At 36.5% G+C, this 138,111-nt stretch overlaps 7 protein-coding genes and 1 long non-coding RNA gene across 19 annotated transcripts; 4 read left to right on the plus strand and 4 right to left on the minus strand.

Moving 5' to 3' along the window:
- Positions 1-1,819: 1,819 nt before the first annotated feature.
- On the minus strand, positions 1,820-22,554 carry LOC109055728 (FK506-binding protein 15-like). 4 transcript variants are annotated; one of them, XM_042730249.1, is made up of 30 exons: positions 22,324-22,553; positions 20,129-20,235; positions 18,292-18,370; positions 17,979-18,048; positions 17,830-17,904; positions 17,660-17,758; positions 17,426-17,575; positions 16,349-16,417; positions 16,116-16,259; positions 15,810-15,937; positions 15,662-15,710; positions 15,152-15,277; positions 14,912-15,002; positions 14,627-14,703; positions 13,053-13,095; positions 12,796-12,905; positions 12,620-12,718; positions 12,295-12,389; positions 12,034-12,136; positions 10,172-10,204; positions 9,679-9,850; positions 8,575-8,711; positions 8,324-8,479; positions 8,015-8,167; positions 6,977-7,069; positions 6,484-6,594; positions 5,696-5,803; positions 4,956-5,584; positions 3,123-3,249; positions 1,820-2,372 (listed from the first exon to the last, which is right to left on the minus strand). In XM_042730249.1, exons 1-30 carry the CDS (start codon positions 22,371-22,373, stop codon positions 2,292-2,294), a joined length of 3,564 nt encoding a protein of 1,187 aa, XP_042586183.1. In that variant the 5' UTR covers positions 22,374-22,553; the 3' UTR covers positions 1,820-2,291. The 4 variants fall into 4 exon arrangements, with proteins under 4 accessions (XP_042586183.1, XP_042586182.1, XP_042586184.1 ...); XM_042730248.1 differs by having other exon boundaries at positions 14,879-15,002; XM_042730250.1 differs by lacking the exon at positions 10,172-10,204 and having other exon boundaries at positions 14,879-15,002.
- Positions 22,555-22,929: 375 nt separating this feature from the next.
- On the plus strand, positions 22,930-27,554 carry LOC109055719. Of its 4 annotated transcripts, none has more exons than XM_042730253.1 (9): positions 22,930-23,065; positions 23,185-23,331; positions 24,362-24,504; positions 24,631-24,790; positions 24,884-24,944; positions 25,023-25,135; positions 25,694-25,781; positions 26,659-26,818; positions 27,250-27,554. In XM_042730253.1, the coding sequence occupies exons 2-9, from the start codon at positions 23,327-23,329 to the stop codon at positions 27,378-27,380; spliced, it is 861 nt and encodes a 286-aa protein (XP_042586187.1). In that variant the 5' UTR covers positions 22,930-23,065; positions 23,185-23,326; the 3' UTR covers positions 27,381-27,554. The 4 variants fall into 4 exon arrangements, with proteins under 4 accessions (XP_042586187.1, XP_018928453.1, XP_042586190.1 ...); XM_019072908.2 differs by having other exon boundaries at positions 25,694-25,769; XM_042730254.1 differs by having other exon boundaries at positions 22,937-23,065; positions 23,199-23,331.
- A 13,259-nt stretch (positions 27,555-40,813) lies between these two features.
- On the plus strand, positions 40,814-46,432 carry LOC109094569 (CCN family member 1-like). The gene is made up of 5 exons (XM_042730257.1): positions 40,814-41,109; positions 42,291-42,504; positions 44,368-44,703; positions 45,111-45,310; positions 45,473-46,432. Exons 1-5 carry the CDS (start codon positions 41,029-41,031, stop codon positions 45,776-45,778), a joined length of 1,137 nt encoding a protein of 378 aa, XP_042586191.1. The 5' UTR covers positions 40,814-41,028; the 3' UTR covers positions 45,779-46,432.
- A 4,015-nt stretch (positions 46,433-50,447) lies between these two features.
- LOC109094568 (LIM domain transcription factor LMO4.1-like) lies at positions 50,448-55,277 on the plus strand. Its single transcript, XM_042730258.1, has 5 exons — positions 50,448-50,725; positions 51,896-52,118; positions 53,584-53,680; positions 54,378-54,527; positions 54,658-55,277. Exons 2-5 carry the CDS (start codon positions 51,904-51,906, stop codon positions 54,664-54,666), a joined length of 471 nt encoding a protein of 156 aa, XP_042586192.1. The 5' UTR covers positions 50,448-50,725; positions 51,896-51,903; the 3' UTR covers positions 54,667-55,277.
- A 12,595-nt stretch (positions 55,278-67,872) lies between these two features.
- LOC122138283 lies at positions 67,873-87,134 on the minus strand. The gene is made up of 2 exons (XR_006155469.1): positions 86,770-87,134; positions 67,873-68,503 (listed from the first exon to the last, which is right to left on the minus strand). It is a non-coding gene; the product is annotated as an uncharacterized LOC122138283 (long non-coding RNA).
- Positions 87,135-88,856: 1,722 nt separating this feature from the next.
- Positions 88,857-93,221, plus strand: LOC109052594 (apoptosis regulator Bcl-2-like). 4 transcript variants are annotated; one of them, XM_042730262.1, is made up of 5 exons: positions 88,859-89,062; positions 89,200-89,278; positions 90,482-90,559; positions 90,634-91,104; positions 92,793-93,221. In XM_042730262.1, exons 4-5 carry the CDS (start codon positions 90,637-90,639, stop codon positions 92,919-92,921), a joined length of 597 nt encoding a protein of 198 aa, XP_042586196.1. In that variant the 5' UTR covers positions 88,859-89,062; positions 89,200-89,278; positions 90,482-90,559; positions 90,634-90,636; the 3' UTR covers positions 92,922-93,221. The 4 variants fall into 4 exon arrangements, with proteins under 4 accessions (XP_042586197.1, XP_042586196.1, XP_042586195.1 ...); XM_042730261.1 differs by lacking the exon at positions 89,200-89,278; XM_042730260.1 differs by having other exon boundaries at positions 88,860-89,062; positions 90,482-91,104.
- An 839-nt stretch (positions 93,222-94,060) lies between these two features.
- Positions 94,061-97,112, minus strand: LOC109052593 (tubulin beta-1 chain-like). Its single transcript, XM_042730259.1, has 4 exons — positions 96,960-97,112; positions 95,964-96,072; positions 95,732-95,842; positions 94,061-95,275 (listed from the first exon to the last, which is right to left on the minus strand). The coding sequence occupies exons 1-4, from the start codon at positions 97,014-97,016 to the stop codon at positions 94,215-94,217; spliced, it is 1,338 nt and encodes a 445-aa protein (XP_042586193.1). The 5' UTR covers positions 97,017-97,112; the 3' UTR covers positions 94,061-94,214.
- Positions 97,113-107,739: 10,627 nt separating this feature from the next.
- LOC109055737 (fibroblast growth factor 17) lies at positions 107,740-113,728 on the minus strand. Of its 3 annotated transcripts, none has more exons than XM_042730265.1 (5): positions 112,921-113,728; positions 112,446-112,482; positions 111,722-111,869; positions 111,112-111,218; positions 107,740-108,384 (listed from the first exon to the last, which is right to left on the minus strand). In XM_042730265.1, the coding sequence occupies exons 1-5, from the start codon at positions 112,950-112,952 to the stop codon at positions 108,094-108,096; spliced, it is 615 nt and encodes a 204-aa protein (XP_042586199.1). In that variant the 5' UTR covers positions 112,953-113,728; the 3' UTR covers positions 107,740-108,093. The 3 variants fall into 3 exon arrangements, with proteins under 3 accessions (XP_042586199.1, XP_042586198.1, XP_042586200.1); XM_042730264.1 differs by having other exon boundaries at positions 111,722-111,902; positions 112,921-113,727; XM_042730266.1 differs by having other exon boundaries at positions 111,722-111,866; positions 112,921-113,726.
- Between the last annotated feature and the right edge of the window lie 24,383 nt (positions 113,729-138,111).

The raw sequence follows: 138,111 nt of genomic DNA on the forward strand, positions 1-138,111 counted from the left end.
GGAAATATTAAGACGCTAACTGAAGCAGTGTCTTTTATGACATCCGTTGGGAGCTCAGGAACACAAACACCTCCACAGGACTGCATCCTTGTTTCAGTTTGCTTTGTCCTGATGATCTAGTGAGCCTTACGCAAATGTTTTGTTGACCTCCAAGTTTATTTATGCTCTTTTAGTGACGTCACACACACTAACATATCACATCTGCAGAAACGACATTAAAGCAAAGGGTTTTATAAACTACTGAGTATCTTCGGTAAAAAAAAAAAGATCACTCAATCCTCTCTAAATAAACACCAGTCATTAATGACAACCATACAACTATAATTAATTTCCTATTCTGATTGGTTGACAACATGACACACAGTAAAAACAAATAAAAGAAATTGGTTGACAATACGATGGGCCGTTCACACAGAAAACGGTATTTAAAAATGTGAGACACAGGATAGTGGAATAAAAGAATGCAAGTTTTTTTGAAAGACAAACTTCTTATAACCTGAGCATCGTGTATTCAAAATTTTTTTCCTCAGAATTCGAAGTTTACACCTCGTCAGTTTGTCTCACTATTCTGTTTATATCTCACAATCCTGACATTTTTCTCTCAGAATTCTAAGTTTACACCTCGCGAGTTTGTATATACAGAGTTCTGGCATGAAACTCTAGATGGCGCAGTCTGATCGGTCTAACTCAGTCTGACCTAATGACATCATTCTCACATGGCACAGCTGATTGGTTCTCTCCTGTATCAGTAGCCAATGAGCTAGCTGCTCAGCATTCAAATATATGACTAGGGCTTACCGTAGCAGTTGTAGCTTGCTTCAGAAACCCCCAACCTTCCCCAGCTCCACCTGTATAGATCTGCTACAAGGTAATTCATGTATGCTATATGGGGGTTATTTCATGTATGTTAAATTTGCAGCAGCAATATTTCTTACATGCTCACAGCAGCATGTTGTGGATGTACTGGCAGTAGCAAGTACTGGTGCCACAGCAGCGTAGCAGATCTATTTCGCCAAGACCAAATACATTAACGTTGTCATGTACATTACCATGCCAATCCCTCTGAGAGTTGTCATGACAGAACTCTATTCTTAGTTTATATCTTACAGTTTTGAATTATTTCCTCAGAATTCTGAGTTAACAGTCTCACAAGTTTATATCTTACAATTCTAGATTTTCTTTTAAGAATTGAGAAAGACAATTGTGAGACAGAAAATCAGAATTGCAAGAAAAAAAATGATAAAAGCAGTGATTAGGATGTTTCTCTCTCATGGTGGAAACAAGCTTCTATACTATACAGAACTAGTTTTAACTTGAGCGTTGTGAATGTAGAATGCCGTGTCATTTGCCGTGTGTCTTTACACAGGAGCACGACCGTTAAACATGTCCATCTAGCACATATTTACATAAATAAATATGGAAAAGCAGCACAATGGAATGCAAAAACGTGTTCTTTGTGAATGGCTTGATAGGCTTGTTTTGTATGCAAACAATTGTACAGTTTCATATCAGGGAAGAAAGGAAGCGGTTAAATTAGCAAAATCCCCCTTCAGCTTGTGTTTTATGAATGAGACACGTTACAGGTGGTGAAGGTGATAAAGGCCGAATGACTGACGACAGGCTGCTGAATTATTAATAGTTAATGCACACGTTGTGTATTAATTAATTCAATGGTATGTTCTTCCTTACTGTAACCCATAGCACTACTTACCTTTATTGATGTATCTGACTGGCAACTTTCTATCATGTCCCATTGTTTATTATAGTTTTCCCTCTTTTAGAGTATGACCTGATAAAGAAATCAGTCAAACACTAAAGAAACCGTGACAGCCACTCTCTCATTTCTTTATTAATATGCAACTAATTGCTGTTAGTATAATGTATAAATATTAAGAACAGTGACAGCAAGCTGAATTACGCATCAAAACTCTGTTAAAGATGGGAACATTATATCATAAATTAAGATTTTAAAAAAATCAACCGTTTTTATGTCAGTATTTGTAGATTTAAAGATGATTTTTTTTTTTTTTTTGTACGTGCAGTAAATCAGTTTATGAGCAGCAGTCGATCCATACTGCCAGAGAGATTTCATTCAAATGCTTTTTAAAGGTTTTGGGCAGGAAGTTACTCGCTGTTCCCAGAACAATGTTTCAAGAAACATCCCAACCCACTAATTAAAGTCCATGTCCACGGCGGCCCGGCACACAAACATCATTTCCTCCTGTCTGGCGTTGTTGCCGGCAGTCGTCTGACGTCAGGCACTGGTTTTTTAACACTGGAGGAGGTTCACATCAGCCCAGCCAGTCCAGGTCATCAGCATCATCACTGTCATCACCAAAAAGAGGGGCGGGAGGGGGACGTCCTTTCAGACTCTGAGGAGATTCACACAACAGCATCCGTCAGTTCACTGTTCATTTTAGTTCCTGAACAAAAACACCATATATGGCATATACTGGCTAGTAATCTCTGCCATTGATTTACTATCTTTGGTCAAACAGAGTCCTGCCCCCAAACTCACACTATTGGTTATAGTTTTGTGCATGTTTTCATAACATTATCACACAATGACAATTCAATTACAATTACATAGTACTACAATGGATGCACTGAATTTTCATTATGGAATCAATGCATCACAATGCACTTAAAATTTTAGAATATAACTTATTACAATATATTGTATTTATTATTTAATTTATGACAACTTCCATGTGATAATAGTCAGAAAGGAACCATGATTTACAGAAGAAGAGTTTTTTTCCTAGTATTACAGATCTGTCTGGAGTCACAGCGTGTTCATGGCGGGCATCAAACCAACAACCTTCTGGTAACCAACTCTAAACCACTACACCGCATTCATTCACACTGTATTAAGCAGCATACTGGGGAACTGTCGATATTAGAAGACAATCTAGATCTTTAATGACACATAGTTAATGATCATTAATTAGGTTAATTACACATTTTCAAAACTATTTTGTCTACAAAGGACATTTCCAGTTTTAAATGACAATCTAATAGTTTGTGAGAATGAAGAGCAGAAGTGCAGCAGATGGATGTGGAGTGTGTGTGTGTGTGTGTGTGTGTGTGTGTGTGTGTGAGAGAGAGAGAGCCGTGCTCACCAGCTCTTCCTCCTCCTCTTCATCGGCGGCTGCGGGTGTGTGTGCGGGTGCGGATGGGGGCTGGGAAGGGGTGGGACTCTGGAAAAATGTTTCCTCTCCATTTTCCTCTTCTACCCTCTCAGACAGACTGAGAGAATAGCAGGATGAGCACAGATGAGACGAGAGACAGAGAGAAACAGGACAGAGCGTCTGGGTGACACACATGCTCACAGTGAAGGTTAAAGCGGGGATTGTGTTAGTTGATATTCTTAAGTTAAATGACAGTGTTAAACAGTAATATGAAGATTTCTGAGGTTTACCATCAATCCAAAAAATGATAGAATTAGATAAACTAGTGCTGGGACGTCAACAAACAAATTCAATTACTCGCAAGACTACTTGCTGTGTAATGTCTAATTATTGACTGTTTCCTGTTTGTGCTGCCATGTGCTTTTGTGGGAATGATGATCCATTACATTACATTACATAAATGTAAGGCCTATTTTACTGTGAAATGAAAATGCAGGCTTCATTTACTCATCTTCATTTTAATCTAATACAGTTTGACCTCCTGTCTTCTGTGAAACACAAAAAGGAGATATTCTGAAGAATGTTCCAGCTGCTCTTTCACACAATGATCATGAGTAAAAACATGACAAATAATATACCATAAAAGTGGTTCATAGGATGTGTGCACTATTTATCAAGTCTTCTTTAGTCATGCAAAAGCAAGTTATTCACAACATTTTTCCACCATCAAGGCCCTTAGGTCTTCAGAAGACTTTGATTAAAGCATAAAAAGTCAAATGAAGAACCTTTATGGAGCTTTTCTGTCCTGCTTGAAGCCTCACTTGGTCACTCTATGGCCCTATCATACACCCGGTGCAAAGAGGCGCAAGGCGCAGCGCAAGTGTTTTTGCTAGTTTCAGCCTGACGCACTTCTCATTTTCCCATTCTGCGCCAGATTGTTTAAATAGCAAATGTATTTGCGCCCATGGGCATGCTGGTCTAAAAAAGAGGTGTGTTCAGGTGCATTGTTGGCGCATTGCTATTTTGAGGAACTGAAAATAGACTGTGCAATAGACCAACTCAAACCTAGTCTAAAGTCAATGGCACAATATTTTTTTTAGTTATTTAAAGAACGCGTTAGTAGAAAATGCGCCTCTGGGTGGGTGCTTTGCTTATTACACACAGGGACGCGCAGCAGCACACAAACATGCCAAATATTAAAAATTAAAGGAGTACGCTGTAAAAGAATATTATTGTGTAGGCTACATAAATATAAAACTGTCACAATGGATAGTCATTGCGTGTATCAGAATTAAGCTACCTATTTGCTCGCGCATGAGCAGATCCATTTGCTCTCTGGAGACGTGTTCAGTCTGTATGCCTTAAAATTCCGCCATTTAAATAGAGAATCCGCCACGGCGCGAGTTGGTTTATTTCAAAGTTTTGCCCCAAAACACACCCATTTCTCATTAAGAGAATAGGTACGACCCTTTTAGACCACGCGCCGGGACCGCAGACCGTCTTTCCCGTCGTTATACTAGCAAAAGTGGATTCGGAAATGCCCTAAGAGCACCTGCGCCGTGCACTTTAGACCATGCGCTTAGATCGTTAAAATAGGGCCCTATGCTTCATTGTATAGAAAAGAACAGCTTGAACACTTTGCGAAATATCTAGTTCAAGAGAAAAATTATTTTCTATTTGCTGGTTTCATATGGTTTCGAATTTATTTTTAACAATGTGAAGGTGAGTAAATACTGATTTTCATTTTTGGGTGAATCCTCTTTAAACAACCTGGAAAATGAATCTACTGTCATAATGATGTCATGTTAGCAGTTGAGAACGTACTTGGAGAGCAGTGCAGACGTATCGCTGGACTCGTCCTGGAGAGCTGGAGGAGGTGGTGGCGGGTTCTTGGGAGGTCCACCTAATGTCATGTGTGTGCTTTCTGGTTCATCTAAAGGCCCTGAAACACTCTCATCAATTACCTTCACTTCCTGTGTGGGACTAATGTCCTCGGGCAGCTCTGTGGTCACTTCCTGTTTGGATGTGACGTCCCTTTCTGTCTCTTCTTCCTGTTTATTCTCTGCGCCACTCTCACTGATCTCCTGATCTTGCACATTGCGTTCTGTAACTTCCACTTCCTTCTCTTCCACTACTTTCTCTTCACTCTTTTCTTCTACAACTTCCTGTTCACTCTTGTCTTGTCTTTCGAGTTCCTCTGTTTCTTCTTTCTTCTCCTTTGCTGGTGAAACATCTTTCTTCTCCACTTGCTGTGGTCCATCTTCATCCTGCCCTGCAGGATCTCTCTCTCTCTGCTCCTCCTCCTCTCTCTGGCCGTTTATATGCAGCTCACGTCTAGGCTGTGCGTCAGCCTCCCTCTCCTCCTCATTCTCCTCCTCTTCCTCCTCCTCCTCTTTTTCACTGTGTTCAGATGAAGATCTCTCCTTTTTTGTGAGCAGCTGCAGTGTGACATTCTGTGATTGGAGGAGAAAAACACACTTTGTGGCATGTTTTATTGGCAGAATGAAGTGTTTTCAGATTCTGAGCACAAAGTTCACATTGTGTTGGACAGAGATTTGCCAGACCTTGATAGTGCTGACCAGCACTCGGAGAACAGCACTTCCTGTGTAGGTCTCGCTCAGATCAAACTCCCCTCTGAGAGACTGAAACACTCCATTCATCACACGCTTCACCTGAAAATAAACACAGCTGCGCTTAGAAAGTGGGATCCATTCAGACTATGCTTACTATATAATGCAAATCAAAATTAAATGCTTTTAAAAAAAAATAGTAATTTCTTAAAAAATAAAAAAGGTTTACAAACCCCAAACTTTTGAATAGTAGTGTATACATAAATTAATAATAATAAAAAAATGAAAACAGAAATTAGGTCAATAGTACCAGTAATCAAAATTCATGCTACATTAAATTATATATAATATATATTATATATATATATATATATATATATATATATATATATATATATATATATTACATTTAATAAATTAACTGTCATACTTCCTTACTATTTTGTTCAACTCATTAACTTTATTATCCACAAAATGTATGTAAAGGTTATTAATATAAGCCATCAAATTAATGTACAGTATAATAACAGCAGCATTAAACATAAGGGAAAACAACATTAAAGATAATGATTCAAACCAGTTTAGAGAGGCATAGCTTGTCTGGGGGTGCCAATGGTAAAATTTACACTACACTTGGTAAATCTCTCCAAACTGAGAGGTCCTGATGCATCATATTGACACTGACAATACAGCATATACCTTCTTCTTCTTATTCCCAATTATAATTATACCTCATTAATTGGTTTGTTGGTGTAATACAGCTGGAGTGGTAGAAGTCTCACCTCTTCTGCAGTGTCTGTCTGCTGCTCCTCCATCAGTTTCCTCTCCAGCTCAGAAACCCGCGTCTCTCCCTGCTGCTTCAGCAACGCCGCTCTCTGCTCCAGCGCAGAGCACTGAAACACACGCAAGAACACAGTCAACATGTTACACAAGCCATACACAAGTCCTGAAGACACGGTGAAGTGCTTAGCCAATTATTTACATATTGTTTACACATTGTTATTATTTAGAAGTCATTTAGATTTAGAAGTCTTGAAAGTCTAGTTGGGCAAAACTAAATAATTACTATTTTTGGAACAAGAAAACTAACATTGCAAAACTAACAGACTAACATTGAAAGAATGAGAGAAATTCCATGAAAAAAAAACAAAAACGAATTTATTCCTTTAAATAAATTTCAGTGATTAAGCTTGAGGCACACTTTGGTAAATCAGGTATTTTTATGCTGCCTGGAAAATTAGAAACTGGTGAATCTGGTTTTTCTCAATGTTTCACCTTTTCTCTCAAGGCCTGTAGCTCTTCTCTCTGGTCCTGCTGCTGTAGTAAAAGCTGTTCCTCTGATTCACGGGACTGTTTGAGTGTATTAAACTATAGACAGGAGATCAAAAAATAATAATTGTTACAGTAGTCTGATTAGATATGTGATGGTCTGTTCTACCGATTAAGAAAAAGGCAAAATATGAATGAGTTTAAGAAGGCTTTTCTTACCAAAGTATAATAAACAAGTGTGGACTTTCTTGTGTATGTGTGTGTGTGTGTGTGTGTGTGTGTGATCGATAGCATATCCCTTCATCAATAAAAAAACACAACATCATTAAACAAAAAAAAAAAAAAAAAGCCTAAAAAAATGCGGTTTCCATGGATACTAATTTGATATGCTGAGATTAAAAATATTAGTACACAAAATAAGATTATTTTTCAAACAAAAAATAAGAATAACTTATAAATAAAACAAAAACAACTAAACAACAAAACAAAATAATCAAAATTTAAAAATTACAGAAGTTTCAGTTTTCAAAATGTATAATTTAACTTAGAATCTGCAAATGGGTGAAAAATATGTTGAAATACTCCATTTAATGTCAGCCTGAAGAACTATGTAATTTTAAAGTAGTTTAATGTAATTTATTTATTTTTTAATTTTTTCTGTTGTCGTTTGTTTGTAGTAAAACACCCACAGATGCAGCAGAAAACATCTGGCTCATGCATTTTCTTCTAACACTGAAATCAGGATAAGGCATAAACTAATGTCATACATGTGAAAACGGGCTGAGAAATGAAAAACTAGTTGCAACCTGCTCAGAGGAAGACCGGAATCATGTTTTGTGGTGTTTATTTGGCTGATTAAGCGATAATTCAAGACTTCACCTTACTAATGGCTGTCGAAAGCAAAAATGCCACAAAACACAGCATATTTTGTGAGAAGGCTTGATATGCTCAAGCAAAACAGCCACTACTTTTGGAATCAGCTCCCCAAAACGAGTAAGAAAGAAGTGTTGGATTTGATAGACACATGGTGTAGTGTGTGTGCACCTTGTCCTGCAGCTGTGTGAGTTTGAGCTGCAGTGCGTCTCTGTGCTCTGAGAGTTCAGTCATCTCTCTCCTCTGCTGTTCACGTGCCGCTGCCAGAGCCTGATCACACTTCACCTGCCACTCCTGCTCCAGATCAGCCTGCAGCTGAGACAGCTACACACACAGGCACAAAAGGCAAACTACTTACTTTAAAAACATTTATCGAGTGTCAACAGCTTTAAACACCTAGTTACTGTTAGGAACGGGTAAGGAAAATTGCCATGAATCCAGCATGGATCTGTTCTTGTCATCGTGTGTGAACACATTTACCTGTTCAGCTGTGGCTTGGTCGGTGCTCGTTCTGGCTTTACGTAATTGGCTCCTGAGGTTGTCTAACTCCTGCTGGCCTGCCCTCCTCACCTCTTCCAGTTCCTCATCGCAGCGCTGTCTCTCCAACTGCATCTTCCTCTTTCTCTCAGAGAGAGTCTGAATCACAGAGTTTAATGCACAAGAGGAGGATTCAGTTATTTGTTGTTTTACCCTCACACACATACACACAGACAGAAGTGTGAATTACTCACTCGTTCCAGACTGTCTTTCTCTGTTTTCAAGTCCTGCAGCTCTTCCTCCATGTTGTTGAGTTTGTGCTCCAGTTCCTTTCGTTTCTGTTTTTCCATCTTGTATTGACTCTGCACTCTGTCTGCTGTCTCCTTCAGCTCTGAAACACACAGATACAGATACTTGCATCAAGCCTTAACCAGGTGTTTTTCATGCAATGTTCCAGTCACTAATGTTTGACTAATTTTTCCTTACTGAAAGCAAAAATAGTTCCTAACAAAAAACTAAAAACTCAAACAAAAGATAAAACAAATTTTTTTTTAAAAAGGCCAAATAAACAGCAAAACAAAAGAAAAAAAAACAAGAATATTAACGAAATAAACAAAAAAACAAAATTCTAAACAAAATATACAATGAAAGAAAAACAAGAATATTAACAAAATAAACAAGAAAACAAAACAAACAATGTAACCAAAATATAAAACAAAAAAGAAAAACAAACAAACAAAAAAATTTACCAGAAAACAAAAAATAAAATCAAAAATTGATAAAAAAAAAAAACCATGTCCTGGTCATATTTAACCCCAAAATCAAAAAGAGAGGAGAATAAAAGCATATTTTAACTCTAGAAAATTAAACTGTTTTTTCATTATTTTAATGATAATTTTCATAACATTTTACCCACAAATTCATTATGCATCATGACAATACTTGTGATACCCCCTTTATTATTTTTTTCAAAATATTTTAATGCTGTTCAAAAAATATAGTAACACAATAATATTAAAAATATTGAGAATACTGAAAAAAAAAGGTAAAACATTTGCATTTATTATGGTAATAAGAATATGCTTAATTAAAAATAATGTAAAAATCTACACACAAATCATTATATTTTTTCTTTTATTTTTTAGTGAAATGTGACATGTACATGTTTATTGTGAATTTCACCCGCATATTTATTGTTTAATACATATTTTTGTGGATTTCGATTTTGGACAAAAGAGATTTCGCTGCAAGGAAACTAGAAACCAAGCGATGAACAGATCATCTCGCAGTGAATCTCTTCTTTCACTCAAGGTTAACAGATCAACATGGTTAGCTAGTTCTCACTCAGTGCTGCTCACCCAGTATCTGCGCCTCCAGTGTTGTGACGTGTGTGCTGCGCTGCTGACTGTCCTGCAGGGCCGAGTTGAGTTTGGTCTGCAGCACTGCGGCCTTCTGCTGCTGAGAGCTCAACTCCAGCTGCAGCTCCGACACGCGCGCCGTGGACGACGCCAGCTCCTCCGTCAAGCGTGCTTCCGGAGATACAGAGAGATGACATTAAACCTGCTTATCCTCCACTCATGTTACAACACAACTACTCAGATGAAATGATGATGGGACTGTGATGGAAAGAAAAAAGATACAAGGAAACAAAACCAGTGACAAGATGATACGTCAAATATGGTGGTAGAACTATCTATCTCTGCTGAGAGCTGATTGGTTAGTGAGTGGTGCCTGTTAAAACAAACAGTGAACAGAAAGAGAAATGGGAAATGCTTCACTGAAATAAATGATGGGTAACAGTGAGTGAAAACTATGAAGAAACGGATGAGGCGGGACAGCGCTTTTGCTCACCTGATCCCAACTCAATTCCTGTGGCAGTGCATGCTGGGAAAAGAGAGCAGTCACCACTAAAGGCTCTCAGCCAATCAGAGCAGAGATACGTGGCTTAACAGTAGAGCTATTTAAGAGTTTTTGCTGTGTCATGAACACCAGATTCTTCTGTAATGTTAAAGTGAGTGTGTAAAGAGAGTTTTTGTGGTAAAAACAGGAAGAAATGGGAAAAGATTCTTTTACATCTCTTTTAGAGAGACCATGATGGCTTTTACAAATGGTTGGGCCTTGTTTAGGTCAAAAACTAAAGCAGAATCACGCATATCGTTCACAAAAAAGTCTTAAAATTTGTTTTATTTTTTATTTATTTATATATATATATATACAATACAGGTCAAAAGTTTGGAAACATTACTATTTTTTAATGTTTTTGTAAGAAGTCTCTTCTGCTCATCAAGCCTGGCATTTATTTGGATCAAAAATACAGAAAAAAAACAGTAAATATTTGTGAAATATTATTACAACTTAAAATAATAGTTTTCTATTTGGAATATACTTTAAAAAAATTAATTTATTCCTGTGATGCAAAGCTGAATTTTCAGCATCATTACTCCAGCCTTCAGTGTCACATGTAACATCCAGTCTATCACATGATCATTTAGAAATCATTCTAATATTCTTATTTATTATGAGTGTTGGAAAACAGTTTTGCTGCTTTCTAATATATTTTGATGAATAAAAAGGTTAAAAGAACTGCATTTTTTCAAAATAATAAAAAAAATCTAATAATATATATTCTAATAATATATTTTCTTTACTATCACTTTTTATCAATTTAACACATCCTTGCTGAATAAAAGTATTGCTTTTATTTAAAAAATACTGACCCCAAATTACTGACCAGTAGTGTATATTGTTATTACAAAATATTTATATTTTAAAAACATAGCTTCTTTTTTTTTTTTACTTTTTATTACATCAAAGTATCCTAAAAAAAGTATCACATGTTCTGAAAAAATATTTAAGCAGCAGAACTGTTTCCAACTTTTGATAATGAATCATCATATTAGAATGATTTCTAAAGGATCATGTGATAATGATCCATAAAAATTCAACTTGCATCACAGAAATAAATGATAATTTAAAGTATAATAATTTAAAAACAATTATTTTAAATTGTAATAATATATCACAATATTGAATTTTTTTTCTGTATTTTTGATCAAATAAATGCAGGCTTGATGAGCAGAAGAAACTTCTTTCAAAAACATTAACAATAGTAATGTTTCCAAACTTTTGACCTGTACTGTATATATATTAAATCTAAAAAAACAACTATTTTACTAAATGTTTACTAAATATTTTTGTTCACAATTACTGACCTTCACAGTACACATACATATATTATATAAACAAAAACTTTTATTTTGGATGCGATTAATCGTTGCCCAGCGCTACTCATATCAGAACATTTCTTTCCTTTCAAACACTTATAAACCTGATGGTGTCAAAGTCCCAGTGCTATATATAGTCTGCCCATTATATTGCTTCGCCACTCCTTAAAAACGTAGAGTTTCTTGGATTTCGAGTTCAATTCTGCACTCCCAAATTCGCACAATCCTGGAGCGACCGAGTATCACACCATTATATTCACAACTCTATTGAAACACACTGGGAGTTGAGTTTCCTGTGCGCTTCACCTGAGGAGCACTAACTGTATGCCATGTGAAGATGCTGCCTAAGAAGAGCACTTCAGATCAGGCACCTGATGTAGTCATCAGCTCATGCAGGCAGTATAAAGCATGGCAGCTCACTGAATTTTGAAACAGAGCTGCTCTGGTGTTGTTGTGTGTGTGATGGATTGGGCTGTTAAATAGAGTTACCTTGTCTTGCTCTGCCTGCAGTATTCTGGCCTGATTCTGTTCGCTGCTGTTCTTCAGAGAGTCGTTTCTCTGCTCCATCCGCAGATTATTCTGCTCCACATACCTACACAAACACAAACACCCTCCAGTCACAATCTTCTTTGACATGATAGTCAAAACAGGGCAAGAAGTGACGGGGATAAGAGCAGGTAACAAGACAGAAAATACAAAACATAGAACGATACAAAAAAGTAAGAAGTCAAATATAAAGTGAATCCTGACCTCTGGTTCTGATTGATGAGCTCGCCGATCTTGCGGTTCTGCCCCTCAATGCGGGAGCTTTTCTCAAAAACCTCTTTCTTCAGACATTCATTCTCCTAAATGTAATGAAGTCACATGACAAAATATTTCAGCTTTTTTAAGTGTTTTATATTGATTGACCGATTGATTGAAAATTTATTTATTTTCACTTGACATTTTTATTAGCTTTCCATTAACTCAATCCGTCTGTAGTTCCATTAAAAACTGAAAAAAGTACTGAAAAATATGAATGAGGGTTTGATTGACCAATCACTGCTCACCTGCCAGTTCACTGCCAATTAATTACCTGAATGATTCTCTGAATGTTATGCATAATCATTGCGGTTTCCATGGATACATTCGATAAGCCCAACGAAACGCTGCCTTGCTTTTGTACGTCATCAATCTGCAAAAGAAGAGAGATTTCTCAAAAAGAATATAATGTTATACTTAGAAATATTAACTTTTAAATATTATACCAACCTTCGAAGACAAGTGGTCCAGTTTGTCTGCTACTTTACCAACAGCCAATCGGATTTCAGTGTTGTGTTGTCGAGCCTCTGTCATCAAGAAGGATGTGACATCAGTAGTTCCTAAAGAGACAGACAATCATTTACAATCCCAACCTTAAAACTTTCACATCTGCAGATGGTAAACTACAAATAAATGCAATATTTATGTCAAAGCAGGAAGATTTTGTAGGTTGTACAGATTTTGTAGCGCACAGCTATGATCTTTACCTTGGTAAGGCACAGTCTGTGTGGGGTACATCTGACTTACAGGCTGCAAAGAGGAAATCACAGTCAACTGACGTTTTATACATGATGTTAAAGGGATACTCCATCCCGAAATGAAAATTTGTCATTAATCACTTACCTCCATGTCGTTCCAAACCCGTAAAAGCTTTGTTCGTCTTCGGAACACAATTTAAGATATTTTGGATGAAAACCGTGAGGCTTGTGACTGTCCCATAGATGAGCAGCGGCTTGGCTGTGACTTTGTTTGAAACTATATTCATTGACGAAATAGAGCAAAATCAGACAATATTGTTAAAGTCAAAAACTGGGTTATATGAAGTGATGGGAACACTTTTTGTAAGTGAAGAAAACAAAAATAACGACTATGCTCTTCTGTATCATCCGCGCCACAAGGATGCGCTGTTTTCTTTCAAATCAAAGCTAAATACATGTAGAAAGAGCGCATCCTTGTGGCACGGATGATACAGAAGAGCATACGCAGCATACGGTGATATGGAGAGACACAGAGGAGACCGCTGACAAAGGAATTGTTGAATAAAGTTGTTATTTTTGTTTTCTTCGCTTACAAAAAGTGTTCCCGTCACTTCATATAACCCAGATTGCACGTCTGATGGCAGATGGAGTATTCTGACGATGACTTTCATACCTTTTCTGGACCTTGACACTGTTATTTATTTGGCAGTCTATGGGACAGTCTCATGACTCCAGGTTTTCATCCAAAATATCTTAAATTGTGTTCCGAAGCTGAACGGAGCTTTTACGGGTTTGGAACGACATGGGGGTAAGTAATTAATGACAAAATTTTCATTTTGGGGTGGAGTATCCCTTTAAGGGTTTGTTTAGGATAGGGTTGCACCAGCCGTTTGTACATTAGATGGTTGCACCATTTGTTCTCAAGGCAGAATGTGTAGCTATTAAGCACTTTACTAAAGTAATGCATAGGTGCATAATATTAAATTAAACTGCATTTAAAATTAATATAAAAAATAAATACTGAAAAAAAACCCATTACACTTTATTTTAACATGCATGCACTGTTTAAATCAAGTGTGTGTTGAAGAGCGGCTAACAATCATTTATTTACATGTTCTCTCTCTTAAAAAGCAGACGAGTGTAAAAAATTATCATATGTCTAAAGAATTGAAGTTCATGAGCTTACTGATGCAGAGTTACATTTCAAGTTTTACTGTACAATGCAAACAGACATATAGTACTGCACAAGTTGCAACTTTGTCCCTCTTTAGGTTGCAAATAAGCTAAGTTACACACAGCTGGTGCAACCGGCAGCAGATCACTAACTAACAGTAGGAGCAATAATAATGATCATCATCTACTCACCCTCAAGTTGTTCCAAACATGCATGAGTTTATTTCTTCTGTTGAACACAAAAGAAGTTATTTTGAAGAACGTCGGTAACCAAACAGTTTCTGGTCCCCATTGACTTAGACATATACTTAGAAGTCAACAGAAGAAAGAAACTCATACAGATTTGGATCAACTTGAGGGTGAGTAAATGATGACTGAATGAATTTTCACAGCACTAGTGAGTTAGCCACCTGAAAGGCATGTACTGCTCCAGGAATCATGGGCTGTGGATTGGCTGTTGCCATTGTAACCGGTAGAAGGGCCGAAGCTGGAATGAAGAGAGAATGAATACAATGTCACAAAACTAAAATGAACTGTATAACAGTATACAGCTGAGCATTTGTGCGCTGGCTTTGAAGGTCTATGCTAGATTTCATTACAAACAATGAGTATGTCTTATATATAAAAAAGTGCATTTTTTTACACTGTGTTACACTCCTGACCTTGATCAGAATATGATTTGATATAGGTGTTACCGTGCACTGAAGGTGGCGGGCAAGAGGAGATGTGCACAGGCTGTGGTGATGGTGCACTGCTATGTTCCTTGAGTCTGGACACACTCGGGTCCTACAGCAATAACAGGATCAGAGCGCATGAGGATTACACTGTGTATCTTTATTAAAGGACAAAAACATGGATTACAGTGGCAGATCTTTGTGCTGTGTCTGGTTAGGAGACACAGTTCTCAATGAATGTCTCACAAAAATAAACCTTGCCTCAAGTTCAGAGTCACTGGAGTCTGGCTGTGAGGGCGATGAGGCCGGGCCGGCCATGAAGGGCAGCATCGGCTGGCCCATTTTGGCCATGCGTGAAATCAGTTTAGCTTTAGTGGCGTCAGGATTCTGAAGGCATTGCAAAATATGTCAGAAAACACGCAGATATGGTTTATTATTAGTGAAGCATTGATATTACAATTCTAGTCTACTGATAAAGCGCCTATAATAAAAGCGCCTTTATATAAAAACGAAATATTATTATTATTATTATTATTATAAATAATACAAATTAATTTGGGCATCAAACATTATTATTAAAACTATGACAGATGAATATTCCTTCCTTACATTCCTGATATACTGTACACCCCTATTTGTTATGAATACATATGTTCTGCACTAACCACTAAGTGTATTTATTTTAGTATCTATTTACAATAAAAATCTGCATTAATAAAACAAAATGCTAAAAATGAATGTGTGGTTAAACTGAAAAGAGCCAAATCTTACACCGAGCTGTTCACTAAGGGAGTCTGATTTCGCTCGAAGAGGCGGTTCACTGTAAACAAAGAGGAAACAGCAAACCTCTGTCAAATATTATTAATAGGCTAAACAATAATCTCCAGTCAAGCTCCAACAGAAGGCCTGTAGGGCTCACCTGGGTTTGCTGGTTTGTGGGACAGTGCTGAGGGGCTGGTTGAGCTCGGAGGGGGTCAGACTCTCCACGCTGGGAGCAGGAGACGGAGCCGCCGAATCTCTTGAATTTCCATCCTTTGCAAACTTAACCTGAACATGCATCAAGAGAGAATACAGATGAACAGAGCAGGGCTGGATCCCAATTTGCAAATTCTACAACACTATAAACTGTCGAGGATGTAAAAGCACATACCTTTGAGTATGTATTAACATTATACAGTCAAACATGAGGGAGTAAACGGAAGCTCTTAATGTGAGGATGACGTACCCGACGAATCTCGGCTTCAAAGACTAGCGTGCTGTCCGGTGGGACGCGGTTGGCAACGCCCTGAGACCCGTACGCGAGACTGGGTGGAATCACCATGAGTCGCTTTCCGCCTTTACGCATATTTAACATCCCCTCCTCCCAACCCTGAGAGACGGACAGACAGAGAGACAGCTTTAGACTGCCATATGAGTGATAATGACACATGTAATCCAGCCCAGCTAACTTCCCCTCACCTTAATGACCTTCCCAGCCCCGAGCTTCAGTCTCAGCAGTTTGTCTTTATTCAGATTTGAGTCAAACATCTGGAGGAGAAGAAAAGAAAGAAAATATATATATATATATAAAAAGCTAGGTAGCAACAAATAAAACTATTTATCTACAGATTACTTCAAATAAAATAATTTATATTATTTCATAATGCTCATAAACTACAGTCCAAATGTTTTATTTTTTTTAATAAAAATTCATACTTTTATTATGCAAGGACACATTAAAGTGATCAAAGGTGACAGCAAATAATATTAAAAAAAAATAAAAAAAATTTGCAAATAAATAAAAACTTTTATCCACCAAAGAATCCTGAAAAAAATTGTTACGTTTTTAAACATTGATAATAATAATAATAAAAAATGTTTCTTGAGCTGCAATCATCATATTAGAATAACACTGAAGACTGGAGTAATGATGCTGAAAATTCAGCTTTGCATCACAGGAATAAATTACATTTTAAAATGTAATAAAATTAGGGCTGTCAAATGATTAATCACGATTAATCACATCCAAAATAAAAGTTTTGTTTACATAATATATGTATGTGTACAGGGTATATTTATTATGTATATATAAATACACACACACATAAATTATATATTTAGAAAATATTTACATGTATATACATTTATATATTTATATTCTTATATTTTATATTATATATAAATATATTTAATATGTAAACATAACATATTCTTCTTAAATATATACATGCATGTGTGTGTATTTATATATACATAATAAATATACACAGTATACACACATATATTATGTAAACAAAACTTTTATTTTGGATGTGATTAATCGTGATTAATCATTTGACAGCCCTAAATAAAATATAACAGTTATTTTAAATTGTAATAATATTTCACAAGAATTTTAATCAGAATTAAGCCATATTCTCATAATGTATGCATCATGCAAACACACTGACTTGCTTAGCGCATACTACATTTTGGATCATAATGGCATCTTATTTACTCAAAGCCATTTTGGACACTGTGCACACATAAATGTAGTTATAGACAAAACATCTTCACCTGTCCAATGGTGTGGTTTTGCAGTAGCCAGCCAGAGTAGGCCACTTCTAAAGAGTCTCCGTTCTCCACAGACTGACCCTCACCGAGAACAAGATCCTGGATCAGGACCGAGTCTAACGCACTGCTGCAGTTCACTTTGGCAAGACAAACCTGAAAACCGTAAGACATATAATGACAAACCATAAGAAGCTCCTCATGCAACACCACACGACGAAGAACCCATAAAATACAAACCTCTTTACAGAAGTCTGTAGCTGCTTTCTCAGATTCAAACATCAGCGACCAATTCTGTCTCTGGTCATCGTAAAACGTGCAGTAGTTACTGGGCTGGACCTGCATGTGAGAGAGACAGTTAGAAAACAAACAAGCGTGGTCTGATTTGAATTATGTGAAGAAGAGCTCACAGTGAGGATGAAGCCGCCGTGGATCCTGGCGGCCGTCACCTGCTTCTGTTGACTGACATACAGCAGGATCTTATACTGAAAAAGAGTGAAGACATGCAAATGTGTTAAGAAAGACTCATTCAAAAGAAGAAAAACGTGATCATTCTAACCTCTTTAGTTGAATGAGTTCCAAGGACCGCAGCTCCAAGCTTGCCTTGTTTCACATACTGTCCATTAACACTGCACAGAAAACACAGTGATCACTGCATACGTCTATTCATAACATCAGTCTGCAAACCGTACATTACCACAGACAACCAGGACTCAAGATAAACACTAGTAAATGGCACTTTGCTTTGGAAGACTTTTGAAGTAAAATGTGCAGCACTACAGATCTGTACATTTTTCATGCTTTATTCATTACACTAAAATTAAATAACAAATAATACACAGAATTAAAAAACGTTTCGTTTTCCAACTTACTATCTGTATGCATGTACTGCAGTAGCAAAGAGAACAGCGGGAGAGTTTGGAGGAGGTGCACCCTTTTGGGTTGGGGGTCCTGTAAAACAAAACAGGTCATAAAATCTGCATTAAAAAAGTATTATCGTACTTCATATTCATTATTTTTCCCTATGAGATCCTCTTATACTACACTAAAGGCATGAAAAAATGTATGCATTAAAATGATCAAAAGTAATTCTATTTTAAACAAATGCTGTTCCTTTGAACTTTCTATGAATCAAAGAATTCAGAAAAAAAATCTAAAGCAGCACAACTGTTTTCAATGATGATAATAATATGAAAAGTTTCTCGAGCCGCAAATCAGCATATTAGAATGATATCTGAAGGATCATGTGACACTGAAGACTGGAGTAATGATGCTGAAAATTCAGCTTTGATCACAGGAATAAATTACATTTTAAAATACATTTAAAAAAAAAAAATATCACTTTAATTTTAATAACATAAAACAATACTACATAATCCAAAAAAAAATTAAAAAAAACCTCATAAACAAAAAAACATTACAAAACTAAAACTAATCAACACAAAAATGTTTAGCCTAGGCTATATAAATATATAAATGAGATGTTTGAGTGCACTTTCACAGTTTTAGCAGATGCAGTTCATTCTTAGAATTAGGGGTGGCTCCGGTCAGGATTTTTGAGGCCGATCATCGATCACAGAAAGGAGTATCTGCCGATACCGATACCGATAAAGCCTTCTTTTTATCATTTATAACTATATATAGTGATACTCCAATCAGGATTTCTAGGAATTTATTCAGGGTCTGAATTAATTTTTTGAAAATGGGGGCAATTCCCCTCTTAGGTGACTCTTGTGAGAGGGGAAGCAGCACTGTGCTTTCACAGAAGAGTCCACTACTGATCCGTGGCTGTTTTCCACAAAGGCACAAACACAACATTTATCCATTATTTTGATTTCAAATCCAAACATTGTCACTGAAAATGCTTTTTCAGCATAGATTTTTTTTCTTTTTTACACAGTACAGTAATACAATCTTTAAAGATTTACTCCACCCACCAAAATGAAAATTTGGTCATTAAGCCTCCAGGTTTTCATCCAAAATATCTTAAATTGTGTTCTGAAGACGAACCAAGCTTTTACGGGTTTGGAACGACATGGGGGTAAGTGATTAATGACAAAATTTTCATTTTGGGATGGAGTATCCCTTTAAGGGACATGTTTAAACAATAAATATAAGCAACACACTATTCAATGCTTTTACTTTTGCATTTACTTCTAGATTTATATATTAATTTGCTCAAGCAAGTGACAAAACATTTAAACTTCTTTTCTTACATTATCACAAACTTACAACTGACAGAAATAGTTAGCTCTACTGCCTTTAAATATTTAAAACAATCAATACAACCAATCATAAAGAACATAAATAACTCCTCCACTATCTCCCTCCACCATATCCACCTTATTACCTAAAATATCTAAAACCCCCCAAACCCATCCAAAACAGACATAAAGCCATATGTGTGGCCTGTGAAACACTAAACTAACACATTCAGCGTGTGCAAAAGAAGAAAGCATTTTATTTCTCTTGGATCCTTGCAATTAAATATCAGTTTTTAGCTGTTGAACCTTTAGAAACCCCCTTTTGTATGGAAGGTTTTTGGTGCTGTGCTTGCAGATTTGCTGTTGTGTTAGATCTAGTTTGTAATTATAAATGCAGTTTTTATGCATATTCTAACTCCTCACCAATTTATTTTATTTAAAAAAATTAAAACCAAAAAAAAATGTAAGTGTCAGTTCACACTCGCAGGGGCTCCTGCAGTCTCACCTGAGTTGGCAGAGCTCTTGCGGGGCTGTTTGGGTGCTGTGTACTGGAAAGACTCGTTCCCCTGGCTTGCTGCCTGATCCAGTCCAAACAGAGAGGCTAACTTTGCTCTGGAATCACAAAAAAGCAGCAAGTAAGCCCACTATTACACTGCTCCACTTGTGTGAGATCACATGAGTCTCGCGCAATTCTCAAATTAAAGCTGATCTAATTTTGACTTTGAATGACTTTTTGATTAAACCTTAAACTGAGAACATCAGTGAACACCTGCAACAACATATAAAACCAAAACAAGTATGACTTCCACAATATCATCAGGAAGCTGTAACGCGTACGGCACTGACCCATGGATCTGTCTCCAGCTGTAGTCATTGTCCTGCTGTCCTGCCATGTTGAGCTGACCTGTTTCTGACCTGCTGCCTGAGCTGGAAGCTATGCAGCGATAACCAGTCAATCACTCCTCATGTTCATCTGAGCTTCATGCCACATTTCCAATTCCATGTAATATCAGATCTCTTTAGCAGCTCTGGCAGGGACTACAACCACACAGCAGCTCCGCGTGACTGTGGGCGCCCCTGCTCTGATCCGGGACGTGTAACTACCAGCATGTGAGCGGCATTAACACGCTGACTCCCCACCTCTCTACAATCCTTCTCAACAGCCTCATATTCCCCATTTACACATGTGGATGCCAGCGCAGAACTGAATTTATGGATATAACACCAGAGAGAAGAAATGTAGTGGCTCCAAAATTTAGTGACACTTAAAGAGGGGTCTGGGGACCCTTAGGGGGCCGCAAAAATGTGTTAGGGAGTCTGTGTAAATGTTTAGAGAAAAATGTAAAAACAATGGGTATTTTTGTATGTCATTTGAATAAAATAATTAAATAAATTATAACAGAATAGAAATGAGTAATAAAAATATACAAATAAATAAATAGATAGATAAAAATATATTAAAATAAGTAAATAAATAATACATTTAAATAATAAATAAATAAAATAGTACAGTACTACAAGTAGAAAAACAATGTCATAATGTAACGTAAAGCCTGACATCTGAAATAACAGCCACATTTTATTTATTTATTTATTTATTTTGAAAGTTGATTAGGCTTTTATGGCTTCTATGGTATGATGATACAGGCGAATATGGAGCTCATACTCAAGGAAGAAAAAACATCTGAGTTTTATTATTCCAAACTTATTTCAAAAATATGAAATATGGTGCAGTTGCCGATATTTATTTAGACAAAAAGAAAAATTAAATATTGATAGCCAGTAATGTAAATCTTAACAGTATAACAGACAACACAGTTTTGATTATTTAGAAGCTTGCGTATCAAATATGATACAGTAGGGCATCACACAAATCATATATAGAAACTAAATATAAATAACACTTAAAATGTCTGAATTACATAAATCAAAGCTAGTTCTGCAATTTTGTTGAGACTTTAATGCTATTTCATGTTTTAATGCATTTCATAATTAAAAATAACAGAATAGAAATGATTAATAAAAATATAAAAATAAAATAAATAGATAGATAAAAATATATTCAAATAAGTAAGTAAATAATACATTTAAATAATAAATAAATAAATATAAATAACAGTTAAAATGTCTGAAAGTCTTACATTACATAAATCAAAGCTAGTTCTGCAATTTCGTTGAGACTTTATGCCATTTCATGTTCGATAGTTTTTGGGGCCACTAGTAATTTTGGAGCTTTTAGTTTAGAAAGAAAATCTGTCTGGCATTAAAACACTTGATAGTCTGAGATGTTTTAGTGGAACTGATCACATCAACCCCCCAAACAAGAGATCTCTGAAGCAGAACTGTTAAAGATCAGGCATCACATGATCATGGACGTCACGAGAGAACATAACATTCAAGTGCTGAATGAACAACTCGATGATGTTCAACACATCAGACGACTCTCTCGTCTGTTCATGTAACGTTCTTTGCTGCAACTAAAGTTTCTTCAAGTTGATCTGTCAGCCGTAAATGTCCGTTATTATTAGCCAATGACACTTCTCTTCTCTCTGGCACCAACATTTGTTTTTTCTCCCCCAAACCGTCGCTTCATTTTAGTTTCGGTGTTACACATGTACCCAGACTTTATTTAAACAGTGAATGTGTTTCGTCTGATGACTTTCGGCTGGAAGATAGCGTGTGTGTCCGTCAGGAACTCACCCTCCAGCGGGAGACAGAAAGTCTCCGTCCTCGTCGTCTGCTGCAAACATGGCCCTGACTGATTTTCACACCGCGAGGCGAACCGAGGCGCCAGATTTACTTCTAGTCCAGATATGAAGTAATGATCGCCTGCATGCGGCGAGCGAATATTAACGTGTAATAATTCTCTCGAGACGCTTCCTGGTTCTGCTGGTGTCAGCTGACCCGCCACCTGACCGCACGCGCTTACGTCACTCGGCACGTCTACGCAAACTCGCGCGCGAGAAAACTGACGTGACATTCAGCCAAGTATGGTGACCCATACTCAGAATTCGTGCTCTGCATTAACCCCATCCGAAGTGCACACACACAGAGCAGTGAACACACACACACACTGTGAACCACACCCGGAGCAGTGGGCAGCCATTTTTATGCTGCGGCGCCCGGGGAGCAGTTGGGGGTTTCGATGCCTTGCTCAAGGTGCACCTAAGTCATGGTATTGAAGGTGAGAGAGAACTGTACATGCACTCCCCCCACCCACAATTCCTGCCGGCCCGAGACTCGAACTCACAACCCTTCGAGTGGATCAGACTCTCTAACCATAAACAGTGGATTTCCAATAAACAGAAGTAATTAAAAATCACATTTGTAAAATCTAAAATATGTTTTAATGTGCTTATAGTTATTGCACTGAGCTGTTTAGATTTATTAATAAAAGGAAAATAAGTTATTAAACAGTGGATTTCCTGTATTTATTCCTCGTGTAAGTTACTACGTACGTTTTACTTAAATTTTTCTTCTTAAAAACACATAACTAATTATTATTTATGTTATTATATTTCATATCATTTTGTTTGATTTTCATAACAAATACCATCGCAGCTTTGCATATTTAGCGCTTTCACAGTGGAAGTAGGACAGTGAAGTTCTGCTGCTGCTAAGCAACCAAACATTACACAAGCAAAGGCACGAGTTTGTGAACGCTTGCGAGGATGTAACGTTACTCTGATGTGTGCTTTTACAAATGAGGTAAGTCTATATAAATGTTATAGTGTATGTAAATGTTATAGTGTATATAAATGTATATAAGTGTTATAGTGCTATTACACCAAATGGACAAAACCAATCCAGTTCAAATAAAACGATAGCTAAGCGCTTTTCTTAAAGGAAATAAATTATTATCACAACAAAAGGACGTTAAAGGGTTGTTCTGTTTTTATTGTCACATTGTCATTTTATTTAGTAAATGAATAAAAGCCTGTTAGGTTATTTTGAACGGTTCTCACTAATAATATTTTATACGCTAGAATATTAACAGGCCAAAAAAGACTGTTTAAAGGAATATTTCACCCAAAAAAATAATAATTTGCTGAAGATTTACTCACCCTCAGGCCATCCAAGGTGTAGATGAGTTTGTTTCTTTATTGCAATATATTTGGGGAAATTAAGCATTTCATCACTGGCTCATCAGTGGATCCAATGCAGTGAATGGGTGCCGTCAGAGTTAGAGACAAAACAGCTGTTAAAAACATCATAATAATCCACACCACTCCAGTCCATCCAAGTCCTCTGTATGTTTTCTCCAGTGAAAGAGTTGTCTAGTCTGAATCCGGAGGGAAAGACGCACAGATCAGGCACTGTTTATGAGTGAAAACAGTAGTGAACATATGTGGATTTTTCTGTGGACTTTAATGTAAGAGACAAAAACAGATGGACGTTTTATATGTTAGATATTCATGTCTTTTCTCTTCACAAGACATTAACTGATGGACTGGAGTGGTGTGGATTATTATGACGTTTTTATCAACAGTTTGGACTCTCATTCTGATGGCACCCATTCACTGCAGAGGATCCATTGGTGAGCAAGTGATGTAGTGCTACGCTTCTCCAAATCCTTTACGATGAAGAAACAAACCCATCTTAGATGGCCTGAGGATAAGTTAAGTACTGTATGTTTTCATTTTTGGGTGAACTATTGCTTTAAGTCTTTCCACTCACAAGTCTGATCAGGTTCAGTGGAGTTCTTTGAAAACTCATCTGTTTTCCTTCTTTTTTTCAGGGACTTTGAGGCCAGTGTGGATGGAGCTCATTGTTTGAGGGTGCTGTGTTCGCACCCCTGCTGCTGGGACACCGAGCGCCGTTGCACCAGAGGAATCAAACACCACACTCCCGCACGCGTGAGGAAACACTCTCTCAAAAATGGTGTGTTTCCTTTCCAGATTTCTGGATATTGCATGATTTCTTTTGTGTCATCTACATCCAGTCCCTTTCTCATTTGATGTTTGTATAATGCCACATTGTTATTCTGGTCTCTTGTAATACGAGCAGAGGACTTTCCATCTCTGAGTATTGTCAATGTCTCTGAATGGGCTGGACGGGGGAGACCGGTTAAAGGAAGGCCACTGGACGGTGCAGACACAGACACAGAGGCGTCGTTGAATGATGTTTCTCTCAGCAAACAGACACAAGACACTCAGAAGATTAAGAGGTAAGTCTAATACATCACTGCATTAATACAAAAGTGATCAGAACTATTATTTTTCTATCGTGCTGCTCACAGTCTCTGGTTATTGTTTGGCAGGGCAAATCTTTCCTTCCCAGACATCATGTTGCCCAGCGATAAACCAAACAATCTGCTCAAGGTATGTAGAGGCTACACTTGACTTCCAAAATATCAGTAATCACATCTGAATTATATAAATCGTGACTTGTGACTGCAGTTAAATACAGTTGACATCAGTCCTTTGATGGGCCGCTCTGAGTTGCCACAGTGTCCTGTGGTTATGTGGATTCCCAACCCGCACCATGAGCCTCAGTGGCTCCGCCAAAACAAGTAGGCCTGGCCTTACAATAATTGCTTTCCATTGTAGCAACAAGGTTTTATAAATCATATAAGTAGCACTGCATATTATAGAATTTTTAAACCACCATTATGAATTATCAATCCCAAACATGTGATGACCATATGTCCTCTTTTTCCTGGACATGTCTTGGCCTGTCCGGGGTTTCTAAATTGCCTTAAATGGCTGGGTTTTGGCTTTGTTTTCCTATTGACGTTCTCTCTACAATCATCATGCATTAAATGTATGATAAAATTAAAGTGTTGTAAATGTGTACATACATTTTTTTTTTTTTACTGAAGTTATACAAAGCTTTGCAGGAATTGCGATGCTGGTGACCGTTAAAATGCGATATCGCAGTCTGTGAAAAGGGTCCATAGGAATACAAATTCAAAACCTGAATTAAAAAAGTCCTGACCAGGACATGTCTGGGAAAAATAGAATGTATGCCTGCTTGAAAATAAATTGCATGCTTGTTCATTAGTCACATGTACAGTGTTTTTTTTATACTTGAATTTAACTGATGTTTGGCATCTGCTTTTCACTACGAAGTCTAAATCTCCAAACATCACAATAAAAGAGTTAGTCTGCCTTCCATCTTGTCAAATGGCAAAGCCGTCCATAGCGGTGAGTGACCAGGCAAGGTTTCTGGTATAATTATGCAGCCATAATAATGTGAGAGCATCATAAGAGTTTAGAAAATAAAAGTAATTGGTAGATGCCAAAACTTTATATATATTTACAAAAAAAAAAAAAAAAATTTAATTTTTGGATATATTCAACTCCTTAATAATGAATAATAATGAACATAAATTTGTCTCTCTGTAAAATAATTACTTTTGTTTAAACTGACAGTCAAACCAAAAATTATCCAGACACCAGATTTTTGATATTTTTTGTTAATAGTGGGTGCAGGACGCTATAGTGCATTTATGTAAGTGAGGATAGCAAAATAAAGTAAACTGTGACATATTATACCCCAAATATGCTTTATACAGTGGACTACCAGTAAAATTAGGGACCAAAAATTATTCAGACACTTTGACCTGACCATGTTTTGCTTAAGTGTTTTTCTTTAATTGCTAATAATAATATCTTTACACAACACACACAAAAAAAAAAAAAATTAATTCTTAATAATTTGTCCAAAAAAATTAGTAATATAAAATTGTTCACTAAAATAAAACATCAATACAGCTATTCAACCGAATTCATTACATACCTTTCTATCAAAGTTCTCTGACATTATCGAGATGAATTTGTTCTAACATGGTTTAACTCTGAGTTCTTGTCATATTTTATTACCATTTTCGAAACTATAGCGAATAAACTGATAATGTGAGAAATGTTGAAGGTCTCTGAATAAATTTTAGTTTGACTGTAAGTGATTTATTTACAGTTTTTTTTTTTTTAATATTATTATAATTTTTTATTAATTATATGGAACTTTTAGTCTTTAAAAGCAGAAGTGTGTTTGTCCAGCATAATTCTGCTGTTTTTGATTGTTTATATTCAGGCCAACCAGAGGAAGAAGTGTAACGGTCATAAAAGGAGAGGGAAGAGAGGAATTAACTCTACACAAGAGGGCGCTGGCAGCCCACGGTGGGTGGGCATTGACTTTAATCCCATTCCCAAAACCACCCCACATCACCTCTGCCACAGCCTAGTATTCAAAGGTGAGCATACATGTGTTTTGGGATAAAGCTATGCTTTGCCTAACTGACACATATTACATGAAAGAATTTCTCAGTTATCAACTTAAAGGGATAGTTTACCCAAAAATGATGGATTGTACCTCATGTCGTTCCAAACCTGTGTGACTTTCTCTCTTCTGTGGAACACAAAAGAAGATATTTTAAAAACAGTTTTGGTCCCACTGACTATTTTTGTCCATATCAGACAATGAAAGTCAATGGGACACGAAACAATTTGGTTACAGACATTCTTCAAAATATCTTCTTTTGTGTTGAGCAGAAAGTCATACAGGTTTGGATGGACATGAGCGTGAGTATAACATTTCATATATAATATGATATAGCATATTATATTTCGTGTGTCTATTTCTTTCTTCCGTTTCTTTCTTTGTCTCCCACTCATCTGTCCACAGATAGTGGGTGGGGATCATTGGATCAAAAACTGCCAAGCCTAACCACACCACACCCAAACCCAAAGAGCAGTAGTGTCAGTCCAGCCTTGAGCCTGAGTTTAGGATCAATGCAATGCTGGAGAGGCCACTGAAACACACCTAAACAGATCTCACACTTACGCCACATTAAGAAGACAAAGGGTTTTAATCGTAAATGGAAAGTCTGTTCCATAAGTAGTTAGTCTTGTCCAATGATTCAGTGCATTTTGTCTTGAAAGTCTATTCCTGTTTTAAACATAGACAACAAATAAATAAAATGTAGCCTACATAGTTTGTTTTTCACTGCCTGAACAGTTAATTTATTCCGGAATGTGCATTATGATGATAAACAGCAGGTGGCAGAGCAGATCAGAGTGATTCACATCCTAACTGAACTGAACTTGAAGTGACTACATCAAATTTAATGGAGTTCAGTTGATACAGTATACGCTATATGCATAGAACTGCAGTCAACAATTATCAACAAATATGCACTATTGTTCAAATGTTTGTTATGGAAAACATTTTTATGTTTTAGAAAGAAATCAATACTTATGTACAACCAGAGAGTATTTAGTATGTAGTTAAAATCATGTTTTTCCCGTGACCAGTTTTGATCACTGCATTTTAGACTTTCAAAAAATAGGGCTTTGCCAACACAGATAGTTTATAATGTATAAAAACAGAGATTTAAAATACCTCTATAAAAATAGAAAACAGCTGTTTTAAAACAGTATCTATAATTTAAAATACTGCATTTTAAATACCATTTGTGACCCTGGACCACAAAACCAGTCTTAATTAAAGATTTTTAAAGACTAAAATTGAGATTAACATCATCTCAAAGCTGAAAAAATAACCTTTCCGTTGATGTATGGTTTGTTTGGATCAGACAATATTTGGCCGAGATACAACTATTTGAAAATCTGGAATCTGAGGGTCTAAATACTGAGAAAATCGCCTTTAAAGTTGTCCAAATGAAGTTCTTAGCAATGCATATTACAAATCAAAAATTACGTTTTGATATATTTACAGTAGGAAATTTTCAAAATATCTTCATTAAACATGATCTTTTCTTAATATCCTAATGCTTTTTGGCATAAAAGAAAAAATTATAATTTTTACCCATACATTGTTTTTGGCTATTTTTTGGCTATTGCTAAAAATATACCCCAGCGACTTAAGACCGGTTTTGTGCTCCAGGATCACATTTGTGAACAGAAGGAATTTTTTTTTATATAAATGCCTTTTTTATTTTTTTATTTTTTTTTTGCACCAACAAAAACTAAGGTTAAATCTGGATTAAATCATTCTGTTGCATGAAATTAAAAAATAAAAAATAAGCAGACTTGCATTTAAGCCATCATTCTGATCTTTTTAATATCTAGGTTTAATATAGATTAATTTTAATCCTGTTTCTCCTTTACGTTAAACTTTGTTTTAAATCTCAGTTAGAATTCACTTTTAACTTACATGTGAGGAGGTTTGAATAATAATAATAAAAATAATAATAAAAAAACACCTACAATTAAAATTAAACACAGATGAAGATTTTAATCACAAAAAAGAACTAAAACTAGATCAACCAATCTTTTATTATCTCTAGTTTGCATCATTTAATCCTTAATGGTGCAACCACATTTGTGTTTTCAAAATTGTGAATAGTAGTATATGAATAATAATAATAATCTACATCGTTGAAACATCTGCTACAGCATAATCAAGGGTTATGCTTTATTTCAATAATCCACTCTAGATATTCTATAAGTAACTTTGCAACTACATGTCAACTGTTAGGACCATCAAAATAAAGTGCCTACTACTCTTAATGGCTGCTAGTTGACATGTAGTTGCAAAGTTGCTTATAGTTAGTAAAATGTGGAATATCAAAATAAAGGTTTACAAAATAAAATGCTGTAATGCATTTGTTGCTTGCAATAAAAAAAAATTAATTAATCTGAATACATAACTACTTTTCACTAGCAACCAGTGGAAAAAGAAGCTTTCTGGGTTCATATGATGTCCATAGTTACTACATCTCCCGGCAGAGGTTAACAGGGCCATGCTAACAAGCCCAACCTTGACCCTTTGGTTTAAGCACACACACAGCTGTGGTGTCCACCCTGGGTCGGTTCTCACACCCAGCGTCTGTCTCTGTTCCAGGTAACCTCCCGTCTCACCGCACTCTCATGTCCACACACCCATCGCACTTGTTTTTCCATTAGCACAGAGACTTTGAACGAGTTTATGTAGGAGAGAATGGGTAAAAACACAGAGAGAGTAGGTCCTGTGCACTGGGATTTCCACAGCTGACGTCCAGGAGAGGATACGGTTTGTTTCTCACCACTCACAGATGCTGGGACACTATAAACATAACATCTGTGATGCGCCAGGTGTGACCCAAAAACTATACACTGAAAACAACTCTGGGTGACATGCCATATCCACCCAAATTAATAGGGCATTTACTGCATGGTTGGCATGAAATTTGTTTGTCATTGAGGTTCCTCCCAAGTGTGCAGGTGCTTCCTTTATCTGAATCATATATTTATTATGGCTGTGTTTGGAATGGAATATTAGTTATGATACTCAACATCTAATATAACATTAATAAATACTTTCAGACGAGAATGTTATGCACTAATAACATAGTAGTATGATCACATTAAATTCTACTATTTAAGAATTACGGCAGAAAGTTTGTTATTATGAGTTGAAATTGTAAATAAACATTATCTAATACACACCATTTGCTCCTTTTTAAAAACCCTGTATTATATTAGTGTTGAAATACCTTTGTCGGAAAGTGAAAAACAACAATTTCACAGTGAATCCATAGAATGGCAGTCAAAATCACTCAACTTGTAATAGAAATTGTCACATGATATTACTTCATTCATCACATGACCGCATCACAGTGTTTTATTCAGTTAGTGGCATCCAGTTGCATTTTAATTACATTTTGTATAAATGTCTTGACATTGTGCAGATCAATTAGATAATGAGTCAAGAAAAATAATGCCAAAATCATTTTTGATGATTCTGTTCATCACACTGGAAATTGGAAGGTCAAGTTGAACGCATTGCATTGTATACTGCAAAAATAGTAAGCGTTGTAGTACAATATGCTAGTCCAAATATAGCCTGTCTCCTAATTAAGTCAGGTGGTAAAGCGTGACTGGAACAAACACAACTCACAAAGACAAATTGAGCCGGTGCTGAATAGAACTGCAGTAAAGTGTTACACACACAACTGGTCTAGACACATCAGTGACTGCCATTGTTTGTTCTGAACAGATGCTCACAGCCATGGGACTGCCCACAATATCCTGACCTTCAAACACACACTTAAAAGAGAAATGTTATAAAATGACAATACCAGACAGATTTGTCCGGTTGCTTGGAAGAGGACCTGACAGCTGTGGTTATGTACAGTATAAAGCGTACTGCCATATTACCCTTTTTACCCTAATTCTGCAGTTCACTTTTTTTTTCCTGTATGCACGATATCCAGGTGACTATACTAGAGTAAATTTGCCATTTCCAATGTGATGAATACACCAGTGTCATGAACAATTGGGTTCTTCTGTTGAATCGACTCTACAGAGACAGGGAAGCTATTTATATATAAAATGCATAAAAAAAGTGTAAATTATAATTTGCATAGAGTGTAGACTAAACCCAAAGTATGCTCTATGGTATTTGTACAGTGCGTGGCATGAATTTCTTCATCAGCATAGTGCAAGTGTACCATATGCACGCTGTTGATATGCCAGCAGTATGCTTAACTAGTATAAGTACATGCAAAGCCAGATTTTTTTCTAACCAGACATACTCTGTCCGCCCAGCAAATAACTTACGGAGAGAAATGGTGCAGACAATGGACAAGGATGAAACATTTTAGTATGCATGTGTTTGTGCACACTATAAATGGAGTATACTTTGAAATACATATAGTTCGGCTACACATTTGCTAAAGTTGTGTCCCATACTTAGTTGTGTCCCACATTACACACTATACAATATGACTTATTCTATGCACTGTGTACTCAACTGCCTAGTGTGTAAATTATATAAGGTTATTTTGTCATCAAGTATCCTAATTAAAGCTGTGACAGTTGAGTGTTTATTGTGCAACTTTGCACATCCTGACATTAAAAGTGCACTTTTATTTTTATTTTGGAACACTCTAATCACACTATTTATACTTAAACTGCATAGAATAGTCATAAGTATGCGAATTGAGATGCATCATTTAAATAAAAAACATGAGTAGTCGTAATAGATTATAAAGTGGTTATATAGGATTTCTAATCAGGCACTGAATATAGTACCAATTAAAAGTTCTTTCAGCTAGTGCAATCATTTCCTTTTCTAAGCAATGTCAGTTTGAATGGGTGGTCTAAAAGCAATAGCAAACTTTTTATTTATTTTTTCTTTGTTTGTTTGACACATTTATTTGATCTGACTCCCAAAGTTAAAACCATTCTTACACAAAATTAAAAATTTAGACCATTTTTATTTCTAACTCTTTTGAAATAATTATCATTGCATACTGCATACTGTTTCACTTTAATAGGCAATATTCAGTATATACTGCGTTTCAGCACACTAGTGTTCCATTACAAATTCAAGTGAGGTGAAGCTCCTTCAATAAGCATTTTAAAATGTGAGTGTGTGTGTGTGTGTGTGTGTGTGTGTATGATTATATGTGTTGACCTAATCGCAGCAGGTTAGCTCTGACTTTGCGGAGGATAAAGGCGTCTTTTGATGGCCGGTGACTCAGGGAAAGTCTGAGAGCCTCCGCAGGCAAACAGATTTCATTCAGTTAAATTAGCGTAAGCACCAAGCCGTTTGAGCAAATAGATGATCTGATGGGTCAAGCAGGAACGTGAGTCATTAAAGTGAAACAAATAACCACTTGTGGGATTGCGGATTGTAAAAGTGCCATAGCGGTGATGTGAATCAGTTTCTTGCATTTCTTGCTCATTGCATGTTTTCTCCTGTAGTCATAATTATAAGCATGACCATTGCTAGGGCTAACTGGGGACATTGTACGTTTCCCACTATGGTCCTCTATGAGACAGACTACTCATTGGGCCTGGAGGGCGAAGGGGCCCACCCATAAAAATGTTGTCCCGGGCCCTGTGAATTGGGACAGTTTGATAAAGATATAAGGTCAACCTTCACAAGCAGGCTTTCAGCATATCCTGTGTGAGGATGTGTGCTGAGCAGTGTTTGTTTGCAGGTAGCTCTGGAACGCTCTGTGATAACATTTGTCCTCATGAAATCAACAGTCTGGGCTCTGTAAGAGAAACCGGCAGAGTGGTTTTCTTCGCTCCGCTCCTCCGCAAACAGCCAAGCCTGTGTGAGAGCATGTTGCCTCACAGACCCCGACACTTTACCCGCTTTGAAAACACTGTTTATCTTATTTTCTGTGTGCTCAGCACTGCATAAGAAGTCAGCTCAGATTCACCAGCAGAATGACGAATGGAGTGTACTTTCACCCAAAAATGAAAATTCTGTCATTAATTAATCACCTTCATGTCATTCCAAACCCGTAAGACCTTCGTTCATCTTCAGTCACATGTACTATTTTAATGATGTCCTTACTATATTCTGGGCCTTGAACTGGTCAGTTGCATTGCTGTCGATGCAGGGTCAGAAAGCTCTCCTCAAAAATTTCCTCAAAAATATCTTAATTTGTTTTCTGAAGATGAGTAAAGGTCATACAGGTTTGTAACTACATGAGGGTGAGTAGTTAATGTCAGGATTTTCAGTGGTGAATTATCCCTTTAAGCATTCGCGTCAAAACTGAAGTAAACTTTGATCTTAACAGTGCATGTACGAGTGATTTGACGTGTAAAATCATTATCGACAGTCCTATTGTTTAACCAATGTGGTTCAGATAATGAAGGTGTGAATTTGTTACTATGGTTTTGGGAAACAGTTGTGCCTAGTTGGTTAGTTTCTCCAATGACACATGGGGTGACATGACATGAGGTGTAGTCAAGAACACTTTAGCATATTTAAAAGTTAATTCAGGTGTCAAACACTAACTCATAGTCAAACACTGTTTGCCAATAGTCTGGCTCTGTGCTACCAGCTAACATAATGTTAATATTCATAGAGAAGGAGGGAATGGACCTCAGCTTGCCAATAAGATGCACTTTCATACTCATGAAGTGCTTTGCACACCTGTTCTGCTGGCTGAAAGAGTGGAGAGTTATTGTTTGGCATCAGCAGTGATGAAGTGGTGATCTCAGAGGAGCTTTCATCACTGCTATTAGATCGAGAGAGTCATGCATGTGCTTCATGCATCTGTTGAGCTAACACAAAGCCACATTCAAACTATGTATGATCATAAAGAACTATGTATATAGAACTGAGATTATTGAAATATTAGGATATTTGATACTTTCATTAAATCACACCTTTGGAATTATATTTTCATAATCTATTTAGAGATAAATGTTTGGTTATCATTCCAAGGAACAGTATGAAATCATCCTTCATGCTATGTTTGCACTGTGTTTTGACTTTTTAATCTTTCGCCACAGAGACTACAACTCTGTTCCGAAACCAAGTGTGCTGCCTTGCTGTCAAATGCCAAACAGACAGCTGCCTTCTTAGGGGCCGTTCATACAAGAGGATGCATACTTCAGTTCCACTAAAAGCTAAATGCAGGAATAGAACAGAATGCAGTCATCAAATGCATTTTTATTTGTTTTTTTTTACATCGTTTAATTAGACAGACTTTAAAAATGTGACAGAAAAGCTGCAAGACTTGAAAAACTGTGAGACTTTCTTTATGTAGATCATTTTACCTACATTTTTAACATAACAGTGAACATGTAGGCAAGAATGATGTGTGCTAAATTAGCATCGTGACTGGAATAGAACTAATCTTGAATGCAATGCAAGTTGCTTTGAAAATAAAATCTGCTAAATGAATAAATGTAACAGCCTAGCTGATTTCAGTAGTTTGCCATTAGCATGGTAAAATAGAAACAAAAGATACATTCCCACAACAAGCAATAGCTGTGTGACAATCCTTAAAAGGGATTGTCAAGACTGAATGTGTCAAAGCGGCTCAGCGAAGGTTGCCCTGTTTTAAAGCTTTCTTCAAATGCAGCCTCAAAACGTGTCCTTTGTTTCCCGGGTTATGAAGGATACAACAAATGGATTCATAGCAGTCCAGGATACGTCAAGATTTATTGCACATCATTGATGACAGGATTTTTTTGAGAGAAAATTTCGGATTACATATTTAAATGTAAGTATTAAGTTTCAATTTACTCAAATGTCTAACAAAACACGTTTAAACACACACACACACACACACACACACACACACACACACACACACACACACACACACACACACACACACACACTTTAAAGTGGTTCAAATGCTGACTTATATCTTACACAGATGTGATTTCATAGATTTAAATTTTTTTATTATATTCATAAATAGACCAAATTGGACAGGTTTACACAGGTTGTGAACCCTTTTTTGTTTTCATACAGTTGAATATCAATTTCAGAAAAGTCCATTACAAATATCACTTCCGCTCTTCAACAGTGGCTGGGTGACAAGATCAGTCCTCCGTCGGCAGGACTGTACCATTTAACAGCACTCTGTTCAACATTTGCAGACTTGAAGGTGTGGCGGATGCAGCCCCTGAATTGGGACAGCTAATTTTCTGTCCACAAAAGAGGCAACAAATTAATCACAGCTCCGCCTACTGTAGGCTTCAAAAACGTTTTTCAGAAACCTACAGGTGATGTCATGGACACTACGTCCATGTTTTTATACAGTCTATCTATGGTTTGTACACACAAAATCAGAAGGTAAAACTGTCACTTTTAAGTTGACGGTATACTTTCCTGTCCTGAATAAATTCTAATCATATATTTATTTTCGTCCTTTCTTATTGACTATCTTGGATAAATTTGTCACTAAGTTCATCAAAATGCATTCTGGCATTGCATTTTTCTTTATGAAAATCCACAATTTGGCTCAAATCAGGGAGTTGGAAATGTAATTTCTGTTGAGAGAGTGTCTTAAAATGCTGTCTCTGTAGCTCACTAGGGTTTGGGACTAAGCCTACATCTCTTATGATGCAGTATGCAGATGAACAATGGTCCTTGCAGTTTCAAAGTGCAGTGTGTTTTCTAACGTGTGTGATGACGCAGGAAGCCATGCTCTCAGGAGACCTTCAGGACGTCCTCATGAGGAATGTGCATGATCTTTGACCTGTATAGGGGGTGTCAGCTGCAGATTGAGGGCTCTGTGAAGCACAGCTGATTCCACACATCCTGACTATTGACACCAGCATGTGCAAGATGAAGACTTGAGCTGCCTCAGCTTAATAGATTCTCCATGTCTTTGGAAATTTTGAATAAGAACCTTTCAAAAGCTTTTCTAAGTGAGACTTTTTTGAGGTGAAGTTTTATAAAGCATTACTTAATTGTGTAAATGGTTCTTTTTAAGAGTTTATTAATGTGTCAGTGTTGCTATAATATCTTTTTCTGTAAACATATCCTCACACTCTGTTTTGCTTGTCCCGATGAGTCAGTCATTGAAGCACAAATTCCATTACAGTGCTGTGGAAAAAACAACCCTTCCATCATACACACTTCACACACCCAACGTCCTGCTGACTCACTGCACCCTCTTATCCATCTTTGGCATTATATGATCTTTACAAGCGCCCTGGTCTGAAAGCAGGTCATTGGACCGACATAGACAAACATATAAAGCATTTAATGATGTTTCTTTATTAAAAACTGTGGAAAACTGTTTTTTAATTGATACATACAATACATTTTGTGACATGCAAAAGTAGCATATGTGGGTGGATTTTTTTTATTATTATTATATTATCTAATATAATATTTTATATTATATTCTACAGTTGTTGTTTTTTAATATACTCACAAGATTTGAAGTACACTGCAAGTGCGAATTCAGTACAATTAAATACACTTCTGAGAGGTTCTCTTCAAAATAAAGGTTCTTCAGTGTTCTTGGGTTCATTAAAGAATCATTTTTACTGCATAGGGTTCTTGAGGTGACTATGTGGATCTTGTGGATTCTCAAAGATTATTCGTTTGGCTTCTGGTCTTTTTAAAGGATTAGTTCACTTTCAGAATAAAACTTTCTTGAAAATTTACTCACCCCCATGTCATCCAAGATGTTCATGTCTTTCTTTCTTCAGTCAAAGAAGTTAAGGTTTTTGAGGAAAACAGTCCAGGATTTTACTCTATATTGTGGACTTCAGTTGCAGCCAATGGGTTAAAGGTCTAAATTGCAGTTTCAATGCAGCTTCAAAGGGCTCTACACGATCCAGGCTGAGGAATAAGCGTATTATCTATCGAAAGGATTGGTCCTTTTCTAAACAAAAAATAAAAATTGATATAATTTTTCACCACAAATGCTCGTCTTGCACTGGCTCGACCTCACGCATTATGTAATCACGCACGCGTGATGCAGGCAGAAGTACCAACTCAGTGTTAACAAAGCGAACATGTAAAGAAAGTCAAATGCCCCTTACAAAAAAAAAAAAAAAAAAAGATTTTGAAGTTGGGGGAGAAAATGTGATGAGTTTTTCACCCTACTCTAACGTTTTGAACCAAAATACACAGAATTAACAATGCATCACTAGATAAGACCCTTATTCCTCGGCTGGGGTCGTGTAGAGCCCTTTGAAGCTGCATTGAAACTGCACTTTGGAACTTCAACCCATGGGTCACCATTGAAGTCCACTATATGGAGAAAATTCCTGGAATGTTTTCCTCAAAGACTTTAATTTCTTTTCGACTGAAGAAAGAAAGACATTATCATCTTAGATGACATGGGGGTGAGTAAATGATCAGGAATTTTTTATTCTGGAAGTGAACTAATCCTTTAATGCACTGGTATGTAGATGTTTTCTTAAGAACTTGACAATGAAGACAATGCCTTATTCGGTGTATATAACCTTGTCCACTTGACCTCTGCTTTGGAAATGTTTGTCTGGTCAAGTGACAATGGCCGGGATTGGGCCAGACTGTCTAAAAGCAAGTGTTCATAACACCCTCCCTCTCTCACCCTGGTTTTAATGACCTCTTCTCTCCCTCATCATTCAGAGTGAGAAGGCCAGTGCACATATCCTGCTTTTGTGGGACAGGAATCTCTGGAATTCTGGCCACCTCCTTCGCTTTCCCTTCTTCTTCTTCTTCTCTCCAGGTTGATATGTGGCTCTCCCAAATAGTGCAAGAATTACTACTGAGCCGACCCTCCTTCTTGTGATTCATATGTCTGGGTATTTGTGTAAAGGGCTGCATGTGAGGTGCATACCACACACACACATACACACAGATGCACACTCACACTGTCAGTGCTGAAATCCTCCTGCTCTGTAATGTCTTTATACATTCTCTCACACACTCATGTTTGGCTTCACTCCTCACTTGTCTGTCAAAGTTACTCGCTCACATTTCTCACCCTCTCATATGAGTCATTCCACAGTATCCAAACTCCCATGCACCACGCTGAGTTCAGGAGGAGATTTGTGTGTGTAATTTAATCAGTTTTAGTAACATCTGATGCAAAACACCTGTTCAGTGTTTCACTGCAAGGTGAAATTTTGCTTCCTTAAAAAAATAGTGGATAGACATTTAGATATTTTTTTTTTTTTACACTTTATCTATTTGCATCTGTAGATTTTAATTATAAAGCATATCTTTATCAGCTGTTTTCTCAAAATGAGTTTTTTCCCAGTAGCAATTACACATAACTTGTTATTTCTATCTATATTCTGATTTATATATATATATATATATATATATATATATATATATATATATATATATATATATATATGTATGTATGTATTTGTATATGTATATATGTATATATATATATATATATATACAGAGAAAGGTTTGTTCATATAACATTTGCCTGAATTATATAATATTTTCCCCCTAATAATGGTTATTTCTATTTCTATTTACAATATGGAGTGATAAAAAGAGATATCCACATCTATAAAGCCCTTTAAACTGTAATATGTCAAAAAAATCAAACAAAACTATTGAACCTGTCTTTATCCCATGTTCAGATTTCAGTTCTGGAAATATATGCAAATTAATGCATTTTTCAACATTACAATTTCTGAAAACTTATCTTGTCTTAATGTTCTGTGATTAATCAAACAGGGAAGTATGGTTTGTCTGTTAGTTTAAAATGTTACCTGTGGTGTCATTTTTAGTTAGTACTAAACATTTAAAATAATAATAATAATATTAATAATAATAATAACTTTCACTTTCACTTTTAATAATGTCAGTATTTGTCAGTATTTCTGGTATTCTTTAGATTTGATTGTCTGAGTGGCCTACATCTGAAATCGAATACATTCCTATTTTATAGTATGCAACAAAAAGTACGCCAAAAGAGTAGTATGTACGAATTCATAGTATTTGCAAAACAGTAGTAAAAAAGTACCCAGATGCATTCAGTGGACACAGTACATCCCTGCACCCGAAATCACATACTTTGCTACTATTTAGCATGGGAAAAACATTTAACTTAAAACACTGATTCATTTAGAAATAAAAAATACTGAATGAGTCATTGTATCATTCACTCAACCATTTCAATTAAAAACTGAGAATTTGTTCAGTAAGGAACACCATTACTGTGTTGCATGGCAATGTTGAAGTCTGCTTCTGCCTTGACTTTGTTTGGAAATATGTGAAGGAAACATTTCAGAGTAAAAATATAAGTAACTGGCCATTCTGTGTCCAAAATGTAAGTTTCTTAATATTAACTGTTGCATAAAAGCAATATCACTGTCTAAAGCTATATCAGCGCCATAATCTCAGGAGTGGTATTCAGCAGGGTTTTGCTGTTACTCTTGATTAAATATCACAGCCTCTCAGATTTATTGCATAAATCATCTAATCATTTATATGAAAATGCAATTACATCAAAAACTGCTGTGACAGTACAAAGGACAGAACTGAATCATTTATTAATTTGTGTTTATTGCATCATGATATATTGCGCATATTTACAGCTACTTTTATATTTGAAACTGATTTGATAGGTAACAGCCATAATTGTTAAAACGGCGTTTATGTATTTATGTATGGTAAACATAATAAAGATAAACATGCATACAAATAAAGGTTCCAAAAGGGGTGTCGTGCCATTCGGTTCTCCAAAGAAACTTTCAGTGAGCAGTTCTTAAAAGAACCATATTTTCTCTAGTGAAGAACATTTTAAAAATCTAAATAAAATGTATTTTGTGTAATGGAAAGGTTCTGTGGATGTTAAATGTTCTTAATGGAACCAGATGCCTTTAGTTTTAAAAGTGTACAATTCATATGGGTTGCTCAGATAATGTATTCTTCGGAAGAATCTAAAAGTTCATTTTGAAATCTTGACATATCTTGACAAATCTGAGCACAGTTTGAGACATTGTTAAGGTGTCTTCTTAATCTCTGTAGAACAAGTGAGGTTACTAGGATTTTTTTCTCGTTAGAAAAGACTGAAAAGCACAAAACTTAGTGCAAATCTTTGTTCTCTTTTTAATCTCATTTTTTTGGAGGCTATTCCTAACACTTTAGATTTTAAAAAAGCAAATACTGATTAAAATTTTAATCAAAATTTGAATCAGGTGTTAAATCATGTGTGTCATTTCAAGACAAATCAGCAGAAATGGTGCTGAAGTGACTGCCTGAAAGCTGTTACATGAGTTGTGTGTAAGCAGTCTCTGAAGGTCAGACACTGGAGATCTTACTCCCTTCCCGTGTTTCTCTTCCTGGGTTACATAACACAAACCTGTGGCCCAGTAGAGAGCTCTTCCTGCAACTGAATAGAAAACACTTTTCATGTTCTTACAAGATGACAATGAGAATGTTTCGATTTTCCTACAAAAACACGGGAACCTGTGGGAACGGCCTGAGTTTCCTAAATGTGGCCGCTGGTAGGAAACGGTTAGAGGAAGTGAGAAAGTGCAACAGGAAGCACTCGGTGTGCGAGGATAGTAGAAAGTGTTTGGCGTGTTTGCGTATGAGTGGGAAGTGTGTGTGAGAGCTGAGTTGTTTATGGGGATTTTCCTTTGCATCTGCATCAGGACTTCCCATCCAAACGGAAAACGGCTGGAGTTCCCTTCTCAATTGTTCCACTATTATGACAATGTTTTCATGCACTCCAGGGCGGCTTTCGTGACACACAACAAATGGCCAATTAAACCGTGTGGTCAGGTGAACACCCTGCTTGAGTGCAAATTTAGTGTGTCTCGGTGGTTTTGTTTCATATAACTGTCATAAGTAATCCACACTACTGAGATTGGCAGTCTCGTTGTGCAGTTTTGCATTCACACCCTGCTCCCTAGAGCTCCAGTAACACAAATCATAAGGGATCCCCTCATTATAAAGACACACTCCCACTGCTCCGATCCACGCTGATGTCAGAGACGAGCGCTCTCTCTCTCTCTCTCTCTCTCTCTCTCTCTCTCTCTCTCTCTATAAGGTGACCTGCCTCTTTGGAAATGCTCTGACAAGGCATCTGCATTTGAGTCTTGCTTTAGCTTTAGTTTAGTAACTAGTCTGACTGATGCACTTTGTAACTGGACTAGCTTTGGAACATTTGCCCACTGAGGTATTTGGAGTCATTTAGAATAGTGGATAAACCTGCTTTTGCACTGGGGATTTTTACTTGTTTTTTACATTGGGATTCATTTTTTGAAAAGTTTGGAAATGTGTTCTGGAAGGATTCAGAGGACTCTGGCTGCTTTTTGCACCATCTTGATGTTTGTTGTATGTTCAGCTGAAGGAGAGGTGAGTAGATCTGAGCCAGTGTGTTGCACACATGTAACTTAGACATTGCAGAAAAAACCTCTTCATGTTTGAAGGCTGTGCAGGACTACATTCTTCTCCTTCCTTACAAACATTCTATTGTTGTTGTACTCTGATACTTCCTAATGCTAATTTCTCTTTATTGAGCATAAAACATTTTGAAATAATGGAACCAGATGTTTGTTCAAGTCATCTGATTTGTTAATGAAGCAAACTGATATTTTCTTGACATATGAAGATAAAAAAATTTTTTTTAAACGTTTAAAAAAAAAAAAGTTAAAGATCAAAATACACTACTGTTCAAAACTTTTGTGTCAGAAAGGCAAGAAATTAATACTTTTATTCAGCAAGGATGCATTAAATTGATCCAACGTGACAGTAAAAGCATTTACGATGTTACAAAATGTTTCAATTTTAAATGAATGCTGTTCTTTTGAGTGTTCTATGTATCAGAGAATATTGAAAAAAATGTATCACAGTTTAAACAAAAATATTAAGCAGCATAACTGTTTTCATAAATGTTTCTAGAGCAGCACATCCACATATTAGAATGATTTCTGAAGGATCTGAAGACTGAAGTAATAATGATGAAAATTCAGCTTTACATCACAGAAATAAATTATATTTTTAAATATCTTAAAATAGAGACCAGTTATTTTAATTCATTTTTTATATATAATATTACTGTTTTCAGTGTATTTTTAAGCACTTAAATGCAGCCTTGGTGAGTATAAGAGACTTTTTTCGAAAACATTTATTAAAAAATATGTGTGAAATACATTTATTTTTAATGAGTTTTTATTTTTCATTTGAACATTTTACTTAAATATTGAAATTTTATAAACATGACCTTTTGACCATAGGCTGCATCAAGAATTTTTTTTGTTTATGAAGATCACATCAGGTAGAAATAGCTCCTAATGGTAACAACGGCACAGTTTATCTTACAGTGTATATTTATGATTCGATTCTACAGTCACATTTCAAACACAGACACCTAAGTGAGTGTATTATATAAACACAGCCGAACCCACTCATACAAACTTACAAAAACATTGGCCTCACAACTCCTACACTGTCATCTCAGTGAAAGCCTTTCATTTCTGACTGCTGGTCTTATGTAATGAAGCTGTGCACTCGTCTCTCATCTGCTGTTCCTGCAGGCGTCCAGAGGCTGTTCCCGTCCCTGCTCCTGCCCCCCGTCTCCACCCTCCTGTCCGCTCGGAGTGAGCTGGGTGCTGGATGAGTGCGGCTGCTGTAAGGTGTGCGCCCAACAGTTCAACCAGGACTGTGGCCCTGACCAACCCTGTGACCACATCAAGGGCCTGCGATGCCACCTAGGGGCCGAAGGGGACCCTCGGCGTGGTCTCTGCAGAGGTAAAAAAAAAACACACCGCTGAAACAGATCTGCTCTAACAATAATGAGTGTTAATAAGAGAACTTTTCTGTTGTCTAGGATTATATATATATATATATATATATATATATATATATATATATATATATATATATATATATATATATATATATATATATATATATATATATATACAAAAATACACACACCAGCTAAAAAAATTATTAGAACACCTGTCAGATCTGAAAATATTGACCTTTTTTGCCTCCAAAACATGATTTAATTTCATAATGTTCATGAAAAATGCAGTGGGTTGTTCTGAGCACAACAAATATCAGATGAAGTGAGTCATACTGTTTTTATCCACTTTTAACTTTAATATTTGGTATGTCCACCTTTTGCAGTAATTACAGCAGCACATCTCTCTGGCATAGTGTCAGTATATTTCCTGAGAACTTCAACACTAATATAATCCCATGACTTCTGCAACTCAAGCCAAAGGCTTTCCTTTGGATGTACAATTAGATCTGTCCAGTTTATTTTCCAACTCGCCCCAAATTTGCTCGATGGGGTTGAGGTCCAGACTTTGAGGAGGCCAGTCCATCATTTTCAATATTTCAGCAGATTCCTTCCGTCACAGGTAGTTCTGGCAATAGTTTTATGGGTATTGTAAAGGCCAATTCAACAAAAACAACTAAAACCTCTTAAATATGCTAAGTGTTCCTAGAATTTTGGCCACCACACTGTGTATGTTTAGTCTATACTTATACTTACTTGTATATACTTAGACTCTTAATTTACTTCTTCCTCTTTAGAAAGGATAAACTATAGGGCAACTTCTGCTCTATAATAGATGAATAAGAAATGATGTAATATGTGTTAAAATGCGGGAATTTCCACTGCAAACTGACCTAAGAATATAAAAAAATTGCAATCAATCAATAAATAAATAAATAAATAAATAAATAAATAAATAAATAGCAAAGATTCACAGGCTGACCATCATGTCAAAAAATTGTAGAGAAAAATGTTTCTAAAAATATACAAATATTTATAAATACATATTCTGTAGTTGTATTTGCCAGAGCTGCAGTTGAATTTTTTTTGAATGAATTTAACTTTTTTTTAATTTGAAGAATTTAAATTATGAAACAGTTTATTTATTTTTATTTATATAAACTTAAGTTAATTATCTGCCAACTAATGAGTAACTCTGTAATACATTTATTAGACATTATATAAAAATGTTATATAATATTATTAAATTACCATAATCAAATAAACTTTATAAATGTATAATATATTTATAAAATATGTTATAATCAGGGAATTTGACCTGTTTGGTAAATAAATAAATAAATAAATAAATAAATAAATAAATAAATAAATAAACAAAAGTAAAGAATCACTGTCCCCAATACGTATGCCATTACATTAATGCCAAACATTGTAGAGAAAAACCTTTCTAAAAATATGAATATATAATCTGTATATGGTTGCCAAACAGTAATTTATTTATTTATTTGTTTAAAATAAGATTAAATGTATTTATTTTTGTTAGTATGAATCCAAAGGACTTTTCAAGTTTTGCTCCAGAAATGGGTAACAATTTATTTGATGTGTTCTTGTTACATTTATTTGTATTTACTATAGTAATAAGAGTAATTAATGCCTAGGTACAAGAACTAACACTAAACCAAACCCTAATCCTATAAACTTAAATAGTAATATTACTTATTTGTGTTATTACACTGTAACAAGGACACAATCAAATAAAGTGTGACTCAGAAGTGATTCGATTATTTGTTAGATTTGTTATTTGTTAAATCTTTGGCTCTTGACGGAGTGACTGCAGACAGTCCTGATGTTTGTTGTGTGTCTCGCTGAGGCTCAGGGCCGTCCGTGTGAGTTTGCTGGTCGTGTGTATCAGCACGGAGAGGATTTCCAGCCCAGCTGTCAGCACCAGTGCAGCTGTATGGATGGTGTGGTGGGTTGTATGCCGCTGTGTCCACACAACATCCCTCTGCCCCGCAGACACTGCGCCAACCCGCGTCTGGAGACGCCGCCGGGACGCTGCTGTGAGGAGTGGCTGTGTGACGATGATAACAGCATCAGGGAAGACCCACCGGACCCCCGTCCCCATCACACCCCATCCAACCACATCAGCAAACTCATACAGAGCCCTAACAGCGTCCTGTCACGGAGGGGCTCCTTTCAAGGTATTCTTCTTTTATATTTGATATATTATATATTGTTATTTTAGTATCTATTATTGTTGTTATTAATATTTTAAATATGTTTTTATTTTTAGATTTTCTGTTTAATTTCAGCAAGTTTAAGTAACTTAGTTGTGTGTGTACAATGAAACTTTTTTATATGGGTTTTAAATGTGGGTTCTGTATTGTAGCAATTTTATGGAAGCTGTTTAAAGACTGTTAAGATGAACATTTATTTATAATCAGCTATTACATTAACTAGTCCATTTTTTTAAATATCATTTTAAATGAGACTTGCATGGGGTTGGGTTCTTTTGACTTAGACCAGTATGCAACTGCCTAGCAACCACCCAGAACACCCTAGCAACCACCATGGTGAAATGTGTTCTTCATTGCTTCTCATTCTGCAGAGTGGGTGTCCCTGTCGGTGTCTCGGGTTCCCTTCCCATCGTCCGAATGTTTCCCCCAGACCACTGACTGGTCCGGATGTTCTGCTTCCTGCGGGTTTGGCATCTCGAGTCGTGTGACCAATAATAATGCCCAGTGCAAGCTTGTTCGAGAGTCTCGCCTTTGCCAGATCAGAGAGTGTGACATCACTCCCGCTATGAAGGTGAGATGCTGCAGTGAAATGAATGGGTTAAAAGTAACTTTCCCCAACACTGGTTGCTTTTATGCAACAGTTCAATTAACAAGAAGTTATTATTGAGTAGCTTTTGTTTCAGCAAAGCTTATCACTCATATTAAAGATTTCTTGTTGCGTTTTATGTCATGAAAAGGAAAGACGTGCAGGCAAACGGTGAGGTCTCGGGAACCGGAGCAGATCGTGTTCGCCGGCTGCTCTACGGCTCGCCGCTACCGGCCTCGTACCTGTGGCTGGTGTGTGGACGGCAGGTGCTGTCAGCCGTCCTCATCCCGCACGGTGCGCCTGCGCTTCCGCTGCCCGGACGGCGAGAACATCACGCGTGACGTCATGTGGATCCAGCGCTGCCGCTGCAGCAAGAGCTTCTGCGGGGTTCAGGGAGAGCGATCCTCACCCACCATCAGCCTTCACAACGACATACACACCTTCTCTCACTGAACACACAACGCGCCATCACTCCATAATGGCTAAAACTCACTTTTCACTCTCAAAGGACGTTCCAAAAGAGTTTCCTGAACCATAGAATAGTAAACTGTACTAGACTGTATATAGTTTTTGCACTTTATGTGTTCCTCCTTTGCTTTGACCTACAGGCCCTGATTCTCATGAAAACATGTCCAGGTCACTTTTCTTGAGGATTTGTCAGAAGGCATTGTTAACTGTTGTTAGCCCATCTTTCTGCTTTTATTTATTCTGTTTATTGTATCTTGAAGGATTTATTTGGCATCAGATGAATGACTTCCTGTCACTCGATGGGTAAGAGAATGCACTAGTAATGAGGGCAGTGAGATTACCCGATTAAGGGATAAAATGAGTTTTTACTCATATATTAAGGTGTACAGATGTCTTTTGCAATTTTCATGAGTTAATGTGTGGAGGAGAGCAGGATGAGTGTGAGCGGATGGCTTGTGTACAGTGTACAGGCTTCACTATAGGTGGAGTGACTCTTTGAGACTGCTTCATTTTTCGGGGCATGCTTTAAATTCTAGAGGCTCTCTTGTATAGGAGTGAACGACTATTTGTATAGTTAAGATATAAAATATAAATGACTTTGTGATGAGTTTGTTACAAAAAATAAAACATTTTCACATGCTTGTTTGTGTTGTTTGCTCTCAAGAAAAACTTCTAAGGGGGCCGCAGGATGACTTACATTAAGTTAAATCGAATGAACTTAATTAAAATGTAAAAACAAAACATAAAATTACATCATTTTTAAAAATCGTTTTTTTTTATTAAAGAACATACTGAGCAAAGTCTGATGACAAACTTTGATGTTGACTTTTAGTTTTTATTACCAGCTAGACAGAGAGAAAGTCAAATGAAGACAGGAAAACAAATGAAATCTCGGACAGACCATATCATACCCCTTCAGGCCACATCTGCTCGTGTTAAACCCTCCAGAAACCATATCAAACCAGTTCAGGCCCAATTAGACTTCATAAAATCACTAAGAAATTGCTTATTTCTAGCATGTTTCCAACAGCATTTCTTAACAAGTGTTGTAGGCAATTTTACATGTTATTTTGTGTTATTAGCATGCATTCATGTGTTTTTACATCTACTTTTATTAGTGTAGTGATGCGTTGAACAGCGCACACAAGTCAAATCCGCATCACCTTGCTCTGAAACTTTCACCCTCGTGTGTAATTCATGATTGCGTGGACTCCTATTGAAATGACTGGAAAAAAAATTTTGTCTGTGAAAATTAGCCAAAAACATAAGTTGCATTAGCAAAATAAATACAATGGTTAAATTATGGTTAGTGTGGAAAAATTATGGTTAATTCATAGTAGGCTAATCAATTTTTTTTTTTTTTTTAGTTTTATTTGAAGTAAAACAAGTTTTTCAGTGAATCACAGCTTGAATTTCTTATACGGTTTCAGAAGACTTGCTTTTTTAAGTTTTTTTTTTTTTTCGTTGTTGTTTTGAAAAAATCAACAATGTAAACATTTTTTCATATTAACTCGTCTGGAGTAAATAAAAGCAGGACTTGCATTATTATTATTATAATTATTGGACTATTCCTTTAAACTTGTACTTTATGTATGCATCTGAGAGAAAGAGACAGAGAGAGAATGACTGTCAGATGAGGTCTCAGCACAATTTCTTGGCTCTGCAGTGCAAACATCACAGTCGGCTCTCAATTTCCACACTCTTCTCTGCCAATCTGTTCTTCCTCCACATATACATATAACACTTGATCAGCTCTTTATGCGGTTTAAAAGATCACTAAAACCCAAACCTCAACCACAGTAAGTCTGAAAATGTTTGCTTAATTAGAAGTCAGTATGTACTGTAATGAGGCAGCCACATCAGCCATGTATAATACACTTCAAGAAACATCAGTGGCCTATATCACTGCTCTTAAAAATTTAAAGTTGCCTTCAAGGATATGGACAACGGTTTTTGTTAAGTATATGTTATAAAATCAAAGTTGCTTGCCATTGCCAGGGACAAGTTAACGTCATCACTGATGTAAAATGTGCTCGTTTCTGAGATGTTTGCTCTATAAGGGCCTCAACTTGTTTGCCAAGTCGGAGTAATTGCAGTTCAGTTGTGTGCGGGCTGCCTTTGTAAACTTTAAGACGTGTCCCTTGACAACAACAATCACCCAACAAAAAGGTTTATGAGCTGTTTTATTTTATCTTTATGTTATATTTATTTTAGATAAACAACAACAGTGTCACCATTAATAAAAAAAACTATTTACATAATTGTTTAAAACATAAAAATGTTCATGGCAAAATATAGGACACACAAAACTTGGGCCAGTGTTGTTATTAATAACTAAAACTATTTATATAATTGTTTTTATTAATTGAAAAAAAAAAAGCTGCACTAAAATCGGAATATAAATATTACGTGAAAAACTCAAACTTAAAAAACTTGGGATAAAAATGTCTTGGCAGAGCTGCTGGATAAACAGGGCTAAATAAAATTATGCTGAAGAACTACAAATACTAAAAATTAAAGCTGGGAAAAATTAAAGCTAAATAGAAATGTTTAAAAAAGTAAGACACTTACTATAACTTAAATTAAAATAAAAACTGAAATTAAAAATAAAAGCTTATTCAAAAAAATTAAACATTTTATAAATGATAAATATAATCTATTACATATTATTTATATATTATAAATATAATAGTATATAAACAATGCTTTAAGAAAACATAGCTTGGGTACACAGTTAAATATGACATTTTTTGGTCGTTGAAATAACACAGGAGAATCTGTGGTCCATAACTTCTGCTCAATCCATTGGGAAGCTCCAGCTGCAGAGAGTGAGAGAGGATGATCCCGGTCTGCTGCAGGCTAGCGGCGGGATGTGAGGTTCAACACGGATCTGACAGAGGAACTGGAAGTATGTCCAAAACCAGAACAGAAGGCCACAGGGTTACAGGCTAGCACACATGCATTTGACTTTCACAACAATGAATAAAACCTGCACCTTCAGGTTAGTTTGCTACCATGTGCATATTGATACTTAAACAGGAAAAACACAATTAATATCATAACAAACTTGGATCCATTAAGGCTTGGTGGAGCAGTAGGAAGAAAAAAAAAATAGGAAAAAAGTTTAAAGTGCTGAAATAACATCTATAGTATCTACAGTCCTCGGTTCGTCTGCTTGAGATTACTCTACAACACTGACCTCTAGTGTTACCAACAAGAACCTAAGGTGGTTTATCAAGTGTCAATAAACAGTGTACTAAAGTGCCGATTTCACTGTAAAACACTCAGATTATTTGCCTCTATCTGTTTGTGATATCCGACTTTTTAATCATTCTTTTAAATCTTATTAGTGACTCGAAAACTGTTGAGTGAGCTGATGATGGTCAGGTCAGCTACTTTGAAAGCAGAAATATTACAAATAAAACATCCTGGAGACATAATATAATATAATATAATATAATATAATATAATATAATATAATATAATATAATATAATATAATATAATATAATATAACATAATATCATTATATTTGGGTTTAAATTACCTTATGTCTTTATGACCTGATTCCCGACGCAGGAAATTACAGTAAACACCCTTATTAATAAACACTCTTAGTAAAGATTCATCTCAGCGAACATCTAAGTTGCCCCTGGATTATTTAATGAGTATCATTATAGCTATATAATATTATTATAATATATTTGGCATATAATATTATGTTAAAACAATATTAATATTAATATATACTAAAACATTTTAATAAAACAATCTTAACTTTTTTAAAATGTAATTTTAAAACTTTTTTGTTTGTTTTTACCATAATGCATTTTAATTGAAGAACAAACAGTTTTATATATGTATTAGTTTTTTTTATAGCTATGTTAATATTATATTGTTATATAGGAGGACTTTGATTATAGTTTTGGGGTAAAAAAAAAAAAGTTTGAGAAACACTGTATTAAAATGTCCAGCATAAATGTCAAGGACCACGTGGTGACGTAACGCGTCTTGACGTAAAAGATTCCAGTAGCCCTTCACTGCAGAACACAAGATCCAGGGGGCGTGGTTAGGGGGTGGAGATTGGTAGGTTTAGGCATAGACATATAAATACCTATGTCTATGGTATATATGTATATATGGTATATATGTATTATGTCTATGGGTTTAGGGGTGGAGACGGGTAGATTTAAGGTGCATGTACGGTGGGAGGAGTTGGAGCTGGATCTAGCCACGCCCCCTGGATCTTGTGTTCTGCAGTGAGGACCATCTCAAAGAATCAATGGATTGGATTTTTAAACCGATTCTTGTAAACGACCAGTTCAAAAGAATCGTTTGCGTCTGCATTTTCAAAATGAGTTTTTCAACTTTACTTGCATGTGAGTTTGTCCTTAAGGAGAATAAACATGCGCACAATTTTAGTGTAACGTTTACTTAATTACAGTGAATTTTCATAAGGGTTACTCTTTATAAATACCCATGTTATCTGTTTTGTTTGCGAATGAACATTTATTTTCCGGTTTATATTTTTAGAAATAAATTTAATATGCACTATGTCTAATTTGCGTGATTTAATATTCGTGACGGACCAATATTTATTATATTGATTATGTTATAAGCCACGCCCTCTGATAATAAAAAGCCTCGCGCCGCCTCCGTCAGTCAGTGAGCCTCACTCGATGTTCGCCTGCTTGATGAAACCTCTCACGGATTAAAGTCCACACTCTCGAGGTCTTCTTTTGGAGCTCTGCACAATGCAGCGGACCCAGTAACTATTCACTGTCCAGCAAAGCGACGTTAATTCAATCGTGTCGCCGGTTACTGTGCAATGTGGGCGTGAAGTGGAGGACCGTCATAAGCGCGCGAGTCTCGAGGTGGATAACTTTAACTTTATACAGTGTAACAACTCACCGGAGTATCGAAGCTCTTCAAGGTGAGTAGCATTCTGTACAGACACATATGAGACATTCTGGCGGATTTGATCGGTATTTGACCTGTACATTCAAATGCGCAAAGTTTCAGTGTTTGAGCTGAGAATTTAAAGTTTAGAGTGCACTGTGGATTCATCAAGATATGTTCTGTATTGTGATGCTGCTTCTGTGCTAGATGCAATAGATGTTAAATATTCTTACAGGTTGGTTATTTAAGAAAGATTATAAAAAATAAAAGAAAATATATATGTTTAAAAGTGAATTTTATATACACAGAAAGCATATTAAATGCAATTAAAGTATCTATTTTAACGTTTCGAATAACATTTGTGAAACTAAAATTTCAAAATAGGGGTGAAAAAATGTTTCGTTATCATTAAGCGTAAAAAATTAAGCTAAATATAAAAATTAATACTAATATATATATATATACATAGAAAAAAATAAATATATATAGGAGAAAGTGATCATACTAAACCTAGTGTTTTAAAGGGTAAAGATTTAAGAATTACAGTTAATTAGTTTTTTTGGAGGCTGCACTGTTTGTCTTTTTAGTGATTGTTCTTTGCCTGAAAAGATTTTTTGGTATTGTATATTTATAGTGTATATTTTGGTAAAAAGATTTAAGTGGTATTGTAGTGGAAATCATATAAAAATAATAAATATTCAGTGTTAAATAGAGTTTATTCTGGACCTTGTCTGCTTGTTTTTTTATTGCTTGTTTACGGAAAATATGAACTGTTTTATCACAAGACCTCATATTGGTGTTTTAGATGCGTAGGATGTTAAATGAGACATTTTTTTTATATCCAGCTTTACTTAAATATTGAAAAATGTGATGAATCATAAACTTCTTATGCTGGCACCTTTACTTTATATATTTTGCATATCTCAATATTTACCAATATCTTTGAATCACTGTGTAGTTTAGGATGCACTTGATGACTTGTTTATTTAGTTGCACAGCCAACAAATATTCATTTATCTGAGGTACTGAGTTTAAGAATCACTGTTTTAAATGGGGAGAGCCGTGTCCTCTTCAGTGCACTGGGACTGCTGTACTGTTACATCTATTATAGAAAGAATTGTACGTCATATATAGTGTGTCATACATGATCATGCATGGTTAGATGAAGTTCACACAGCTGGTTTTCTCATTTGCCTCCTTGCAGCCGTAGCTATGGTGAACAGTCAGGTTACAGGCGGCACGTGCGCGTCCAGGTCGTGCGCAGGCTGTGGGGGTCACATCGCTGACCGTTTCCTGCTCTTCTCCATGGAGCGCTACTGGCACACGCGCTGCCTCAAGTGCTCGTGCTGTCAGGCTCAGCTGGGAGAGATCGGGACCACCTGCTACAGCAAAGGAGGCATGATCCTCTGCAGAACAGACTACATCAGGTCAGACGCACGCGCCAACACCAAAGAACCTGAGACATTGTGAGAAGTGTTACAGTAGATGTATTTGTATCAAATGATATTAAATGACCAAATTAATCGAGCATGAAAAGTAGCTTGTTTTAAAACAGTATTTCTGTATGACCCCTCTTAGCTCAGAGGTCATGACCTTCTCAACCACATCTAGCAATTTATCATATGAACATAATCTGTTGAACTGATCTTCAACTCGTTGTAGTAAAGCTCTTTAACTAATTTTAATCACTAAAATGGGAAGAATGTAAAAAATAACAATAAAAAAGTAGTCTAAACCCTGTTACTTTCATTTTTCCCCTTTACAAATAATAATAATTCCTAAAATTGTGTCACATCATTTGGACCTTTTCTAAAATATTGTATTGAGCATAACCTTTCCACCCTGTTACCCAAGTTTTTTTTTGTGAACAAACATGTTTTTGTTTTTTAATTTAGGATCAGTTAAATGTGATTTATAGGTTTATCAGTTACTACAAACCAGTATTTGGTCACAGACTAGCTATTCCTACTGAGTTATGGCTTGATTCAACTGAAATTTTCAACTCTGTTACTTGTAACCCTGCTACACTTTAGCAATTTTTTTTTTTAATTGATTGTATTATCTGCTAAAATTTTATGCATTTTAAGGTTTATAACTGCAAACACACAAAAAGCAAGATTTTAAATGTATTTTATTTTTATTTTATTTTAGTAACAGGGTGGAAAATATAGAAAACCACATATAAAATAATAAGAACATACAAACATTTTTGTATATTTCATTTGACCTCTTAATTTTTACTGCACTAATATAACTTCTACACGCTTAATTTCACTAATCAAGTGCTGTTTGGTGTCACTTACATATTTTAAGAAATCATTTAATTGCTCAATGATCCATATATTGTTCAGGTAGTCTACAAAACGTAGGAGTAAATTACAAATGGAAAAACCCATCTTACACTCTTAAAATACAATGCATGACATGAGTTAGATTTTAACAACTAGTAATGAGTGTGAAAAAAGCTTTTAACTCATAGAGCCATGTTTTTTCACCTCCACATTTAGTAGTGACCACATCCGAAATCTTAATTATTATAACAAAGACGCAAGTCGATAATGAGACTGTTTGAGGCAAGAGTCTCCACAGTCATTTGCAATTCAAATAGCCTAGCCAAAGTTGTCTGAAGCCGTAGTTGTCATGCTATGCTGACAAGCATTTTGTTCTTGTGTTGATTTGCATTGGACTCCTTTGCATCCACCGGGTGCTGATGATCTCTGCAGATGCATTCTCACACGCTCCCACAGAGAACATCAGAGACGCATCACACGGCATGATTTAATGCTAATCCTTTTGTGTCAACTCTGTTCATAGCTGTTCTCCTGCAGTAAAGCAAAACCAGGTTCTACAACATGTTTCTTCTACTTCATTTGTGTTTTCTGTGCTCTCCAGGTTGTTTGGGCACACGGGGGCTTGCAGTGCATGTGGTCAGTCCATTCCCGCCAGTGAAATGGTCATGCGGGCACAGGGCAATGTCTACCACCTCAAGGTTGGTTATGTGAAGCACAACTATGACAGCATTGTAAAAGTTCACCCAAAAATAAAAATAAAATAAAAAATACTCACCATCATGTCTTTCCAAACCTGTATGACTGACTTTCTTCTTGAAACACAAAAAGATGTTTTGAAGATTGTTTTTGTACATACAATAAAAATCAATTCAAAATGGCATTGGACACCTTTGAGTTTCATTTGTTTGGAAAAAGAGAGACATTTTCAAAACATCATCTTTATAGTCCACAGAAGAAAGAAAGTCATACAGGTTTGGACGACATTTTTTTTTTTGGCTGTGCTTCCCTTTAACTTGAGTGCTATATTTAATGGGTTTCTAAACAGCAGATGTTCATTAGAGCTGAATTAAACATGTGAATCGTTATTTATTTATGTCGTATTACAGTATGGTACATTTATTTCTCTGGGCCAAGCCTAGATATCTTACAGCTTCTCATAATAATGTTCTCCTAATGCTAACCTTGTTCAGTCTTGTTCTTTTACAATGAAACCGACCTTGGTTACATGAGGATTAACTCATTAAAAAATTATTTTAAGCACTGAGATGAGGCAGTTAGTTCAGGCTAACCCTGACTAGCAGCTCTGCATACTTTAATAAAACACATGGCTAATAATGCAGCACTTACAACATGCCGCAGGGTCAAATTTACTCGATTCTCTCTTTTCTGTTCCAGTGCTTCTCCTGTGCAACGTGCAGAAACCAGTTGGTCCCCGGTGACCGATTCCACTTTGTAAACGGCACCATATTTTGTGAACACGACCGGCCAGGAGCTGCACACCTTAATACTCACCTGCAGAGCAACCCAGTGCTACCAGACCAGAAAGTGAGTTTTACTCTTTATTTTATTCTTTAAGGTCATATTACAATGTGAGTTTGGTCTTTGTCTGCAGTCCATAACTAAAGTGTTTCCAAAGAGCATAAACATGCAGTTTAACCACTCTTGTGTCTTGTAGGTTTGCTGAAGGACTCCCCGTCGTCTTCGCCCCTTCCTATTCTCCTCTCTCTGTTTACCCTCCAGTGTCCTCCTCATCACAGCTCTTCACTGACATCCTCCAGACACTCCTCCTTTGATGCACTTATGTTTTTACAGACTTAAATGAAAAAGTGGGAGAATGAGTTTGGGCTGAGAGCGATGGAAGCATTTCTTTATATCTGACTTCATATCAAACTGTGGTGGATTCTGCAGTATCTCTCACTGTGGCTTTCTCGCCCCTGAAAACAGAAGTGACTTCTATTTTCTCACAGGATATCCTGCCTCTCTCACATCTAACCTCAGAGAGAAGGCTTCATCTGAAAGCAATGTATGCTTTTTCAAGTCAAGACGAAACTGCGTTCAAAACCCGTTTTTGACATGTATCCGATTTAAAAAGGATATTTGATCATGAACAAATGCATCAAGAATTGTTTGGAACTTGAAAAGTGGCTATTACATTAGAGAGACTGGTGATGGCAGCCGAAAAGGGTGAAAGTTATTACATTTTTATGACTTTTTTTTTTGTTTGAGATGATGTGCACTGATAAATCATGCACACTAAAGGTGCGGTCACAATGAATTTCAGCAGTTTTACTGTAATAAAAAAAAGTCTTTTGTCAGTACTGTAGCAGTGCATTAAGCACAGCTCACACTTGAATCACTTTCAAACCATTTCCAGTTGCGGTGAATTTGCGTGACTAATTCGAACATGAGCGCAGTCTGAGTAGAAATTTTTTTTCAAACTCATGCAAAATTGTATCCTATTGACCCTTCGCAAAGAGCTTGATTCACAGGCGATCTGACCAATCATAACGCAGAATCTACCATCTTGTCTGACAAACATATCAGACAGGGCTGCGTTTCCCAAAAGCATCGTAAGCTTAAGTACATTGGAGACCCATTGAAACCAATGGAGCTACAATCGCACCATGAGCATTTTCCCCTTAAACAACGCGGCCCAGGAGGTGGACTCAAATTTGAATAACGCTGTGTATTGACATCTTTCCGCGTTAATAAAATACGTTCTGATGTTCATTCATGTTTATTTCATGCTTTAAATAAATATGAAATGCCTCTTAAACTGTGGCAATACAGTGATCTCTCGCGACACATTAAAGAGACACAAAACCGTATTTAATGTTTTCATTTCTTTTTAAAAAATGACAAAATTTGAAAGCTGAGAGCTTGTTTCATACCAGAAGTAACCTGCTCTGTCTTTTCTGTCAGTGCAATGTCAGTTTTCTCTTTGTCTCTTGAGTGGGTCGGATATAGCAACAGTAACTAAGGTGGACAGGTTTTTCTGAAGGGTCAGTTGCCAAACAACTGGATTTCGCCCACAAATTTGCACCAAGAAGCAAATGTGACGCACTTTAACACCAGAAAAGTGCTTTTAAAAAGTAAATGGGGTCGGTTTTGATTTCATGTTGACTAACGTCACAAACAGAATATCTTCATACATCTTTAGGACATCGTTCAGGGTGTAGAACTGTAAATATGTTTTTATACCAGTACTCTCTGTAACGGTTGAATTATCTGCTCAACATGTGATGTCTATTTAAGGTGCAATTATCCAATAAATGGGAAATACAACAACCCAGCTGCCAAGAATGAATTTGTTGTCCCTTTTTACCATCCAGATTTCACTGTTCATTGTTTATTACTGTTTTTCTGCTAGTTATTAGCTTTGCTCTCAGCGGTGCAAACCTGATTACCCAAAGGGTTAGTATGAATAGGGCTCGAGCTCGGACCATTACAGAAGCAATTAAATGTGAGCGTGGAGTGTGTAAGTTCATTGTGAGTGCCGTATCTGTGCTGCTATTGCACTAGGGAGGCTGAACTCTGCTCTGATCCCGTGTTTGAATTTAATAAGGACTAATCTGCCGCCTAGTTAATTAAGAGGCAGTCGCTCCTTTCCGTTCGCTGCCTCAAAACAATCACACATGTTAAATGTTTACCATGTCGCAATTAAAGTACACAGCACAACTTTTTCACCCCCTTTCCCTTCCCACAACCTCCTGCCCTTGAGTAAGCCGCCTCTAAACTAGTGGGAAATTGCTCTTCTTTTAACTTTAGAGACAAGTAATTGACATTTCCACAATAATAAATAAATAAAAAAATATTTGTTTTAAGAGAAAACCTACTCTGCATTAATTTCTTGTTTTATATGCATTCATTTAATGTCTCATACATGTAATTCATAAGGACTTGTAGGAAAGATGCGAAGATACGTTCTTTAAATTAGCTCCAAAATGGCACCTTAATGCGCTTAGTTATAAAAAAGCATCCCTGATGTCGGTGTAGGTGCTGATACTGCATCAATTATTTATTTCACATTCGATTGAAAAGCATCAGGCAAATTCATTAACGTATGCAAATGATCACAATTGCAATTATCGTCATATCTTGATAAGTAAGGAAATCAAAACCTCGGCACAATTTGAATCCCACCGTGCCTCAACTTACACTCTGCATTCAAACCAATCAAGCTTCATCTGCATATTCCTAATTAACCACGCATATTCACATGCCAATTAGAGGGATAGAGGGGAGAAAAAAAGCCTCTTAGTCAACAGGCATTATCCTCTATCAGAAAAAGTTTGCAGGTGTATGAATTGCTATGCTGCTTCTGTCATGGAAAAAGTGTTTATACTCACTAATTAATCATATTAACACATGCAAATGAGTGTAATTGCCTGAGTTTCCATGCCTCCCGCTGTGAAAAAGTGGGAAAGAGAAGAGTGTGGATATTTTTACCAGCTAACAACTAAGAACATTTAGAAACGCTTTGTTTTCCTGTCACAATTTATCACACGTCCACTGTCTTCCATTTCGAAACATTCACTTATTCAGCCTTTTCACCATTTTCCGATGCTTCCTGTAATTTCGCCAAATACAGCATGCCCTCAAAATTTTTTTTTTTTTTATGGGGGGGTTCTAGGGCAACATTCTATCAACCAATAAGATTTTGAGGTTAGGGTTAGGGAATGAGGTAAGACGCTTTTTATATATCACATTTATATCATCAATATATTTCCCTTTCATTTTAGTTAAGGGTTTTGGATAGAGAACAAGTATTATAAACAATTGTACAGTAGGTTTAAAAAATTGCTTTAGGAACAACAAAGAGAATTTGAACAGGCATAATCATGTATAATAATAATCATCATTGCTGGGTAGTAACTGATTACATGTAATTTGGATTATGTAATCAGATCGCAAAAATTAAGTACTTGTAATTATATTATTTTACATTTTAAATACTTGCAATTAAACTACAGTTACGTTTTTGATTACATATTTTTTTAACACAACAGCATTACTCATAATTTATTGATCCTCCTTTTTCATCGTAATTTTTTATTTTTTTTTTTTAAAGTAGCCCACGACTTATATATTTTCTTTCTCTTTGTATTTTTATATCAATATGGTGTAAGCTTATATTATAAAAATCAATGTGATTAACGAGTTTGGTCAAAAGTGATCTAAAAGTAATAAAAAAATCTGATTACATTACCTAAAATGTGTAATGTAATGGATCACATTATGGGATTTCAGCTGCAACCATAGTATAGAAATGACAGGAAATTATGGTGCGTTCAAGTCCTCCTGGGAATTTCGTACGTACGAGGTGGGAAGTCGTGCTGATGACGTGAGGTGCGTTCAAGTCAGTTTCGTCGGAGCAAGATGGCGCTGTACCTTCTTTTAATGAATAGCAAGAAATTACAGCAAGGTTTAATAACTCTGCTTATAGAAAAATGCTAAACGGAGAGATAAAAAAAATGTTAAAAGCCATGTGCAATGTTGCGAATCAAACCATTTCTCGTCTAAAGGTGCACAAATGTTAGGATTTTTAGTTGTAATTCATTAACTTGCTGCTTATAACAAGATTAATGATGATCATGATAAATGACAGTTTATAGACTAGTAAACATTGAAATTCAATTAAAATTTACCGTCAACTACAGACATTGCATCCATTGATTCCCCCATGTTAATCACTGACACGCCCTCAACTCGTACAGATCGGGGCTTAAAGAAAATCCCGAGCTCCCCACTGGTATTTACGATATTGTGGTGGCGTTCATGTGCATTCAACTCGTAAATACGATCGATACGAGATGACTTGAACGCACCATTACACCATCTGCATGAGCATCATGACTCATTTTGTTAGCTTGTTTAGCCTTGTGCTATGCTAACATCTTGATACCATGCTAACTGCAAGAGTACCATGGCTCAAGCTGCGTTCTGATTCACAGACACCCTATACAATGTCCACTGCTCCCTATTCAGTGAGTAAGGGATATCTACTGAAGTTCACTTCAACTGACGGAATTTATTCAACCCTGTAACATCATCAAACACATGATGAAACTTGAGTCAAACCTGTTAGAGAAGTTTAAGTAGATATAATGACACAAAACTTCTGTATATTAATACATACATGATCTGTGTCTGAGTAATGTGTGGGTGTATAAAAGTGTTCCTGTGGCTCAGTGGTTGAGCATTGTGTTAGCAGCGCTAAAAGGTTATGGGTTCAATTCCCAGAGAACACACATGGTAAAAAAAATGTATAGCCTGAATGCACTGGAAGTCACTTTGGATAAAATCGTCTGCCAAATGCATAAATGTAAATGTAATACACCCATGTTTATTCATATAATGGTATTATTTTCTATAAAATGTCTTATTTGTGATGTTTGATGTGTTTTTGCTTATTTATCCATAATTGTGAAAGTTTCAATGTATCAATCACTTCTCTCACACACTTTTTACCCACGAACATTCGTGTGCGAAACACACCTAGTACTAATTAAACTCATTTATAATACTGGAACATTGACTTATTTCCCCATCCTTTCTTTTATTAAATACTGGAGTGATGTGCAATGAGTGGTTAAATTTGCATATCCATTTCCTGTGAAGTGATGTATCAGTGTTCCCTTATTCCCTATGCCCTTCATAGTGCCCTTTGAACTTAACAAACTGTACAGAGCATACTTTTGGAACAGATGTGAAGCAAGTTCTTTTTTAAATATAATACTTTAGCTATAGGCCTACGTGATTTTGGACTTATGTGAACATGTTAACCACAGTTCCAACAAATCTTATAGCATCCACTTTTTTAACCTTTTCTGCTTTAATCGATATTAATCTTTAATGACAGTGTATAGATGACAGGAATTATGTACAAACATAAAATGATATGGGCTCATATTCAAATTTCTGTCATAAACACATGTCAGAACATATATGCTAAATGCTAAGCCATGTCTTGGTCTCATGTACTTTTACTTTTCTCTTCTATTGGCTTTGTTGCCACTTTTATTGATAGTGATAGTAAAGGCTACACAGGACATTACATGAATATATCAGATTGTACACGCTAACCACTAACACACATCGCCAACAAATCTTAATATAGCATTAATTTTTTGACCCTTTCAACTGAATTTGTTATTAATAGTATGTAGAGGACAAGAAATGATGCAAAAATAGGAATTGATGTGAAAATTCACATCCACTGTATAAATAAGTACTGTAGGGATGACATACCATAGGCCAACCTGTATTTTAGCATCGCCCTGTTCCAATGACTAAAAATTTTTCCACTTGCTTTTGGATTTATTACAGAAAAGAAGCTCTGCAACCAACAACAGTTAGGGATCCTTACACATTTTGTTCATTATGTTAATCAAGAACATAACTTATGTGAGTTCTGAAGCCTCAATAACATAGTCAGAGGTAAAAATCTAAAGTTATTATGTATTAACGTGAGCTAAACTCACACCGCATGAGCCTCATAGCACAATGTTCAGCCATAGCCTTGCCAAACCTCAGCACATTCCCTTTTTTTGTCTTTCTGCCACTTCATTGATATTAAAGGGGTCATATGAGGATGCTAAAAAGAACATTATTTTGTGTTTTTGGTGTAATGCAATGTGTTTACGTGGTTTAAGGTTCAAAAAGCAAATTATTTTCCACATACTGTATATTATTGTTTCTCCTCTATGCCCCGCCTTCTGAAATGCGTTGTTTTTCACAAAGCTCATAGGTCTGAAAAGCGAAGTGTGCTCTGATTGGCCAGCTATCCAGTGCCTGTGATTGGCCAAATGCCTCAAGCGTGTGACGGCATGTTTATTTTTTAGGCGTTGCGTTGCATTGCGCCACGTAAACATAAAACCATGTCTGCATTTTTGTTCGGAGAAATGACAAACAACAAGCGCTACTCTACACCAGGGGTTCTCAACTCCAGTCCTCGCGTCCCCCAGCTCTGCTTATTTTGCATGTCTCTCTTTGTTAACACACTTAATATAGATAATCAGCTCGTTAGAAGTTAGCTCCGTGCATGAACTGTGTTCCCATTGACATGGTCCCTACACAGTGTTCATTACTCCCTACTCCCTGAGCAAGGGAAATCTGCTGAAGTTTACCTCACTTCGGAACATTCATTCACGGATTTGCCTCTTCACACACGGACAAGTTTGACATCTTATACCTCTTGTGACGAGTGGGACGGGGCCGAGAGCCGTGGGAACGGAGCGAGGCCGGTGGAGTGATTGGGAAATGAGCGACACCTGCTCCACTCACCGGTCTCGAGTCCCACGGAGGAGATTGGGAGGATACAAAAGAGGAGCGACGACAGTGAAGGACGAGAGAGGACCAGGCCTGGGATTCATTTTGTGTTTGGTTTTTGTTTGTGCGCGGCAGTCGCCCGTGAGGGGCTGTCGCGCTATTTTATGTTTATTTGGTTATTAAAGTTTTATTTGAATAATGGCCGGTTCCCGCCTCCTTCTTCCCGTGATTGTGAAGTTTTATATTGTTACACTGGTGCCGAAACCCGGGTTGAAGGAGGGACGCGCTGCCGAAGATCCCTCACCGCTGGGGTGAATCCGCGGGGCCATCGAGCAGGGCGTAGCAGTCTGGCACCGTGGACGCTTGAGGCGGTGGGCTGGAGTGAGTTGCCGGGGACGGACGAACTCGCTGCCATCCGCCGGAATGGGGAGGAGCAGGGAACGGGGGACTCCTGCCGGCTGCCCGAAAGCGGAGGAGCCGTCGCCGTCCACCGGGCAGCGGAGGAGTGTCGTGCCCTCCACCGAGGGCCATCCAGTGCCGCCGCCAGGCACCGCGGAAGAGTTCACCCAGCTGGTGGAGGGCCGAGCCTGTCTGGGAACCTGAATTTTTTTTCTTCTCCTCTCTCCCCTCTCTCGTCTCTGTCGCTCCTCATCCTTCCATCTCCTTTTCTCTCGCCTCGTCTGTCTGTCCTACCCCCAGGTTCCTGCAGCCACCGTGAGCGGTTCCCCCCGGCCTGCGAGGGGCGATGGGGGTATGTGACGAGTGGGGCGGGGCCGAGAGCCGTGGGAACGGAGCGAGGCCATTGGAGTGATTGGGAAATGAGCGACACCTGCTCCACTCACCAGTCTCGAGTCCCACGGAGGAGATTGGGAGGATACAAAAGAGGAGCGACAACAGTGAAGGACGAGAGAGGACCAGGCCTGGGATTTATTTTGTGTTTGGTTTTTGTTTGTGCGCGTCAGTTGACCGTGAGGGGCTGTCGCGCTGTTTTATCTTTATTTGGTTATTAAAGTTTTATTTGAGTGTTCACCGGTTCCCGTCTCCTTCTTCCCATGATTGTGAAGTTTTATATTGTTACACCTCTATAAATAAATACTATTTAAATTCACGTATCGCACACTTCAGTGCACTTTGAATGGAACATAAACGTTTGCGTCGAACTGGACTCTTGGCAGAAAATCCTGTGATGTCCACTTCGCAGGGCACTAACGTTCGAATAGAGCAAATGTCTGAAGCCATTAGAGAAACATACAAAATGTGCAGAGCAGGGGGCGCGAGGACTGGAATTGAGAACCGCTGCTCAAAACTCACGTTTGAATCATCAGTGGCAAATCCTTTACATATGTAAACCTACTTACAGACTGTGAGTCAGAAGCGCTGGCATTGTAGTGTTCTCTCCCAGGATCAGGAAACAGTACTCCATAAAATGCACTGCACACATCAGAATATTTGGGTTGAACTGTTCTGGAACAGTCCTGTAAATACAACTTAACCACTAATTTCTAGTTGTGTCCTCTTTTGGAAGGCCAAAGAAAGTATTTTTGCTTTCACAACGAAACACAGCGTCTTCACGACAAGGCACCGGCGGCAAAAGTGAGAATAAAAGTCACGCCTTCCTTCTTTGCATGAACATTTGGGCGGTGTTGTGCAAATCTTCCCACACTGTGACTTAGACGTGGGGGCATGTTTAAACGAGGCGTTTTAGGAGGGCGTGGACAAGTCTTAACTTTTATAAAGAATATCTCTTTGGATTTAAGACTTTAGTCTTTGCAACTTTACAGATCTTCTTTATGCACCAAGAGCTTGCAACACTCCAAAGAGAAAGGAAAACTTGAAATCGCATCATATGACCCCTTTAATAGTATAGACAGGACAGAAAATGAATCAGAAATGCAAACTGACATGAGCTGTAACTTACTCAAACTCTCGTCATTAGCCTCATAGCATTGTTGGAACATGCATGCTAACCGCTAAGCCTCACACTAGAGGTCTGCATGATTTTTATTATCTTTTAGTCCCCCTCCTTCTAAAAACAAGTTATATTTCTTTCTGCCCCTAACTTTTACATGTTGTCAGAGTCTCACAAGCTTTCTCGCTCTTCCTGCGCACACACGTTGGAACATGCATGCTAACCACTAGTATTTTGTTTTTGGCATGTCTATTGCTATTGCTAGTCAAAAGCAGGGAACAGGAATGGAGGTGAGCTGAACTCAAATGCACGCTGAACGCTAGGCCGTGGCTCTGGCAGATCCATCTCTCCGAGTCTCAAGGTTTTGACAAAACAACACTCACATCATCTCTGCTTTGTGATCCTACACGTAATATATCAACTCATTAGACTTTCATATCACAGGAGGGTGCGGTCGGTTGTCAGGAGCTCCCTCAGGTCTCCATCAGATCGCTTTCTAGAACATGTCTCCTCAATGTTAGCTAGTAATGAGCCACTTGTGCAGTGAATCACTAGGGCCTCTGCGACAGAGAGACAGACTTGACAACTGTGAACTTCCCAGAGCAGAGAATGTCAGAGAAGGAGAGAGGCAGGGTGAAAAAAAAGCAGGCTCCTCGCCCAATCAGAGCGCTTTGAATAATTAAGGCAATCGGCTTAATTAGCTCAATTACGTTAATTTGACCACGGAACATGGCCATATGGTGAAAGGAAACAAAAGAGGGGGGAACTAATTAAAAGTAAAATAATGAGGATTTTAATTAAGCTTTTCCCCAGACGTCACAGAGAGGGGATCTGGTGCAGGAGAGAGTAATTAAAGTAGTGTAGCGCTGGCAACATTTCTCTCTCTCTCTTTCTCTACTTCTCTTTCTCTCCCTCACTTTTTCACTCACTCTCTCTGAACTGTGAGGGCTCAATCGGTCTAATTAAATCTGTAAATAAATTAGCTACATGGAAGCCTGCTTGAGTTGACACCCCACCCCCAACACAAACACTCACCCACACGCCTCTCCTATCTTTATCTCCATAGCATGACTTGCGGCTGGGGCGGAGGTCTACAGTACCTCAGATTCGTTTCTGACTAAAATTGCTCTTGAAAGTTGTGGAAGCTTTGTGCGTTGTGTATTTTACGTGAAGAGCTCCCCTACCATTGTTCTCACCTCTTTAGTTTGCATCAAAATACCATTTACTACAGTAAAACTGGGGAAACTTGCTTTTAATGACTACTCTTGTCAAAAATCTAAATTGAAATGGCATTTTGAAAGAAATGCCATATTCATTTACTATGGTTTTACAGCATGACCTGTGGTATTTTGGAGTAAAGAAGGGTTAATATGGTACATTTACTGAGGATGTGATTACACAAGGAAATATATGCAAAAATATGCTTTTTCTTTTTCCTCATAACTATCTCAGCTTGTATTTCCTGCCCCTAATTTGCAGTCCAGTTTCACTGAGAAAACGTGCCTGTGGCAACATTTCTGCAAAATGATATTTTGCGAAACTTTCAAAGCGAATTGTCCAGTGAGTGGCTGCAAAAGCATGTTCAGTTTTATCTGAAACAGATGAACTTGAATGTTGCAATGTTTTATTACCTTGTTGATGTATGTATCGCAGTATTCGTAACTGAAACGTCCGGTTATTGGAACTCAAAGGTTACTGATAGTATTAACAAAAGCAAATGTGGGGTAAAAACACATTTGCTTGAAGCAACCATGCAGTTTTAGCTTGCTTCTGTAAGTCTTTAAACACTTCTATCCTAACTTGTGTTTCACAGGATTCGTACATTGAAAGTGCAATGCTGTATCAGGTGCGCTACCGAGAAAGTTTACCACATCAGAAAAACCATATATGGAGCTGGTTATGTGATACAAATGTGAAAATGTATTAACAAATCATGCACTATTGTAAAAAAATTTTGCGGTCATAACATAGTATTGTGCAAGGAAATGCATAAAAGTAAACCTTTATTAACCCATTTAAGCCCACCGGCAACTATAGTTGCTGCAGTTTATAGTTGTCATTTTCCTTTTGTAAGTATTTTCTAGATGTTATCCATGTTTTATTTCTCAATGACATGTAAGCAAACAACCAAATAAAGGATTTCAAGAAAAAAAATAAGGTATTCACTTCCTTCCTGTTACATGAGTCTGTTAAGTTCCTACCCCTACTTCCAGGAAGCATGGCGAAGACAAACCCTCCCAAAGAAATTTAATTTTCATATTACTAATAAGTATTTTTTGTTGACATATACAGTCATGGCCAAAAATATCAGCACCCTTGGTAAATATGATCAAAGAAGGCTGTGAAAATTAATCTGCATTGCTGCATTGTTAATCCTTTTGATCATTTATTTAACAAAATCACAAAAATCTAACCTTTCATTAGATAATAAGAATTTAAAATGGGGATAAATATCATTATGAAATAAATGTTTTTCTCAAATACACGTTGGACACAATTATTGGCATCCCTAGAAATTCTTATGAGTAAAATATCTCTGAAGTATATATTCCCATTCATATTCACAATTTTAACCACTCCAGGGTGATTATGAATATGAAATTATCCACCCATGGCTTCCTGTTTCACAGAAACATAAATAGTAGGGAAAACAAAACAAGCCTTTTGCTTTCATAATATCCCACGTAAAACATAACTTAACCCTTTAACTGACATCTCTACTGTACGGTAGACCTTAATTTGATAGGGAATAAATCTGTCAAAAGGAGGAGATAAGAGCGCAATCTTTCCACAGCTCTACTGCCCCTCTTCTGTGTCTGCTTTTGCCACGAGGGGTGGGAATTTCCAGTTTTCAAGTGACAGCAGCAGTTTACTAACTTCAGTCAATCACACAAAAGAAGGAATGGAAAGATAAAGAGCTAACACATGGGATTAATTGATACAGATGATCTTTTTCTCCCTTTTATGACATTATGTCTCGTAAAGGGCAAAATATTGAGGCCCCTTTATCCAGTTTTGATGCTTTTCATTCTAATTGGTCAAGGACCCTAATTCATTTTTATGACTAGTAGCTTATGATTCCACTGTAATGCTGAAATTCAGTCAAGTAATGAATTTACCTTTAATTTATTATATGAAATCACCTACTACAGTCATTGAATACTATGGGCCTAAAAAATGTGTAATTTTCTTTCAGGTATACCTACTTTATTATATAGATGTAATATTTTATTCATTCTATTTATTTTCATTTATTTAATTTCATTTAACTAACATACTTCTAAGAATGAAAATACCTGCATGTTCAATAATAAGTAAATAAATAAACAAACAAACAATCACGGGTGTAGCCTACACATGATAATTATTTAAATAATCATATATTTTAAAAAGAATATTATAATTTCATGAATATCAAGGACTTTTGTCAGGGTTAATCCATTTGACCTAATCAATATGTGCCTATTCATAGAATATGTGATATTTTACATATTTACATACAAAGTATAGTATGCAAATATGTTTTATGTGAATTTATAAAACTACATGTACCTTCACGGCAGTACTCCTTGTAGGCTACTTATACGAAAACTGCTTACATAAGGGAAAGTTCACCCAAAAATGGAAATTGTGCCCTCTTTGTGTCATCTTCAAGTTGCAAACTTACGAGTTTCTTTCTTCTGTTGAGTACAAAAGAAGATATTTTGCAGAATGTTGGTAACCAAACAGTTAAATGCGTAATTTTCTTTCAGGTAAATAAAATAAAGCCTGGGGAAAATAAATGCAGAACATGTTCACATAGGACACTATTAACATGACTATATGCATGAAACCATTCAGAAAAATTTGGGCACAAATGGGTTAATTCAAAATGTATCTGGTAAACGTGAAGTGAATCTATGTGGGGAAATCTTTCAGCTTTACGCAAAATTTCATATCCTAGAGATTCCTCTTGAAATGTCTGGATTTACTTTAAGTTTACTGCTCCTGTGTTGTTGTTTGGCTAATTTTCACACATAAGATCCAAGCATTTCAATGGAAATCCACAAGAACTGGATTTTTGCTTAATTATGAAAGATTTCCCCACAATTTTTTTTTGTAAATGATTATGTAGATTTGTCATATTGACCAAAGAAAGCTGACTGGTTTGAAAGCAACTTGAGTGAGATGTGCTTAATACATCACTGTGCTGTTGGCAATGTATTTTTGTGGCCTGCAGAATTTAACTAATGTGACCATATCTTAAGCCTTGAACCCATGACACACGAATATTGTATGATTGTCGAACATCTGCTTTTATATCTGTGAGCTCATTTGAACAAGTCATTTTCTTGCACAGGCACGACATCAGACGCAATACTAAGCCCTTTATACTACCCATGCTGCTCTGCTCATCAGTTTCTGTTCCTGTTAAAAGAGTCCAGCCGCAGGTCAACTCACCATGTCGGACTGAAGCGTCCCTTTAAGCGCTGATTTGCCTGTAATATCTCATTACACCAGACCTTGATCACGTCTTCACTTCTTCTGCGTGCCCCCAACCCCCAATCTTTTTTACGCACATTGATGGCACATTTTTAATTAGAAAATGCATTCAGACTGACAACAAAGTGATTTGCATATTAAATTAACAGCTACTTACATTCCATGGTGCCTGGCAGAGGAGCCAGTTACAAAGAGAGTGCGAAAAAATTGTGTACCCAGACTGCTATATAACAACTTTTTATGTACCTTTTATTTGCATGCATCCCCAAATATGAATTTAAATCCATAAACTGGTGTGATTTTTTTTGTAAGTATAGAGGGTAAAATACATATTTTCACAAATAGATGCAACTGATTCAATATTCAAGCATTCGAAATTGAAGGTACAATTGAAGAAAACTGAAATTTTAGCCCTTGGTTACATCCCTGATTTTATGTGAATGAAATCTGCAATGGAAATGTCCCTCCCTTCATCTATCTTCACACATCTTCCCAAGTTACAACACCTTATCTAGCCCAGTATTTTTATATCGCCCATATTTTTCTCCCACATCCCTCCTGATTCCAGATAGGACAGTTTACGGTGATAGTGGCAGTGTTGTGTCGGTTTGAGGGCCCAGAAGAGCCCTGTTCTCGTCTCGTTCCCCTCAGGGAAGCCAGATGCTGCTATTTGCCCCAGAGACTGCAATGTAACAGAGGACCCTGACTAAATAAAAAACATTAACAGCGACTACACGGCGAACAAAGATTGGCTGCTTCAAAGCGCTCCCCAGCATCACGTCTTGATTAGGATGTTGTTGATGCAGACTCTAGACTGTCAGGAGAGCTTGACACAGAGCGACATCCCCTACCCTCTCCCCTGTGAGGGAAGCAAACAAGAAAAATAATTAGACATGCTGGCATTAATAAACAATTATATATGGTCTATAAAAGCAGTAAGTCATTTAAGGGTGCTTTACAGTGATTTTACCACAAGTAAGGGGTGTTCTTGGGAACAAACTTGAAACATGGTAAAATCACTGTATTACATGCTGCTGAGTTGCTTTTATAAAATACCAGCTGACCACTGATAAAAGATTAATTGATATGTCACATTATATTATATTATATTATATTATAGTTTTCCATTATTTTAAATGATAATATTATTAATATTATAGATATTTTATAGTATTTTACACAAATATATGTGTTCAGTATATGTGTGTGTAAATTACTATTAAATATCTATAATATATTATTAAGAATTAATTAATGTGCATGTGCAAATTACTATTAAATATCTGTAATATTATTATAATATTAATAAGAATTAATTATTAGTTATTATTATACACACACTTTCATTCTGTCTTCATGTTATTACAAGTAAAAATTGTAATAATAAAATGTAACAATTATATATATATATATATATATATATATATATATATATATATATATATATATATATATATATATATATATATATAATTTTAGATTTTTATTAATTGTTATTTATTTGTATATATTTTTAATGTAGAGTCCAAAGGTCTTCCATTTGGCTTTTTTTCTGGTTTAATTTCAATTCATTATAACTTTATCACCCTAACAATTTGAGTTTGAAGCTGTATTGATTAATGTGCTATTTAACGTATTCACTTTAATGAAATTTAATCAGAATCTCTGATTCTGTTTTATTAAAGAAGGCATATCTTTTGTGATCACATGTTAATGACCAAAGTATTACAGTCATTCTTTGCCTTGGTTCATGACAGATCCAGTCGGTCAGATGTTAGTGAGGTCATCATGTATCTAGGGCATGTGAAAGTTGATATTTTGATTACAAAGGACTCTAATTTCTATCCTCTTGCATGCATTGCACTTTTTCGCTTTCATTCTCTCTCTCCATCTATCTATATCCCCCCACAGCACAGGTGGGTTTGACTGTTCATTAGCACCCTGTGAAGAGGAACAGATGCAGATAGAAACACAAACACATGCAGACTGACATCAGCAGCAGAGCACACAATTAAAGTTTCAAGACACTGAATATCCCCAGGATTTAGATCACAATTAGAAGACATTTCTTTTAGTGTCTTTTTTTCTTTCTCTTACTCTTTGTCTGAGCTCTTTTAGAGTTCTGTGATTAAAACAGATGTAGTTCATAAGAAAATTCATGATATTCCTTCATACGTGAAACACACAGGGAGATATTATGGCGGATGATCATGCTGCTCTTTTCCAAACAATGAACGTGAACAAAACAGTTAACATGAATTTTGTGCTATAATACGTTTTTTACAGTTGACATTTTTAATACAAGTCTAAAAGAAGTTCTGAAGCCATTCGAATGGCAATTTCACTTCATAAACTCATTATTCAGTCATTATTAATGATCTTGCATTTAATGTGAATAATGATTCTCAGTCTGTTCTTCATCACACAGGTGAAGTTTAGGTAGGCTATAGGCAATACATTTCTTTAAAATTGACAATTTATTTTTTTGCATTTAGGATGATTCCAGTGCTTTCAAAATGGAAAAAGGACAGCTTGAACATTCTTCAAAATAACTTCTGTTTTTGAAGGAAGGAAGGAATGAAGAAAAAAGAGGGGGGAGAACAGGTGAAAAGAAGGAAAGGAAATAAAATGGAAAAATAAGAGAAGAAAAGAAAAAAAAAGAAAATAATAAAAAAAAAGAATGAAACAAAGAGGTTTGGAAGGACAGGGTGAGTAAAGCATCTCAATTTCTGGGGGAACTGTCCCTTTAAGAGCTTTAGTGCTTTTATATTGCTCACTTTGGTAAGTTTTGTTAGATGCTCTGCTGTCAATGTGAATCAATATCTGGTAGTTAAATGTCAGTTGGTTTGGCATTTGAGAGAGTGTTATCTTTCACAAAAAGGTGAAAAGAGGAGCGAGGCCTTCCTGTGGCCTCTGAACTCTCAGTCACGGCTCTTGCTGAGTTGTTCACAGGTGCGTCTGACACAGACGGGTGTATCTGAAACAGACAGGAGTAAAAAGCCAAGAGGGAAGGGGTCCTGCAGCCCATGAACTGAGAGACTGCGAGAAAGCAGACAGACTCAGATGAGATAAGCCTGAGCTACAGCCCTACACTCGCTACAGCTAACCTGGAAATGGCAGCGCTGGACTGAGTCCAGAGAACTGTGTGTGTGTGAGAAATGTGTGTATGTAAATGCCAGTACAGCTCCTCTGAGGGAGCCCCACCTCACTGAACCACAGCTCATCTCTCTCGTTATCATCCTTCACACACCTGCTCACAAAGACAATAGGGGCAGAGTGTGTGTGTGTGTGTGTTTATGGAAGAAACAAGAAGTGATCAAGCAAGGTCAGGAGAATCTCCATCCTAAGTGTGTTGGGCTCACCTGCTCCTTCATCTTTCTAAACAGTCAAACTGTGGTTTGTTTATTCATTCAGTGTATGTGTGCAATTGATAAACAGTCACTTCAGTATCTCTGTTCTTGATCTTTTTGGTTTTCAGCTTTCGGTATGCATCTGACCTCAGCGATTATGCTTGTGAGGGTGCGTGTTTGTGCAGCCTGTGTCGATTATTTCAGAAAAGTGCTGTTGAAGACCTGAAACATACTCACTGCAGGTCTGTGAAGGCCCATAAAGGACAAAAAGATAGATATAAATAAAGGTATTAAAAAAAAACTGAGATGTGAGTATAATTCATTTCTGTGCTTTGCTTTCTCTCACACATTTTGTGTTTCCTTGATCATAAAATATTTGCAAACCCCAAAATTTTGTGAGTAAACGCAGTTTCTCGGGGGAACGCAAAACGTTCTTTTTGAGCAATTGCAATTTTTTCTGGGTAACAAAACTTTTGAGTTCTTTGCAAGCAAATGAACACAAAAGTTTTGCGAGGAACACAAATTTTCTCAGGGATAAACAATGCTTTTGAGTTCTTTGTAAGTAAATGCAAAGTTTTTTGTGGAAACAAAGCTTTTGTGAGTGTATGCTAAATTTCTCGATGGAAAATTATCATTTTGAATGGTTTTCGGTGGAACCCAAAAGTATAAAGTTCTTTACGCGTGAATGTAAAGTTTTTCTGGGAAATGCAAAGGTTTTGCAAGAAAACACAACATTTCTTGGCGAACTCAAAACTTTTAAGAAAGCATTAAACTCAAAATATATTTTTCCCTCCCATCTCATAGTTTTCCATCAGCATATCGTTTTAGGGGCTCCGTAGAATGTAAATGATTTGTCATGGAAATTCGTAATATAAATACAAACTTCTTTACTAAAAGTAATCTGTCTTCACTGACTATGACAATTCAAACAACCTACAGTTGTCAATACAAAACATACAACACTTCACTAACCTCCAGCTTAACCTGTTATGGTTTTATCAACTGTTTGTACTCTCATTCTGACGGCACCCATTCACTGCACTAATGTAATGTTAAACTCCTCCAAATCTGTTCCTATGAAGAAACAAATACATCTGCATCTTGCATGGCCTGAGTGTGAGGAAATGTTTGGATGAACTATTCCTTTAATCATATGACCGTGTGTCCACCAAAGCGTTTTTTTAGCCAGCTGAAAACACAAAAGTAAAGTACAAAGTACAAGTAAGTTGTGCAGGGTACAAGCAGCTGTAGTTTTTATGTACGTTAAAAAAAGTGGAAGCGGTGAAAGAGGAAGGGATAAGAGCTTGAGGTAAGCAGTTTTGTTTTACCGCCATGTGGCGTTGATTTCATGTTGCATTTTTATTGGCTAGTCAGTAAAGGTGGATCATAGCTGCAGACACACTGTGATGATCATGCTTTATTTCTGACACTGTCAGAAAATGATCCTAGGCTATCTTTGGTCGCAGGACTGTGACAACCATCGTCTTTGAACCTCTCTCACTGTACGACATAGGTGCACCAATTAGGAGCCACGATCCCAGAAATCGCCAATCGAAATCTTTCATCTGGGACAGCCGAAGATCGTGCAGTGTGTCTCAAGCTTTAGTTCTATTCTGTTAAGCACTATTTCAGTCATGACAACTCTCAGAAGATTTTAGCATCACAGGTTTCAGCTACACAAACTAGATTTCATATGTCGTTGAGTTGCGAAATGGTCAAAGTGCAATTAATAATGCACAGCAAGCACACATGCGTTCACTGAATAGGTGCTATAGCAGGCATGAATGTAAACTGTTTTTACTAGGGTTTGGCTAGTTAGCATATCACAGTAAGCCTCTGCTTGTAGATGTTATACAATCTCAGGGAAAACTACACTTTCCACTGACAGCCAACAAAAAGTATTCATTTTCATTATAGTAGATGTTTTTTTAAAGCCTTTTGATTAGCCAGTTAGCCATTTAACATGATCATTTTCCTGTGGGTCATAGTGAATAATTATATAGCATTTCTGAATCAGGTGTTTGGCTCAAAAACTTCCAATATCCATGACCAAGTATGGCAGATTTCAGATTGGTTTTTGCACAAGCTAAGCAGTTGCCATGAAAACGTAGCTTTCTCTCCATATACTACAGACTGCCTTGTATTCTACAAAAAGTTTTCTATTTTCAGTGAGCAACTGTCATGGTGGAGTACACATTTAAACAGTTAAAGTTAAAAAAGTTTCTTACGTTTGTACTGCCACAGTAACACATGAAAACACGTGAAGTAAGTACAGTTTGCAGTGCACTGGCCAAGCATTTGTATATGAATTTGCACACTTGCATATTCTTTTTTTTTGTAACATCTGATGAACACTGCTTTGTAGTTTTAAGTTAATCAGATACATTAGAATTTATCTAACCTGTCAAATGCATTGCAACTGACGAAATCAGTGCATTGTTTATGCATCTCTGGTTGTGTGTGTGTGTGTGTGTGTGTGTGTGTGTGTGTGTGTGTGTGTGTGTTTGTGTGTGTGTGTGTGAGGTTATTGTATAAGTCTCAGAGGAATTCTGATAAGACTTTTGGAGCCAGACTGTAGACACTGTGCAGCAGACAAACCGATGACTGGCCAGATACTGAGGGGGACTGGTAATATCGCTCTCTCTCTCTCTCTCTCTCTCACACACACACACACACACACACACACACACACACACACACACACACACACACACACACACTCTCAGACAGCTCTGTTTCTTTATCACTATTAGTTCTTTTAAAATCAGACATCCCTTTAGAACTCAAGTCTTCTAAATCATGTAGAGGAGATTGGGGCAAGTTGTCACACAACACTGTTTACTTTTACATACACTTTCATAAACATTTAAAAAGTTTGTGGGTTTGGGTTAGAAACCCACACACAGAAAACATTTGTGTATTTCAACTTCTGAGATACAGCCCTGTGACAACTAGCCCCAATCTCTCTCCTGAGTCTGTTTCAGCTTCTGCTCATGCTAGTTATGATCTGAAACATGGCAGTTGGTTTCTAGCTAGTTATTAGGTAGCTGACTAGTTCCAAGTGGATGCTGCACACTGGTGGTGGTTGAGGAGAGACCCCCCACATGATTGTAAAGCACTTTGGGTGTTCAACGATACACAATAAAGCACTATATAAATGCATCATTCATTCATTTTTCGGCACGATCAAAAAGTGCTGCTTGCTTTATATAAACAATCAGCAGTAAGTATCCGTGCATTCAGTGAAGATGGTGAGGAAAACAACGATGTCAGTGATGATGGTGTCCACAATTACAATAAGAGATGACAGTGCGAATGACCTAATGATGATAATAATCAGTCATATTTCATTTCAGCTCAGTAATTATTCACAGCCTCAGTTCCTCTTAAATGTCTGTTTATAGAAGAACCGCTCCGTTACTTCCCTGCTTATCCTGATTACTGTCAAACCAGCAGGAATTTAACCCACAGATCTACACACCATAACTGACAGGTAATGAATGCAGTTCCACAAATGCCCACTTAAAAGAGTTCGTTCACCTGAAAGTGGTAATTCTGTCATCATTTATTCACCTCGTGTCATTTCAAACCCATATGACTTTCCATTGTGCATTGAACACAAATAGAGAGAGCTTTTTCATGTTTTTTCCCCATACAATAAAAAGGTGACAGACTGATGTTGGGGTGAACTATACACATAGTTGTGTTCAAGTGAACCAGCTTAAGCTGGATTTTCTAACAGCGCAGATAATTTAACCGCATTTGTCCCACAGTGTTTTTTTTTTTTTTTTTTGTTGTTTTTTTTTTTTTTTTTTGTACATTTTTGTCTTAGTCCTGTGTCAAATGTCTTTTTTAGGTTTTATCATATGTAGGTAGTGTTTACATGACACTGTTATCAACTAAAAACGTAAAAGTTTTTATGCATTTTGTCTGTTCATTTACATTTACACAACAACAGTGTTTTGGGAGCCTGAAAACGCAGGAAAATGGTGCACTTTTTTCACGTACATATTGTTTTGACAACATTATCACCTGTACACAAAACTTTTCAATAAACTTTACTGTTTTTACATTGCTGTCGTGTAAACCTACCCTCAATCAGCCTATCCTGTTTTTTGTTAAGTCAAGTTTAGATTTTACTGAAAGTCTTGGAATTTAAGTCTAGAATTAAAAATCAAATTTTTCATTATTTTACACAGCTATATTGCTCAGAACTATAATTGTGATTACTAATCATGTATTATTGCATTATTGCACATTTGTACCTATAAGAATAAAAAAAGCAATAGAATGTCAACTCACATGGTTTATTATAATCTAGTTTCCTGATTTATTATATCATGATAAATACAAACAGTCTCAGAATTATGGAAGCTGGTAACACTCAAAAGGTTCTCTAAAAAGATAAAACAGTGAAACTCCTGATGTTAATTCCAATTATGTTCATGTATTTCTATTAAAACAACAACAACAACAACAACAAAAAACGTTGTATTGTCACATAGAGATTGCATAAGTGCTTTCAACAAACATAATCACAAATTAAAATAAACAGAAGCAAAATAAACATTCGCTTGAACAGATCATTTCCACAATTTCTATCTTTTAAGCTTCAGTTGATAGAGTTTGATACAATAATCATATGAAAGGACCTTAATTGGGTTTAAATCACAAGAAATACATAAACTGATCAATGTTTAACTTTGATGCGATGTAAGCATCTGCCAAATGCAAAAACATTGCAAGTCACATTGCATCTTCCAAACACACCTTTCTGTAAATTATGATGACTGCAGTGCTTTGAATTTAAATCATGCTAATTAAAGTGCCTACAATTTTAAAAAGTCAATTATCAAAAAAAATAATTGACTTGAATAACTGATTACTGGGTTGTTATGCAACTAGTTGACCATCAGGACCAGCACCTAATACATATTCTCAGAATCTGAATTCTGCTTGATCCAGCTACCAAATCATCTGAATCTGGCTGATTCCTTCATGAAAGTTAAAAAATAAAAATAAATAACTCAGTGATCTGGACTATATGCATTTTGACTTTTTGAGATCTGGAGTTTTTGAGTTAATAACTCCAGATTATCAGTGATTAATGACCTAAACTTTTGCTGTTCCCCACACAAAGCTATTGTATGACTTAAGAAACACAAGCTGTGTGTTTTTTTTGTTTTTTTTTATTTAAACTTAAACAAATCAAAACATAATTTCTCTAACCGAACCAAATAATTAAAAAAAACAAATTATCACACAAATAATTTTTTTGGTAATCTATTTCTTCAAAAACTATCTGGTCACTCTACTTTGTTAACAAGCAAATAACACTCAACTAATTCAAAGTGAAATCTCTCTAAAACAGGAGTGAACAGACGAAAGTGCAGAGGACAAGGAGGTGAGAGAGGGAATAAGGGTGAAAGAGTAAAAGATTGGTGTAGATGACGGCAAGTTGGGGCCTTTGTTTATAACCGAGATGAAGTGGACCATCACAAAAGGAGTCAAGCAGAGGCTGGAGGAGTGATAGGAAGACTGATTAGAGGAGAGAGAAACAGCGAGAATGAGCACAAAGAGCCACAGTTACATTCCTGTACTGAGCTTAGACTAATACAAAAATACTGAAGAAGTCTGTGTTGTCTGTGTACTGAAACATATCTCACTGTATGCATAGCAACGAGTCTGAGCATAACTTCAGTATCAGTCCATTTGAGGCCACGACAATCTGTCGGGGATAAAAAAGAATATTGAAATAATGCTATCGGTGCCGCCATCTCAATAACATGTGCTACACTTTGCACTGAGTGAAGCTATGAGTGATGCAGAAGATGAGTAGTCGGCAAGGTGATGAAACAACAAACAAAACTCACATGACTACAGTCTACAGTCACCAAACAGAAGCAGAATGAATGAATATCCACACAAAATAACAACTACCAGGATGAAAAGGGTTTCCAGTGTTTATCAGCTTTAATTATTATTTAATAATTATGAATTCATTAGTTCAGACTTAATTACTCATAATCTCCCATTCTACAGAAACAGTGTTGTATAATAATATGGAATATTCTTTCCTCGATCCCACACTTTGATTGGAATACACTGGAATCACAAACAGTCTAGCTGTGGAAATCTTTATATTTCACAGCGTTTAAAGTTCTAATCGTATCTGGCAATTCAGAACTTTAAAATTTTAGAATCCTAAGATATTCATGCAATGGTAAAAGGGATTGATGCTTGTCTCAAGAACCACTGTTTAGATGTGTGAACTGAACTGTTTTAGTGTTTCTAATACTTGAAAAATAAAGTAAATTGCATGTTTATGTGCATATGTGCATGTTTCTGAGAATTAGGGAGAGAGAGAATTAAATTCATACCAACTGAATCTACGGCAGATGTTAGACTGGCACACACACACACACACAATACCACCCAGTTTGTGTTTCTAAAGCTGAATTCACACATAATCCCAAATTTCCTGCAACATTCCAGCATGATTTCCATTCTCTCTGTGAGGCAATCTGTCCACCCTCCCTAACTACCTACACAACACAATTGTGCTTCCCATCTTAGCATCACGGCCTTATTCACCAATTTCTGGAACATTCTTTTGGTTAATTTAAGCTGTAACAAACAAACTAGTCCATACAAGTAATATACCGTACACCCAATCTTAAAACACAGATGTTTACATTCCTCATAGTGTAAGAACTGATGTTTAGAGATCAAACTGAATTAAGAGAATTATGGAACACATTACTACCCGACCTATAAGAACCAGGATTGGCCAATAAAATATCTTGAACTCCATCATGTGAAACACTTTGGTGTTGTGTGAATCACACCCTGAGATCAGGTTGCGTTGCGTGTCTTGTTCTCTTGTCTGCTGTGTTTTTGTGCTCCAGACCTCTGGTTGAGTCTGTGGGCCTCTTCTCCATTGTTGCCCTATGCTGAGCCCCACTTTTCCAGCCTCCCATCTGGGCTCTGGGGGTGGGGATGCTTTCTTGAAGCTGTGGGGAGGTTTTTTGTAACGGCTTTAATTGTGTAGGTGAGGCCGTTCTTAAAGTGCAGCAGCTAATTGGCTGTAAATGAGTCCATCTGCTTTGATTTGGAGTTGCAGTGAGTCTGCAGTTCTCATGGTCTTTCATTCTTTCCAGTCTCTACATCTACACTTGGCTCTTCCTGCCAAATCGGCATGAGCATTAGAGTCTATATAAAATCAAAATCTACCCTATTTACCATCAAAATTCAAAACTATACAAAGAATGTTATTTAGAAGAAAAATTGAATTTAGAAACAATTTTTCTATTCTGCTGATGTCACTTGCTGTGCAATCTATTGGATGAACTAATAGTCAAATAGTTATTTTGTCATTGTTTTAGCAGACACATTTGACTTGACTCTATTTTTTAACCACCCAGTTCATTTTTTCTCACTGAAATTCAAGTTTCACTTTGAAATACTCGTTGCGGACGTAAAATGAGTTGCAAACACCACTTCATGTTGACTTGAGGCTCACTACATTTTAAAAGTCCTTGTCACATCTATGGTTTCTGTTCAAGGACTCATTTTGATTTTCATTTCATTCTATGGTTCCTATGCAATAGGTTTTGTGTTTAGTTCTTGTTTCCTGTGTAGGCTGTGTTCAGAATCACCCCTAAACCCTCATTCCCCACATTAGTCCACTAATGTAGTTCAGTTTAGACTCTGAGTGTGCTAGAAGTGCTACTGCTTTTTACACAGTGCTTGCTGTTTCATAATCATTAGAAAATGGGCAGCTTTAATAGTACTGAAAGAAAAAAAAAACAGTTTAGGGATCAAAAACAAATAATTTTCTACAAACCGTACGTTATTGTTGCTTCTCTATGCCCCGCCTTTCTGAAATGCATCAATGTTTTTCAAAGTTCATCGTTCTGAAAAGCGAGGTGTATGCTGATTGGCCAGCTATCCAGTGTGTTGTGATTGGCTGAATAGCTCAAGCGTGTGACGGAAATGTTATGTCTCTTACCATATTAGGAAACACACTGTGTCTCCACTACCTTGTGTGGCGATGGCAACAATACTAAGGGAGAAAACAAGTTATGCCTTCTTTCTTTGCGTAAACATTTGGACGATGTTATGCAAATCTCCCAACACAGTCTGTCTACTTGAAATGTTTGGAACTGTAAACAAAATCTTACTGAAATCCCATTTTTTCATCCTCAAATTTGGAACACAGCCACACAAGGTTTGTGGCTTTGATTTTCTCATAGTTTTAAGAGTAAAACATGTCTTATACGATAAACAATATATTTATATGTAACTTTTTTTTTTTGAAAACATTAAATACTAATGGACAATTAATGCCACAGTATAGGACTTTAAAGAATCAGACAGCGGCTGATATATATTTCAGTATATTGTGGTCTTCAAACAATGTTTCAATTATTTCAACCTTTACTATAACTACACAAATACCAACCCCACTGTGATTTGATACAGTGACGAAAAAGAAACAAATTACACAAAATAAATTTAAAATGTACCTCAAAATCATTTAGCTGGCTTTAAAACCAATCACATTTGAAGAAGTTATATTTAACATTGCACCAAGTTTCTATAAACCATTAAAACAGTAAAAAGCTTACAGTAAAGAAAATTGTTCTTTTGGATTACTGTAGTTAATAAATGTATTATGTATGTTGTCTTTTAGGATTTTATGACAGATTTTCAAGTGGAAATCTTAATGGAGTCCTCGTTGCTGGCTGTTAAGACTGAGTGATATTCATCTTATCACCATCTAACAACCAGTGTGAGTTTCCTGTTTGCCTCTCTAGTTCTTATCATTCCATCATGTTAACAGACAGCTAGTGCAGCTTCTGTTTCTCATGTGAAACAGGTTGAGAATTGGGTTTGGCCTAAGCACACAACACCTGAAGATCCATTAGCATTCCCATCAATCTCATTCAGCAAGGTACTTGCTCACTACTGGGGCATGATTTGCTCATGAGTGACAACTTAATGACATTATCATACCTTGACAACAATATATAGAAATACATTTTAAAGGGAGGGTGAAATACTGTGTCAATGTGTTGCCAAACTCACCTAGAAATGTGTGTATGTGTTGATCATGTGATGTGTGGGCTAACTGAGAGCACACACTTATGAGTACTGCTGCCTATTAAAAATAAACATGAAGCCCACTGGCATGTGTTTGTAGGAGTTAACAGCTTTAAGAGCTGATTATTAAATAACCTCTTCTCCCAGAAGTACTCAGAATCACTAATGGGGTTCATCATTAGTTGAACATACTAATTCTGGTGTATTTTCTATGATAAGAAAATACATTATTAGCATTATTATTTTTCAAAACCACTGACCTATAGTTATAATTTATCCAACATATATGTATGACGCCTTAAGCTGTGCAAATTGTTGAGGTGAGATGTGCTTTTAACAGGGCAAAAACATCATAGAGACTGGAAGATGGGCTCTTTTGACTCTTTGAACCAAGAAAGCACCCAGAACACCCTAGCATTGTGTTTCATGAACAAACACCATTTTTAATTTAAAAAAAATGTACCATCTAATTGGGTGTTTACAATTTCAAATTTCTTATATTAGTCAGTGTGAATTGTGCAACTTTTTTGCCTTACATTCTTTAGCAATTCCACATAATCAAGTGGCAAGAAACTTGTGCAAGCAAATGATTCTTCTAGAAATGTCTCTAGGTTCTGTAAAACCTGGTGCCATAATAAAATAAACGGTTTGGAGATCAATAAAAGCTTTTTCCACCTAAGGATCCCCGAGTTCCTCCTAACTACCCAAACTGCTGGTCCTGCTGGGCCCACAGATACAAGGTACAGCATCAATACCTGCAATCTACCATGGCGGGCTTTGTGTGTGTGTGGCAGCAGAGCATGTGTGTGTTATCCTGCAAGCAGACAATAATTGGGATGCCACCAGTTTGCATCAATTCTGTGCAATAGGGAACAAAACAGGGGACCATTTAATGTGCTTCAGAATAATCAAAAAGAAAAAAAAAAAGCTTGTCCTTTGTTTGGGCCGGTGTACGTGAGTGAATGGCACAGAGAGATAGTTGGCGACCAAGAAAGAGCCCTGTCTTTTCATGCTTGGAGGGGATCGGACCATAAGGTGCAATCGCCATTTTAAATGATTGGAAGATTCAGTGTAATTTCTTCCATTCAGTGGCCTGGCTTCACACTGCGATAGTAATGGAGGCCTGAGAAAGCGTCTGGATGACCGCTACCGTCCTGCTGCTCTGGTGAAGAGGAGAGGGACGCTGGGTAATCGCACACACCAATCCTCTGTTAGCTCTCCTGCAGTCACCTACAACTCACTGTCAACAGAGTGAAAAGGGAAGGATCCAGTTTTACAGAAGTTTTACATTTGCAAATCTATACTGAATAGTGATGGTCTTCCAACAAACATTCAGACTGTGTCTGAAAGCCTTGAAGCTTAACTTTATTTTTGCTAAAATTATGCACTTTCAACAAACAGCATTTTCACTTTCAGATGATTGATTACATACAGTTTTCCAAGATACCATGATATGTGATGTGCTCATAGGCGATGTAATTATTGTTAATTATTTCCTGACACGGCCACATGCGAATGTCTGGGTAATTTGTAGAGTTGGGGTACTTGGACTCAGAACTTGGATTCAGACTCAGACTGCAATAATGAATGAACTTGGACACACTTGGGTGGACTCGGACTTTGACTGCAGTTATGAATAAACTTGGATTTAGACAGATTCGGGTGGACTTGAACTGCAATTATGAATGAACTTGGACAGACTCAGGTTGACTTGTACTCAGACTCGGACTGTAATTATGAATGAACTTGCACTCAGACAGACTCAGGTTGACTTGAACTTGGACTCAGACTGCAATTATGAATAAACATGGACAGATTCAGGTTGACTTGTACTCAGACTCAGACTTTTATCATGAATAAACTTGGACAGACTCAGGCTGACTTGTACTAGTACTCAGACAGCAATTATGAATGAACTTGGACTTGGATGGACTCGGGTTGACTTGAACTTGGACTCTGACTGTAATCATGAATAAACTGGACAGACTCAGGTTGACTTGTACTCAGACTCGGACTGTAATTATGAATGAACTTGGACTTGGATGGACTCGGGTTGACTTGAACTTGGACTCAGACTGTAATCATGAATAAACATGGACAGATTCAGGTTGACTTGTACTCAGACTCAGACTTTTATCATGAATAAACTTGGACAGACTCAGGTTGACTTGTACTAGTACTCAGACAGCAATTATGAATGAACTTGGACTTGGATGGACTCGGGTTGACTTGAACTTGGACTCTGACTGTAATCATGAATAAACTTGGACAGACTCAGGTTGACTTGTACTAGGACTCAGACTGCAATTATGAATGTACTTGGACTTGGATGGACTCGGGTTGACTTGAACTTGGACTCTGACTGTAATCATGAATAAACTTGGACTAAGACTGCAATTATGAATGAACTTGGACTCTGGTGGACTTGGACTCGAGAAATGCAGGAGAAATGGGCAGGTATAAAGATCTAAATGACTTTGACATGGGCCATATTGTTGAGGCTAGACAACTGTGTCCAGAGCATCTCTGAAACAGTGAGGCTTGAAGGGTGCTACTGGTCAGCATTTGTGAGAACATAGCAACAGTGGTCCAAGGAGGGACAAACCACAAATCAGTGACAGCATGTAGGGTGTCCAAGGCTCATCGATTGTAGAAGGTCTATGTTGCGACAATTTTAATGATGGGCCTGTGTAGGTGCAGGCTGGTCAAAGTCTCCCTGATGACCTCTGGCACGTGAGCAGTGGAACTGGATATGGGGCAGTGGAAGAAGGTTGTCTGGTCTGATGAATCCTGTTTTCTTATATATCATGTTTTCTTGGATGGAGATACACTGTGGGAAGATGACAAGCTGGTTGAGGGACTGTGAAGCTCTGGACAATGTTCTGCCTGGGAACCCTGTTTCTGGCCATTCATGTGGATGTCAATCTGAAACATGCCACCTACATAAACTTCATTGCAAAAGAGGTACACCCTTCATGGCAATGAATTTCCCTGATAGCATTGGTAGGATATTTCACCCTGCTACACTGCACACATTGTCGCATTGTTCAAGAATGGTTTAAAGAAACATAAAGAGTTAATTTTGTTGTCCTGATCTCCATATTCTTTAGATGTTATTCTGATTGTGCATCTGTGCTGGACCAACCAATCCAATCCATGGTCGCTCAACTTCACAATTTAAGGACATGAAGGATCTTATGATAATGTCTTGGTGTCAGATACCACAGGAAACCTTCAGTCCATGACTCAGCAGGTCAGTGCTGTTTTGGAACGAAAGGATGTGACGTGTGGCGTAGTTAACACACCGTGAACACATACCTGGGGAGCAGTGGGGGGTTCGGTGTCTTGCTCAAGGGTTTCACTTCAGTAGTGGTATTGAGGGTGGAAGAGAGCACTGGTTATTCACTCCCCCCACTTACAATCCCTGCCAGACCTGAGACTTGAACCTGCAACCTTCGGGTCACAAGTCAGACTCTCTATCCATTAGGCCCCCAGAAACAGCAGCATATTAGACAGGTGGTCATAACCTGTCATTTTGGCTCACTGGTGTATGTTTGAAATAGTCAAGTGTACATTCAATAGAATAAATCTTACTTCTTCTTTTTTTTTTTTTTTTTACAAAGGGTTTCAAAGTAGCTTCTCCAAGACCAGATTTAATGCCCTCCTACCATTGTTAGAGCTGTTTTTCTGTCAGGCACTATGTGTGTTTCACAGATGTTTGGGCTGAAACAGTGCATTTAAACCTGTGCCTAGCCCTTATCCTACCTCCCTGTGTTGCTTCTCATCCTTTAAACATTCAATCTCTCTTTCATTCTCTTTATCCTGCTCTTAATGTGTCAGTGGGAAGACTTAGCTATTGTTTGAGCTTAGTGCTGGAGACCTAGCGAGGCCATTAGCCTAGCAGCAAGTCTCAAACAGCTAAATTACCCTCTTTCTCTTCCCGTCTCATCCCTATTTTAAAAGTAATAACACAGGGAAAATTTCCCCTTTTCTTCTGTTCGATGCTACTCTCCACTTTAGGAAGGGAGCGATTCAGAGGGGCGAAAGATGAACTGTGAGAGGCAGGGGTTTAAAATAAGTGATAGGTGTATGGGGAGGAGGGAAATTGGAAGGCGCCCTTGGCACAATACAATAAAAACATCCTGTAATTTGCAGTGACTCCCTACTCTTCTCTCTATCAAATCAGACATGCTCAGCCGGTGAGATGTACTCGCTCGTTCTTTTATACCTTCTTCTCTTTCCCTCCCTCTGTGTCACAAAAAAAGATTATTGATGTCTTCTAACCAATTTCAGAAATCACAGTAAATGGAAAAAGGTTACACACAATAAAACCATTATAGATGTGCAAGGAACTAAACAAAAAGGCTTGTCAAAGTTGTCTCAAAGAACGTGTTGTTTTGGTGTTCATTTTTACAGACAATATGAAACAGTAGTGTCAAGGTTGTCGTGTTTACTAAACTTAAAGGTAAAACTAAGTAAAATGTGAAAAGCCTCATCTTCAATACAGCAATCTTCAATAACCTTACACCTAAATGGTGCATTAGGGTACTATGTACCCTTAAAGAGTTACTCCACACCAAAATGAAAATGTTGTCATCAATCACTTACCCCCATGTCGTTCCAAACCAGTTAAAGCTTTGTTCATCTTCTGAACACAATTTAAGATATTTTGGATGAAAACCGGGAGGCTTGTGACTGTCCCATAGACTGCCAAGTAACTTGTCAAGGTCGAGAAAAGTATGAAAAGCATCATCAGAATAGTCCATCTGCCATCAGTGATTCAACCATAACGTTATGAAGTGACGAGAATATTTTTTGTATGCGAATAAAACAAAAATAACAACTTTATTCAACAATTTGTCTCCTCTGTGTCTCTCCGCATCACCGCAGCACCATTTTGGATAATATGAGCTGAACAGAAGATGCGTACGCTTTTCTGTGTCAGCCGTGACACAAAGATACGTTTTCTATGTGTATTTACACTGAACGAAAACAGTGCATCATTTTTTTTAACCCAAATGCTGCATTTTTTGGATTCTTTTTTCAGTGTTTAGGTAGTTTTTGTGTTACCCAGCTCCTGGGTCAAATGTAACAACCCACTGTTTGGGTTGTTTTGCAGCTCCTGGGTCAAATATAACAACCCAATATTTGGGTAATTTTTGTATTATTCAGATCTTGTGTAAGATGTAACCCAGCGGTTGAGTTATTTATCGCGTGGATTTTGCTTCTCTTCTGGAGAGAGCAGTTCTAAGCGCCATTGAATTGATGCATTCGTCTGTAAAATGCAGGTTTGTATACATTTTATTTTATCTATAAAATCGTTACTGTGCTGTATATCGTTCAATTATATGCAGAGCAACATGGCGCACGGTATGAATCACCTTTAATGAGTGTCGCGCAGTTACGGTGGAATCAGAACAACAGAGACTGGTTAATAACACGTAAATTACTTCTGTTTAATGTTTAATTTGTACTTTTAATGTTTTTTTAAACAAGGTTAAATATGGGCATTATGTAGCTATAGCCTATTAAAAACTAAACAATGCTGTAAATAAAGGAAAATAAAGGAAGTTATCATGCAAACCAGTGGTTGTGTGGAGTATTTTAGAAAAGTTTAGAGGATTTAAGTTAATCTTTAAACATTATTTAATGTATGAAGTAAAAAATAAGCTAGTAATACAGTAAAAATTAATAAACCATAGCTGGGTTAAATCAGCCCATTATGCTGGGTAAATAAACAACCCAATTTGCTGGGTAAAATTAACCCAAGATGGGTTCTGTCCTATATTTACCAACACAAATTGGGTTGTTTTTTAACCCAGTGTTTTTTAGAGTGCTGGTATTGCTCCAGTGACCAGTTGTTGTACCCAAAAAGGTACAGTTTTGGACATTTTTTTGAGTGACTTATTTTCCCAATTATGGTTCATATTTTGCCCCAATAGCCTCCACAACTATATTGGAATAGGAAATAATAATATTGAAATAATATTTTTTTGTACTATTTCCATTGGAAAATAGAAATTTTAGACTGTAATTTAATAATCTCATTAATTCTCATTCATGTCTTTTCAATATAACACGAGTGATGGAGTGATAGTTTCTTACATCTGGATTTCTGCATTGATTACTTATAAAAGGTGGTATTATGTTTAACTCAGTTATAGATAAACACAATCTGACCAATGAACACATTATATATAATTGCAATTGTGACACTTCCTGGAATTCTGAAGGAAAATGTCAGAATTGTGAGATAAAAACTCACAACTGCAAATATTGTGAGACAAGAAACAATTACCTAACAAGATGTATTGTGGGATATAAACTCTTGTGAGTTTGCGAGAGGGGAAAAGTCTGAATTCTGAGTTAATATCTCGCAATATAAAGCATCCCAGTGTTGCTATGTAAAATACAGCCAGTTATACAATCTGTAATGAGAGGAAAATATGTTCTGCAGTCAGTGCGCTGAGCCAGAGACCATCTTATAAAGGACGGACATGCCAGTACGGTTGTGTCATTCAGTCCCAAAACTGAATTATCCTGAGTTAGAGCAGAGAGAGTACTAACATGAGGTAAAACAATGAACGATATGAGCCCAATATGAGAGAAAGCTGATGACACAACACAAGAGCTGGAGAGCAAGGTTTAAACGTGCAGCAGACTCACAGACCTCCCAGACTGTCCCACACTCAGCAGTGAGAGCAAGCAGGCTTTGATCTCTATCTTAGCTGCTCCAGGAAATGAGCTCCGTATTAAAATCCTCCATGACACACGGGCCCAGAGCTGAGCACAGCACGCTGTAAAAACAAAAACACAAATCCCTCGCGCGCACACACGGACACATCTGAGCACTCCGCACTCGACAGGAAATTAAAAAACCTTTTAAAATGACCCATAAACCACAGAGGATCCGAAATGAGAAAATAATCACCGATTATTCGCGGCGTTTTAAATGGGACCGGTGAAGAATTTGACGACGGCTCTCAATCTTTCGCGCTTGATAATTTATTTTAATGGAGCCCTCGTGCACGCGCACACTCTTATACGCTCTCCACAGTATTTTCAGAAACTGCATGCAAATAAATGTAAGCCCCTTTGCAAATCGAGGTCGATCATTTAAATACGGAGGGTAATCATTTTAATTAATACACACAATTAAGAGAGACCAATATAGTGCAGAAAGGAGCCTCCAGAACAGTGCAACGCATTGCATTTTATAATTTCACAACACATTAACAATCCATTTGAAACGTCTAATAAATAACTAGATATTTTGTTATTCTCAAATAGCTAAAGTTGTTTTATCCCTTAAACACAGTGCAGAATATCACATTGTGTTTCATACTGAATTATAATGCTACAGACTAGTACACTTGGAATCATTAAGTCTTATTACAATAATTTACCTACCCTGTATGAAAATAGTAAATACTTTGAAAAGCTCTGTGGGTGATGTACATATTCAGAATATTATTCAGTATATTCAATATTCATTAATTATAACAGTTTAAATGCATTCAGTGAAACATTCACACACATGGTAGCAACCCATCTGATGCTAGGCTGTTTCTGATAAGAGAATGCAATTAGATAAAGATATTGGACTGGTTTTGCAGGGCACTGTGAAGCTGATTTATAAGTATAATAATGCCCCCTAGTGGTCGGTAAATGTCTGGCTCGAGGAGTTTATTTTTGGGGTTTATGTTTCTTTTAAAACATCCAATCACACCATGCACTACCTCGTGTACGAATATGTTTAATCATAATGGTTTTATGACTTCTGTACAATAAGTTGTTTTGATGGCATGCATATGAGCAGTCTAGTTAAACCTTAGCGTAATATTTATTTTTTGAAAGGAATGTAAAACGAGTAGACTATGTGAGTGATAAACTATAGGCCTACATGCGTTTAATGGACTGCTGTTTAACTACATAGGGATTGTTCAGCTGGCGAAACGACTTTCCTAAAAAGACATTCAGTAGACAACACCCTCATAAAATAGTTTTGAAAGTTGTGAGTTGTGATAATTACATGATCTAGGACCTTTATAAAGTGCGTGCCATCGTCTATCCCCCAGTGCCTCGTTTTCATTTGCATTAATTTCTACATAACATGATTAAGGTCGATAACATAGACATATACAGGTAATTTCGTTAGATACAAAATATCAAAGCCAGTGGCAACTGCAAACATATGCTGTGAACTTTATTATGTATGAAGCCTATCAATCTTAAAGGGTTTTTCATGCTATATTTGTTTAAGGAAAATGTCACTTGCATTCATATTTTATGTAATGCAAAGACATTCAATCATTGTGTGCAGAACCGAAATAAATAAATAAATCAAATAAAACCAAAAGTGACTTCAGAACACAAATTTTTCATTGCTTATTATTCATTGCAATTAATAATTTTATGAACAGGTTATTATTCATTGATATTCATAATTAAAAAAAAAAATAAAAAAAAAAATAAACTAATATCTTTTAAATAATTTATGAATCATAACCAGCAAACTGGCTAGCAACTGAGTCACCCACCATGGACACTGGTAGATTTTCACATGTAAACATGTTCGTCTCTCTCAAATAAATAGCTAAATTACAATGAAAAGTAGCCTGAAATTATTCTGGAACTTAGTTATAGACAAACACACCAGATAGTGAAAGGCACAGTGGGTTATAGCCACCTCTTGTCTGAACGCTTCTACATGTGGAGTATTTATAACTGTAGTCATGCAGGACAGAGTCCTGGTGTCATTTCCCAAATGACTGAGCATGCAAACAGTATCTGTTACAGACAAGGGAACTAAATATAGTCCGAGCCGGACAACGACATGCACATGTAAATCTCACAGACATCGGCTCATTCTAGAGAATCTCCAGTTGTACATTGTACTTCTGTCAGCTGTTAACTAATCCTGATTGTTTGGCTGTGGCAGGATTCACTTCTGCGCAAGAAGGGTGAGTCACCGGGCCTTCGCTGCGGTGTGTGTGAATTTGATATTTCCTTTCACTGGATTATTGTAATGCATTAATCTGGACATTTCAGTGAGAGACTTCTGCTTTTGAATAATTTGATAGAACTTTTTTTTTGCCAGGTTAACTGATTTCATTTCCTTGAATGCTGCTTAACACTGAGCTCAATGACAAATAAGAGTGTCCATGATAAAGAAAAGGGTAAAATCTTTTTTTATTATTATTATTTTTGTAAACACATATGCCAAGTTCTTTCTACTCATGTTGGTGTTATGTGGTTTTCTACAATGCATGTGCATATCATATGTACTTTTCAAGGTATAAAGATTATTTTTACAAACAGCATGAATTATCAATTCATGAATATCACTTTATTTTTGCACCACCATATCACAACCTAAACAAATACTGTCATATAAAAATCTGATATTTTAAGAGACTTATCAACCTTTATCTGCATGTGTCTTGTGTCTGTGTGTATATGTTTAAATTATTAAGCAGTTTGTTAAAAAAAAAGAGAGAGAAGAAAAAAATTATAATAAATGCCAATACGGTCAAACTACTTTATAATGACGTTTTCAATAATTTAATAATAATAATAATAAAAATCAAGATCAATTTTACTACAGAAATTTAAATATATCATAAAGCCAGAGAAATAAGGCAATGGTTCTCTCAACATTCTTAAAAAATTAAGGTTCCAAAAAGCAGTTTTCGCAGCAATGCCTTTAAAGAATAATTTTTGGTTTTCCAATAAACCTTTCAGTGAGCAATTCATAAAGAACCATTTTTTTCTAATTAAGGATGTTTTAATTATCCAAAAAAAAAAACATCTTCCACTATACAGAACTTTTGTGCAATGGAAATATTCAGTAGATGTTACAGGTGCTTCATGAAACCATCAATGCCAAACCATCAATGCCAATAAAGAGTATTTATTTTTAAGAGTGACCCATGGAGCTAGAGCCCACTAGTTGGTCTCAACAAACTTTCAGGGGGCCCCAGTGAGTTAAAATGAATAAATTTATGAATTTATGAATTTATGAAATTAATATAATCTTGATATAATCTAAATTGAAATGCCTAAAATACACTTAAATAAAGATGTAAGCAAATATTGAATTGCGCTGATACTTTTTATTTAGTGCTACAAATGACATCAAAAGTGGAAAAGGTTGGTCAAAAAGATACATTTACTCACAGACCAGTGACCACCAACCGCACCTTGCAGACGGAATCATAAAATAGTGGTATCATCAGATCAGTCAGATACTATGTGTGATACTCAGTGTGATACTATGACTGAATTCGGATGTGCTTGTTACCAATGTTTTGGACAAAGTGGGGCATTGACATCCTTTATTAACAGAAGTATCTGATCTTGAATTTTCTTTTTATCCACAGCAATCACTGAGTGCCGGTTACTAATGACAGTTTATGTATGAACCATGGCGTGGAATTTGACCTAAACATCTAAAATGAGTGGGTACTATAGAGAGACAAAGTTTGGACATTGACACTGCCTGCCTATTGAGGGCAGATTGTTGTAATTTAAGGTCATGGGACTGTCAGATAAAGCTGTGATTGGCCGAGGCCTCAACAATCCCGACCCATTGGTGCGTGAGGCCTATCTGATGGCATATGACTATATCAACTATGTGACGGCCAAACCAGGCATCCCGGTGGGTCCAGCACCATCCCGTGCCACGGCTGCCTTGCGTCATGCTGGAGATGAGCTGCTCACTCGCTTCCCCATCTTCTTTCGCCGCTGGCCGCGTGTTTTCCAGGACGTGACGGACCGAACGGCCTGCTCGACCCTCGTTTCTATTCTGGATGAGCACTTTGCACCCACACGACGTAGAGACCTCGCCTGGAGCGCCGTGCTGTCTGTGTTTGTTCTCTCTGGACAGCTGGCACTGCACTGCCAGGAGAGGGGCATGTCTGATATCCTGCCCCAGATTCAGGAGTGCGTGGGCAGCTATGTAGAGAGGGTCATCTGCCCCGAGATCAGAGACAGAGGAGGATGGGTGAGTGTCAAGGGTCAAAGCAGGTCTCTTCTCGTTAAGCCTCAGCACCCATTTGGCTCCATTCTGAATCATTATCAGCGCTTTTCCACTGCATGGTACGGCACAGTACGGCTCAGTACGGTTCACTTTTGGGGGGTTTTCCACTGGGTAAAGTACCTGGTACCTGGTACTTTTTTTAGTACCATCTCGGTTGAGGTCCCAAGTGAACCGTACCATTACCAAAACATGACGTGAAACACTGTTGATCACGGATTGGCCGGAGAGAATGGTCGCTACCTACGTCACTGAACCTGTGACAGAAACACAAAAGAACCGCTAGATCAGCACAGCCAGCCAATGATCGAACGCAATTGTTTTGAACGAGTGCACCTTTTTTAACAACCAAAAATTTTTGTTGTCTGTTGCTGAAGTACAGACGTTCCTCTCGCCGATAGCAGAGGAGATGGGGCTATGTAGAATGAAAAGGGTTTTTTAGGAGTCGTGGCAGTAGAGTTGGCGCAGCTATTACGACATGTGAATAATCCCGCCCACTCTAAAGCGATACTAAACTGCAGTGGAAATGCAAACCCTGCCGAGCCGAACCGTGCCGTACCGTACTGATCCTTGCCGAGCCGAGTCGTACCACGCATTGGAAAAGCGCCAAACGATGATTCATTATTGTCACCAGATGCTAGCTGAATCAGGTGCTTTGAATATACTGGAGTGAAATCTGGACTTGTAAGATGTTTCAAGAAGTTTCCTGCAGAATTGGAACTGTACATTTAAATATACAAGTAAATATAAATATACGAGTACAAGAAAGTACTAAATTTTTTACGTTCTTAAGTATTAAAGGTAAACAACAACAACAACTTTAATTTATAAAATTTAGTGCAGTAAAAAGTATGACATTATGCTTTGGAATGTAGTGAAGTAAAGTTTTCCAAAGAAAAAATACAGGTACTTTTAAAATTTGCTTGAGTAAAGTAAAAATACTTCACTACTGTCCAGCTCTGTATTATTGTAATGGGCTTTGTAACAAGTAGTATATTTTGCTGCAAAATAAGCACAGAAAATGCACAAAGAAAAAAAATATGCACATTACATGATCTAATCCAAGTGGTTACTGCCATAGATATGTACAGATGCCCCATTCGACCGCTCCAGGCACGTAGATGCGGCCGCCATCTTGGAACGGTCAACTTGACTATATATAGTTACTGCCATGATTTGAGCAATTTATGTTACCACTCTAATTAGAAATTCATCATCTTCATGGGACGTATTATTCTATTTTTAAATTGTCAATATCATACTGAGTACCTGAAAATGCCAAAATTATAAGATATTTAGTGCTGCAGTAAACTAACACCTTTTTTATCGCGAATATCCGAGGCTTCCAGTTATTTGAGTTTTTCCCCAGTTATTTTTGCTGTACAAAAACAGTAGCCTGCTTTATATGCTGCTTAATATTGCAAACTGGCATTCGTCATCATATCATTTAAATCCATCATTGTAATCAAATACACTGGTATAGCTAGTTTTACCGTTCAGTGCACCAGTTATTCTAGTTATTTACAGGCGTCTGGCTGTTAATGATCGGAAATGTAGCACATTCACAGGGAACAGCTTACTGTTTCGTTGAAAATTAAGGTGTATACTTATATGAATAATTATTTCATAATGTCTAATATTGTGTATTCTCTCAGACAGGCTTTATCAGTCGCTTTGGCGAGAAGCAGAAGCTCGAAGACCAGGTGCTGAAGGTGTGCTGCTGGTCTCTGCTCTTGCTCAGTGTGGGCATCTTATCCTACTTCCTATGGAGAAGAAAACCTTAGACAACATCGCCATCTGCAGAGAAAATGTTATAAGGACATTCATGATTTGCTTGGTTTGTGGTAAGATTTAAGTTAACGCATTAAAGTATCACTGGTTTTGAAGCTATAAACACAAATGGTTATATAACAACTATGAAAAATAAACCATCCCTTGTTAATAAATACCATGTTATCATCATTTGTTTCCAGTTAAAACAGCTCTAATCATGCTGTGCTGGCCAAATATACAGTTGTGACTTAATTTTACTGAAGCTAATGCTCATGTTAAAATTCCAATTAAAACATTTTGACTGCACATGACTGATATGTTTCTATTATTTGATATAGTTCCAAAATTAATATTCCGTCATGTACTCACTCTCGTGTCACTCCAAACCTGTAAGACCATATTTCTCTTGTACTTTTTCAAATGATCATCTTTAGTGTTTCACAGGTTTGGAAAGAAGTGAGAGTAAAAGATTCTTAAATGCTATAGTTTTTAGTGTGTGTGTGTGTGTGTGAATATGTATATATATATATATATATATATATATATATATATATTGCTTTGTTTATTCAATTTCATTAAAGTTATTAAAATTATTACAATTTTATATATTAAAGTAAATAGGATGAATGATCTCCATCGAATGAATGAAAAACTGCCAAGCAGCCACCATGTTTGAGATTGTCCACAGCTATAATACAAGTAAATACAAGACCAAATTTAATTTAACATTTCTGGGCACTGTATAACTCCCATTTATTATGTCATTAGGTTTGATAACTTCTAAAATGGACATCAATTTCACAAAATTAAAATTAAAAAAAAAAAAAAAAAAAAAAAAAAAAAGTTAAAAGCCAACTTGTTCACAGTTCATTTCATTTTCATTGCAGATAAATGTACACAATGTGAAATTCATCTTTATTTCATGTTATATGAATTGCATATATGGATGTTACATAATTGGTGACAGTTGAGACTTCTGACTGGTAACGTAAATAAGCATTCAACATGAGATCAATTCATGTGATGTCTAGAGGCAGTCCCAACAGGTTTGACAAGGACGTGCCAGTGTATATGACCAGTGAAGAATGAGGATGGGTTCAAATAATTGGTTCATTCATATCTGCAAATTAAGGGAATGAAGAGAGAGACGTTTTAACAGAAGAAAAAGCCTTTAATGACATCTGTACAAACAAGAGACAAGAACAGACAAAGAAAATTGAGCTTTGGAACGTTTTTTTTTTGTTTGTTTCCTTGTACATGAGCAAAATGATACAGCCTGGAAAACGACACGTATATCAAGAGACTTAAGCCAGCTCTTCCTCTCCCTCCTCCTCAAACTCGCCCTCCTCCTCTGCGGTGGCGTCCTGGTACTGCTGGTACTCGGACACCAGGTCGTTCATGTTGCTCTCGGCCTCGGTGAACTCCATCTCATCCATACCTTCTCCGGTGTACCAATGCAGGAAAGCCTTGCGCCTGAACATAGCGGTGAACTGCTCTGAGATTCTCTTGAACAGCTCCTGGATGGCCGTGCTGTTGCCAATGAAGGTGGCGGCCATCTTGAGCCCGCGGGGTGGGATGTCGCAGACGGCGGTCTTGACGTTGTTTGGGATCCATTCGACGAAGTAGCTGCTGTTCTTGTTCTGAACGTTGAGCATCTGCTCGTCCACCTCCTTCATGGACATGCGGCCGCGGAAGATGGCGGCGACAGTGAGGTAGCGGCCGTGACGCGGGTCGCACGCGGCCATCATGTTCTTGGCGTCGAACATCTGCTGCGTGAGTTCGGGCACGGACAGTGCACGGTACTGCTGGCTCCCCCTGCTGGTGAGAGGAGCGAAGCCGGGCATGAAGAAGTGGAGACGAGGGAAGGGCACCATGTTCACGGCCAGCTTGCGCAGATCTGCGTTGAGCTGTCCGGGGAACCTGAGGCAGGTGGTGACTCCGCTCATGGTAGCGGAGACGAGATGGTTGAGGTCACCGTATGAAGGTGTGGTGAGTTTGAGGGTGCGGAAGCAAATGTCGTACAGAGCTTCGTTGTCGATGCAGTAGGTCTCGTCTGTGTTTTCCACCAGCTGGTGGACAGACAGCGTGGCGTTGTATGGCTCTACTACAGTGTCGGACACTTTGGGCGAGGGCACCACGCTGAAGGTGTTCATGATGCGGTCGGGATACTCTTCGCGGATCTTGCTGATGAGGAGGGTGCCCATGCCGGAGCCGGTGCCTCCACCGAGAGAGTGGGTGAGCTGGAAGCCCTGCAGGCAATCGCAGCTCTCGGCCTCTTTGCGAACCACATCCAGGACGGAGTCCACCAGCTCCGCTCCCTCGGTGTAGTGGCCTTTAGCCCAGTTGTTTCCAGCACCACTCTGACCTGTTGCAATAGGCAACAAATTTCATTTTCACATCCGCATTTAACATAAATGTGACCCAGGACCACAAAACCAGCCACAAGGGTCTATTTTTTGAAACTGAAATTTGAATAAGCTTTCCATCGATGTATGGTTTGTTAGAATAGGACAATATTTGGCTGAGATGCAACTATTTGAAAATCTGGAATCTCTGAAATACTGAGAAAACCACCTTAAAAGTCATCCAAATTACGTTCTTAGCAATGCACATTACAAATCAAAAATTTAATTGCTATATTTACAGTAAGAAATTTACAAAATATATTCATGGAACATGATCTTTACTTAATATCCTAAAAATTTATCATTTTGACCTGTTCATTGTATTGTTGGCCATTGCTACTAATATGCCTGTGCTACTTATGACTGGATTTGTGCTCCAGGGTCACAAATGGCATTTCTTTAATAACGATACTCACCAAAAACAAAGTTGTCTGGCCTGAAGACCTGACCGAAGGGTCCGGATCTCACGGAGTCCATGGTACCAGGCTCCAGATCCACCAACACAGCACGGGGCACGTATTTGCCTCCTAAAAAAAAAAAAAAAAAAAAAAAAAAAAAAAAAAAAAATTTACAAAACAGGGTTAGAAAGACAAAATGGGTTTCCCTAATAACGTGCACTCTCACTGGGCAGTATTGATGTGGATGTACCTGATGCCTCGTTGTAATAGACATTGATCCTGTCGAGCTGGAGGTCGCTGTCGCCATGATATGTGCCGGTGGGATCAATACCGTGCTCGTCGCTGATAACCTCCCAGAACTAAACAATATAATAGAGAATATAAGAGGACTGGAATTCAGAGGATTGAATGTAAAACTACACGCAACAATTCACGAAAATGTTATTAATGCACGTCAGATTTAAAAACGACATTGTATTCGTTTATATTGTGCACTGAAATGTTTCACTTAAACGGTGCTTTTCAAATATTCACCGCGTGGGTCTCACAAAAGGCGCCAACTGTTCAAAAACGCCCACGCATATTTCGCATCAGACTCCTCCCGCCCAAAACTCGCGCGCGCGCCACGCACGCCGGTTGGCTGAGATCCGTTTCCGTCGTCTTTACGAACTAATCGATTTACTGGTCATCTATTTTTAAAAATATATGTAAAAATATTTTTACTAGTAAATTTAAGTTGTTTTATCCTAGTCGGGTAATATTTAATGCAATTAATTAATTAAAAAATAAAGAGCTATGACTGTATAGACTGCGCTAGGCTTGCACTTCCTTTTGTCGCAGTGCAGTGAATCTCACAAAGGGAAGTTCCAGACAGACGCCGATGAGAACGAACAGTTGGCGTTAACATATACATTTCTGGCGCAACTATTAAATTTCCTAGTCTTTTTAATTTTCCCAAGCCTTTCACAATTTAACAAAACAAAACTGGAACGAGGAAGCACATGGTTGACCTAGATTTCATTCAAACGAGCTCAGAACATCCGGCTTAGGCTGCTCATAATGGACAATAGTGTGCAGTAACGGTAGGTACATAGAGAAAATATAACTATTACGTTAATTCTGCGCTTTTTCAAAAATACCTAAAAAAAAAAAAAAAAAAAAAAAAAAAAAAAAAACGCTATATCCTGTTTTCTTCAAAGTCTAGATTAAAAACCAGCCACTGCACATTTTAAAGAAATAAACAGACCTTGGCTCCGATCTGGTTACCGCATTGTCCGGCTTGAAGATGCACGATTTCCCTCATTTTTACTCTGAAACTAGAAGATTTGAGAAAGTCGTCAACCTTTTTCTTTCTTCAACTGGCTGAGAACGGAGACTTCCCCCATATAAGTAGCCTCCCGCCCCGCCCTGGACACAAGGTTACTATGTATCAGCACGCCATTAGCTGTCTCTCAAGAGCCCGCCCATTCGTGTCCGTCTGGCCAATCACAGTAGAGACAGCGGATGCTGATTAGCCCTCCTCGACTGTCAGTCAAATTTGATGTCAACGCATGATTTTCTACGACAGCGCTTTGTTTTATAAAAATGAAAAAATAGATGACACACATAGTACCACAGAAGCAAAATCCTATAATGAAGCTGTAAATCGCACACAAACTCTTGGTTGTTTATGGATCTGAAATGTTCAGCGTGCCAAGGCTCAATCTAAACAGCGCTGAATAATAACAGGAAGTAAAGTGTACAGTTATGATTACTAGGCACGTATTGGCTAAATATCATAACATTACAATAAAACTGTGTAAGATACTGTAGAATAGCATATTTATCAAACAAAAACATAACCCAGTGCACTCATAGTTTTAAATCAAAGCGGTTATACATTGCTGCTAATTATTCCCTGCATTACTATTTACTGTTTAGTGGCTTGGTAACAAATAAATATTGGCCTCCTCCATTGACTCCATCCTCTGCTTTCCGACTGTGGTATGTAATTAAATTCTGACACTTGACATTAAAAAAAAAAAAAAGTGAGTAGAAAATCCCTTGTGAAAAAGAAGTACAGTTTAGCATACTTTTTAAAAGAGTAGGCTACTTATTAAGGAAATAGTATACTTTAAAAGAATATACCTAATTGTGAACTGAATGTAATATTTTCAGACACATAATTGCATGCTAATTGCAATTAAATGGTAAAAGGGTGTTATAGTTTAAATTTTAATAAATGTAATTAGTGTTTTGTTGTGCAAATTAGGTCGGACGTAAGTGCATCTTTATATGTAATTTCATAATTATTTTTGTTTTCTTTGAAATGAGGTTAAAGTATAACTGCTGAGTGTACTGACAATATACTTGAAAACGTGCCATGTGCTTAAATATATTTTTTAATTACACATTTGTAGTTTGCATGCATTAGTCAACACATCAAAATAAGTGTACTTGTTTAACGTCAAAATATATATTTTTTAATTAAAATTGTATTTTGTGTTTAATTTGACAATATATATTTTTTATTATAAAGTGTGTAAGTGTGTGTGTTAAGCCACGAAAGTGAATTCTCAAGTATACTTAAGTGCCTTTTTGTTTCATTATATTTCAATTATATTCATTAATATCATATGCCATTATATTAATATTATATTATTTCATTAATATTGCATTAGATTTGAAGTACACTATTAAGTGTATAATTCAGAACAATTAAAGGGATAGTTCTCCGGACCAGAAACGTATAGCAAGGACATCGGTGGTACAACCTTAACTTTACAAAGCTACAAGAATACTTTTTGTGCGCAAAGAAAACAAAAACAACGACTTTAAGTTGTGTTGCTATCTACTGAGGGCCAGAGAGCTCTCGGATTTAATCAAAAATATCTTAATCTGTGATCCGAAGATGAACGAAGGTCTTACAGTTTTTGAACAACATGAGGGTGAGTAATTAATGAAGGAATTTTGACAGAATCACAAAATTGTTGGATGAACCTTGGAAGCACACTTCGCTTTCACGTTATGAGAAATGTGTTTTTCTCTTGTCAGAGCTAGAGATGAAGCAGCATACATTGTGCTTATGATGTTTATTAATATTTTTGGCAAAATGAAACCCTTTTTTAGTTATTCTGAAAAATAAAAGATGAAAAGTTTAGTGCGTGTATGTGTGAAAGTGAAGAAGAGATGCATGTAATATATGAAGGTTTCATGTTTCACAGGCAGACACAGTTCTGGTTTGGGTGCAGTTGTATTATTAAAAAGCAATCTGACTGTAGGAGAGGGAATGCATGGTAATATAATCCGCATTGGCACAGTTGCTGTGACTTAGACTGAGAGAATGAGTGTTTGCCCCAGCCCTCCTGCTGTATCATGGGCAAAGTCCTCAGGGGATTTTACAGGCCTGACCAGATAAGATTGCAGATACTGTTACAGAAGCAGATGGCACACTGATGCCTTTCTGATTTGAATAATCCGAAAAGAGGCTACTTATGTACAGTTCTCCTATTCTTTCACTACAATGCACAGGTTTCTCAGTACACTTAATCGTGACTATAAAAATAGGTTAATTACAGTGAGTAACTTACAGAACAAGAGCACTTAGCTGAGTCATGGCAGTTTTGTGAAGTTCTTTCAGTATTAATGAGATCAACTTTCCAGTTAGGATTATATAAGGAAAAAAAAATCAATATTGGCAATAATGTATTCTCCCTCTTGTTGTTCTGAATCCATATGACCCTTAATAATCTTATCTCCAACACAAAGATATATAAGAAATTGCGCTCTGACAAGATAATCGTGAAGACTGAGCCTCAAAGGGCATAACTTTTCTTTGATTTTGAAAGTAAGAAATCTGATGGGCCAATTTCCCAGGGACCGTTTGAGTTAAAGAGGGTGGAGAACTGGGTGAGAGTCAAACAAAGACGTCATTCTAACTGCTTAGCGTGCAGGAGAAGTCAAAGGCTGCATACATATTTGTAAATAGATATTTTTGTTTTTATCATGTCTGTCATATTTGTGAGCTCTAATATATCACACTAGCATTTGTTTTTACTGCTCTGTTGTGTCAGCTTCCCTCATACTGAATTCCCTTTGAAGTTAACATGCCATGTGCTCTTAGTCATGCATGTTATAGAATATTCATATAAGGGTGGGTGTAATTTTATAAAATAGTTTGTCACCTCATATTGTTTAATCACAATTTCATAAATGATCTTTTGGTGAAACGACAGTCTTTTCTCTGGTGATGTATGGTGGACTTCTCCAATCATTTATTTTCCACAATCAGCTGCAAGCTTATGTTCATTTTCTAACGCAGGGCTGACATCTCAAAATCCATTTAACAGGTGATGCATAGAACAAAGTCTCCGCCCTACATTATTTTCTTTTTCAATAATCCTTTTTACTCATATGTGCGTAACAATATGGAGATCTGTCCACTTCATCACAACTTTAATCAAACTTTAAAACGTGTTATTCCTCTGAAATGACTTTCGTTTTGCCCCACACAGACTATTCGATAATGTTAACTTATAGTCAGATAGTTATAATCCAATCAATTCACCATGTCTGCACTACACTCTTTACAGTATCATCTATCACTTGGAAATATTTGAAATTTCAGAAGTAAAATGGGTTTCAAATGGAGACTCACATCGACTTTCACTCAGTGGTCATCTTAGTGCTGCAGAAAATGGCATTAGATACATTACACTGAGACATTAACTGCACTCCGTCTATCTGTCTCTCTTCACTCCTCTCTAATATAGAAAAACACATCCTGCATAAAAATAAAACATTCATTTATGAAATCCTTAGAGACCCTTGCAAAAAAGAAGTAGACTTTATCATACTTTTAAAATAAGTGCTTATTATAGAAACCAAATCATTTTAAAAATATATACTTTTAAGTTAATATATTTTAAATGTACCTAATTGGACTTCATAATTACGAATGTGTAATTACAAATACATGACATAAATGTTTCAAAGGAAATGTTGAAATATATTTTAATTTACCAAACGCAGTACAATAGAATTATGAAATTGTGTATAAATAAGTACTTAAGTTGTATTTAAGTGGTTTAAAAAAAGCACAGTTAAGTTCAACTAATTTCATATATAATATAAATCTAAATGAATACATTTTATTTTACTTGCAAATAACATGCAATTAAGTGTCAAAACTTTACTTTAAGTTCACATGTAATGTATGTAATATCAAATAACACACTACAGTTAATGTTACTCAAGTACCTTACATGTGCTTTAGAAGGTTAGTCAGCATATAAAAGCAATGACCATCTTTAAAGCGCTTTAAAAGATGAATAAAGCATAATGACTTCAACTGAAAATTTAAGTAAAACATTTAATGTGTAATTAAAGTGCGCTTTCTTATGAAACATGAAAGTCATGAGGGTGTACTCTCTTTAATTACAAGTGGCCTTTCATTTCAGTAATAATATATGATATGCAAGTACAGTTAAAAAATAACAACAACAACATACTTTTAAGATTTTCAGTGCTTACGCAGCACAACTAAGTGTGCTTCTTTTCGCAAGGGGATGAATGCTGTTGTGTAAAAGAGGCAGTAAATAAAATGACTTGTTTCTTTTCCTTTTCGCACCACTTCTCCTTTAATTCAACTCTGTCACAAATGCATTTTGGTTGCGAAATGAATTATGCAGCGAGGCAGCTGAACCTGGAACATTTAAGTGGTTGCACTGATTCTGTTTGTACTTTTTAACTGATGCTGGATAACAGCAGTACAGAGCCATCCGAGGACACACTAGCATGTTACAGTGGTAATCAGAGATCCCCTAAGGTGACACAGTGAATGTCTCTCGTCCCTGACTCAGCATATGTCCTGCCAGTGAACCATGCTAGTGCTGGCTAAGGCAAGCATCACTATTAATATTATTCATAATAAGCAGACTTATAATTCTTATGTAGTGGATGATAAAACAGGCTAAAAATAATCACGTTCTCAAGTTTTTAAATGGTCCTTTACACTAAGAAAAAAATGGTTCTTTTAAGATCTGTCTACTAAATGTTTCTTTAAGGAACCAACCTTTTTGGGAAATCTTTTTGGAACTTTAGCAGTGCCTTGTCTCTAATAACATTTGGCAGTGAGTTCTCTACAGACAAGCACCACCCACATTTCCTCTGAAATTATCTTATCATCAAATAATTAAAGGGTACTTTAAAGGGTATTTTAAAAAAAGAATACTTGTTACAGAAATAATATACTTTAAAAGAATATATTTGAGCAAGAACTGAATGTAATGATTTTGGACACTTAATTGCATATTATTTACAATTAAATGAAAATATATTCTAGTTTAAATTGATATTAAATGCAGTTAGTCCAGATCACCGTGGCGCGGATGATACAGAAGAGCATACACAGCATACGGTGATATGGAGAGACACAGAGGAGACTGTTGACAAAGGAATTGTTGAATAAAGTCATTATTTTTGTTTTCTTCGCTTACAAAAAGTGTTCCTGTCGCTTCATATAACCAAGATTGCACGTCTGATGGAAGATGGAGTATTCTGACGACGACTTTCATACCTTTTATGGACCTTGACACTGTTATTTATTTGGCAGTCTATGGGACAGTCACAAGCCTCCCGGTTTTCATCCAAAATATCTTAAATTGTGTTCCGAAGACGAACGAAGCTTTTACGGGTTTGGAACGACATGGGGGAAAGTTATTAATGACAAAATTTTCATTTTGGGGTGGAGTATCCCTTTAAAAAATCTAAATAAGTTTACTTATAAAGCACAACCAAAGATGATAAAATAACTAAAATATACTTTGAAGTAAAACTTTAAATTTTACATTATTATGAAGTGCACTTTTTAAAAGTGTACTTAAGCATGTTAAGAAACATGAAAAGTGCCTTTAAACACTTAAGTGGCCTTATATTACAGTATTATTATATTATCTGCAAGCACAGTGTTTTATACGTGTAAGATTTGAAGCACACTACAAGTACACATTCAATACAATTAAGCAGACTTCTTTTCTACAAAATTAATCTTACATAAATGTCTTAAATCATAAGTAGATTAGTGTTTTGTTACAGAGTCTCTGTGTGTGTGTGTGTGTGTGTGTGTGTGTGTTTATTGGGTAAAACAGACGTAATGCTCAGCTATAGCACTTCATTAGTCATGAGTGAGATCTCAGTGTTGCTTATCCTGCATACGAACAGCTGTTTCTCACTGAGCATCGTCTGTAGATGGGGAAATTCTCCCAGATCCCACAAGATATCAGATTCCTCTGTGCACATGATCAGTATGTCATGATCAGTAATTCACCACTGTACAGAAAACATACAACCGCAGTGTAGCATAAACAGCTGCGTCAGACGCTCTTACTGTTGTTTATTACGCAGGAACTGTTGGTTGAATGTGCTGGTGTCTGGCTGTTGTACAGTGAATCTGCCCATCCCCCCCGCAGCAGTCAGAGCCAGAGTCATGGCCTCATCCCTTCAGAGCACTTCAACAGTCAGCTGTTCTAGACACTAGAAACTGCTTAGGCCTGAGAGGAGCTTCTTACACACACCCTACAAGTGCATCTGAACACAACATCAGGCTCTTTTCATACAGTGCTGTCTGGAGGTCTCAAACTCTGTAAATCAGTTTTAAGAGCCCCTGAGAAACAAGCTTATAATCATCTCTCTCTTTTAGCCTATTATTTGAGGTCAGACTGAGGGTGAGCTCATACATTGAGCAGCTCCACAGATTTAAAGGGAAAAGGTTCCTACGCTGTATGCATGTATGAAAGATAACGACATGTTTGATTGAATGAGATGATGGCTAGGTTTCAAAACCTAGGGTTTTATGTTAGCATGCTAAGCTAATACTGCAGTCTTATAATAAGCATAAAATACATCACACAAATATCAGATGATTTTCAGTGTTTCAGTATCATGATCATTCTCCTTGTTATTTTAGTAGCACTGAGGTACTATTTTTCGTATATTTTGATTAATTCGTTTTTATATTTTCTGTTTTAGTTGTAATTTTAGTTAAAATTGTTGTATTCTAGTAAAATTTTGTTGTTTGTCATTATATATATCTATATATATATATATGTTACCTTAGTTATTGTTATTATTTTAAAATTTACATGAAATTACATCAAACTAACTAGATTAATATATACATGTATATGTATATGTATGTACGCATCTGGGGTTGATTTTTTAATATTTATTCTTAAATATTTTTAAGATTTCAATTTTTTTTTAATGTTTTTGAAATTTATGCTCACAAAGGCTGCATTTATTTGATAAAAATACAGTAAAAACAGTAATATTGTGAAATATTGCAATGTAAAATTAGTGAACACACATGTACATATATATATATATAGATATATATATATATATACATATATACTGTATGTGTATACACACACACACACACACACACATACATACATATATTACATATACATATTATTTTATATTATATATATTATATTATATATATTATATTATATTATATTATATTATATTATATTTATTTATATTATATTATATTATATTATATTATATTATTACACTGACATGTTTTATCCATGCCTTAAAATTTCAGAAGGCATTCTGCCTACCTTTTTAAATAACTTTTTAAGGCAGCATGCCATGATGCCTTAAAATGCTGTGTATGTAGGCAGTGTACTAGGCAGGGAAACAGTGCTAATGTTAGCTATTTAGGCTTTGGATTCCACAGAATGATCCTCAAACAGTCATCAGGACACCAGCAGAGCAGATGGAGATTAGCAGGCTTTGCTCAACAGCTGTAGCGAGGCTCAAAATGGCAGGAGGCTGATTTGCATATGTATAAGCAGTGCACCACTATTGTAGTAAATCATTGACATGTAAGTCAATCATCCACGGTATCACCTTTCATATTTAACTCTCTTTTGATGTGCTCGGATGAATGTTATAGACTCAAAAGAAGGAGCCTTTTTCATGCTGTTTAAATGGCAGCTCTCTTTCCTCTTGCAGTGGTCAGTGTGCACTATGTGCTCTTGAGTTATGCAGACACACAGCTGTGGGGGTTGAGACTCGTTTAAAGCTGCCCACATCTGATTGAGTCTTGCTCTTGCAGTGTCTCTAGGGAAGTGCTGGCAGGATATGAGCTCTGACGGTAATGCAAGTGGACTGTCCCACCCCCTCTGCTCTTCCCCGCAGTCGATGCTGATGAGGCCCTGGAGACGTGGACAGAAGAGCACAGATGTATGCAGATACAGAAGATCCACTGATGCAGTGATCCACAGCACTGGAGATAAACAGCATGCTTGTGAAACTGGTTTGTCTTACTGTAAAGTGTAATGGAAAGACACATTTTACTTTTAGTGCCTGAGCACTTCCTATTCTGAAGTCCTTGTGGAGATTTGTTGAAGGAACCTTATTGGTTTTCGGGGTAAGGTTTTGCATCTTCTCAATCAATAAAGAGACATCATTACGGACCAAAGGTCATAAGTGTGCCATGAGCCGTTCCCTAATCTAAAGAAGGAAGTCGATTGTAATAGGCTGCCATCGCAACATCTGCTGTACACACAATATGGTGGCTATTTGTTTTATATATTTATTATCTTTGTTAATCATTACCAGCTATGTTTGTTGGTCCACCGGCTACCAGCATAAAAGCACATTTACCATTTCATACAAATTATTGATTCAAACCTAGGTTAAACCTGTAAATGTTAAATAGAAATGTGTAAATTTGTGTATAAACACAAGATTAGGATTTGACTGGAAGGCATTTGTTGGAGAAATATATATATATTATGTTTTTGAACAATACGAAGTCTCTTATGCTCACTGCATTTATTTAATTAAAAATACAGTGAAAACAGTATCATTATGTTATGTTAAATTATTTTATGTTATAAAAATGTATTAGAATTTTACTGTTTTCTAAGTCTAATATATAATGGCAAAGCATGTAAATCATAGTTTCTACAAAAATGTTAAACAGCATAAACTGTTTTCAGCTTTGATAAGAATAAGAACTATTTTTAATAATTGAGGACCAATAATAACTGAGAGGCAAATCAGCATATTAGAATGAGTTCTTAAGGATCATGTGACACTGAAGACTGGAGTAATGATGCTGAAAATTTCAGCTTTGATCAAAGGAATACATTACATTTTAAAATATATAGTAAAATATTATTATTAAATTATAATACTTTTTTACAATTACAATTTTTGGCCAAATAAATGCAGCCTTGGTGAGCTTAGGAGATTTCTTTCAAAATCATTTGCTCCATCTAGTGTTGTAAAAGTAGTATTTTGACATCCATTGGCAAATTATGAGACAGCAAACATGTTTTATGGAAAATAAAGGGTAAATGTCATGTGCTGTAGACGGATAGCAATCAAACAATCAATTTCATCATGTTACATTTGTTTGTGAGAATCCAAGGCTATTTAAATAGCAGGATTTCAGTGATAATTCAGTGTGCTTTAAAAAAAAAAAGAATGATTTTCAATTGCTGTGCCATTTAGAAAGATTCTGCAGAACACCTGTTAATTATCTTGGATTAAGACCATAGACTGTATAAAAATAGACCAATAAGATCAATAGCATTTGTGATATTTTTAGAACTAGCATAGCCTAACAAAGTTAATACATTAAAACCAGCTCCCTAGTACCATGTCCTGCGTCCCCCTCGTTCTGCCAAAACAGCTCTGATGCACTAAGGCATGGACTGAAGTCCTGCAAATTGTGAGCTAAAAGAACAGCGAAGGTTTCTGACATTTTTCGAGTCATCTTTTACTTTATATATATAAAGGCTGAAAGTTTGGATCTAAACGCAAGAGGGCAGCAGAGAGTCACGTCAAAAATAAATAAATAAAATATAGTATTTATTTACTTACATACTTACTTACTTATTTACTTAGCCTTCAGATGTCAATGGGACAGTAACTTCAAAAAAAAAAAAAACTATGTAATCAATTGTGTACACCTAACGGTTGCTTATCAGTGCCTTGAAGGTACATTTTATTGCCTTTTAAGCAGGGCTATTTTACCCCAGTGACAGCTGTATTCTCATTTTTTCTGAGTGTAGAATTAATTTAATTACTGATACATTTTTGATTTGATGAAAGAAATAGTTTTATGCAAACCTACATAAAGGCTCAATAAAGTCGAAGTTTGTTATGTAATAAAATGCATTTGGATCAGAATTGCTCACATATATCAAAATATGTGTATACACATATACCTTACTTGATAACAGGCATAATGATGCTGGAAATTCAGCTTTATATCACAGGAATAAATTACATTTTAAAATATATTTCAATATTAAACTTTTTTTTATTGTAATAATATTAAATGAATATGTCTTTTACTGTATCTTTTAATATAATAAATACATACACAGGTTGTTTTCCTAGCCCAGAGAGGAATGCTATTAATGGCGAAATAAATAACATATTTAAATATAATGCTCATGTCTGCTTTTTTTGCCAAATCCATTACTAGGGATAATCTTACAATTATACTGGCTTTTCAGAGGATCGGCAGGCTTCAGGACTGATATCAGCTCTCAGCAGCTGTTGCGGAGATTCGGGGTTATGAATATGACAAGCGTTGAAATAAACTAGACAAGTATGTTGATCTCAAGTACATGTGTGCTATAGAAATAGCACCATCGGTCAGAAATCAGTGGATGCTGTGTAATCTCATTCTTACTTAAAGCTCACATGATATTGTTCAAAATGGAAAATGCAGGATTACATGAATAAAAGTGCTATTAAGGAGAGATTTCACTTTGGGAATGACAATACCAACTAAATCTGTTTTTTTCTATTTGAATATATTTTAAAATGCAATTTATTTCTGTGATCAAAGCTGAATTTTCAGCTTCATTACTCCAGTCTCCAGTGTCACATGATCCTTCAGAAACCATTATAATATGCTGATTTGCTGATCTTTGTCTCCCTTTTAAAACAAAATCATACTGACCCCCAAATTTTTCGTTGGTACAAGTACATTAACAGATAGCAAACAATCATTTGAAGACTCGTATTTATTTATTTCCATCCCAGACCTATGAGGTAATGTCCAACATCTTAGGTGGAAACTGATGTTGATTTATATTTCATTTGACGTTTATATTCCCCTCAAACTTTTTTATTGTGTTTAATATTGAGCATATTGTCTTGAAGTCTTTACAAAATGCTCACACAACACACAAAGAAATACCTCCTTAATTAAATATATACATTATCTTTTACTATCTTACCATATTTACAAGTCACCCCGATGAGCATCCATTCAGTGTTGCTGGCTTTTTCAAGTCCATTAAGTACGAAAATATATAAAAATAAAGCTGCCTCTTCTTATTAACAGTCTGTGTGGCATGGTGTTAGGAAGCAGAGTGGGCTTTTCTGTTGCGTTTCGCCCGTCGGGTCGGAGGAAAGCTGATGAACTCAAAGTGTTTGAGTTGGTCCGAGTTCGGGAAGGGGAGCGGTCCTTTGTGGAGGCGCTTGATGAAGTGAACTTCCCGCTGGTTCTCTCTGGTTTTGGAGGCCTTGATGGGCCGACCCTTTCTGCTGAAGGCCACGTACCAGCCCTCGTATTTAGCGTTCTGGAAAGCAGTGTAGTTGTTCTCCAGGACGATCTCTGTGAAGATGCAGTCCCTTCCTCTGCCATTCGGCTGCGAGAAACAGAGAAGCCACATGTTATTTCACTGACCTTTAAACTCAAAACTGTGAAATTAAGGACTCTTTATTAGCGAATCAATTACTTTATTAATACATTAAATTTACATTATATAGAAGTCTGTAATTACTTATAAACGTTTTTTTCCACACACAATGTATCATCTGAATCTGTCCGTTGCATTCTGACTTTTTTTCTGTGCTGAACAATTAATTTTCATATAAGGGATATATAATTTTGTATATTTTTATTTTAGGATATAATTTCTTATATATATATATATATATATATATATATATATATATATATATAGCAATAACATATCAATATATATTTATTGATCTGTTATTGCTGTCTTTTAAAATATCTATCAAATAAATTAAGTAACAAAGCCAGGGTTTATTTGATGTTTTACTAATCTTGAAAAAGTCATTATTACATTATTAAATAATATATTGTAAAAGAATACACTTAAGTGTGAATTGAATGTAATGTTTTCAGAAACATGTTCTTTGCAATTAAATGACAATTTTATATTAAATATAATTAGAGTGCTATTTTGACCCACTTAAGTAGGACTTAAAAACATCTTTATGTAATTTCATAATTACTTCTAATGTACTTCTTATGTGTTACATTGTACTGCCGAATGCACTGACAAGCATTTAGGATAAACTAAAATATACTTTATTTGCCATTTCTATTAAAACGTGTCATTTATTTATATTTAACATATTATAAAAAATATCAAATATATTTGTAATTAGACATTTGTAATAATGAAGTTGCAATTTACACTGTAAAAATGGCTATATATATGATATATATATATATATATATATAATATATATATATATCATATATATATATATATATATATGTTATCTGTGTTTACTGATGTAACATTGAATAAAACACTACAGTTAAAATTATAATCTAGTACTTTAGATGTGCTTTATTGTTTTAGCCAACACATAAAAATAAGTGTACTTGACCAATTAAAAAAGTATTATTATTAAAATTTAATCATTTAAAATATACTTCAAAGGTAAAACCTTTAAATTGTCATTATTACAAAGTGTACTTTTCGAAAGTGTACTTAAGTGTGTTAAGAAACATAAAGAAATGTGTCACTCTTTGAGTGCACTTATGTCACCTTTTATTTTATTTGCATTATATTATACAACTACATTAAAGAACTAAGCAGACATCTTTTTCACAAGGGTTGGACTTCATACTGACACTATCTGTATAGCTGTATAAAGTTGTGTTCTGGTCATGTGATCTCAACATGGCAGCCACCATGATGGGCCGCACCACCAGACTTTGTTTTAGATGGTTAGTACTTCCAGTGCTTTCAGATGGCTTGGGTCTTATGTAAGCAGTGTTTTGTCTCACTGTGCCCATCATTAATTATTCTTCCTCACAGCCTGTGCCCTCATCTGTCAACACGGTTCTCTTCATGCTCTCACTGTCTCCATCTAGTTGTCCCAGCGCTGTGTCTGATGGCCAATCCATAGCGCTGAAGACATTTTTTCCACTTCCGTGAAGGAAGAAGTGGCTTAACATCTGACTAAACACAGAATGGGTGTGAAAGCTGTTTCCTTCACAGAAGATGCCATTCACACCATCTAGCTGCTGATCTATTATGTCCCGATAATACCTCAGCATTTGCACACCCAGTGAGTTTAGCTGGCATTTTGATAACTCCTTTTATTTTTTTAACAGTAAATGTTCTGAGTTTATGAGATATAATATGAGTTTGGAGTGACATAAGCGAGGGTATATGATAGAATTTTAATGTTTCAAGATGGGATTTGATTAATCTGATCAAATGTAGATTTCTGTTGCCTCGTTTTAGACCAGGAGTTTTCAATCTTTTAAATGCCTCAGACCCCTAAATATGATCATCCTCATGTGAGGGATCCTCAAATATGTATTTTCATGCATAAAAACCCAATTTATCCTGATTTAAACTGGTCTGCTATAAACTATGCTAATTTTAAAATATTATTAGAAAAATATAGTTTCTATTGCATTTTGTACTCACTACTGTTAGATGCCTTTTTTATTATTTATTTTAAGCAGGTTTTTATTTTGTATTTATTACTTTATAAAAATAGTAAATAGATATTTTTGTTTACTGTTTATTTATTTTTTATGTTTACTTAGTTACTGAAATATAATATATCATTGTACTAATTATTTAATATAAATGTGTATTATTTAATTTAATTATTTGATTACTCATTTATTTACATCAGCTTTTATTTGCTTATTTTAATTCTTATTTTACCATTTATTTATTCACTTCTTAAACAGTTTTTCTCTAAACTTTTCACAGTCCCCTGGCACACCATAATGGCTATAAATGTGTGTCTCTCTCTGTGTGTAATATATTTATATAGCCTTTTTATTATTATTATTTTGATCAAATTTTGTTTCATTTATTTATTTATATCGCTTTTTATTTATTTGCTTATTTTAATCGTATTTTTACAATTTTTATAATTTTTTTATATATATATATATATATGTATTACACTTTTTAAACACTTTTAATCATTTGTACACTTTTAAAACTTTTCTCTGCAATCCACTGCAGCCCCCTGAAAACCCTTGAAAACCCTTGTTTTAGACACTTTTACCCTACAACGGTGACAGGCCTAAAAATTTAAATAAAATTTTCTGCAAAATCTCCAAGTAAGATGGTGGGACATACCTTGCCCACTAGTTTCCCCCTGCGGTTCATGCACAGGTATCTGCCACTTTCTGCTCCTTTGATCCGAACACGACTTCCAAAGGTGTCTGTCTCCACATAAAGTCTGGCTGTAATGCAGCACAAGTGTTAGCAACAAACAAAATACTGTAGCCCTTAATAGGCTCAGCCATTTATCAAAACCATAGAATATACTGCAGTCATAATGAAAACATACCCCACTTAGCTCAACATTACTGTGTGCAGTGTAAAAATAATTCTACCTGTCCTGACCCTTGAAATGTCACTTTTGTTGGCATAATGTTATGAAGCATCAGTAGTTTTTAAGATTTCAGTATACTTATTACATGAATATTACAACATCAAGATTTTCAAGATGACTTCCTGAAATCCCATAAATCCTGACTAGTCAAATCAGTCTCATTTCCCCTTGCTGTTTGAAGCAAATTAACACATCCTAATCAACACAAAAGGGAAACGATTAGGCAAAGAACAGTCTTTTGAACTATCAGCCAGTCCCCTTTCAGCCAATAAAGCAATCAGACGCGAAAACAGCGCTATCTGCACCGAAACCCACCGTGAGTGAATTACAGTAGATGAATGCGCGACTCACCGAAAGTGTTTCCGTCCTCTGCGGTGGCGCTCACTCTCTTGCCCTGGATCTGCACGTGTCTGCCGCTGGTTCTGCTGTACAGCTGATAGACTCGAACCTGCCGCCGGCTCAGCTGGTCCGTCAGAGAGCCCTGTTCCCTCACATACTGCTTAAAATTAGGAGAAGGGTGATTCTTCTCCCCTTTTCGGTGCAAAGGGAAAATAAGATCACATATATTTCTCTCTCTGTTGCTGGAATAGAAAACCTGTTCGTTTTGTAAATGCCAGCCAGAGCACTGATCTAACTGTAGTCTAGGCCTAACTAATATGCTATGGAAAATAGTTTAATTATAATCTAGAGCAGTGGTTCTCAAATAGGGGCCCGCTAGAGGGCCTCAGCAAACTTAAAAGAAGCCGCAAATGATTTCAGTTTATTTTAAATAAGTTACATCAATAAACTAGCTAATCGATGTTTATTAGAATGTTATAATCACTCGTCACGTAAACTGACTTCCTGTCCTATTTTAATCTGTCCAATTAACAAACAGTTTTTTTTTATAAACATTTATCGATTTTGAAGCTTTGAAATGTAACTGACTGTAAAAGTAAATCAAAGGAAGCATAATGAGAACCACTACAAAACTGACAAAATTTATTGCCGAAGCCGTGCAATAAATATGACACACTTTAACGTTACAAAAAAACACGAAAAAACAAATAAATAATAAAATGCAATAAATATTTACCTGCGCGTGACACCACACCACGAAGAAGTGAAAAGAGCTACAAAATAATACAAAAGAAAAGAAAGTTAGTCAATATGCTAAATATATATATAACCATATATATAAACATATATAATATTGTGTAAATTAGATCATAGCACATTGTTATCTTCAGTTCAGCAAAGCATTTCTTATCAAAAAAATTTAAAATATAATAAAGAAAAAATAAACGTTCAATATATGAGGTTCTAAAATAAGTTCTTAATTCTTCTGAGATTAAAAACACTTTAACTGAGATTACAGACTCTTTGTTTGTTTAATATTTTTTTATTTTTATTTTTTATTTTTTTACAAAAAAAGTGTAAAAAAGTATAGGAAACAAACGTTGATTGCGGAACCCAAATGTTATTTTGTGGCGCCAGACAACATTTCTATCTGCGACCTTTATTTTTAAACTCAAAAGCCTGTAAATATTGCTAAATGTCAATATACTCACATGTACAAGCAGCGCTGATTTATTCCATACATTGTGGGAACGCAAAGTATAATGTCGTATCCAGAGTTCTCTTGAATGATAATCCAGCTCTGTGATCTCTCGATTAAATGAGCTGAGTCAAATTCATACACCAGTGAAGAGTGCGGCAGCGCTAGATCTTCAGATGCGCGTCTCCGCAAACACACACGCGGATAAATCCGATTAGGAAAAACACGATCCTCATGTAGTCCAGAAGATTATGGAGTTCCATCATATGTGTTTGAACAACACAGGTCGCTGTCTAAATCATAGTTTTGATAATAATATTGCAGTGGCTCCCAGTGTGCTCTTGATGTTGTGTTGGCACTGTCACTTGTGGAGAGGCGCAGCGCGCACTGCGCGTCTTGATCCCTCACTGCGCCACTGTGATAGACGTCAAGATCCCTCCCATGAGTGTCGCACCTTTTCCCCCTCTTCAGAGACTCCTGAGCTGTGTTCTGCTAGATGAACATGTGGAGGTGTATCCAACTTCTACACATTCAAATGAAAAGCATGATCATGTGACTACAACCTATATATTCCTGGAGTAGGATGTGAGGCCTCCTAATTTGGTCCCATCTGATGGATGATTAATCTCTCCGAATGAATGCTGATGTCTTCAGATCATCCTCTGTATTTAAAGCTTTGAGGTTCCCCTGGAAAGGGGTGTGCCGCCTGATGTTTGGTTTGTTAGGGCCCATCTCAGTGTTGGTCTTTCCCCGTGAAGGGGCCATGACTCACACCTTTTGCTATCCTGGCAGCTCTAATGAGAAAACAATGGTGGCTTTTAATCACAGGACTCCAGTGGGCTTTTGTTAGCTCATGCGGAATCAACATCAAGCACTAACGATATAACGTCAACAGGATGCTCTCTTTCCGACGCATAGTTAAGTTGCATCGCAGCAATTAGTGCTGTCTTGCGAGTGTGACCACACCAGAGCCACCACTTGGTCCCTTCAAATGAAAATTTGTGTGAACTTTCCCACCCTAGAAGAGTGAAACTCAAGGTTTATATACTGTAAATCAGTGTTTCTTAACTGGTTTTTGCTTCAGAACCCAGATTGGTTATCAGTTGGTGACCCAACACAACCAACCCATATTTAATGTACTATGTTATTTAGTTTTAAATATATAATTATATATTTTTTTTTATATAATTATATAATTTATATAATAATTATATAATTATATAATTATATAATTATATAATTTTTGAGAATCAAGACACATCTCACTACCTGGCCATGTTGGAATCTAATTGTGAATCTCAACTGTGTGACAAAATACAAGTTTGATTGGATGCAGAAAAAATCTGTTGGTGTTCAAAATGCTTGAATATGCATTTTGTGAGTTTCACAAGTTGATTAGTCTAATTATTTTTGCTATCCTAAATGCAATGAATTGTAATTTCCCCATCTGCTATCTGCAACCTATTAGACTGTGTCATATTTTTGGATCAAGACCCACCAGTTGAGGACCACTGTTGGGAGACTATTTATTGCTTTATTAATAGAAAGTTATAGATTTTATACCTCTATTTTATCACACTGCAGTCCTTTTATTCAGTTTATTAATGGACTAAACTCTGAATGAATTTAAATTCACACTGATTCTTTGGTAACTGTCCATCTGACTGGGCATGATGGCGACAGACGCGAGCATCGACTCTTGGCGTATATTGCAATGTGTTCTCCACCCATCAGTTTGTATTTTGCTAACGATAGACAGATAGTCAGGAGGTGTGAATAGTTATTGCCGATAAAGGTGGGTGAGACAGGTGTGTGTGTGTTTGATGTGAATGTAACCAGGGGATGAATAATAGCGCAAGTCTTTAACTGTACATGCTTTTTCACTTATATCTGATTAAATAAATAAAAAAAATAAAATAAATGTAATACATATTAGATTAGTGTTTAATTAAATACATTTTTTTTTTCTTTTTTTAGAATTTAGTCAGTTCAAGCTCATGGTCAGTTTTGGCTCATGGGCAAGCCCAGACGCAACTTTTTGTTTTGGAAGGAGAAATCTGCTAAATGGATTTTATGATTGCAAAAAATAAAAAAAGGCAAAAACTCTCTGATCTGAGAGTGCTGCAATCTCATTGGTAGCTGAATGCACATCTAAATAACCCAAATATTGGCAAAATATATAAACAATCATACAAAAAGCATAAAAATAAATTTTTGCATTCCCATTTGACACAATAGCAAATGAACAATCCATGATGGTGTTTCTATGACTTTCCAAAGGAGGAAAAATATCAAGATATTGATTACATGGTCAGATAAGAGAAAGATGTCAAATTTGCCATCACTCCCCCAGTGACTAGAAACACTCACAAAGCAGCTGTAACTGTTAAATATTTTATAATCAACACAAAATCTGCTTTCAGTGAAATTTTGTGGGTGCAGGTTCCATGTGGACTTGCTTAAGGGTCATAATATTCAAAACAATGTCCTGCAAAACATCTCTGCTGCCCTCATAGAGTTATGAGAAACAATGTGAATTCCTCACCTATTAAGAGACAATGTCCAGTGGTGGGAAATCAAAGGAAGACAGATGTTTATTAAACTGTGATCTGACCCTCAGAACTGTTTGACATACTGTACATTTAAACAGTCACACCCTGACAGACACATAGAGACAAAGCAGCTTTTGCGAAAGCTTGAACTGAAGACCCACAGAGGCTCTGTATGTGTGTGTGTGTGTGTGTGTGTGAACGGCAAGCATCAGAGGGCTTAAGCAGTGGATCTTCTCACCAGACCGGAATTCCGTCGGCCCCAGCAGGATGCCAAGGGTGTCGGCCACGGTTTTTTAGGATCGGGCGGCTCAGAGCAAGAGGGATGTGATGTGTCCTAATGAAACACCACACGTCTAGCACCCCCCATGTCCCTCTCCCACTTTTTTTTCCTCTCTTGCTACACCCCCTTCAGTTTACGAAGTGGCGGTGAGATCTGAGGCCCTGAAACCTGATCTTATTTATTCACGTCTCGAGCTTTGCTGGTGCTACCTTTGCGATGGAAATAAACCAACACAGAGTCTCCATCAGACACCTAGCAACAGAAACCTAGGTAGCAGTTCCCCCAACCACAGCCCCGGCCCAGAATACCCACGGGTATCCCGTTAAATAAAGACTGGGAGAAGCTGTAAAAAAACACAGATGACAAGTGGACGTTAGATCTTGTTTGGGTTCAGAGCTTCAATGTCAATGTGTTGACATGTGATGACAGCGCAGAGACGTGTTGAGCCATTCATTTCTACCACAGTTGTGTCCCGAATGGCCCCTGTCCAACATAAGCAGCTCTAAAATGAACTAGTTATAAAACATAACACATTAATTTATTTATTGAGTGATTGCTAATTGACAACGCATATGTTGTGTTTAAGGGCCTCGTATTCTTAGAGCATGCAGAGCAGTCACTTCTTTTAGTGTACGTGATGATGCATCTCAGAATGAAAATCTGGTCATTATTTATTAATATTCATTTTATTCTAAATTCTTTGTTCCGCGGAACACGAAATGAGGCTTTTTGAAGATTCTTAATGAAGTTCTTTTCCATAAAAAAGAACAACAGAAAAATTCACGTTTAAAACACAAATGCAAAGTTCTTAGAATTATCTATTTTTGTATTCATGAAATCATGTTAGTTTTCAAAGAAATTGATACCACTTTCAAAAAGCGTGATGATATGTGGTGCAACCGTCTTTGAGACTTTTATGTAGCATTTTAATCAATACTTTCCAGGTTTTAAAATGTATTTTTCAAGGTAAAAGTATAGTTTTTTTTTAAATGATCATGATTTATTAATTCATAAATATTATTAAGATTTTGAGAGTTGCACCACATGACATGGAGTAACCTTGACTTGTCATAAAATGGTCAAATTTTCTGATATTTTAAGAGACTTATTCATAGAAATGTATAGATGACAACTTCAGACTTGTCTTGGAATGGTCAGTGTGTCGTCTCTCAGTAAAAATCAATGAGTTCTCCAAGATGCCACAATGTTGTGCAGCCTCTGATTGTAAAAACTGAACCACTGATGTCACATGGACTATTTTAACGATGTCCTTACTACCTTTCTGGGCCTTGAATGTGTCAGTTTCGTTGCTGTCTATGGAGGGTCAGAAAGCTCTTGGATTTCATCAAAAACTCTAAATTTGTGTTTAAGAAGAACAAAGGTCTTACGGGTTTGGAACGACATGAGGGTCAGTAATTAATGACAGAATTTTCATTTTTAAGTGAACTTACCTTTAATAAAGCAACTATGTATATGTATCTATGGACTTATTGACCTTGAAACAGTCACAAGGGTCTTCAGGATCTAATAACCCTTTTTTTTTTTTGTTTGTTTGTTTTTTTCCCTACATTTCGATTACACCACATGACTTTGATTCAGCCTTTTTTTTTGTTTTATATGAATAAGCAATGAAGCAGTTTTGTTAAATATTTGCTACCTGGAATAATACTAATATGTTCTACCTGGACTCTTTATCACACTTGCTCTCAGTTTTATCTTTCATCAACTTTAGCTGTGTGTTAGTGTACTGTGAGCTGCAAGTGAAAGGTCGATTGGTGGTCTCCCTAACAGCTTAAACCACATCGTAAAAAAAACTGGACCATAAAGAGCAACTGGCTACTCGTTTCTGACCCCTTAAAAATAGAGACAAAGCTTCAGAAAGTGGGTGGTCTGCGCTCTATGAAAAAAAAATTAGCGTTGTGTAAGTGTGAGGTTAAGTTCTTGTCTTCATAACACCTCTACTGTGCTTTGATTAGAACACATTAGCATGGGATCAGAAAAATCCTCACCTGAGACGCCTGAGACACACAACAGCAACAAGAATCTGTAACACACTGCTGAGCAGAAATGAAAACATTTAAACGAGCCAATAAGCTGCATTTCCCTCCTAATGAAGTGTTTAGGGTGGATTAATGGCTAATTATTACACTGTCCACTGACCCTTCGTTTTACGCCAGCCATTTGCAAGCTGACCATTTGAGCTTGCCAAATTTGACACAGCTGACACAGGCAATAAATTTGAACTAGTTCCACCTCCCCCTTGATCTGTGATGAGGCCTAGCCCCTCACCCTCACAACAAACACACTCCTTTAGTCAAAAACCCACAGGTTAAGATGTACTCAGAGTCTTAAATGCTCATCACATTTTCTGACTGTTGGAATTAAAAGGTAAATTGCAAATCAGGTGAAATGGGGAACATCTGGGTTTCACAGAAGAAATTAATAATACAGGGATAAAATAATACATGACAAAACTGGCACAATCCAGGCTCCAGTCACAGCCTTATCACCGGACTGGTTTGACCAATACATTTACTGGTGTGTGTGTGTGTGTGTGTGTGTGTGTCCATCTGTATGTATTTATCTATTTATTTATTTACACGAAAACAAGGGGATCAGTCTTTAAAAAAAACTTCACTTGATCCATTGTGTGAGATGTGTTTTCTCTTTTAGATTGAGTAGACACTGTGATAACAGAGTGACGGATGTATGTATAAATATACTTGTACACCTCGGCATGCATGAGTTATAATTTTGCATGCCAGGTTCAAAGCAGCCAGCTCAGTTAAATCTTGATTTGTCAACATTAGTACTTCACAGAATTATGATATGCTTGAATCTCTGGGACTCTCTAAGAGAGAAATACACAAATCCATAAGGGACCTGCTCTGAATGTCCACTTAAATGTGGAAAGCTGAATTTGTGTTCCTCAATTAACACCCAATAGCTGCAGACAGCCGCTGACTGCTTTGTTTGCCACACGTCCCGCCGACATCTCAGAGCCCAAATCCAGTCATGTTACTCAGTCTCCAGTCATTCTCGCACAGGCAGTTAAAATAGCCGCCTGCTGGACAGTGAGGAGGGGGTTGACAGGCATGGCCTGGCCTGCTTTGTCCAAGAGCACTCAAACATCTGTGTTATTTTTAAGAGGCAAAATGTCAGCGTGCAGTGAACAGACAGAAAGAAGGACCATGTGTGGCACAATCCGGGGCTCCGGTCACAGCCTTATCACCGGACTGGTGTGACCATCACTGGGGAACTTAACAAGACAGCGAGCCAAAGCTGATTATTGCTGCTAAATATTAAATTATCAATTTAAAACCTTATGAGTCAATTACAAATAAAGATGTCTACTTTGTTAAAATTTTAGTTTCACAAAAAAAAAAAATATCTAAAATAAAAAAAAAGTGACAGTAAAGACTTTTGAGTCATAAAGGGCACGCATTAAAATTAAACAAAAGTGACAGTAAAGACTATATTTTGTTGCCAAAAAAACAAAACAAAAAACAAAACAAAACAATAATCAGTCTCACAGTTTCCACTAACATACTGAGCAGCAAAAATATTTTCAGCATTAATAATCAGAAATGTTTCTTGAGCATCAAATCAGCATATTAGAATGATTTCTGAAGGATCATGTGACACTGAAGACTGGAGTAATGATGCTGAAAATTCAGGAATAAATAAAATTTTTAATAATATTTTGAAATTGAAAACAGCTATTTTAAATTGTAATAATATTTCATAATATTACAGTAAAAATCTTTAGGAAACGTGTATGTATATATGAATTTAAACATGTAAATGATTATTTATTTAAATGATTGTTTATTGTTTATTTGATTATTTATTTAGATTTTGAATTTTAATAAAAAATATTTTAATGTTTTCTTGAGTGTGTAGAGTGTACATTGTGTTATATATGAATAAAAAAATTAAAATATTATTTGTTTAAATTATTATTTATTATTTATTTGATTGTTTTTGAAATTTTTTATTTAAATAAAACATTTTCAGATGTTTTCTTTGTGTCACACATTGACAATTTGGATAAACTTACAATAATTTTTTTTAAAAATATATAAAAGGAAAAAAATGCATTCAAAATAAAAAATGGCTTATTGCTTATACCATACTGACTAAATTAATACAATTTTAAAACAAAGCTGTTTCACATCTTAAAAAACAATAATAAAACTTTATTATTACTTTTAAAAGGAGATCTGATTCCTAATTTGTTTCCTTTACATCTAGGGGAGAAAAAGCAAATCAGCATGTTTCTGATTAGCTTAGATCTTGATCAAACTGTAACAGCTATTTTAATAAATAGGCATTTATCAATGTTCTGTATACAGACTGACATGACCTCCATGTCTCAGTGGAGACGTGTGCATCCATTAGATCAGCAGTCTAGTCTGTGGCTGCAGGGTCTCTTCAGCGGTCATATTGGGGACTCATGTTGTCATCAGCAAACACAAACACTTCAGCACATTCATATCACACATACACAGACACTCACAAACACACCGCAGGCTCCATTAACAGTTCTGTTGAGTTCTACAGAGCCACTTAAAGTTCCTTATTGTGTGCTTTTGAAGAGCACTGGTACATTCACTCTGAGGGAGTTCATTTCTTTCTTCAGCAAGCGGCAAGTGGACCAATAGCTGTGCCTTTCATCTGGTAAAATTAGCCTGTGAAACATCTCATCATATTGCTCACACATTAACACATTAGCAACTCTGAAATCTCACCCCAGCAGGAGAACATACCACATATAATTCCCAAAATTCATACAGAACACAGAACGTGAGACCTACATTAACATCATGGTTCACTATCACTAATGATTTGCAAGGGTTTGCTGCAGGCTTTATGTTTAATACGCTTCGTCAAATCATGTAGCAGGTTAAGAAGATGCATACTCTTCCAAAACACAAACATTCAGTTTTTCACCTGCTGGTGGATGATAAAAAAAAAGAAAAAAAAAGAAAAGATTTTGAATGTAGGAAGAGCCAAATAAACTCCAGAGACCAAAATAGAACAGAGACAGAAGACATGGGCTCCTTTAAAGTGGGCCAGTAAACAACAACTTGGAAACTACATAGCAACGATGAAGCAATCACCCAGAATATCCCAGCAACACATCTTAGTAAATATATTGAAACAGCTTCATAACCATTGGCAACACCTTGGCAACTGATACCCACGTGTTAAAAACACTCAAAACATATTAGCAACTGCATAGCAACACCTTGGCAATCACCCACAACACCCTAGCAACTGCATGAGAACAAACTTACAAGAAGGGGTGTGCAAAATTAGCAAAATCTTATATCACAATATGAATAATTTTATTTCATGAAAGCGATATATATCACAATAAGGTCTTTATTATATCAACGTTTTTGAGACCATGGACATTTCATAATTATTGTCACCAGTGTCAATATCACAAAAAACTAATACAGCCTAAATTTATACAAAAAAAAATAAAAAAACGCAAGCTTACTAAGACAAGTAAACAGTCATCAATTAAACTAATTACAAGCAATACAACAACAACAACAACAAAAACTACAGTAGAACAAATATATAAGAAATGCTACATTGTATGAAGTAATCAAATATAAAAACTGCATATTCTTCACTGTGTAAATTAAATATATTTCTTCTTATTAAAGTTACAAAAGTGTTTAAGTCAAGAGCATTGAGAGATTTTCTCTCTTTTGTTGTTTGATTAACATGAATAACAGATAGCAGGAATATTAGACTGCTGTCACTTTAAGAGCTGAAACAAACAAACTCAATGCCCAAGCAACTTCATATCAAAACACAGCTAAATTACTGTGTTTATGAGGATGATAGCCACATATTAAACAAACACCCTCAATGCCTTAGCAACTGCATAGCAAAACCTTTGCAACCACCCACAATACCCTAGCAACTGCATACCAACACACTTAAAATTGCTTAATACACCTTAGCAACCCACATTAAAACACTCTAGTAACATCCTAAATGCTATGGATACTGATAACCACACATTAAAATACACCTTAGAACACCTTAGCGACTGCTTTTTATAACATTCTCCCAATATCCTAGCAACCACCAAGCAACACACTAAGAATCACTAACAAAACCTTATAAACTAAAATAAATTACCGTAGTAATCATCCTGAACACCTTAGAAACTGACAGCCTCATAGTAAAAAACACTCAGAATGTCTTAGCGACTGCTTAGAAAAACCCTGGCAACTACCCACCACACTGTAATAATTGCATAGCAACTGTCTAAAAAAATATTTAAAACACTTAAACCACCATGTTGAAAGACCCTGGAAACCATCCTGAACACCTTAGAGACACTGAGAACACTGACTTTGACCACTCTGAATGCTTTATCAAATGCTTAGCAACAACCTAGCAACCACATAACAACACACTTAAAATTGCTTAAAACACCTTACCAGCCCTAGTAACCATCCAGAACATAAAAAACACACATTAAAAAACCCTTAGAACACCTTAATGACTGTTTTTTATAACACCTTGGCAACCACACACAATACCCTAGCAACCACATAGCAACACAACGAAATCACTTTGCAACCACACTGAAATGCCATAGCAACCATCTACACATACTGCATCCTTAGCAACTGCACAGCAACACCTTGGCAACCACCCACAACACCCTAGAAACCACATAGCAACACACCAATATCATTTAGAACACCTTAGAGACCATATTGAATTGCTCTAGTAAACATTCTGAACATACCTATAGCTGCATGTTAAAAACACACCCAGAACACCTTAGAAACTGCATACAACACCTTGGTAACCACCCATAAGACCTTAGCAACCACATGGCAGCACACAAAAAGACTTAGCGACCACCCTGAAATGCTGTGGAAACCATTTTAAACATACTGATAGCTACACATTAAAAAAACAAATATCTTAGCAACTGCATAGCAACACCTTGGCAACCACCAACAACACCCTAGCAATCGCATAGCAACACACCAAAATCCTTTAGAACACCTTAGAAACCACACTAAAATGCCATAGTAACTGTCCTAAACATACTGATAGCTGCATATTAAAAACACACCCAGAAAACCTTAGCAACTGTATAGCAACACCTTGGCAACCACCCCCAACACCGTAGCAACCACATAGCAACACACTGAAATCACTTAGCAACCACATCAAAATGCCATAGCAACCCTCCTGAACATACTGATAGCTACACATTAAAAACACACAGAAAACCTTAGCAACTGCAAAGCAACACCTTGGCAACCATCGACAACACCCAACATCTTATCCAGGCAGCAGATCCCTATTGGAAACCACAGGAGTGTCAGAATGGTTTACTTTTTAAAGTATGACTGTGTGTGTGTGTGTGTGTGTGTGTGTGTGTGTGTGTGTGTGTGTGTGTGTGTGTGTGTGTGTATGTGTGTGTGTGTGTGCGTTGTGTATTGGGGGCAGCTGTCTAGCCTTTGACTCCACCCCTCCCCTTCCCCTCTCTCCAGCCTGTGCGTCTGATCTCTCTGTAGTTCACACCTGATCCCAAACCACTGCACTTCACACAGGAATTTTCCATTTTCTATTTTCTCTAGCAGCCAGTCTGGCCCCTCCTTCCACCCCCAGCGGCCCCTACAACTGGCACACACACACACACACACACACACACACACACACACACACACACACACACACACACACACCATATATGCCAGTCACAGTCTGTACAAAAGTATGCACACTAGATCACCAAAACACACAATTGTGTACTCACACCTTCATCTGAAAGAGCAACAACCATTTATGCTTTGTAAATTGTTTTAAAGTCTTAGTGTTGTTGCCTTAAATCTGGGAGGCTCTAATAGGAGGCTGATGACAAAATCAGGTTTTTAGAAGACATGCACCTCATAAAGTCAAGAAGAAATGCAATTGATTTAATATGCTGTGGTCAATCCATAATTCCTTTACTTTCTGTTCTTTCAAAGTTTTCATGATTTTACTATTATTCTAAAATGATCAAAATACTAATAATAAAGAATTAAGTACCCACATGCTTCACTAGTAGTGAAAGATGTCAGAATGTTGATGAGGGGAAATTGTAAGAAAATTATTAATGTATTTTATGTATTATTTTTATAAGATGATATTTTATTTTATTTTATTTTTTGCTGATTATTCCAGTCATTTTTGACAGTGAAGCATCTTGTCCGTAGGCGGTCATTTAGCGTGGGAATTGTGTGGTTTTATTCGGGTCAGTTGGCATGCCCTCTTACCTGTCCCTGACCCCTGAACTCCCCGTCAATCTCTCTTCACCTTCCTTTTCTCTCATTCCTTCTTCCTTCTCAATGATCTCCTCACCTCCACAATCTAAAGCCGCATCTCTCTGCAGCGACCTCTCAATCACACCTGCTCCAAAGTAAAACGCAGAAAGACATTTCAAATGTTTGATTGTTTTGTGTGTGTGTGTGTGTGTGTGTGTGTTAGTCATTTTTGAAATCAAGTTTCCCTACTCAACTCAAGTGCACTGCATTGTGGGATACTACACACATGCAGCTGATTTTGTAATACTGTTTAATTAATTTTTAGCAGGCACCTGAACTCAACAGATGCTTTTGTACAACACCTTTTAATTGGGTAAAAGTTAAAAAGTACATGATATCTTTGCTTCAGGCACGCTTCATCCCAGCAGAAAAGAAAGTAGAATTACTTTCTCAGAGTTTAAATCTGAGCTTAGCATTTTGTAAGCCACATTGTTAGTACACAGAGCTGAAGACAAAGGTGAACCTGACACTGAGGATGCGCTGGTGTGGCGGAAAAAAACGTAGCTGCTCAATACTGATCAGGGATGTACAGTCCTTGTGAAAAATAAGTGCACTTTTAATTGTACTGCACTTGTAGTGTACTTCAAACCTTAAAAGTAGATTTTAAAATATTACTTAAAAGGTTACTTAAGTGTATTTGAAGTTATACCCTAGTAAAAAAAGTAATATATTTAAAATACATTTATTTCATACCAAGTATAGTTCAAATCTGTTAACATATTTACTGACAGATAACTCAAGACTTACTGATATAAAAAAGATTAAACTTTATTTTGGAGCACTACTTTTACACAATACACATTTCTTAATATTAAGCCTTAAACATGTTTTAATGTCACTATTGATGAGGATTGTATGATCTTTGAATAAAATTGGTCTTTAAATGCAAGATATTTAAAGTGTACATGAAGTGTACTTCCAATAGTTCCACTTTAGCACAATCAAATATACTTCCGCATATCTATATTTGAATCTCAGCACTACTTCCGCACAATTAAAGTGCATTTAGTACAAATTTAGTTGCTTCAATTTAGCAGACTTTAAGTATACAAGGTTAGTATACACCAAAAGTACAAATGCAGGGTATTTTTATTAAGCACAAAAAATATGTAAATGTATTTGTAGTATACTTAGCATGAAATAAATGTATTTTTAATACATTTTAGTATATTTGAAGAGTTCAGATACAAAAGCTTCTAAGTTCTGTTTGAAATTTTCTTCTAAAATGTAGAATTTTTATCATGTGTACGTTCAGTAATTTCACTTTAATGGCAATGCATAGGTTCTTTTCTTTGCCATTAAAGTAAAATAACTGAACATAAACATAGGAGCCTGAGACAAATTACAATTTTAGAAGTAAACTTTAGACGCCACTTAAAGAAAAATGAGAAAAAGGAAAGTATTTTCAGAATATGTTTGAAAGTTACGAATGCATTTTTAATTTTAAATATCATGTGCACCAATGAATCACTTAAGGAATTGACTGGGAATGTGCATTAGGAAAGTTAACTGGGTGGATTTTTCATGTTGACTTTAAACTTTCTATTTGAAATGTGAGATCACTGGACACCTTAGCATTTGGCTTCTTGGAAACGCATTCGGTCACTTCAGATTTGTCTCTTTAAACACACCAAATCAAATGCTCTCTCCAGCACTGACATCAGCACACAGCGAGTGATGGAGCGAAGCTTTGATGCTGTGTGTGTGTGTGTGTGTGTGTTTGTTAACATAACACCGCTTCTGTGTGTGTGTGTGTGTGTGTGTTTGAGGTCGGGCAGAGAGCAGGGTAACAGAACACCGCTGCAGACAGCACTTAAACACTCAGTGAGAGACACTCTCTCAGCTCCTGTTTCCAGTCACCTGTGTGGATGTGTGCGCTGAGGAGAGCTCTGCAAGTTACTACAGGACCCCCAACAGTGACAGCACAGGGGCCACACTCATCCCAAGTGAACGAGGAAGAGACAGTGGTTACCTCTCAGTGCTGATTATCTGGAAAAAACATAGAAACTTAGAATTTCTGATCTTAAGTGCTCTATTTTTGTTATGTGCAGAATATAACAAAATTATAACACGTTTACATGGTTACCACGTTCAAAAATATTATGGAAATAATGTACTTTAAAATAATAAACTGACACCTCATTGTTATTTGCAACTAAATAAAATGCTGTTTAAATTCATATTAAAAGCAGTTTCCTCTGTGTCTCTCATTATCACCATATACTGCATATGCTCTTCTGTATCATCCTCGCCACAAGGATGCGCTGTTTTTTTTTTTTCAAATTAAACCTAAATACATGTAGAAACAGCGGATCCTTGTGGCGTGGATGACACAGAAGAGCATACGCAGCATATGGTGATAGGAAGAGACACAGAGGAGACAGTTGACAAAGGAATTATTGAATAAAGTTGTTATTTTTGTTTTCTTCGCTTACAAAATGTGTTCCCGTCACTTCATATAATCCAGATTGCACGTCTGATGGCAGATGAAGTATTCTGATGACCACTTTCATACCTTTTCTGGACCTTGACACTATTATTTACTTGGCAGTCTATGGGACAGTCACAAGCCTCCCGGTTTTCATCCAAAATATCTTAAAATGTGTTCAGTATACAAACAAAGTTTTTATGAGTTTGGAACGACATGGGGGTAAGTGATTAATGACAAAATTTTCATTTTGGGGTGGAGTATCCCTTCAAGTAAATCTTTACATGTCATTTAATAATTACTTGTATTGTCTTTGAAATCTACTGCTGAATATACTGACAATCATTTATTGTAAAATACAATGTACTTTTATGTAATTTCTAAAGAAACTTGAATATAATTACACATTTACAATAATTAAGTTGCAATTTAGTCAATTTAAAATATATTTACTTTAAATGTAATATCAAATATAACGCTACAGTTAAAATTATAATAAATTACTTTACATGTATTAGTATGCTGAACACATCAAAATAATTTAACGTACAACAAAAGACTATTTGAAACACTAATTTAAAACTTAAAACTTTAAACGTCAACGTACAAACTGTGAATTCAACATTATCGAAAAGTGCTTTTTTTAAATAAACTATTTAAGTACACTTAACTTGCGTTTTATTTCAGTAATATCTGTAAGAACAGATCTAAAAAGTACTTTCAGGATTTAAAGTATATTGCAAATGTGCATTCAATACAATTAAGCACTCATATTTAAAAAATAAAATAAGCAGAATTGTGTCAGAATGAAATGGAAGTGCATGATTCTGTACATGATGACAGAATTATTATCATAATTGTTATCACTTTTTCTTAAATGTGCGTAGCTGCACCTTCCACTGAATCATTTTTCATTGTTATTTTGCTATGTAGCAGTAAAAAATGGTCTGAAAGTTTTTGCATCAGGACATGGAGTACAGCTGCCAGAGTGTGTAACATGTTTGGCTGGATAACATAAACACAGGTGGAGAGCTAGGCAGCATGCACATGCATGTACACACACACACCTCTGAATGGTCAATGGTTACGTGTCAGTCCTCTGTGACAAGAACATTCCAGAAAAATATCGGCCTCTCTCAGTGTTTTTGTCTCCATGTCTCACACTTTCTTTCCCTCTCCTGTGTCAGTGTGTGTGTGTGTGTGTGTGTGTGTGTGTGTGTGTGTGTGTGTGTGTGTGTGTGTGTGGGAAGCGGTGAGATACGGGGAAAAGCCTAGCTGTCCATCATACAGTGCTTCTGTCACACTCTGTTTCAAATACACAGAGACAGGCTCTGTCAGACCTCAGCCTCTCATCATACTGTTCATTCCAGCTGCATATCTCTGATACTCCTGCATGCTGATATCACTAGGTATTAAATAAACTTCTTACAGGGTTGTTTTCTGTTCAATTGGCATTGCTTTTTTTTAAGAAGTAATCCATAAAGTCTGACTGGAATGATTGCTATTTTAAATTTTCTTGGCTTGAACTTTCCTGATAAACTGGCAGATGTCTTGTTTCATGTGCTGTTTTGTGTAATATAAATCACACAGTAAAAGCTTTGCAGTGCCTAGTACTTTGCACCATCTGCTGCTGTACATTATGCATATTGTTGGCATGTTTTGTTAAGTTTTTTTTAGTACTTTATGTCCTGCAGATTAATTTTTTATTAAAACTAACAGATTTCAACTTTTTTTTTTCTTTTTGTTATATGAGTACCACATTAAAATTGTATTGGAAATATTTTATCATGCCTTCATCTTTTATGTACAATTAAATCATTTTATTTATTTTTTAAATCAAATAAAAAAATCAATTAAATATAAATGTCTGTCTCATATTTAGACCAAAATTTCTACCATAGCAAGTAATTTAAGCTCTAATAAGGTTACAATTAGATATTTTTTTTTTAGTGGACAAATTAAATAAACTAGTTTATATTCTAAAAGTTAACATAAAGGGTAAAAAGTGCAGTATATTTAAAGTAAAATAAAATAAAATAAAACAATAAAATAACTCACTCTCCTAAGTCACATTATTCACACTATACTTTAGAAAACAGTTTTTCTTGTAAGGGTTTTAAATAAATGGTTTTACAAGACTATTAGTACAAAGACATATTTTCGTGCAGCTATACAAATGCAGAGCTATTCAAATCATATTGAAAGACGGGTCAAATGCCACTATCATCTTGTGTGGCACCTTTCTTTTTGTCTTTCTGTTTTTGTACAACCTTCTATCCCTTGACCGTGTTTCAATATACAAATGCAGCTAGCCTTTGGAAGCAGGGCAGAAATGAGGTCTGGGGTGAGGGGCATCATTACAAGGGGTTGGTTTATCTCCATCTTAACCGAGCAGAACGAGGTATGCTTTCCCAATCTGACCCACGCTGAGCCAAAGAATTCACTCTGAATGGGCAACAGGGAAACAGCATGTCGTTTTGTACAATAGCACAGTTAGAAACAATTAGTTCCCCAGGCGGAGGTTTGATTTAGGTGGTTAATTGTGGGTGGGAGGTGGAGGCTCAGTGAGAGGTGGGCCGAGAGGCCCAGGCACGGGCGAGAGCTAAGCGATGGAGTCAGGGCTTCACAATGGCTGCCTTTCTTTCACATTCAGGTGCGACAAAGCAGGTATGCTAAAAGACTTAATCCCACATTCAGACCCCTGACAGGACAAGAGAGGCCTTTCACACAGGAAGGTGGTGCGTTTGTGTTTCAGGTATGTCCTCTCCTCCCATTTTCGCTCTGCACCTAAACTCCCATCTCACAAGACACAAAAACAATTTGCAAAAGCATTTGCATTTCCTCAAGGAAACAGCAGTGGTTACAAGGCAGCAATATAATGTTGTGAAGGCTTTGCTTCTGTGTATCGTGAGTTGTTGTTGTCTCAAAACTCGCACGTGTCTTGTTTTATGTCAGTCTATACAGGAATAAACACATAGGCCCATCCCATATACCAACCTCAGTGCTCCTACACTTTAGATGAAGCATTGGGTAAAAGTCAGCACCAGTGCGGCCCATTGTATCTTGCTCGTGGCACCCATCTGAAGCATCAAATGACAAATGAGACAACCAACACTAACTAAAGGTTTTTTATTGGCATCGATGGTTCTATAAAGAACCTTTAACAGTGGAACATTTCCATTGCACAAAAGGTTCTTTATAGCGCAAAAAAGTGAAAAATGGTTCTTTTAATGTAAAAATCCTCTTTTCACTCTTAAAATGAACACTGTAAATTATTTCCAGGAGTTCACACGTTGTAACTGTAACATTTCACAGTAAATTACATTATTATCACTTCAAGGTTTTAACTGTGATATTTCACAATATAATTCCGTATTCAGAACTTTATTGTAAAAAAATAATGCAGGCAGGGAGTTACAGGAAAAAAAATAGTGTAAATTCTGTCTTCTGCATGAGTTCTCTTATCTCCTCTGTTGTTAGCCTACCCGATCTCATGAAGGTGTGTATCAATACCACAATACCACTGTTTCTATTTGGCGTGCTATTTATATGCAGAAATTGACTTTGGCGTACATATGATATGCAATTGTTAGGATTAGGGGTGTAGGGTAGGTGCTGAGTTGCCCATTCAGTGTGAGGGGGCACCTGCCCCCTCAGATTTCTGAGCCAAGTAGATTTTTAAATGCAGCTTCTAAAAGAAAAAAAAAAATAGAGATTTTGTTCAATTATGCAGTTTTATTTTGGCAGTGATTGTTAGTTCCTAGCATGCTTTTCATATGGCTGGATATGGAGAGTAAATAGATATTGAAATTAAGTGCTATTTCATGTGTTTTTGAGTGAAGGAAAACATCTGTTAATGTTTAAAGTTCAGTTAGAAAGAGTTTCTGTTATGTTGATGTTTCTATTGTTACTATTGTGCAGAAGATGGTTAGGTTGTGGATAACTGTGTACTAACACTAAGCCATGATGCTTTGTTCAGTGAGCAGTAGCTTTGTGCAGTAACCTTTTTTCCTTCTTGACCTGTCTAGCTGCATGTATGTAGTTTTTTAATTGTATGAGATAACTCAAAGCCAAATACAAATAGGCCTTACTCAAAATCACAGAAAACCACATTTCATGAGCACAAACAAGTACATTTAATAATATTAATTTCATTGTGTCATAGATTGCATAATTTGGGAGATTTTACATTATTTATTTAGGTACATTCCATTAAAGAAATCAAGCCTTAAAAACTACTCAAAAATATTACATGTAATATTCTTACCATCATTTTTGAAGTAGATAGCATATATATATATATATATATATATATATATATATATATATATTTTATTTTTTTTTTTTTTTTAAATGCCCGGAGTGTTTTACATGGAACTACCACTTGAATCCTTCTTCTTGTTTACTTGTTCCTATCATGTTTATTCAATGTGTTACATGCCTTTTCTTTGTAATTATTTGATGGGAAACCTGAGTTGGCTCTTTCATATTTGGTCTTATCATACTTTTTGAATGCTGGTTACATACCCAGTCATACAAAGCTAAACACAGAAAGATGTGAGTCTGTGTTGCACAGAACCTTATAACTTTCCCTTTAGCAGTAAATTCTCTCTCTCTCTCTCTCTCTCTCTCTCTCTCTCTCTCTCTCTCTCTCTCTCTCTCCTTACACTGAAATATCACCTGCTCTTTGCTCCTTTAATCACTTGACTTTGCATTCCTTCATGCAATTTAGGAAAGCCTTTCGTGTACAGAAGCAAAGAATTTCCAAAACAAAAAAGTGAAGCAATCCATGCAAGCCACAACTGACATCAGGTCCTCAGCAGAATCATCTCTTCTTTGTTCAGAATTGGCCAAATTCAGAATTTAAAGATGATTGGTGTACTTTCTGCCCTACTAGTGGCACCAAATGGAATTGCAAACACAATGACTGTTTTTAAACAAGTTTTCAAACACAATTCCAAAATATACTAAACAGGCAAAAAAATCACAAAAACGCAAATTGAAATTAGTGCAGATGAGCGTGAAAATTTCTGTGGGTGATTTACTGACAATGCGCAAATTAAAGAACACAGATGCAACATCTCATTTACATATTGACCAATGCAATATACCAATCGCAGTGTAAATTTAGCACAAATAAGCAGAGCCAATGCTCATTAGGTGCGAGTGATCTACTTATGACACAGACACAAAATAGTTGATATAGTTTAGGTGTTAAATAATGGCGCAAATACCAGTAATTTGACAAATGCAAATGTTAGTAAATCGCATTGTGTGATTCATTTTAATACTCTCCTCCCATAAATTTTGCATCTGAAAGGGAAATTCCTACAAATGCATATTCAATAAGGTCAGGCGCAAAAATAATTATTCACTGTGGGTCTTTAGTAAATCCTGACAGTACTATTTTAACAGCAAAAGATGGTTTGCGCTGGCACAAGGTGTTAGTAAATCTGGCCCTATGTCTCCCATTGTTCATAAAGACAGACAACACTGCTTCCAAAATTGAATACTTCCCTATATAGTATGCAAAAAAAGAAGAATAGTATGTCTGAATTCATAGTATTCATAAAACAGGAGGTAAAGGTACTCGGATAACCTACTACTTCCGCCGTGATTATGAAGTGTGCAATCAGACACGATCCTCCCTATATGCAAAATATGCAAGCTACGTAGGGCCCCCGAAACACCAGGGGGCCCACTTGCTCTCAAAGATGATTGAGTGTTAGTTTTGTTTTTTAATATGGCCAGCGGTTATGAAAACATGAATGATCATTTCTTTTAATGTTGTGCGCTGTTGCCCTTTCTACGTAAAAATCAGTCAAATTATGTAATGTGAATGTAATCCTTTACCAAAAAGTAGTATACTTCAAGTTTATTTTATTAAGTATACATAAGTAAAGTTCAAGTATATTTTTAAGTATACTTTATCTAGCAAGTATACAAATATCAGTGTTCTAGTATAGCTCAAATATATTTAGACTTTTTGTAAGTATAAGTCAAGTATACTTAGATGTCATTTTAAGTATATTTCTGAAGAGTACATAAAGCCCATTTCTGAGAAGTACATAAAAAGTAAACTAAAAGCATACTTTCCTATTTTTAGTGAACTAATAGCACACTTGAATAAACTTCTTTTTCGTAAGGGATACAGTCTTGCTCGAGACTAAAAAAACGAGTATAAGTCAAGGTTTGTGAGCGCGATTTGAGATGGAGTGAACATGGACAAACACCAATAATCAAACCATTTCCGCGAGCGTGATTCGAGGCGGAGTGAAACAAGGACAAATGCGTTTCATTCATTCGTTCATAACCACTCATACACCCAACATTAAAAAAGTGCTGTCAGGTTTTACTAAAGACGTGCAGTGATGAATTAGCGCTAAAAAGGCGTGGACACAGTTATTTTTGGGCCTGACCTTACTGAATATGCATTTCTGGGAGTTTCCCTCTCAGACGCAAAATTTACAGGAGGAGAGTATTTGAATGAATAATGCAACGTGTTTTACCAACGTTTGCACTCGTCAAATTACTGGCATTTGCGCCATTATTTAACGCCCAAAAAGGAGGCTAGGAGGAGACACAGGGAACAGAGAGGGAGTGGTAGAAGGGAGTGGGTTTTTCCACATGTATTAATTTATTTTGAATGCCAGAAGAACATATTATCCGAACATATTGTTTGCCAAGCCATATTATTTTTAATTTGCTTCAGAAAATAAAAGACGACTTGGAATACCAGGTCTATCAAAACTTCTAGCAAACTTTCATTTTTGGCCTCCGGTTCTTTTTTTACGTACTGTGATTCTTTATTTCTTTATTCTTTATTTACAACTACGCTAATTTGTGTTGCGCTTGGTATATTGTGTCGGTCGATGTGTAAATAAGATGTTACGTCTGTGTTCTTTAATTTGCATGCTGTTAGTAAATCACCAGCAGAAATTTCCACACCCATCTGCGCTTTTTTGGTATTGTGCTCTCGTGCTAATTTGCCCTGATCAGTAAAACTGGCCCAAGTTTGGCTACATTTTTGATTTATTCCACATTTTGCCAAGACATTGGCATGCATTTTAAAACAGTTCCTCTATATTACATTTTCAGTGCCTTGTGTTCAGGTTTCAGGGCACTCTCAGGCCTTCTCAGCTTGGGACCCCTGGTAGGCAGTGGCCCCAGGACACCGGCCCCATCCTTGGTGCTTGCCTCAGCCAACTGATACTTCAGTAGGTCCAAACATCAAATGTCCTGTGACATTAATGAAGTATTTCTCCTGTGATAAGTGATGGCGTCATCAGTCATGAAAAGTTCTTAAAATGCTCATTGATCAGCATAATGGCGTAATAACCCCATTAACATTTCTCACTGTTGATTCATGCTTTCACGGCTTATCCATCTCTCCACATCAAGCTGTGCAGCTGACCAGCTCCTATTGTGTACACAGTCTCACGTCTGTGTTGTGGCTTCCAGTTACAAAGTGTATGTTGGGGATAGGAGAGAGGTGTTTTCTCTGTCCTGGAATGCACCATTCGGCAGAGCCGCCCCCCACGCCCCAGTCCACGTCAGGTCGCCGGCTGGCAGTCCGTCCACGGACGCTGAACTGTGGGTGACACCGGAGCAAGAGAAACTCTCTGGAGGTGGGCAGGGGGGGTGCAGATACACGCTTGTTTTATTGCCTGAAAAGAGCGGGGGGAAGAACACAAATGGCACTGAGGTGAAGAGGTCGGGAACATAATTCTGAAATGCACAGATAAATCAGCGTGTGCAAGCACAGACAGAGCTGCTTCAAACACCTGATGTTTCTTTTACAAACACATCAGCCTGCTGCCCCCCGCCAGAGCTGGCACATACCTCCAGCTTTCTCCATTTAACGCACGCAAACTCGCCTCACGTAACCCCAAAACACAGAGTCCGTCAGAAAATGCACACATTCCAAAAACAGCAAACAGGCCAGTGTTACGCATCAGTGGAGTCAGGGCAACATGGGGACATTCACACCTTGTTAAGTTTTACTACTCGTGCATTTGTTTGGCCCAGTCCTCTATTGCCCCCTTTGATGTAAACTGCTATAGCCACAGGGAAATGAACAGAAGATCAGTCGTGCCGACTGCACTGAGACAAGACAAACAGAAATGTACTGCAAAAGACTCCATTTGAACTGTAATATACTGTCCGGGGTAGACAAGGCTGTGAGCCAATTACAATTCTAGTTCCTGGATTTGAATTGAGGTTGCAACAGGCTACAGGATTTGAATTTAAATTTATAAAGAAAAATAATTAAAATGATATTAAATTCCAAGAAATTTATATAACTGTTTTAACTAGTTTTTACATCAATTAACTGTATTGTTATAACTGTACACTTTTATTCAGTAGGGACACGTTAAACTAATCAAACGTGACAGTAAAGACTTCTATTTTTCAAGTTCTACTTCTTTTTATTTCTTTCTAATACTATTTCTAATAAATGGGGTTTATTAGAACTTTTTATTTAACAAAGAATAAATAGAAAAATGTATCACCATTTCTACAAAAATGTGAAACAGCACAACAATATGTTTTCAATATTGATAACAATAATAAATCTTTCTTAAAAAGGCAAATCAGCATATTAGAATGATTTCTGAAGGATCATGACACTGAAGACTGTAATAATATTTCACAGTATTACTGCTTTACTGTATTTTTGATCAAATAAATGTATTAAAAATATTGAAAATATTGAAAATAAGATTAATTATGTAGTGTAACCAGACCAGTAGTATAAATTTATTACAATAAAAAAGTTGTAGTAGTGACTTGTTTTTTTTTATATTTGCAATCCACTTTCTTGTTGTTTCTTGTTATTTGGACAGTATGGATATGGGAATATGCATAATGAAAATATGGGTTAAAGGGTTTGTTCACCCCCAAAACCCAAAATTCTGTCAACATTTATTAACCCCCTGACTTTCTTTATTATGGAACACAAAAGAAGATTTTTATTTTTTTATTTTTTTTATTTTTGTCCATACACAATGGAAGTTGTTGGAGTACAACATTGTTTCGTTCTTCAAAATATCATGTCCCAAAGAAAAAAAAAAGGTAAGTAAATTATCAAGAATTTCATTTTTAGATAACAAACTGTAGACCCTGATTAGATATGTTTCAACACTTGACATTTGCAATTTTGAGATACATTCTCAAAGATTTTAAGTTGAATTGTTACTAGATACATCAGAAATAGGGGGGCCTCCAAAGAAGCTGTTGCCTAGAGGACTTTTAAGGCCATAATTCATCTTTGGCAGGCACGTTTTCAATTTAGAACTATTTAAAGCACGTAACTAATCAAAATGTTATCTATATGGAAGCAGCAGAGTTAAAATTTTCTGTCCTTTAAGTGACACTCAGGTCCATGTGGTGGTCTAGAGCCATCCTTTCCAAGGGTCTGTGAGGTTTCATGACTGAGCTTCCCAAAGACTTGTCCTACTGAGCCCCAAATTACCTCAGAGTGACAGCACACCCCATGCGCACACGCTGACCCCTGCAGAGAGTGTAAACACGCTCACCTGGATCACACTCAGCCCACATCAAAAGAGACGTCTGTCTCAATACGTGAAAACAAAATGAGTAAAACAACTGTGAGGCTGATGATACACTTATCAACGTTGATACACTGGGCAACGTTTTGAGCAATTTTGCCGGGCAACATTTTTTGATTAATGTTTCCCATTGAGAATGGGAAATAAATTTCTATCTGGATACTTAGCTCAGTCATGGGCCTTGTGTCTCACTTGGTTGCCCAAAGTTACCCAGCAACATTGCTCAGAAACTTGCCCCGTGAATCATCAACCTAAAACTCTGTAGCCATCAGCCATTTCTGCAGTGACATTCAGCCTTGTAATATTATTTATTTTTACAGATTTGAGAAATGTCATGTTAGAAATATAAAAATATTTTTTCATCTATAATATGTGATTTATTAAATGGCACAGCACAACTAATAATAGTAATAGCTAGGCTACTATCAGAATTTACTCATGTCTTTGATAATGCAGCGCTTTAGATCACTGGCAGAGAGTAATTACAATGACATTAATATAACACTCTGTTATAGAGCTCAGGCTAATTGTATTAATCTATGGCTGTAAATAAAACAAAGGCCATAATGAGGCTTCGTTTCTGTCTCGTGTCAACCAAGTGACAAGCAGCATGTAAGATGGTAAAGAGAGCAGCTTTTCAGCAATGGCCTCTTGTGGACAGATCATGCATGTCAACCTAAAAGATTATCAAAACTGCTCCAGGTGTACCGTAGTAACAGAATTTTACAACAAAATCAAGTGCAATGCGTTTCTACATTCTTCAGGCTCGTGGTGTAGGCTATTATATTATATTATATTATATTATATTATATTATATTATATTATATTATATTATATTATATTATATTATATTATATTATATTATATTAATTTATATTATATAGACCTTTATTTATTATAGGCTTACACTCTGTTCAACCATGGCTTAATAGCCAATTTGCACTGGCTACTTCCTGTGAGTGTGTGAGACTTCCGGTTCAGTAGTCGGTAAAACTATATGCATTACACTTTTGCTTTTTGTTTGATGATTTATTCATTCATATATTTTAAATAAATAATATTATAAGTCACTATATGAAGGCAAGATATGTACGTAGTGTTGCACTGCACTGAGTGACCACACGGTGTCAGTGTGTGTCAGAAGGGTGCTGTGGACTAGCTTCCAAATGAAAATGCAAGGAATTCTTTACACATTTCTTAAAAAAAAAAAAAATGATATATATATATATAGATATATATATATATATATATATATATATATATATATATATATATATATATATATATATATATATATATAAATTAAAACCTGTGACAATTTTGGGAAATTTTATTTTTAAAATAGATTAATTAAATTTAAGAGAACATATTCTGATTATTCCTTTTACATTATAATACAGGAGATGCACACTGAAGCCATTCCAGCTCATCCCATCAAACATCCTCCCACTGGTTTATTATGATGGTCTAAAATCTGGGGTCAGTTAGGACAAATTGGTCATGTGACCTTCCAAACCCTGCACACCTAACACCGTTCAGCATTTTCTGATTGGTCAAGTTTTTTTTTTTTTTTCTTGTCTCTCACACCTCTTTGTTGTGCCGCTGACACCCTCAGCATTTATGGCAGACCTTCTGAAAGAGCGTCTCTATGGTGATTTGTTGGCCGACAGAGGGTCGAGAGTGAGGACGGTCATAAAGCGTGTCTGCTGTGGTCAGATAGGCTTTGACAAACATGCTACACACAAAGTGTCTGATAGGAATGTTTGCACACGAGAGAACATTCCATTATTTTATATTCAAAAAATGTACACATATCAGTCTTATCAAATAATACAGTGCTGTTTTTGGTTTTGAGTTTTTGAGTGAGGATAGTTTGTGTTCCTGAGGAGTTTTATGGCACCAGAGGTTCTTTGCAGTGAATGAAGGTTTTAATTGCTTCTCCACTGTAAAATTACACTCCTAGTAGTTGTTTCACCATGTACACACAGTGCTAGGACTTTTAGTAAAGCTACAGC

This window comes from Cyprinus carpio, chromosome B8 (assembly GCF_018340385.1).
Source record: "Cyprinus carpio isolate SPL01 chromosome B8, ASM1834038v1, whole genome shotgun sequence".
In the NCBI taxonomy this organism is placed as follows: domain Eukaryota; kingdom Metazoa; phylum Chordata; class Actinopteri; order Cypriniformes; family Cyprinidae; genus Cyprinus; species Cyprinus carpio.

Bases quoted from the DNA above. Each gene is read 5' to 3' on its own strand.
- LOC109055728 (XM_042730248.1), bottom strand. From the start codon at position 22,373: ATGTTTGCAGCAGACGACGAGGACGGAGACTTTCTGTCTCCCGCTGGA. The intron at 20,236-22,323 runs GTGAGTTCCTGA...TTGTGATTCCAG, and splicing joins TTTCTGTCTCCCGCTGGAGG to AGCAAAGTTAGCCTCTCTGT. The intron at 15,278-15,661 runs GTAAGATTTGGC...CAATGCCTTCAG, and splicing joins CCCTTAGTGAACAGCTCGGT to AATCCTGACGCCACTAAAGC.
- LOC109055719 (XM_042730253.1), top strand. The intron at 24,505-24,630 runs GTGTGTTTCCTT...TAATACGAGCAG, and splicing joins GAAACACTCTCTCAAAAATG to AGGACTTTCCATCTCTGAGT. The intron at 25,136-25,693 runs GTAGGCCTGGCC...TTTCACTACGAA, and splicing joins CAGTGGCTCCGCCAAAACAA to GTCTAAATCTCCAAACATCA.
- LOC109094569 (XM_042730257.1), top strand. From the start codon at position 41,029: ATGTGTTCTGGAAGGATTCAGAGGACTCTGGCTGCTTTTTGCACCATC. The intron at 44,704-45,110 runs GTATTCTTCTTT...CTCATTCTGCAG, and splicing joins ACGGAGGGGCTCCTTTCAAG to AGTGGGTGTCCCTGTCGGTG. The intron at 45,311-45,472 runs GTGAGATGCTGC...TTTATGTCATGA, and splicing joins ACATCACTCCCGCTATGAAG to AAAGGAAAGACGTGCAGGCA.
- LOC109094568 (XM_042730258.1), top strand. From the start codon at position 51,904: ATGGTGAACAGTCAGGTTACAGGCGGCACGTGCGCGTCCAGGTCGTGC. The intron at 52,119-53,583 runs GTCAGACGCACG...TGTGCTCTCCAG, and splicing joins TGCAGAACAGACTACATCAG to GTTGTTTGGGCACACGGGGG. The intron at 53,681-54,377 runs GTTGGTTATGTG...TTTCTGTTCCAG, and splicing joins GCAATGTCTACCACCTCAAG to TGCTTCTCCTGTGCAACGTG.
- LOC109052594 (XM_042730262.1), top strand. From the start codon at position 90,637: ATGGGACTGTCAGATAAAGCTGTGATTGGCCGAGGCCTCAACAATCCC. The intron at 91,105-92,792 runs GTGAGTGTCAAG...GTATTCTCTCAG, and splicing joins TCAGAGACAGAGGAGGATGG to ACAGGCTTTATCAGTCGCTT.
- LOC109052593 (XM_042730259.1), bottom strand. From the start codon at position 97,016: ATGAGGGAAATCGTGCATCTTCAAGCCGGACAATGCGGTAACCAGATC. The intron at 95,843-95,963 runs GTACATCCACAT...TTTTTTTTTTAG, and splicing joins CTATTACAACGAGGCATCAG to GAGGCAAATACGTGCCCCGT. The intron at 95,276-95,731 runs GTGAGTATCGTT...CTATTGCAACAG, and splicing joins GCCAGACAACTTTGTTTTTG to GTCAGAGTGGTGCTGGAAAC.
- LOC109055737 (XM_042730264.1), bottom strand. From the start codon at position 112,952: ATGTATGGAATAAATCAGCGCTGCTTGTACAT. The intron at 111,903-112,445 runs GTAAATATTTAT...TTGCACCGAAAA, and splicing joins TGGTGTGGTGTCACGCGCAG to GGGGAGAAGAATCACCCTTC. The intron at 108,385-111,111 runs GTATGTCCCACC...TGTTTCTCGCAG, and splicing joins GGGGGAAACTAGTGGGCAAG to CCGAATGGCAGAGGAAGGGA.